The 143,253-nt window shown below is 43.8% G+C and overlaps 5 protein-coding genes across 14 annotated transcripts; 2 read left to right on the forward strand and 3 right to left on the reverse strand.

Annotated features, from left to right (window-relative positions):
• Positions 1-9,253: 9,253 nt before the first annotated feature.
• LOC308645537 (tubulin alpha-3 chain-like) lies at positions 9,254-16,337 on the forward strand (the record flags this gene model as incomplete). The annotated part of the gene is made up of 4 exons (XM_081287742.1): positions 9,254-9,374; positions 10,392-10,540; positions 10,872-11,552; positions 15,886-16,337. The coding sequence occupies 4 exons, from the start codon at positions 9,254-9,256 to the stop codon at positions 16,180-16,182; spliced, it is 1,248 nt and encodes a 415-aa protein (XP_081143868.1). The 3' UTR covers positions 16,183-16,337.
• A 709-nt stretch (positions 16,338-17,046) lies between these two features.
• Positions 17,047-20,904, forward strand: LOC308644701 (THAP domain-containing protein 7-like). Of its 2 annotated transcripts, XM_081286259.1 has the most exons (4): positions 17,066-17,130; positions 17,261-17,341; positions 17,776-17,931; positions 19,832-20,904. In XM_081286259.1, exons 2-4 carry the CDS (start codon positions 17,262-17,264, stop codon positions 19,896-19,898), a joined length of 303 nt encoding a protein of 100 aa, XP_081142385.1. In that variant the 5' UTR covers positions 17,066-17,130; position 17,261; the 3' UTR covers positions 19,899-20,904. The 2 variants fall into 2 exon arrangements, with proteins under 2 accessions (XP_081142384.1, XP_081142385.1); XM_081286258.1 differs by having other exon boundaries at positions 17,047-17,341.
• A 1,688-nt stretch (positions 20,905-22,592) lies between these two features.
• LZTR1 (leucine zipper like post translational regulator 1) lies at positions 22,593-41,696 on the reverse strand. Of its 5 annotated transcripts, none has more exons than XM_081286249.1 (21): positions 40,535-41,696; positions 40,063-40,125; positions 36,096-36,152; positions 32,995-33,074; positions 32,471-32,579; positions 31,812-31,895; positions 30,989-31,046; positions 30,186-30,325; positions 29,003-29,204; positions 28,446-28,601; positions 27,915-28,025; positions 27,078-27,170; positions 26,830-26,925; positions 26,592-26,742; positions 26,153-26,322; positions 25,820-25,976; positions 24,888-25,014; positions 24,639-24,788; positions 23,880-23,985; positions 23,731-23,811; positions 22,593-23,497 (listed from the first exon to the last, which is right to left on the reverse strand). In XM_081286249.1, the coding sequence occupies exons 1-21, from the start codon at positions 40,732-40,734 to the stop codon at positions 23,381-23,383; spliced, it is 2,508 nt and encodes an 835-aa protein (XP_081142375.1). In that variant the 5' UTR covers positions 40,735-41,696; the 3' UTR covers positions 22,593-23,380. The 5 variants fall into 5 exon arrangements, with proteins under 5 accessions (XP_081142375.1, XP_081142376.1, XP_081142374.1 ...); XM_081286250.1 differs by having other exon boundaries at positions 25,820-25,931; positions 26,592-26,745; XM_081286248.1 differs by having other exon boundaries at positions 26,592-26,745; positions 40,535-41,694.
• Positions 41,697-41,906: 210 nt separating this feature from the next.
• On the reverse strand, positions 41,907-67,596 carry AIFM3 (AIF family member 3). 5 transcript variants are annotated; one of them, XM_081286255.1, is made up of 23 exons: positions 67,189-67,596; positions 62,622-63,362; positions 60,824-60,940; positions 60,233-60,407; positions 49,090-49,303; positions 48,746-48,855; positions 48,397-48,506; positions 48,255-48,299; positions 47,962-48,058; positions 47,766-47,878; positions 47,364-47,450; positions 46,858-46,949; positions 46,639-46,769; positions 46,409-46,524; positions 46,244-46,315; positions 46,086-46,149; positions 45,388-45,464; positions 45,170-45,287; positions 43,824-43,922; positions 43,514-43,589; positions 42,919-43,023; positions 42,320-42,340; positions 41,907-42,094 (listed from the first exon to the last, which is right to left on the reverse strand). In XM_081286255.1, exons 4-23 carry the CDS (start codon positions 60,261-60,263, stop codon positions 42,055-42,057), a joined length of 1,818 nt encoding a protein of 605 aa, XP_081142381.1. In that variant the 5' UTR covers positions 60,264-60,407; positions 60,824-60,940; positions 62,622-63,362; positions 67,189-67,596; the 3' UTR covers positions 41,907-42,054. The 5 variants fall into 5 exon arrangements, with proteins under 5 accessions (XP_081142381.1, XP_081142382.1, XP_081142383.1 ...); XM_081286256.1 differs by lacking the exon at positions 42,320-42,340; XM_081286253.1 differs by lacking the exon at positions 41,907-42,094 and having other exon boundaries at positions 42,103-42,340.
• Positions 67,597-74,213: 6,617 nt separating this feature from the next.
• Positions 74,214-113,825, reverse strand: CRKL (CRK like proto-oncogene, adaptor protein). Its single transcript, XM_081283673.1, has 3 exons — positions 112,987-113,825; positions 101,271-101,736; positions 74,214-77,832 (listed from the first exon to the last, which is right to left on the reverse strand). The coding sequence occupies exons 1-3, from the start codon at positions 113,295-113,297 to the stop codon at positions 77,698-77,700; spliced, it is 912 nt and encodes a 303-aa protein (XP_081139799.1). The 5' UTR covers positions 113,298-113,825; the 3' UTR covers positions 74,214-77,697.
• Between the last annotated feature and the right edge of the window lie 29,428 nt (positions 113,826-143,253).

Raw genomic sequence — 143,253 nt, forward strand, 5'->3', positions numbered from 1 at the left:
AATAATTCCTCTCTATGTATATACTTAAGAGAATGGGAAATATATCAATGGAAAAACTTTTTCAGGTATTGTTCATTGTAGCATTATTCATAATATCCAGAAAGTTGGAATGCTTATCCATGGGTACATACAATATGGCATATCCATACAATGGACTGTTATTCAGCAACAAGAAAGAATTATGCAGAGAACTGTGGTCTCACCTGCAATCCTAGCTACTTGGGAGGCTGAGACAGGAGGACTGCAATTTGGAGGCCAGCCTAGACAAGTTACAAAATCCTATCTCAAAATCATTTTTTTTTATTGTTGGTCGTTCAAAACATTACATAGTTCTTAATATATAATATTTCACAGTTTGATTCAAGTGGGTTATGAACTCCCATTTTTACCCTGTATACAGATTGCTGTATCACATCAGTTACACTTCCATTGATTTACATATTGCCATTCTAGTGTCTGATGTATTCTGCTGTCTATCCTATTCTCTACTATCCCCCCTCCCCTCCCCTCCCTCCCCTCCCCTACCCATTTCTCTCTCTACCCCCTCTACTGTAAATCATTTCTTCCACTTGTATTATTCTTCTCTTACACCTCATTTCCTCTTATATGTAATTTTGTAAAACCCTGAGGATCACCTTCCATTTCCATGCGATTTCCCTTCTCACTCCCTTTCCCTCCCACCTCTCATCCCTGTTTAATGTTAATCTTCTTCTCAAGGTCTTCGTCCCTACCCTGTCCTCGGTTACTCCCCTTATATCAAAGCAGTCATTTGGCATTTGTTTTTTAAGGATTGGCTAGCTTCACTTAGCATAATCTGCTCTAATGCCATCCATTTCCCTCCAAATTCTATGATTTTGTCATTTTTTAATGCAGAGTAATACTCCATCAAAATCATTTTGTAATATAAATTTTTTAGTTGTCGGTAGGCCTTTATTTTACTTATTTATTTATATGCAGTGCTGAGAATTGAACCCAGTGCCTCACACATTAGGCAAGCGCTCTACCACCAAGCTACAACCCCAGTCCTCAAAATAATTTATTTTAAAAGTTAGGGATGTAGCTTAGTGGCAGAGCACTTGCCTAGAATGTGTGAGGCTTTGGGTTCAATCCTCAGCACCGCACACATCCATACATAAAAAGTGCTGTGTATGTAGTTCAGTGGTAAAGTGCTTACATAGAATGTATGAGACTGTGTTCAATCCTTAGTGCTAAAAAAATAGAAAAATGAAATTTATATGACAAAATTTTCTTAAATTGATTTTGGTGATGAGTGTACAATTCTATGAATATACTAAAAGCAATTGAATTGTATACAGTACTTTGAAAGACAGAATTTTATGGTATGTGAATATTATCTCAACAAAGCTCCTTTCTAAAAAAGGAGAAATTTGATACATGCTACAGGGATGAAACTTGAAAACATGTTCAATGAAAAAAGTAAGACACATATATTGTCAAGAATATATATGTGATTTTGTTTATTTTTATATTGGGGATTGAATCAGAAGTGTTTTTCCACTGAGATATATCCCCAATCCTTGTATTTTTGATTTGGAGACAGAGTCTCCCTAAGTTATTGAGAGTCTCACTAAATTGCTGAGGTTGGCTTTGAACTTGTGATCCTCTTGCATCAGCCTCCTGGGTCACTGAGATTACCCGCATGCCCTAGTACCCTGGATTGTATAATTCTGTTTGTATAAAATGTCCAAAATAAGCAAATCTTTTTTTATATATTTATTTTTTAGTTCTCGGTGGACACAACACCTTTGTTGATATGTGGTGCTGAGGATCGAACCCGGGCCGCACGCATGCCAGGCGAGCGCGCTACCGCTTGAGCCACATCCCCAGCCCGATAAGCAAATCTTCAGAGAAACAGAGTATAGGTTGTTTAGGACTAGGGAATGGGGGAATTAGGGGTTGGAAGTTACTGGATTTGGGTTTCTTTTGAGGATGATAAAAACATTCTAAATCTGACTATGATAATGTTATGCAACTCAACGATGTTGTAGAATCAAGCCCAGTCCAGTGGTGGGTACTTGTAATTCTGGGAAGGCTGAAACAAGAGGATCACTTGAGCCCAGAAGTTTGAGACCAGTCTGGTCAACATAGTCAGACCTCATCTCAAAAACAAACAATAACGTGGACTGGGGTTGTGGTAGAGCTTAGTGGCAGAGCACTTGCCTAGCATGTGTGAGGCATTGGGCTCCATCCTTAGGACCACTAAATGAATAAATAATAAATAACAAACAAAATAAAGGCATTCTGTCCATCTACAACTACAAAAAAAATTTAAAAATAAATAAATAAAGGTATCATGTCTATCTACAACTAACAAATTTTTTTTTAAAAAAAGAACAAAACATAGAGCTGTACACTTCAAATGAGTGAATTGCACAATATATCAATTATATCTCAAGAAAACACTTAGAAAAATATTGTTTGATCCCAATTTTATTAAAAAATTTATGAATGTATATACTCAGGAAAAAAGACAAAACAAACACACAGAAATATTAATAATGTGTATTTCTAGATTGTGGGTTTATGGATTATTTTTATTTATAGTTTTTGGCCGTTTACACACTATGTACTCCGAATGTGTTAATTTTATAATAAAAAAATATTTAAAAACACAAAGTAATACAGACTATAATTAAGTTCTGTGCATGATATTGTTGGATCTCTGAGGAAAGTGGGTGCTGAAAAGTGGATTGAATGTGTCCCCCTAAAATTATATGAAGACCTATTCCCCTATGTGACTATATATAAAGACAGATATTTTTTTTAAAATATAGTTATTTTTTTTAGTTGTAGTTGGACACAATACCTTTATTTGTTTTTATGTGGTGCTGAGGATCAAACCCAAGGCCTCACATGGGTTAGGCGAGCGCTCAATTGCTGAGCCACAACCCCAGTCCCTGGAGACAGGTCTTATGAGGAAAGAATTATGGTTAAAAAAGGTTTCAAGGGTGGGCTGGGGATGTGGCTCAAGCGGTAGCGCGCTCGCCTGGCATGCGTGCGGCCCGGGTTGGATCCTCAGCACCACATACCAACAAAGATGTTGTGTCCGCGGAGAACTAAAAAATAAATATTAAAAATTCTCTCTCTCTCTCTCTCTCTCTCTCTCTCTCCTCTCTCAGTCTCTCTTTAAAAAAAAAAAAAGGTTTCAAGGGTGAGGACATGATATAATCAAGTTAGTGTCAAGAGACCATAGAGTTTGTATGCTTCTCTTGTAGATATAATGATAATGTGGCTGTTTGCCATAATATAAGGACATGATGAGAAGGTAGCTGTACAATACAATGTGAGGACATAGAGGGTGGCTGTCTGAAAGACAGGAAGAGAGACTCTGGACCTTCTAGTCTCTATAAATGTGAAAAAAAGAAATTTATTTTGTTCCAGTCACCTAGTCTATTATAGCTGAGATGACTAATACATAAATATGTGCTCTCCTGGGCAAAAGAGGCAAAGTGAGGGCAATGGTCTTCTGGTTTCCCTGACTCAGAAGACCTCACTCTGTGACCCTCTTTGTACCAAAATGATCTTTCTAAACACACAACTGATCCCACAGTTCAGAGGCTCCCCATGTACTCACAGAAGTCTGAACTCCTTAGTTTGGTGTGTCCCATTGCACAGGATGGTACCAGAATCTCCTCTAAAGAGGGAAAGTTAAAGTCTGGTTCCATTATTTTCTCAGGAGATGCCAGAGCAGTAGTTTCCATTCTGGTAATAAGCTGGAAGTACACCCGGATTCTTCATCCCATACTTTTATCCAAAGTTCACACATACTGGGTTCTAAAGGAAATTGAGATAATCTTTAAGGGGAGAATCTGATGATGGTTCCAAAGTTCTCCAAAACGAGGAATGGGTCCTAACCCAGCTCTTCCGGGTTCAGAAAGAAGTGTTCAGCTGGGGATGGTGGCTCAAACCTGTAATTCTACTCGCAGCTACTCCAGAGATAAGGCAAGAGAATCTCAAGGCCAGACTCATTTGTGTCAAATTTTTTTAAAATTGGAATAATAATAATAATAATAATAATAGTAATAATGATGGTTGCAGATATACCTCAGTGGTTAAAGGCTTACCTAGCATATACTAGATTCAATCCTCACCAATGCAATATTAAAAAAAAATGGATAAAATACATAAATGAGGGGGATGTCCAAATCCCGGCCCATTAGTTCACAGGCACTCATTGGGAATGGATTCTCTGCACCAAGAAGGAGCAGAAGAGGGTGGGAAGGGGGCATGGTGACTGTAGTAACTGCAGGGAGGCTTTGGCCTGTTTGCAAATCCTGAATAAAGAGCAGGGTGGCCAAAAGTCATAGAGCAACCAAGAAAGGGTCCAAGGCACTTGGTAATCCTCTTCTCGTTTAGGATTCACAAGCCGGGGGCTGGATATACAGCTCAGTTGTTCAATCCCCAGCACCAAACAAACAAAAAGATTCACAAGCGAGGGCCTTACTTGAACGATGATGTCCTGTACTCCAAAGTGGTTATGCCCAGGCTGCCCCAACCTCAGGGTCTGAGGATGATCCAGAACGCAGCATACCCACAGAAGTCATCGGTGATTCTGCGACATTCCCGCCAAAGCCCCATCCAATGAGAAAGCGCCATCACTTAGAATTGAGCAACAGCCAATCAGAAATGGGATCTGGGGTCCTGGCCCGCCCTAAGGAGCTCTGAACCAATGACTACGTGGGCAGCGGCGGTTTAATGATCACCACTCGCGCACTCCGCGGGTAGTTGGGCACGCTGCGACAGTTGAGGTCAGCCAGAGTACTTGGGCGGCATCTGCAGAACTCACCATGGTGAGGTCGGGGACCTGGGGGAGGTGATGAGACCAGGTGGGAGGGCATACAAAGCCCACGTGAGGTGGCCAGGGAGAGGGATCCTTCCAAACGCCCAGTGTTTGGGCCTGGGCAGGGACAGGAGTTGGAATCAGGAGATCTAGGGAGGAGGGCACATGAGCACATTGGCTAGCCTCTGTATTTTCATGCCGCGGGGGCAAGGATGGCCCTAATGGAGGCATATACAGAGTGTCCAGGGCATGGAGCCCATGCCGGTACTATCATCTTCTAAAGTTGCGTTGTAAAGAGGCAGGATGGCAGCCAGGTACTTTGAAGGGCTGTTTTTGTTTTAGAAAATGCCCATGGCTTAATTTTTCAGTCACTGCTAAAAATTATTGAGGACTTTAGAGAGCGTCTATGTGATTAATAGGTACAGATGCTTATTATGTTAGAAATTTAAAAAGAGAAGCTTTTAAAATATATGTTTGCTTAAAAGGAATGCATGTTAAAATAAGTAACAAAGTCTGACTAGCGAACGTTTGTCAGTTATTATTTTATTTTAAATTAGTGTCCTAGATGGCTGTCCATACTCCAGTCTACTACAGAGGCTGAGGCAGGAGAATCACTTGAGTCTGGGAGTTTGAGCAACATAGCCAGCCCCCTCCTCAAATTTAACACACACACACACACACACACACACACACACACTGCTATCCCATAAAAAACTGGCAACTTCATCTTGCAGCTCAACTGTCTTTTCATAAGGCAACTGGATTTAGTATGAGTACTTGGGCTTTTTGTGACACTACTTAAGAATAGAAATGTAGGGCCGGGGATGTGGCTCAAGCGGTAGTGCGCTCGCCTGGCATGCGTGCGGCCCGGGTTCGATCCTCAGCACCACATACCAACAAAGATGTTGTGTCCGCCGCCGATAACTCAAAAATAAATATATATATAAAAAAAATAGAAATGTAATCACTTCTTCAAGGACATTCTTCAATGAAACCGATTTTTGTTTGTTTGTTTTACTTTAAGTATATAGGGATGGTGCCTTGTTTTGATCACTGCTAAGGTGATAGTACTTTTACCCATCACTGTGCCCCACTAAGAACTGGGGAGTTCCATTGAGGAATGCTTTGGGAAAAGAGATCAGCAGAAACAAAGAAGTATTGATTGGAGGAGGCACAGCTTTATTATAAAGCAAAGAAAGGAGGACAGAAGGAAGGGCAGTTTGCAGATTTGGTGGCAGGAAGTGATGTACCTGCATAAGTATAAAACAAGGTCAGCTGTCAAGAATATAGCCATATGATTGGCCTGGGGTTTGAAAAGCTTGGATGAAGTTTCAAATATTTTTTTCTGCAATGCCTGGGATTGAACCCAGGACTTCATACATCTTAGGCAAGCACTCTACCACTGATCTACATCCCCAGCATACAAGTAATTTATTTTCAGAGGAGACCAAAGAAATAAGATCAGTGTGAGTTTGGCAATGCTGGATTTACATGGGATTTCTCTTGAAAGCAAGGGTGAATTTTCCTGGCTGCTTGGATTTGTTTCATTGGTTCATGGAAGATATAAGTGGCCTCTCAGACCACTGGGTGGCTCTTTTTGTTTTGTAAATGAGGAAATTAAGAGGGCTGGGAATGTAGCTCATTGGTAGATGACATGCCTTGCTTGAGGGAAGCACTGGGGTTCATCCCAACACAACAACAACAAAAAGAAAAGAAAAGAAAAAGAAAGACAAGAAAAACAAAGTAACTGGCAGATTTGCCAAGTCAGATCTTACTGATTCAGGGTTAGCAGAATGCCAGTGAAGCCAACCTGTGAAATACAGAGTGTCTGGATTTCAGTAATGAAAAATCCTGTATTGTTGGATGGCTTCAAAAGTATTTTCCCAGAGTGCTGAGCAATTTCCTCAGAAGAGCAAGTTTCTTGCATTAAGAGGGAAATTTCTTGCTGTGGTTAAATTATGTAGAGTTTATTTGAGGTAAGGAAACATCACCTGTACATCTCCCAGAAGCAGAGCAGGTTCTGAGAACTCCATCTGATAACATGATCTGAGAGCATTCATTGAGAAACTGAAGTGAAACCTAGAGACCAACTTCACTGGCAATAGCCTAGTCAATCAAATAGTCAAATGGTTGCAGTTTAAATGCTCACTGTTTACAGGTGACTCAGTCAGCTGATTCCAGAGACTTCTGCAACCAGCTAAGGCTTATTTACTCTGATTGAACCCTGAATTGGGTCGGTCTTTTGAGCCCACTGCAGGTGCCCAGTTCAAATGCGTAGCCCCCTACAAAATATCCTTTAACATTTGGCATTAGAGAAGTTCCTTCTGGAACTGAATGCTCCATTAGGGATGATGGGGGTTTGTTGCATCATGTTAATTTTTTTTGAGGGGGGGTGGAGAGGGCACCAGGGATTGAACTCAGAAGAACTTGACCGTTAAGCCCTATTTTGTATTTTATTCAGAGACCAGGTCTCACTGAGTTACTTAGTGCCTTGCTTTTGCTGAGGCTGGCTTGGAACTCATGATCCTCCTGTTTCAGCCTCCTGAGCCACTCGGATTACAGGCATGCACCATTGTGTCCAGCCATGTGGATTTTTTGCTCCTATAAAAGGAAATAGTAGGGCTGGGATTGTGGTTCAGCAGTAGAGCACTCGCCTAGCATGGGTGGGACCCGGGTTCCATCCTCAGCACCAATTAAAAATAAAGGCATTGTGTTGTGTCCATCTACACCTAAAAAATAAATATTAAAAAAGGAAATAGTATATAGAATGGGGATAGTCCCTCAATTTTGTTTATTCTTCTCTAGGTATTTGCAAAGGCAATGTCTTTAGAGTTGAATAAGTAGCTAGTGAGTGTGCAATTACCTCCCCTCAAGGCAACTTCATTGAAGATTGGTATTTTTGTTTTTTGAGAAGACTCAAAAAGAGTACAATTGATAAAGTTATGGGTAGCTTTTTCATTTTTTTGAAGGTAAAGAAACCATCAAGAGGGCTGGGGAGGGCTGGGGATGTGGCTCAAGCGGTAGCGCGCTCGCCTCGCATGCGTGCGGCCCGGGTTCGATCCTCAGCACCACATACCAACAAAGATGTTGTGTCCGCTGAGAACTAAAAAAATAAATATTAAAAATTCTCTCTCTCTCTCTGTCTCTCTCCCCCCCTCCCTCCCTCCCTTCTCTCACTCTCTCTTAAAAAAAAAAAAAAAAAAAAAGGGCTGGGGATATAGCTCAGTTGGTAGAATGCTTGCCTTATTTGCAAAAGGCCCAGGGTTCTAATCCCCAGCATCACCACAACCACCACCACCAGAACAACAAAAAAGAAAGAAAGAAAGAAAACATCAAAAGACAGTTTACTTGGGAGCCTTAGATAGGAGGACCATGAGTTCAAAGCCAGCCTCAGCAAAAGCGAGGCACTAAGGAACTCAGAATTCTCTAAATAAAATATAAAATGGGGCTGGGGATGTGGCCCAGTGGTCGAGTGCCCCTGATTTCAACCCCCTCCCCTCCCCCACCAAAAAAAAAGATATTGAGGTATAAGAGCACTTGTGATATCTGGGAGTCATTATACTCTTAGACTTGAAGGAGGGGAGGGAATAATTACTAGAAGTTGAGAGGGTATCTTTTTGAAGAGTATTGACTATTGAAAGTAAGTTGTGGTCAGGATAAAGGGACTCAGGCAGTCCATTGTAGTCTGGCATGGAGGGAGCATCCTGACTACATTTGCTATAATCTCAAGTTCCTGCCACTGCTGGCTACTGGGAAAACCAACCAGAAGCCATAGGGCAAGAGTTAAGATGTCTCAGCAGTCAAGCACAGTGGCACATACCTATTATTCTGGTTACTGAGGAGGCTGAAGCAGGAGGATGGCAAGTTTGAGTCCAGTCAGGACAACTTATTTTTTTTTTTAAAGAGAGAGTGAGAGAGGAGAGAGAGAGAGAGAGAGAGAGAGAGAGAGAGAGAGAGAGAGAGAGAGAGAGAGAATTTTTAATATTTATTTTTTAGTTCTCGGCGGACACAACATCTTTGTTGGTATGTGGTGCTGAGGATCGAACCCGGGCCGCACGCATGCGAGGCCACAATGAAGAGTTCATTATTAATGATACGTGGCTCTCAGGCTTTAAAAAGAATCTTGGTTTTGCAAAGAGATTTTAAGTTCTGTGGCTGACTCTGCCACTTAACAGCTAGAGTGCCATAGAGCAATTCAGGTAGCATAGGGAAAAGAGGTTGAAAATGAAGTTTATGAAAGTGCCAGTCATTGACGCACTGTACAAATACTAAATTTTAATGCTTTGCATGCTATATGGTTTCATTTCCCTTGAAGAGGAGTGGGTTTCATGTTTATGTTCTGGTTCCCAGCGCGAGTGTATCTCTATCCACGTGGGGCAGGCTGGTGTCCAGATCGGCAATGCCTGCTGGGAACTGTACTGCCTTGAACATGGAATTCAGCCTGATGGTCAGATGCCAAGTGACAAAACCATTGGTGGCGGGGATGACTCGTTCAACACGTTCTTCAGCGAAACCGGGGCTGGCAAGCACGTGCCCAGAGCGGTGTTTGTGGACCTGGAGCCCACCGTGGTTGGTAGGTGCTCAGGTCCGCAGGGAGGCCTTCCTGGGAGGGTGGGAAAGCCTTGGTAAAGTCCCGTGTGGACTCCTTGAATCCCTGTGCAGAAAGGAGGGATGTTGAAGCCTATGCTCCCAACATTGCTGGGTGAGGAACTCACTGGTGTGGACTGAAGGATCTTGACTGTGGGATTCAGGAACCTACGTCGGGAAACCTGCCCTGCAGAGAAAAGCTTAGCCAGCAGTAAGCTGGGCTGCAGAGAGATTCCCTCCTGGCTGTCTCTGCTGGTCAGGTGGCTCCCGAGCACACCCAGTGCAGGGTGCGCAGCCTTGGTTCCCTCCTTCATGCCACCCACACTGATGTGCTGGCACACTATAGTCTTGAGTTGCCCGGAGACTGGAAACTTAATTGTAGAACATTCATTGGGTTCCTCTAGATTGGAAGTCCTAGGTAGTTTCCCATAAGAGGTGGAAAACAAAGCACCTTTCATTGGTTCCCCTGGGACATAACAGAATACCTGTGTGACCCAGGCCACATGCAATTCCCTGATGGCACCACCCCGCTGAAGTCATGCTGACCTGGAGACCGCGGGTTTATGAGTGAGTTTTTAATTGTTCCCTTTGATGTAGCTAGGGGTAGGAAAGAAAGATGTACCTGGAAAATCACCCATATGGGCATGTGAGCATTTTGCTCTCAGTGGCAACTGGTCCTGCTGGCATTCTTACGACTGTTGACTCTACCTTGCTAGAGCCGTAAGTGGCATTTGTGTATCACACAGAGAATTTTCTCTTTTTTTTAATATTTATTTTTTAGTTTTTGGCAGACAGAACATCTTTGTTTGTATGTGGTGCTGAGGATTGAACCCGGGCCGCACGCATGCCAGGAGAGCGCGCTACCGCTTGAGCCACATCCCCAGCTCCACACAGAGAATTTTCCAGCATGTGCTTTGTAGCAACTGTGTCCCTCCCACGGCTGTGTCCACCTTAGTGAGTACAGCAGGCCGGAGAGACTCCCAGATCATGGGTTTTTTTGTAGATGAAGTACGCACGGGGACCTACAGGCAGCTCTTCCACCCGGAACAGCTGATCACTGGGAAGGAAGATGCCGCCAATAATTATGCCAGAGGCCATTACACCATTGGCAAGGAGATCGTGGACCTGGTCCTGGACCGGATCCGCAAACTTGTAAGAAGAGCACCCAGGAGGCTTCTTGAAGAGGTTCCCGGGTGGGGGGGACGGTGGGCCTTGGATTGTGAAGGGGAGGTCGTCTGGGCAGGTCTTAGGTCAGGTTCTGGGATCTGACCAAGTCTGCAGAGACTTCTTCTATGGTGTCTGCTGAGGTGCATCGATAGCTGTCTCTTGTCTGCTTTGACTTCTGAGGGTAATGCCTGCTGGTTAGGCACATTTATTTGAGTCCATGTGAACTTGTGAGAGCACAGAGAAGTGAGCCTGGCCTGTTGGAGTTTGGTGGTGTGTCTTCCACAGCCTTTGGCTCACATTGTATGGTTTCTTGCAGGCGGATCTGTGCACAGGACTGCAGGGCTTCCTCATCTTCCACAGCTTCGGGGGTGGCACGGGCTCTGGGTTCGCTTCTCTGCTCATGGAGCGGCTGTCAGTGGACTATGGCAAGAAGTCCAAGCTGGAATTTGCCATCTACCCAGCTCCGCAGGTTTCCACAGCCGTGGTAGAGCCCTACAACTCCATCCTGACCACCCACACGACCCTCGAGCACTCCGACTGTGCCTTCATGGTGGACAACGAAGCCATCTATGACATCTGTCGGCGCAACCTGGACATCGAGCGGCCCACGTACACCAACCTCAATCGTCTCATTGGGCAGATCGTGTCCTCCATCACGGCCTCCCTGCGGTTCGATGGGGCCCTGAACGTGGATCTGACAGAATTCCAGACCAACCTGGTGCCATACCCCCGCATCCACTTCCCCCTGGCCACTTATGCCCCAGTCATCTCGGCGGAGAAAGCCTATCACGAGCAGCTCTCGGTGGCCGAGATCACCAATGCCTGCTTTGAGCCAGCCAACCAGATGGTGAAGTGTGACCCTCGCCATGGCAAGTACATGGCCTGCTGCATGTTGTACAGGGGAGACGTGGTCCCAAAAGATGTCAATGCGGCCATCGCCACCATCAAGACCAAGCGCACCATCCAGTTTGTGGATTGGTGCCCCACTGGGTTTAAGGTAGGACTGGGTACTTTTTAGTCACCTTGCTAGTCAGGGAGCAGCAGGTGCACACTGGTGCTGACCCTCAAGGCACACCTCCTTCAGAGAGGTTGCCTCTTTTGATGTTAATGAGACTGCAAGGAGAGTAGGTTTAGTAATTGATTAGCCAATAGCCTCATACTTCATCAAATACATTCATTCTATGCATTCCTTTCTTAAAACCATGCTTTAAAGTTGATGGTGAGGTTGGTGTTACCAGTTTCTTAATAGTTTAGAAGACTGAGGCTGAGACACCTTTAAGTGTCCAAAGCCTCAGGGGCCTGCAAGTGATAGGAAGGAGAATTTAGAAATGGTCTGACAGCAGAAACTGATCTGATTTCCCTCACCTCACTGCTGGCTTTAGACATTTGTCAGGGCCTATGATTCCATTTTGGTTGGTCCAAATGGTAGATTTTTACTTTACTTGATGTTGGTCACCTGTTGTCTCTGAATTTTAGGCATTACTTATGTTTTTGTGAATGGATTGTTAAACATGTATCTCAATGTTTTTTTATTTTAAAAATTTTAGTTGTAGATGGGCACAATTCCTAATTTATTTATTTAGTGGTGCTGAGGATCAACCCTAGTGCTCCATGCCTATGAGGCAAGCGCTCTACTACTGAGCCATATCCCCAGCCCTAAGCATTTAAGTATGGGAAAAAGGGTAGGTTGCTCTTATCTCCCCAAACCAGGCTGGGATCTCTGTCTCATACACAAAATCACAATGAAATTTTCAAGGTTCCGGGCTGGGGATGTGGCTCAGTGGTAGCGCGCTCGCCTGGCATGCGTGCGGCCCGGGTTCGATCCTCAGCACCACATACCAACAAAGATGTGTGTCCGCCTAGAACTAAAATAAATAAATAAATAAATTCTCTCTCTCTCTCTCTCTCTCTCTCCTTTAAAAAAAAAAAATTTTTTTCAAGGTTCCCTTAGCCATGTTTAATGACTACTATGGGGAAAGCACCATGTATGTGGAAGCCATCCTAGACTCTCACGCTGTAACACCTATTGGATTATCAGACTAAATGCTTCCCCATACCTGTGTTCCTCAACTCTTTACCCTCTGGTTTGTGGATATCAGTCCTTATTTACAATAGTTTTCCATTTAGACAAAGCTTTGTGCCCCAATTTTTTTTAGGAACCAGTGATTGAACACAGTGGCTCTTAACCACTGGGCCACATCCCCAGCACTTTTTGTATTTTATTTTGAGACAGAGTCTCCCTAAGTTGCTTATATACTCGTTGAACCTGTTAAGACTGACTTTGAACTCTGAATCCTGCTGCCTCAACCTCCCAAGTTGCTGGGATTACAGGTGTGCATCACCAAACCCAACTGGGCCCCACATTTGTAAGCCCTGATGAGTTCCTGAGGTGTTGGGGGAGGTAAAGTTCCAGGGTCATTCCAGACTGAAAACTGGGAATATATGTTAATCATCTTCTTCTGATGTGGAATGGCCATGGCTTGCCTATTACTATAGGAAGCGTTTTGAAACTTCTCAGCCCCAGTTCACAAAGACATCTGCACACAGATTATTGGTAAGAGGGTATTTTTAATTTGATGTGTTTAAAGTAACTCATAAAAGCAGGTAAAATTTACTACAGACTTTGTTGACCTTGAAGTAGTCATCAAATGTAATACAGGGGTTCGCAGACGCTAGTTACAGGTTACAGGTAGTTGTTGAAACTTTCCATTCTGTTTCTAATTTTTAAGCCTTTGGATTGAGCAGCAAGAATATTTTTCCAGTAAGTGTGACATTTGGGAGTTGAGGACATATAAAGCAGCCTCAGTTGGCAGGGCATGTACAGGATGCTTGCCTAGGTTTGCTGTCCTAGATGAGTTGTTCTAAGAGACAGCAAGGAGGCAAGTCTGTAGGAAAGTGTCACAGCCTCTGCTGTCCCCTTATAGAAGACCATCCAGCACCAGGTGGGCCTTGTTGAATTCTCCTTGCTCTAAGTTCTTTTTTGTCAGAGTATGACTTGGCACCCATTCTTTTGCAACCATTTGCTGAGGGATACACTATTTTCAAGGAGTCTCTTCCATGATTAAAACCATTTGGCTTTTTTTTTTAATACTCAACATCTTTTGTGTTTATTTATTTATTGTATGTGGTGCCAGGAATCAAACCCAGTGCCCCATGCATGCTAGGCAAATGCTCTACCACTGAGCCACAGCCCTGACCCATTTTATTTTATATATATATATATATATATATATATATATATAAATTTGTTTATTTTTACTATTTAGTTTTTTTTTTTAAAGAGGGGGGGGAGAGAGAGAATTTTTTTTTTTTTTTTTTTTTTTTTTTTTTTTTTTTTTTTTAGTTCTCGGCGGACACAACATCTTTGTTGGTATGTGGTGCTGAGGATCGAACCTGGGCCGCACGCATGCCAGGCGAGCGCGCTACCGCTTGAGCCACATCCCCAGCCCACTATTTAGTTTTTAGTTGCAGTTGGACACAGTACCTTTATTTTATTTATTTATTTTTATGTGGTGCTGAAGATCAAACCCTGGGCCTTGCACATGCTAGGCAAGTGCTCTACTGCTGAGCCACAACCCCAACCCCATCATTTGGCCTTTTTATACTACAAAATCAGTGGCAAAATATTAAAACAAGGTGGAAGGCTGAAAAGCTGAAATCCTCTTCCCCTTCTCCAGAGCTTTTTTGTCCTTTAAGAGATGTCTTTGCCTATTTCAGGTATGGTATGCCTCTTGTTATACAGATGATGCTGGCTGACAGAGAGGTCACAGACATGGGCAAAGGATGCATGTTCCTTTCCTGTAGGTGGCAGACCCAAATTCCTGCATACAAGTGGCCACACAGAACAGGAGTTTGGCAGCACTGCCACTTAGAAGGGCTAGTTGGCTGGGCTTTAAAGTTGTGGGAGGGCAACCCCTCCATCAGAGTTTGAGCTCCTGTGCCCTTCCCTCTACCCCCTTTAAAGCCTTTGGAGCCTAGCTTTGTATAGAGGTCCTGCTGACTACTTCTGTTCACAGGGTAGTGTAGGGTCACTGACTCAACATACTCCCAGGTATTCATGTGCTTCAGTTTCAGCGCATGTTCCAGTAGCCTCTGAGGCTGTACTCTGAGTTTAATGCTAACCACATAGGTTTGTTTCTTTCTCCCCCCCCACACTTAACTACATAGAATTCAACTGTTTTCTTTAGTGACTATACATCAAACCCTAGGCAATTGATATACCTGAACTGGGTTCTCAATTCATTTTTATTGCTTTCTTTTGTTTTTTAAAAAATATTTATTTTTTAGTTGTAGTTGGACACAATACCTTTATTTTATTGATATATATGTGGTGCTGAGGATCAAACCCAGGGCTCTGCACGTGGTAGGCTGAGCCATGACCCCAGCCTCGTAATATTGTGTTTTTTTAAATTATTTTTTAGTTGTAGTTAACACAATACCTTTATTTATTTTTACATGGTGCTGAGGATCGAACCTAGGGCCTTGCATGTGCTAGGTAAGTGCTCAATCCTGAGCCACGACCCCAGCCAGTAATATTGCATTTTTAATAAATGTTTTTTGTTGTTGGGAGATGGACAGAATGGCTTTTTTTTTTTAATGGGGTTCTAAGGATCAAACCCAGTGCTTCATACATGCTAGGCAAGTGCTCTACCATTGAGCTCTAACCTCAGCCCTCATTCTTTTTTGGTTTACTTTAGAGATGTAATACAGTTGAACTGGTTGCTTATAAATGGACGATCCTTTCTAGTTTTTCCATTAGAACAAAGATTCAGCTCTGTACTTAAAAACCTAAAACATAGGGCTGGTGTTTGGATTCAGCAGTAGAGCGCTTGCCTATCACACATTCAATCCTCAGCACCATATAAAAATAAATAAATAAAATACCTTCATTAAAAAATTTTTAAAAAATCCCTAAAACATCAGACTGGGATTGCAGCTCAGCAATTCAGTGCTTGCTTGGCACATGTTTGGCACTAGGTTCAATCCTCAGCACCACATTTAAAAAAAAAAAAAAAAGATTTAAAAAAAAAACTGAAACATCTTATTTTATGCTGTCCTGTGGGTGAATCTAAAAGCAGTACAGTTAAATGTTGACAGTTTATGCCAAAGCGCTAGTACCAGTTGCTACAGGGCATTGTTTTTAAGATTTAACCTTTATTGTATTTATTTGATTTTATGTGGTGCTGAGGCTAGAACCCAGGGCCACTGAGCTACATACAATCCCAGGCCAGGGCATTGTTTAAACTGGGACCAGTGCTCCAGTTTTCAATAAGCCATCATATATGAGACCTACTTCAGTTTCACTCTGTGTTGTTCCTCTTCCCTGGCAGGTGGGCATTAACTACCAGCCCCCCACAGTGGTGCCTGGAGGAGATCTGGCCAAGGTGCAGCGGGCTGTGTGCATGCTGAGCAACACCACTGCCATCGCAGAGGCCTGGGCCCGCCTGGACCATAAGTTCGACCTCATGTATGCCAAGCGGGCCTTTGTGCACTGGTATGTGGGCGAAGGCATGGAGGAAGGGGAATTCTCAGAAGCCCGAGAGGACCTGGCAGCGCTGGAGAAGGATTATGAAGAGGTGGGCGTGGATTCTGTGGAAGCAGAGGCTGAAGAAGGGGAAGAATACTGACTGGGAGGGTATGACTGGCAGCAACTCTCCCTTTCACTCTCTCTCCTGGGCGCGCACACTGTACATTTACAGGATATATTTACCTATTAAAATTTGTTTATTGAGGCATTATTTGTTCTGTGTGCTGTACTTTGATCAAACTGCCTGTCTAGAGGCCCGCCTTTGCCAGTGGATTCCTCAGGAGAAAATATATTCATTTCTTTCTTTTAAGAAATTGGTAGGCACGTTTGTATGCTTAAGTACTGCATTTCTCCCAGAAAGGTTCGGAAGGGCTTCCCAAGGGAATTATCAGTGTCTTCAATCTGAGCATTCTTTTTAGTCCTTCGTGGCATTCTTGGCTGGCAGACACACTGATGTCTGTTTCCTCCAACATCGTGAAGGGTTTCACCCAGTAATCATTCGGGGGTGCAGTGGACTCCGCCTAAAGCGTGTGTCCAAGGGCTGTGTCAACCCAGTTCCTACCTTCCTTTTCCACCTATGTCCTTAGGCTTCCTCCACTGCTCACATGCCGCTGTGGGGGACAACAGAACCTCCAGAATTACCCAAAGTGTACTCAAGAGCCATAGCCTGCAAGCACTCCCTCAAACCCTCGCTCCGGAAAGATCCCGGGGCATCGTGGACACGCTGCACGGACCAGCACCAGGAAGCCACTTCAAACGTGTGGGGCGTTTACGGAGAGCTGGCCTTCGGACAAAGGAAAGACTCAGGAGTGGGACGAGCATCCCAGGGTCCTAACCGGACGACGCAGGCGCGACACCAGACAAAGCCCGCTGCTTCCAGCGCCAGCCCGCTGGGAAACTCTTTCGGCACCGCCCCCCCCACCCCCGACCCCTGCTCGCTAGCGCCGTTCGCGCCCATTAAGCGCCACTACTCGCGAGAATTCCGCTACGCAGCAATAGCGGGACTGTGAGTGCCGAAGACAGAACTCAAGGAAAACGGGCTGGAACAGGTTTGGTCCGAGATCGGGCTACTGGGGTCCCTACGAGACACTTTTCCCTGGAGGGCGTGACAGCTGGGGTCGTGAAGCCACTGTGGGGGCCGTATGGCCGCCAGCGACCTAGCTCCCGCCTCTTCCCCGGATGCCGCGCCACTGCTCGGCCGCCGGCGGCCGCACACGGGTTACTCGCGAGACGCGCAACCGCGGCATCTCTTGCCACAGGTCGGCGCGCGTGCGTGTTAGTGCGCGACGTCTAGCTTGCGCATGCGTTTTGTTGTCCTCCGCTGGAATCGCGAACGTGCCTCCGTCCCTCCCCTTCCTCCAGGCCGTTTGAGGCCTGAACCTGTGGGTGGGCGGACGAAGGGGCGGACCTTTTGCTCCCGAGTCCTGTCCACGAAGAAAGACGCGACGCTTACTAGGCTTCGACTTGGTGCTTTCTCTTCCCAGCCAGCGGACTCTGAGCGCGCTGCCTGCTTTCGCCAGGGCTCAGTTTCCTGGTCTGTGCCAGAGGTAGCGGGGGTACTTCTTCGACAGGGTCACAGGGAGATCTCCTGGCGGCATGTGCATGTGCATGTACTCTTCCTCCCTGGGGAACTTGAACAGCATGAGCCCAGGGGCTCTGGCAGCCTGGTTCTCACGGGTTTGTGGTTCTGCAGACTTCCCAAGAAGGACAATCCGAGGCGTAGCCTGTGGCTGGCCAACTGTCAGCGGCTGGACCCCAGCGGCCAGGGCCTGTGGGACCCTGCCTCTGAGTACATCTACTTCTGCTCCAAACATTTCGAGGAGAACTGCTTTGAGCTGGTGGGAATCAGGTGGGCTTCCTTGCCAGCCAGCATTGGGCAGGGTGTGGGGTGTCAGCATAGTATACAGTGGGGCAGCTGTGTCTTGAAGAGGCAGTCCCTGAGCAGCTGCCGTGAGGTTAGCTTGCCAGGTGGACAGGCAGCCATGGTTCCAGACGTGCTGCTTTCCCTTCCCCTTTGTGTACAGTAAAGCGCACTCCCAGTTTCACTTTGCCAGGAACACCAGAGAAAAACAGCTGTTCCAGGGAGTGTTCCTCACCCAGGCCTCCCAGCAAGCCCACAAAAAGAATTCTTTTTGGCTGGTCTGTCCAGCCCTGTTGGTGGAGCTGCTTTGCCCATCTCAGCTTTAAGAGATTGGTGGGATTCTGCCTAACGTGGCATTTTCTCAAACTTGTTTATTATGTGCCTTCCAGCCTGCCACAACCCCAGTACTGGGGAAGCTGTGTTGGGTGCCAGGGGGAGATGGCCCAAGTGGCAGCACTTGTTCTTCAGCTCATTAGGGCTGCTTTTCCCCACAGTGGCTATCAGGCAGAAGGAAGGGGCAGTTCCCACCATATTTGAGTCTTTTTCCAAATTGCACTGGATAACCAAGACCAAGGGGCCCAGTTTTCTAAGCGGGCCCCCAGAGTTACCTGATTTGAGAATGGAAGAAGTGGTATGTGATGGGTGCAGTAGTTCCTGCGTATAATCACTGTAGTTCATTAGGCTAAGGCAGGAGGAGTCCAAGTTCAAAGCTATTCTCAGCAATTTAACAAGGCCCTATATTAAAAAATAAAAATGCATTCAGTGTAAAATAGAATATTCTTGAATTGTTGGTGAGAATAAAGTGAGCCCCAAGTATCTTAAGAGAATTAAAAAAAATTCCTGGGGATGTTGTTCAGTGGTTAAATGTGTATGTATATGTGTGTATGTGTGTATGTATATATGTATATATATATATATATATATATATATATATATCCGAAACAGTATATTCTGTGGGTCAGAGATTCCCTTCACTTTTCCCATCTCAATACAGAAAGAGGACCACCATTTGACCCTGCTATTGCTCTTCTCGGACTATTCCCTGAAGACCTTAAAAGAGCATGCTACAGGGATACTGCCACATCGATGTTCATAGCAGCACAATTCACAATAACTAGACTGTGGAACCAACCCAGATGCCCTTCAGTAGATGAATGGATAAAAAAAATGTGGCATCTATACACAATGGAGTACTATGCAGCAATAAAAAATGACAAAATCATAGAATTTGCAGGGAAATGGACGGCACTAGAGCAGATTATGCTTAGTGAAGCTAGCCAATCCCTAATAAACAAATACCAAATGTCTTCTTTGATATAATGAGAGCAACTATGAACAGAGTAGGGAGGAAGAGCAGGAAGAAAAGATTAACATTAAACAGAGACATGAGATGGGAGGGAAAGGGAGAGAAAAGGGAAATTGCATGGAAATGAAGGGAGACCCTCATTGCTATACAAAATTACATATAAGAGGTTGTGAGGGGAATGGGAAAATAAACAAGGAGAGAAATGAATTACAGTAGATGGGGTAGAGAGGGAAGAGGGGAGGGGAGGGGGGATAGTAGGGGATAGGAAAGGTAGCAGAATACAACAATTACTAATAGGGCATTATGTAAAATTGTGGATGTGTAACCGACGTGATTCTGCAATCTGCATTTTGGGGTAAAATTGGGGGTTCATAACCCACTTCAATCTAATGTATGAAATATGTCAAGAGCTTTGTAATGTTGTGAACAACCAATAAAAAAAATAAAATAAAAAGACAGACAGAGGGCTTTATGTTATCTACCCGGATGTGGTTTTTATTATACTAACTTTCTGATTGGGTTCATGTATTAGGTCAGTGCTGTGAAATGTGGTCTGTTGGTCTCTCTTTCTCTTCTCTCCAGCTGCTTTGAAGGGGTCCGCAGCTCCATTCTCTACCTCCTCCTGCTGATGTCACCTGCTTTCCTGTAAAAAAAAGCCTCAGAACCTGCCACTTTGCCTTTCACAGGATCTGAGAGCCTCTTCCCAGATTTTCCAGGCTCTCTAGATGCCCAGCCCTTACCAGAACAGTAGCATCCCTCTCTCAAGCCTTAGTCTATCTCCTCTTCAACTTTCTTGCCATACCTCCATCAGAGCCTATGTTCTAAATGACCAGTTGCCAGGTGGGCAATATTCTGTAGAAGGTCCAGTGCCAGCTCCAGGCTTGCAGGCAGAGAAGCAGCGCTGCAGCTGACAAACCTGCATCAGAAGCTGGCACAGGCAGATATCCGCCAGACTCTGAAGGAGCATGTGTAGAACTTTTCTGTGCAGATGAGTAGCAGCATGATCTGAAGGAGGATCCACCCATCAAGGCTGAAGTTTCTTCCATCCTTATTTATCTGTCTACCAAGCACAGGATCAGAATTGGACCTATGTGATCCACCAGATACCATATAAAAGTAGATTCTAGAAGGCTGTATTGCTATCTGGCTCACTTCAGGGTTCGAACCTTGTTCCCACCAGACAGTGTTGGCAGTCCCCAGAGAGACCCAAAATGATTGGCTGTGGGGAGCTGAGATCCTGGTTCCTAATTTTTAAGATTTTTTTTTAGTTGCAGATGGACACAATGCCTTTATTTTAATTTATTCATTGTTGCAAGCGAGCCATGAACTGTGTGAGCTATGAGCATTCGAGCAGATGGGAAGACTGGCCTGGTGTTATATGCTCTTTGGGCTGTGCAACACACATATGCACTTTCCTCTCTCCGTGCCTGTGACTAGCCAAGATGTCACTCTGCTGACCACAAGACATCAGGAAGCTAGACTCAATCCTCTGAAACCTGCCCCTTGCCCTATTTGGAAAGAACATTCCATGGAACTTCCTTCTGTGTGCCCCCCCCCCCCCCCGCCATTAAAATAAAGAATCTAGGTGCAAGTTCTCTCTTTCCAACAGACCCTTAAGGTCTAGAGCTGTCCCTGAGTCCTGCAGGCAAAATGTATTTCTGTGTGTTGAGTGCTTCTTTCACCATAAGTTGCTGGTGGCAGCCAGATCTTGTGAACCCAGCTCAGGTCGCCAGCCTCGCTAGCTGGTAATAATTTGTTTATGTGGTGCTCAGGATTGAACCCAGTTCTTATACATGCTAGGCAAGCACTCTGCCACAACTCTAGACCCTAACTACCCCTTTCAGTGTTTCAGAGGTGAACAGGTATTAGAGACTCCTGTTTATACAACTCATTGCCCCATAGGGTTCTCTGAAGGACAGAACAGTATCTGTATGGACCATTGCACAGTGCCAAGCAGTCTTTAACTTGGGTCTTGAAACAATCTTGATTGAAGCAAGCCAGCCCCTTTAAGAACATTCAAAATATACTAAGGCACAGTAAGCTTCTTTTCACCTGCCTGGCAGGTCAGAAGGCTATCCCCTGCACTGCTTACTATATGGTTGGTCTCCATCAGAAAAAAAAAGGGAATGATGATGACTATCACTGACTTGTGGCTGCTCTGCTTGGCTAGTAATGAGGCCTAGCAAGAAAAAAAATTAGATCCTGGAAGTTTGGGAAGAGGAGGTAGGTAGATCCTGGAGGTAGATATGCAGATCCTGGCCTCAGTGTCATTTTTCTTCAGCAAATGAGAACTTGCAAGTCTTCACTTTGTGAAGTGGCAAAGAGCAAAATGCATAGGCTGATTCTTAATACCAGCATGGTCTCTCCCTGTTAGTCCCCTTGGCCTTGTAGCACAAGGAGCACACCTGACTTTCTAGTCATAACAATGTTCTCATACTTGCTTTAATTTATTCATATCTCGCCTAGGAGTGATACTCAAGGGTCCAGTTACAAGGGTCTCCATAGAGCAGGGTTTACAGATTATTGTTCGTGAGGCTTCCAGGCCTGTCTCTCTAAGACAGGGTTGGCAAGGCTGCCCTGGGGGTATGATAAGACTATAACTGGTGGAAACTTGGCAGGTGACTCTGGCACACTGAGTCATTTATACCTGGCATGTCTTACTGCCCAACCCAGGCTGCCCCTTGTCTTTTCAATTCTAGCCTGCTGCTCCTTCATAGGGACTATCACTCAGCTAGCCACCTGCTTCAGCTTCTGTCCCACACCTCCTTCACTTCCCTGCTTATCTTGCAAGGATACCCTACCTCCACCTATTTGCAGCCACTTGGGGCCCATGGCAGGACCATGTCTGGGTGGAGCTCAACCAGAGGAGGGAAATGTGTCAGAAAGAGAACAGATGTTTCCCAAGGTACACTCTGGCTTCCTGATAGGACAATGCAGGTCCTGCATTCTGGTTCCTGGAAAAGCACAACTGAGCCTCCTCCATCAGAATGGATTGATATGGGTTCTATTTGGATAATAGGATGATTTTCTTATCTTTCCTCAGTTCCCTGCCCAGGCAAGAGGGTAGCCTTCTCTGGGACCCAACAGAGATGTGCAGGATTATAAAAACCCTACTACAGGGCTCTTGGGGAGGGGCCAGCCTGGACACCTCCTATACTTTTTCTCTCTCTTGACTGGGTGACACCAGGTGGTAGGAGGGCATATATAGATAGAAAGGCAAGGCTGGCTGAACCTGTGTCTGGGGGTCAACTAAACCATCAGGCTGCTGCACAGCCTGTGCTGCACTGTGGGAGGGCACAGAGTTTGAGAACCGCAGGTCAGTGATGGAGACAATAACAGTGTGTGTGGGTAGCACTGCTTTGACTTTAATGGAAGCATGTCCATGACAGATTAAATACTTGGGGGCATCTCTGCTAACTTCTGCTTTGCCCTTACACAGAGATGAGTTGGGAATCTGCAGCCCTTCTGGAAGCCATTCCTAGCCCAGCATGACTATGCTGCGCTGGGATCTGACCTCGGGTTCTTCACTCCAAAATTAGTCTCCAGAGTCAAGAGCAGACCTCCTGTCATTGGTCTGTATTCCCAAGTCCTGGTGGGCAGAGGTACTCTTTACATGGACTTCTCTTGAGAGTTGTGGGGCAGTGTGCAGGGGAACTCCCTTATGCCACAGTAATTCTGCCAAGCCCCCTTTACCATGTCAGAGGGGCCCTTACAACAGGAAACTACTCTTGAATCCATAAGACCACAGGGGCCAGGCTGAGTGTTCCAAAGCCCATGCCCAACTCTGAAGTTAACCTTCTAATCTCCCCATTACTGGTTGATGCCCAGGTCCCCTGTCTCCTGTAGTGTCCCAGTCACTTCAATCATGGCCTCCCACCCAGGAAAAGGTAACAGCTTAAAAGGGGATCTATTTCACTATTCCAACCCTGTGGGTCCTTTGTCCACATCAATGAAATGAGGTTTTTGGGGTCCCCTGCACCTGCTGAGCTCCATTTGGAGGCTCTGAGCACCCTGATCCTTGACTCCACAGGAACAGCTACACTGCAGACACAGGAATGGCCAGAGCAATCTTTGCAGTGGGCCAACCAATCTGGCATCATTTTCCATGCTGGTTTGATACCAATGGTGCTCTCAAATGTCAGCACCCAGCTCTGCACACTGCTTGTCAGAGATGTGTGAGGCCAGAGAGTCTATGATGTCCAGCAGCAACTGCTGGCTCAGTGACCGCAGTGTGGGTAACTTGGAGACCTGTACAGATGACCAAAATGCCAAAATGAGACAACCAGATTCCTAAAAGGGCCAAGGTGGGTGGCTGAGTTCTTTGGGGCCCAACCTTCTCTGGGCTTGGGCAGACTCTGAGGACCAGACAAGTGGCCAATGGGTATAGTTTGCTTGGCCCAGCCCAGATGCACCCCCCACCTCCATGAAGTACTGATGAGGAGGGCTGAATTCATGAGCTCTGGATCAAGACAGGCCCTGACCTTGGTGAACTGGTGCACAATGATATGGAGGCAGTGCCGCTTCATGTCCAGTGCCTGTGTCTTGTCAGCGGCCTCCAGGATCTGCAATGGCAATAACTCTGAGGCACTGTCCCACCTCCCCTACCCTCAGAGGGAGAGGTGGGCTATACCTGCAGCACATTCTGCACAGTCACATTCATCTCCAGGTTCTGCTTGCAGTATGCCTGCAGCCGATTGTTGTAGAAGCCATAGTAGTAGGGGGCAGCAAAAAGGTAGCTGGGAGCTGGTTAAGGAGCCACTGACCAAGGGAAGCCCATATGCCCACCCAGCTGCTCTCTCCTTTCTCCCCTAGGAATGTGCTTCAGGAGCCTCATACACCAGGGGCTAGAGCTTCATCCAGATGCAGATATTGGCTGATTCTCTAAACAGGTCTTATCCAAGATCCAAAGAAAACCACAAATCTTATTCTCTCATGCACATCTGCAGAACTTCTCCATAGCCTCACTAGCCAACAGGCATTCTAGTACCTCATGTTCAAACCCCACTGAAGAAGCTGGAATGTAGCTCAGTGGTCAAGCAGTTAGTTGCCTGGCATACATGAGGCCCTAGGTTAGACACCCAGCACTGGAAAGAATGGGGGAAAAGGTTTTGACACCACTGAAGTGAAGTAAGAGAAATCACTTCCTATCTGCCTGCTTGCCTGTTTCAGGGAACAATGGCCAACACCATTCTCCCAGGATACGAACCCTCCCTTCCAGCTGCCCACCTGCTCTAGACACCTTGCACCAGGCACTGAGATATCTTCTAGAATGCAGAGATGGTCCGCCCCCATCTGGCCAAGACAGGGCAATAGGACCCCAAAGTAGCCCAAGGGCAGGTACTGTGACCCCTCAGTGCTGACCAGAGAGTGTCTTGAGTTATGAGGATACAGGGAGTCCTCAGGCGGCATGTTGACTTCTCCATAGTAGATGTAGCGCAGCATGGACTCAAAGGCCTGCCTGCTGGGCACCATCTCCCCAATAGAGATGTTCACCTGCCCATCCTCAGGCATGAAGGACCGGAACATGGCCTCAAAGTAGCTGGGGGGGGGGGGGAGGGGATGCAAATGCCCATCTCTCAGAAGAAGGAAGCCAACACCTGGGCTCTCCCCTGCCCTCTTGTATAGGCCTCCGACCCACCTAGAGCGGGCTGCCAGGATGGCCTTGTGAGCTGGCCGTGGATGCCCATCTAGCAGTAGAGTGATGTCACAGAACTCTGCACCTGCCCCCTCCAGGTATGCTTTCATGTCCTGGATCAGAGATGTGCCTGGAAGGTAGGTGTGGAGGGACCCTGAGCAGGTGGCCCCTCCACACCCCAAGCAGACCCTGATCAAAGAGGCTATTTTATATTCTACTCTCAGGACCCCACAGGCACTGCCTCTCCGCATGTCAGCCCACATTGCTGCCCTGTACAAAGCTTCCCAAGGCCAGATGAGCCTCCAGTCTCTATTTTTTCCTCTCAGTTCCCCAGGCTAGCTGGACCTCTGCATTCCCAAAGATAGTTCCAAGGCCTGCCACTACCAACATCTGATTTTCCACAACTTGGCCCACTCTGTCCTCCTTTGGGCCTATCACTTGACCTCTGGTGTCTCCAGATATGACCAAGGGTCAGTGGCAAGGGTCAGCATGGGCTCCAAGGAACATTGGGAGAAAGAAGGAGCCTGTAACATCTCTTTCAGAGTGAGAGGAGACAAGAAAGCACTGGGAGTATATGAGGCTGTTCTCAACCATCACTGTGTCTAAAACAAATGTTCAGTGGCTGATCACTGACCCTGAACCATCAGACCTGATGGTCCAGGCAGAAAGAAGTACCCATGTTCAACCCAGAAATGGGCTTAGGGAATCCAGGCTCACTGCTGCATAGCCTGCTATGGAAAGCCCTGGGGGAACTGGGGAGATTCTATGAGGGAGCCTGCTTTCCCCTGTCCATCCCTGCCCCTGTGCCCAGCAGCACATGGCCACAGACCCACCCCGTGTCCCAAGAGCTTAGCAAGTGCCCTCCATGGCTCTTAAGTGTTCTACCCAACACTATCCATCACTCCCCACAGTGCAGGGTAATAAGGGTTCCCTACCAATGTCCATGGGCTGGTCTGAGGAGGTGCGAGGGGGTGGCTGTTGCTTCCGCCTTACAATCTCCACTATCAGTGGGGATGAGAGGCGCTCAAATTCCTTCATCATGATCACCTGGTTGAAGTGGGACTCCTTCACCACGAAGTTCAGGCAGTGTTCCTGGGACAGACAGGCCCGGGCAGGCAAGTGGGGTCAGCCCAAGGCCCCAAGCTGGGCAAGGGGCTTGCTGCAGGGAGCAGAGTTGGGACCCAGCCTGAGCATGCATGCCCCACCCCATCCAGCAGAGCCCCAGGCTGGCAGATGATCCCAGCAGTAGCACTAACCCCTGCCCGCACCTTGAGCTGTCCCAGCTGCAGTTTCGCAGCGCTCTCACACACAACCAGTACATTCTGCAGGTCCACAGAGGCCTCAATGTATTGCCGACACAACTGTTCCAGGCGGCACAACTGGAAGCTTAGCGCCAACTTGTACACATCCATGATGAGCAGCACATCCTCCACATGGCCTGCACCCAAAAGTCCTTGAGCCTCAGGGATCCCAGGAAGGGAAGCCTAGGGACACAGCCCAGGGCTCCCTCACAGATGAATTTGGGTCAGGACTGCTGAGTGTCAGCTGGGTTCCATGCTGGCTGCTGTGATCACACGTAATCAAGAGTGACCACAGCCTCTGAGCCTCAGAGGGTCTGTCTATAAGGCCCTCTGACTAGCATACCCACCGTCTAGCTCTGCTGTCACCCCCTGCCCTGTTACTGTACCACCCACACACCATGCAGACCTTTCCTTGGGTACTTGATCTTGTCGGTGTACAGAAACAGCATGAGCACCTCAAAGGGTCGGGCCTCAGCCTCTCGAATGGCCACACGCAGCAGGGGCAGCCGTGTTCCACTAGGAACCTCCCTGGGAGCAGGGGCTGCCTCCTCCTCCAGCTTCTGAGGGGAAAAGAAAGGAGCTCAAGGGAACCCCAGTGAACAATGGACACAGCTACCCAATTCAGCAGTAGAGGGAAATCTTACCTGAGCCAATCGCTCACGTGCCTGCATGATCTTCCTGCGGAGCCAGCGGCTCCTTGCCGTGACAATGGCCACGTGGCCTTGCACACACTCTTCCTTCTACATAAAGAATGACATATGAAGGGTATAGGAGCCTCATTCCAAGGGACAAGGGCCAGCTGGCTAGGGAAGTCACCACTATGTGGTCAGCTGGGCCTCAGAGAGAAGTTCCCACTCAGCAAATGGGGCTGGGCTTAAGAAAGGGCACCCACCTCACCCAGCACGAACTCCACATCACAGAACTGACGGCTCTCCCACAGCCGCCCATAGTCTTCATGCAGCGTGCACTTAGGATAACAGGAGAACTGCAGAAGAAGACCCCAGTGCTGCCATGCAGGCCAACCCTGAGGCACCTGTCCAGCCTATGCTATCCCACAGAGTGCAAAGGCAGATAGGCCTGGCTGAGGAAAGGGAGGAGTTATCTCTCTACCCACAGGCATGCCTTGCTCTGGGCCTTAGTGCCTGCAACTGCCCACTGGTTCCACACCAGCAGGGTACTCTCACTGCCACTCCTTGCCTTAAGCTAGTTCCCCAGACTTTGGCAGGGTTGTAGCATCTCCACTGCCTGGACCTAGGCACTCATGCTGGCTCCACCAGTATACCTCTGTCTTGCACTGTCCCATGGACTCCTGCTTGGACCACATGTTCTTCCAAGTGTGGGAAGAAGCTGCCATGGAAAGTAGTATCAATCCAGAGTCTACCCTCTTCTAAGCTATGGGTGTCCTGGAGGTCCCAGTGCTCAGTCTAGCCAGGCTGCGTCTACGAGGTCAGCTTATTCCCTCACATTTCCCTACCCTGCTCTGAAGCTGGGGGTCTGCCTGGTCCATTCTGCACTGAAGGTCAGTGACCTACTCCTAGTGTCACCTCAGCCTTCCTTCAACCTAGAGCCATCACCCCCCATCACTGGCCTTAAAGAGGCTTCCATCCCATCAGGCTCAGTAATCAACAGGCACCCTTGGACAAGCCCTGCCCCTACCTACTGGGCTTCAGTGTTCTATCACTGGGGCTTGTCCATCCCAGTAAGCCCTACAAGTTCATGAGCCACATACCTGGAACCTGTACATCTCCCCACTGCGGATGTTGTTGTCCACGGTGCCCCCAAAGATGTACATGGCATCAGAAATGACAGCAGCTGCATGGAAGAGCCTCCCGCTGGGCAGCTAAGGAGGGTGACAAGTGGGCAGAGGGGAAGGGATGGGGCATGGTTTCCAGCACTGGGGTTGGTGGTGGCTAAGCCATGGGCAAGGATATGACTGTGAAGGATAGGCCAAACAGCCCAGTCTCTGAGGTTACAAATTTCCTGAGTGCAATTGCAGACAACAGTGGAAGCCAGGGCCATGTGGATGAGTGGGGTAGAATGGGATATGAGACCCTCAGGATGAACAGACCCCAGAGGGCAAAGTCTGGAGCCCCCAGGGACATTGGTCCAGCCAACAGGGCATGGGCTCCTGGCCCTGTGCCTCCTTTGCTGAGTGACTCTGAACAGTTTTTAGAGCCTCCTTCTCCCTATCTGTGATAGGTTCATCATAGTATCTGCTTCAAGGAGTGATGGAGCCTTAACAAGTGTCTCTGCCCCTTACCTCTGAGGCTGGCTGGCTGGGCTGCTTAGGTAAGGTAGTACCAAAATCCAAGCCAAACACATCCCGGGACTTCTTGAAGCTACCCCGCTCCTCAGAGGTCAGGGTGGGTGCTTCCTCGGAAGTGGAAGCTCGCTCCGGCACCTCAGCCCCACCAACCTGGTGGGGAGAAACGTGGGCATGTGACCAGTCAGCAAGGGCTGGGTAGGCTGTCATCCCTGCCAGAGCATGCTGTGGGTTTAGAAGGAGGGAAAAAGAACAGGATGAGGGCTGTGAAGGTGAGCCCAGGCAGCAATCAAAGCAGGTTTCCCCATAATGTTTGTAGGACAGCAGCACAGTGCAGACAGGATGGAACATGGAATATTAAAAACCTGAAGACTGCAGAAGGAGCTAGAGCCAGAGGGGTAGGCATTCAGGGCTGAGGGCCCAGGGTGTCCTGGCCTTGCTCCTCTTGACTTTCTGGAACCCTGGGAGCCCCCTGAGGCTGTGAGAGCCATTGGCATCCAGCCAGTGGGTCAGGACCCCCTGGAACCCCTACTCCATAGCTTGGTAGTGCTCACCTCACTGTCAGAGCTGGGCTGGACAACCTCCCAGGTCTGGAAGTCCACATCGTAGCAATGCAGTTCGTTGGGAAGAGTGTTGTCAGCTGCACCCCCAAACACATACAGGTGGCGGTCAAAGGCCACCATGGTGTGTCCATAGCGCCGCTGTGGGGGCGGCGGGGAGCCCCGGAGCAGGTGTTCAGTGGGGATACGTGTCCACCTGGAGCACACAACAGTAAACTAGTGCTGGGGTAGGAATTGTGTTCCTTACCAAAGCTTCCCCACAACAAGTTCCCCTGTGAAGTCCCCCTGCAACTCCTGTGGTGACCATCTCAGGATCCCAAGGGAGAGCCTGGTTATGGGTCCCCAGAATTCCATGCCCTGTTTAGCTCTGGCACCACCAGCCTTGTCCAACTTCATGGGATCCTGCACAAGCCCCCCTTCCTCTGACATGAAGCAGGAAGCAGTGATGATATGGGAAACTGACCTCTGGGCAGTTTGCTCTCTGGGGAATGGAGTTGTGCCATTGTGGGTTGCTGAGCAGACTGCCAAGTCCCCACTCTGGATCCCACATGCTAATGCTGCTCCTACAGTATCTCCAGCAAATTGTCTCTTTTGCTAAGTAAGTTGAAGAACCAAAATAGATCCTGGCTAATAGATCCATGTGGCTGTATGCTGCCAACCCCTGCCCATCACCCAAAGAGGTTTCTCTCCACCAGGGATACCAGCCCTTCCTCCTACCTATCCCTAATCTAAAGGGCAATTCCTGAGTCACCTCCAAAGCCCATGTTCCCTCTTTTCCATTCACTCCCAGTGACAGAGGACACAGCCCCATCACAGGGGAAAAGTCAACTGGCAGCCAAGGACAGTGTAGGTCAGAAGTTCTCAGGGCCTGAGCTATCCTCCCATCTTCTGCCATCACAGGACAGCTGTACCAGTCCCATTTGTTATTGGTAGGACTGATCAAGTCACTCACAGGGCAGGAGTTGTCCTCCAGAGGGAGGCTCAGCCAGGGTTCCTGGTCCAGACCCTATTTTGCTGAGCTGCAGCCATACCTGAGGGGCCTGGTGGGTGTGCCACACATCCCTGCTCCAGACTATATATTCCTGCTATATGTGAGAGCTTGGAAAGATGGGCTACCATGGCTATCAGAAACAGGCTAGGACATTAACTATGCCTCCTCCCCAAGCAGAGTGCTTACGTCTTATCCTTGAATTCAAACTGGAAGAGGTTGTTGGTTATCTTGGCTCCACTCTGTCCTGAGAATACAAACATCTTGTCCCGGCACACAGCCACAGGGAAGTTGCAGCAAGATGGTGGGATCTCACCACTCTGGGCCACCTAGGATGGGGGTGCAACTCAGTCCAAGGCTCTCACAGGACCTCAGCTCACATATCTATGTACTTATAGGGTGGAACCTTCATTCTTGAAGCTTTGTGAATGAGGGTTCATAGACCAGTTTTTGCTGAACAGCTTATAACCCATCTCATCCACATACGTGAGTATGGTTTTGACCAGTGGGGGTTAAAACCATGAGGGTAAAATCATTAGAGGTTAAAAGTCATACATTTCTACAAGGAAAGGAACGTCCTAGGGGAAACTCCAGTAATTAGGACACCAGAGAGCAAGCTGTCCTCATTATGTTCAAATAAGTGTAGATTAGACCAGACTCATATATATCATCACAACACACAGTACTCTGCCCATCCATAACTCAGTGTCATACCCCCTGCCTTTTTCAGTGCTGGGGACTGTATCCAAGGCCTTGCACATGCTACACAAGCACTCTACCACTAAGCCACATCCTCAGCCGGAAGACTTAAGTCTTCAGTCACTGTGCAATTGGTGCTAGAATTGGTCCTGAGGTTCCTGCCAGGTCATGGAGGACAGTGAAGCTGGGCTTTGGCAAAGGCAAGAAAGCAGCCTCTGTTGCCACCCTACCTTGGCTTCTTGCACCCCCCAGCAGCCCTTGTCTTTATCCCAGCAGCTCTCTGGGCACCTCACCTCCTCCCAGCACGTGAGTTCCCGATCCTGGAGGCCAATCGTCCACATGTCATTCAACCTGCATTAGGACAGTGGGATCAGATTCCTTTGGATCTGGCTGTTAGGGTAGACCAGGCCCTGGCCAGGGCAAATGAATGCAGGGAAAAACAACCTGCCATGTAAGTAGGGGACTACCTGTGAAGCTTTGACATGGGAGCTGGGTGTGGGAGCAGGAACTGCACCAAATCCTTGCCATTCCAGGTCCCCTACCCAGATAGGAACAAGTAACCTCATATACAACATCTGGCACAGTGGAACAGGGCCACAGCTTCTTCAGCTATTTTCCCCCACAGCAAGGAGAAGACTGTAGATACCACAAAAATCACCACTACCACTGTATCACTAGGAATTTCTACAATGCTAAAGTTTGGAATGAGCACATACTACTTTTGTAATCAGAAAAATATAGCAAAACTAATTTACTAAATTTAGAAGGAAAATGTCTGTGATATAGGCAGGAACCTAAGGCTGGGTCTATGCCCTGACACTGCCCACCCACCCATGTACTGAGCCCCTCAGGGTCCCTCTTCCTGGTGGTACCCAAATAACCTCATCTGATTAATCAAGGGGCCACAGGATTAGCGGCAGGTCCCACTCAGCAGTCTCACCTCCATTTACCCAAATTCCTCTTCTCCATCCATGCCCCCTCCTGGGAATCCCCCAGAGTAGCACTCAAAATCCACCTGGCTGACCTTTCCTAGACTGAGCTCTCAAATTCCAGGAAAGCTCACTGTGTACCTACATACATTCAGAGATGGGGTACACAGGCCAGGCCACTGCCTACCTGGCATTGCCATCATAGCCAGCGAAGATCCACAGCTTGTCACTGTACACCGTGGCCCCATGAGCTGACCTGGCAACTGGCAACCTAAAGTGAAAAGGGAGTGAAGAAGGAAGCCATCCAATAAAGGACAGAGCTTACAGTCCCACATAGTGGGATACAAACCACAGCTGGACTGCTAAGGTCACATATTCCTGACAATGGGGCTCTGAGGGCCACTTCTGGGGCACTGGGAAGGAGCAACAGAACCAGAAGGTAGGTTTGTGAGGCCTGGATGATAGCTAGATACAAAAACAAGATATAAGGCTGGGGATATGGCTCAGTGATAGAGCACTTGTCTAGGATGCATGAAACTCTGGGTTTAATACTCAACACCTCAAAAACAAAAATGAAACTCAGATGTTCACAGAGGCAGAGTATTATCTTTCAGCTTCCACAAAATACCAAAGGGGGTACTCACAAAGCAACGCTTCAGGTTTCTTCCAAAAGAAGGGCATCCAGAACTGAATATGGATACCTGGGGTAAGTGACCACTCCTGACTATCTGACTACTTCATGCCCTCAGGCCTCTCCCGGCCTTGGGCTTCCTGTCTGAAACATAAGAGAAAGCCAAGTTCAGGCCTGCTGCCATCCAGGCTCCTCCTGGTCCCACAGTCTCTCACCGTCCTTCAATTTTCCACTCTGTCCACTGGCCAGTTGCAAACTTATATTCAAAGAGGTCATTTTTATTCTTCAAGTTAGAATTTGAATAAATGTCTCCAGTGTAGCCCCCTGGTAAAGAGAGAGCAAAAGTATCACACTCATGGCATATCTTCAAACTCCAGGAGCTGGGACAGAATCTGGCCCCACTTGAAGTGAACCAACTGGAAATCTACCTATAAATTACCGGGGCACCAACTATCTGCCTGCCTTGGTATTGGGCTCTAGGGATACAGAGATAAACAGGACACTGTTTCCTGCTCCAGCCCTCACAGAGGCAGATGACCCAACCCCATGGGCTCAGGACAGTTAGGGAAAGGGGTCCCCTGCCCAGTACAGGAGTTCAAAGCAATTCAGTGGACAAAGCTGAGGAGTGAACAGAAAGTATCTGCTAGGATATCTAGGATATGAGAAGACCCATCTTAGGAGAAGGCTGGCAGGAGGACAGGGCAGCTGTAGGCCCAGCAGGGAGTAGAAGGCTACTTACCAAAAACAAACATGCTGCTCCCATAGACAACAGCTGAGTGGTGGTATCGAGGGGCTGGTGGGGTGCCAGTGGTAAAGGCCCTATAGTAGGTACAAGGGTGGTATCACCAAGATCAGCCAGATAGTCCGTGTCCGCACAGGGTGGCAACCCTCACACTTCAATTTTTTAAATGTCTCTTTACTGCCTAGGCTGGCCTTGAGCTTGTGAGCTCAAGAGATCTTCCTGCCTCAGACTTCTGAGTGCTAGGACTACAGGGTAGGCCATGGCACCTAGTTTCCTTTTAATTTTGCATTTCAAAGGTGATTACTTGCTGAGTGTGGGGATATAAGCCTGTAATTCCAGAGGAACACAAGTTCATGGCCAGCCTGGGCAATTTAGCAAAACCCTATCTCAAAATTTCAAAAAAGAATTAAGAGTGTAGATTAGGAATAAAGTGCCTCTGGCTTCTATCCCCAACCCCCAATACTGTTAAAAAAAAAAAAATAGTGGCACATCTGATAGAAACTTTATTTTTTATTATTTATTTACTTAGTACCAGGGAATAAACCCTGGTACTAAGTAAATAGTACCACATCCCCAGCCACTTTTATTTTTTATTTTGAGATAGGGTCTTACTAAGTTGCTTAGGGCCTTGCTAAATTGCTGGCTTTGAACTTGCAATCCTCCTGCCTCAGGCTCCCAAGCCACTAGGATTAGCCATCCCACCTGGCTCATAGAAATTAAAAAAAAAAAAAAAAAAAAAGCAATGGGCACCAAATCTCTTGCATAATTCCACTGTCAGAAAATCACTGTCAATAGCTAGGAGTCCTCCCTCCATAACTCTGAACCATGTCTGTGAAGAATTTTTTTTTTTTTAAGTTATACATGGACACAATTTATTTATTTACTTATTTACTTATTTATTTATTCATTTTTATGTGGTGCTGAGGATCAAACCCAGTGTTTCGTATGTGTGAGGCAGGTGCTCTACCACTGAGCTACAGCTCCAGCCCCAAAGAATTTTTAAAAAATATTTTAATTAGTTATAGATGGACACAATGCCCTTATTTTATTTATTTTTTATGTGGTGCTGAGAATCAAACTTAGTGCCTCACATATGCTAGGCAAGTGCTCTAACACTGAGCCACAACTCCAGCCCCCCAAAGAATTTTTTAATAAAATCAATGAGATGGATATTTTGTAACTTGCATTTTCAACTAGACAGTAGAACATCACTAGTGACCCCATGCTACACTAGGACTGACTAGGGCCATTCTCAGCAGCACTAAGTATCTGCAGCATGGGGTCACTAAATTTTATTTACTGAACTAAAAACCCATTTGCACTGATTATTTGGTGCTGCTCATTTTCTGGGAAAAGTTTGACAAAGAATTATAAAATCTTCAGAGTGATTTCCCTCCCAGTAGTGGGGTATTAATGCCAGGGCCTTGCACATGCTAACCAAACACTTTACCATTCAGTTACATGCCCAGCCTTTTTTAAATTTTATTTTAAGATACGGTCTCAGTAAGTTATACAGGCTGTCCTTGAACTTGGAATCATGTGTCTTGGCTTTCTGGGTAGCTAGGATTACAGATGTATGCCACTACAGCTAGCCTTAAGAGTGATTTTTCCTTTTCTTTTTTTTTTTTTTTTTTTTTTTGGTGCTCTACCTATGAGCTACATCCCCAGTCATTTCTATTTTATTATTATTATTATTATTATTATTATTATTATTATTATTATTATTATTATTTACCAGGGGCTCTTAACCACTAAGCCACACCCCAGCCTCTTTTTTATATTTCATTTAGAGACAAGGACTCACCAAGTTGCTTAGGTTCTCTCTAAATTGCGGGGGCTGGCTTTGAACTCATGATTCTCCTGCTTCAGCCTACTGAGTCACTGGGATTACAGGCATATACCATGGCACCTGGCTTTATTTTTGAAACATGGTCTCAATAAGTTGCTGAGGTTGGTCTCCTGCCTGAGTTTCACAAGTTGTTGGGATGGATTACAGCAGTGTAGCACCACACCTGGCTCCTTAATGACTTTAAAAATTAAAATCAATCAGTTAACAGCTGTATCATAAAGAGGAAAAAACATATCTACTTCTACAGTTATTCCAAGTGCTATCAAAGCTCCTGGGGATATGGTAGGTGATGCCAAGTGGTGCAGCCCTGTGTGGCTAAGGGTTCTGGCATCTTTTGAGCACTGACATCCTCCTCTGGCAAAAAGGACAATAAGACCCCACCCCAAAGGGCTGCTTGGGACCAAGGGAATGGCCCACAGAATAGAGTGTGGTGCCACAATGGGCTCCATGGGTTTATGTTTCTGTTGAGAAAATGGTAGAGCTCAGAAAGCCCAGTATCTCCTGATTCTAGGAGATACTTCATATTTCCCCCTCAGCTGTGAGCTGCTCCCAGGCAGGGGCTGGACTACTGCGGATGGGCACAAATATGCAGTGTTCAGAAAGGGCATGTGTCTCTCACTGGAGGCCACACAGCTGAGACAGATGTCTGTGTGGAAGGGGTTGGTAAGGGTGTACATGCTGAGATAGGGTCTCAATAAGTTATACAGGCTGTCCTTGAACTTGGAATCATATGTCTTGGCTTTCTGGGTAGCTAGACCCTAACCCTACTGCCAGTGTGGGGTCTCCTGGCAGAAGATGGGCCCCATGGAGCAGGGAAGGGAGAAAAGACGTTGCTGCTAGCCGTTGGGTGGCTTCCTGCACCAACACAGAGTCAATCCTGAGAGGACTCATTAACTGATACCCTCCCCTGCCTCAAGTCAGATCTCACAGGAATCCCTGGCCCAGGAGAAGTTCTGGTAACTGAGGGGCTCTCCTGCAGCAGAATTTGGGGACTCACAGACAGATCAAATAGACCCCTTAGTTTCAATCACAGAATAATCAATCACTGTGGTAGTTAGAACAGAAACCTAGGAAATGCAGGAAAATACTCAGAGATTCTGGTTGTGGCATCCCAAAGGCCCAGGGGCTCTGGTTCTTTCCTCCTTGATCCTTCTCTCTGATTCTCCAGGATCAGCTGATTCTGCCAGCAACCAGTCCCAGCACAGCACAGAAGGAAAGACAGAGTCTTAGAGCATGGAAGGCTGCCCACCTGCACCAGGAGCAGTCCTTCACATCGAAACGCAGGAGGTCATTGAGCATCGTCTTCCTAAAAGGCAGCCAGAGAGAGGGTGGCATTAGCCAGGTGTGCTTTGTGGAGCATTGCCCTACCAGGACTCTACAGATGGGTATTGCATGCAGACCTTGCAAGGGATAACAGAAAGGGCCATTTTTGGGTGGCTCACTTACCTCTGGACCTGGCCAGGGTAAGACAACCAACTGATGCCTGAGGGACAAGAGTGATGACTACCAAGAAGGCTTCCCAGTTGATATGGGAACCAGGGCTGCCACACAGGCAAGGTTAACCCACATGGAGTCAGAACCAAAGCATGATCCCAGCCACTAGGAGCCTACTCAGGGGCTGCCATGAGGATGTGAAATAGTCCAAAGGCCAGACTCATCATTCACCCCAGCTTCAAGAATCCCCACTTGGCTGGGGATGTGGCTCAAGCGGTAGCGCGCTCGCCTCGCATGCGTGCGGCCCGGGTTCGATCCTCAGCACCACATACCAACAAAGATGTTGTGTCCGCCGAGAACTAAAAAATAAATATTAAAAATTCTCTCTCTCTCTCTCTCTCCTCTCTCACTCTTTAAAAAAAAAAAAAAAAAAAAGAATCCCCACTCACTTGCCTTAACCCCCTTCCCTCAGATGCTGCACTACCACAATGAGATGCTTCTCTGCCTCTCTCTGATCTTTCTAACATCTCTTTATTAATTGCAAAACCAATATAACAATTACATTACATATACAATAAAATGGGAAACAAATTCACTGGTCATTGCACCATCTTACAGGGCTGCAAAGCAACAGGAGCCCAGCACCAGCTTTAGGTGGGGCTTATGCCAGGTGCCCCCTGAGGTCTCATTCCATCTATACTAGGTGGGTGCCCTCCAAACTCCATTTTAAAGAAGAACAAACAGCCTGGGAGATAAAAGGTTGTGCTGGGGGCTGGGGTTATGGCTCAGTGGTAAAGTGCTGGGTTCGATCCTCAGCACTTCATAAAAATAAATAAAATAAAGGCATTGTGCCAACTACAACTAAAAAAAATTAAAAAAAAAAAAGGTTGTAGCTGAGGCCATACAGCCAGGAATTCAGGAGCTGACAAGTTAATGTTATGGCTAATTCCTCCCCATCCTCCTTTTTTCCCCACCCCATCCCCAATCCTGCCCCAGGAGGAGGCCATCTTTCTTTGATCTCGTTGATCTGACAGTCTACTGACAGGCTACAAAGTTGCAACCTAAGGAAGATAAATTTCCTGTTTCCTTCTCTTTTTTTTTTAATTTTTATTTTATTTTGAAACAACATTTTGTTAAATTGCTGAGGCTGGCCTCAAACTTTCAATCCTCTCATTTCAGCTTCCAGAGTCATCACTGGGATTATAGGCATGCACCATCATGCTTTGTATATCACAACACCTTGTAACCTGTTTCTTAGTGTCTCCTTTGTTGAACAAAAATATGGGAGAAAAGAAAAAAAGAATAAACTGGGCTGGGGATATAGTTAAGTTGGTAGAGTGCTTGCCTTGCATGCACAAGGCCCTGGGTTCAACCCCCAGCACCACAAAAAAAAAAAAAAAAAAAAAAAAAAAAAAAAAAAAAAAAAATTATGGGAAGCTAGAAATCAAACCAAAATAGAAGGTATTCATGCCAAATGCTTCATAAACTGGAACTTTAAAGAAGCAGAGAAATCCCAATACAGATCAGTTTTTCCTAAAAACAATCAATTCCAGTCTACCTCCTTTAGTGTAATAAGGAAATCCCCTCTGCTTTAACCCTTATAAAAAAAGGTAACCTGAAGTAACCTAATGTTAACCAATCAGCTTTTTGTTCGGTTTCCTTGTTCCCACCTTAAAAGACCCATTGGGTTGCTCTTATCTAGTGAGAACTCTCATTCTAATCTGTAGAATGGAGGCTGCTTCAATTCATGAATCAAAAATAAAAGCCAAAGAGCTCTATAATTAATTAGTTGTAATTTTATATTATTTAAATTTTTTTTTTTAGTTGTTGATGAACCATTACTTATATATATGAGGTGCTGAGAATTGAACCCAGTGCCTCATACATGTTAGGCAAGAACTCTACCGCTGAGCCACAATCCCAGCCCTGTGGTGATTTTATCTTTTGACACATCATAGCAAAGACTATTCTACTTATTGCTCCATAGTTATTACACAACTACCCGCTACAGAATACTCCTGAGGACAGAGGTTCCCCATTTCCCACCTACTACCCTGTGCCTGACATCAAGGCCTTTTTTGGTTTGGAAGATTCTTGTTAAGGCTCCAATAACTATCTCTGAGTAGATGCCACTTTCTTATTTCATCCCACTTTTTGACATTTATTGAATTATCTAGGTGCTAGGATACTGGGATGAAAGGAGTACAGGCCTTGACATAGCAGAGGACACAGATTATATCCAACATCTGTGTGCTTCGGGGACAAATGGAGGTGGCAAAAGGTAAAGGAAGTGAAGAAAGGCCTTACTCAAAGGGAGGATCAGAAGAGAGGCAGGAAGTGTGAAAAGGAGAGAATGGCCAATGTAAAGAGCTATTGTAGGAGCATACTGGGAACAATCTAAAGGTAGCAAGACAGCCAGCATGGCCCTGTGCAGCAAAGGAATAGGCAGAGGAACAGTGGGAGGCACAAGTGTATAGGTATCACAGACTGTCATGAGAACTTGGGCTTCTATTCAGAGAGGTAGAGAGATGTCACAAGGTTATGAGTTGAGGAGGAATATACTTTGACTTGTATTTGTAAATAGATCTCCCTGACTGCCCTTGGGAAAAGAGACTAGCAGAAACAGGTTGGATACCAGGGGATCATGGCCAAGGAGGCCCTTCTGTCTAGTGTGCAGGTCGTGATATGATTGCAAATTACCCCTCCAACCTCAGGTCAGCGCCCCCAAGGAGTCCTACAGGACTAAGGCTGCAATGCCCTTTCTGGCTTTTTTTTTTTTTCTTTTTTCCAGGACTGAGGACCGAACCCAGGGCCTTGCACATGCTAGACAAGCACTCTGCCACTGAGCTAAATCCCCAACCCCAACAATGCCCTTTCTGGGCTTCAGGCCAGGTTCTGAGGCTGAAAGGCAGAACTAGGACTCATGAGCAGGATGGATAATGTATAGACACTCTACCCTCAGCACAGAGAAACTAACTACAATTTAACTGGTGGCAGTTCATGTGAATGGAGATGTGCCCACCAACTGAACATTAGATCATTATCAAGTTATTTGCTAGGAGTCTATGCAATACAGGAAAACATTCACAAAAAAGTGGAAGATGTACAAAATAAATAAAACTGCTCCATACTTTTTGGCTGCAGAGTAAGCATGTGGATAAAGCCCAGAGGGAAGTCTGGGGAAAGAAAAAAGTGACTGGCAAGGCTGGCAGCAAGGGTACATATGTGTTTTTCAAAGCAACATCTAGGGCTGGGGTTGTGACTCAGTGGTAGAGTGCTTGCCTAGCATGCTGAGAATCAACCTAGTGTGGGGAACTGGGTTTGATTCTCAGCACTGCATATAAATACATAAAATAAAGGTCCATCAACAACTAAAAAATACATATTTAAAAAAAAGCTACATCTGGGGCTGTGGTGTGGCTCCGCAGCTGAGTGCTCACCTCGCATGGGTGAAGCGCTGGGTTGATCCTCAGCACCACATAAAAATAAATAAATAAAATAAAAGTAGGAAGAAAAAAAAAAAAAAGCTACATCTACTCACTCAAAACAAGAGGGACTGAGCATGCGCTACCCACCAAATGCTGTGAGGAGGACTTGAGGGCAGGATCTCATTTAATTCTCACCACAATCTGCAACGTAAATGCAGGTAACCCCAAAGAGGGTAAACTAAAGCTTACAGTACTTAGCTAATGTCTGGAAAGATAGCAGTGGAGCTCCACAGGTCCAATCTGAGACCACACTCTTCTCCCTACCTGGTCCAAACACCTGATACTTAGACTCACCCGTTGTCCCCACCAAATACATAGATGGCATCTTTATAGGCCACCACTGTGTGCTTGCTGCGCCTAGAAAGAAAAAAGAGGTGGATGGTGGTAAAGCCAGGACACTAGTGGGTGGCACCCAAGGAATGGGACTACATGTGGTACTGCCACAGAAGTTAGAAAATATCTCTCAACTGCCAAGAACTACAGAGACCTACATTCCACCACAACCCCAAAGGACCCTGTACATGGGGATGCTCGACACCACCAGAGGATTTTCTAGACTTCCCACCCCACCACAAAGTTAGTGGGACCCCTACTACAGAGAAATAAGAGTCACCCAACTCTGGGTTTACCTAGAAAGACCTTTCTCTGCCCTGGACACCACCCGACCCACTACCAGATTCTACTCCAGGACTTGACGCCCGAGCCTCGCCCCAAGGCCCCATCCTGGGACCTCCTCACTCCCAGTGCTTTCAGAATCCCGCCGTACCGGGCACCCACGAACTCGTCGCAGGGCGGGAGGCGCCGCCACCGATGAACTGTTTCGAAGGGCCCGAAGTTGAGCGTCAGGTATTCGACACTGTCTGAGCAGCTGTGGTCAAAGTCGACACTCGGAGCTACCTTGGAGCGCGCCCCACCTGCCAGGGCCCCGGCCCCGATCGGGCCCCCGGAGCCACCCGGCCCAGACATCCCGGGTGCACGCGGGATTGGCCACCCTGTCTGCAAGTCTTGCGGCCACCGCCCCGGACCGCCAGAAGGGACCACATTTCCCAGCGAGCCCTGCGCCAACGGCGCCGCACTTCCGGCTAGCGTCACGATTAAGGCAACCCACACTTCCCGACGAGTCTAGCACTCCTCATGACAGCTGGGGTAAGTGTGGAATCTGGTGGCTGACCTTGCCGGGAACGTGTAACACTGCGGAAAGCACTTCTGGCGAAATACAGGGCCCAGGTTTCCCCTTCCGGTAAATGCGGTGGCCCCACCCCCAATCTGTCAGGACGGCACTTCCCGGCGCCTTCCAGGCCCACCCCGCCGGTTAATCTTAAGCGGCGGCGGACTCGAAGTTCCCGGCATGCCCTGCGCCTACGCGTGGCTCCTGCTTAGATCGTCTGCAGCTTCTGGGATCCTAGATGGAGGAGGGTTCCGGGTCGCTGGCGGCCGAGCTGTTTGTTCTCTTCCTGCTTGCTCTTCGAGACCAGCCTCCACCCGCCCCGCCTTCCTCCGCCTCCAGCCCCCGGCCGCCTTATCTCCCCTTTGGGAAGCAAGTCTAGCTCAGCGCCTCAGACTTCTTATTCCACTTAATAGCAGACCCTTTGCTTCTTCACCTGCTAAATGAGGATTCAGAAAGCTCCAAGTGCTATGAAAAGCATGGTATGTCTTAGGACCCAGATCCTAGAGCCCCCAAAGTTTTAGGCATGAGCTGCAGATGACCTCTGAAGAAACATGTATGTTCTATCCCAAGTCCTTTGCATATGCTGTCCCTTTTTACTTAAATGCTCTTCTTTTCAAATTAAGATCCAAAGGCACTTGTTGGAGATACTTTCCTTGACCTTGTGGAAAGAAGAGCATCAGTTGCTACCTCCTTAGGGTGCTCACAAGCTTAACTTCCTTGGTGAACCTGTTTATCATATGGTCTGCTTTTGTCCTTGTGTTGGCCCAATTACACTGGAATCACACAGATCTGCAAATGTGTGCATTTTAATTTTAAGATAATGTCTAACATGTTGCAGGGTCCTCCAGGGGACCACTCCCAACAGAGGGAAAAGAGACAGGGCCTGTCCCACCTCCAGTGCCAGATGTCAGTGGCAGCTGAGGCCCTGATGGGTGAGCATCTTCTGGAGGCAGCAGAGGCCGTCCTGGAAGGGATCCAGGCAGCCAAAGGCAAGCATTGGGAGGGCTCAAATTCTGCCCTGCGGGATGCTGGGAAACTGGAGATTGGCACCTGCCCCCAAGGCTTGGCCTTTGTTCCTTGTACCCCAGCATGCCTGCCCAAGTCCACTACACTCGAACTCAGGATCCTTTCCCTGTGAGCCAAGACATGTCGCCAGTCCTGCAGGAATGAGGAGAGAGAGGATAAGGGAAGAAGAAGGCAGTTTCCCTGCTCTGGGCACCCTTAGCAGCTGACTCTTGAGAATAGAGAGTGGTCTGCTCTGTCCTTGGTGCCCAGCAGGGAAATGTACTTGGGCAGAGAGGAGTAGATCATTGAGTAGAGGCTCTGGGGCTAAAGTGGGAAAGGTTCAGAATGGTTAATAATAAGGACAGAGGACACACATACTTGCTGTGCAGCATGAACAGCCTTTGTGAAGCCAAGAGGGAAAAACAGAGAAGACCAGAGAAAGAGTATGTCATTCGTCATGTCTGTTCTTGGTCCTCCATTATTTCCAGACTAAGGCCTAGCATGACCCATAACCTCCAGCCCCCTAGTGGCCTGCAGGCTTTCCCCAGTCCCTAGGAGCTCTCTGTACACAGAGGACTCTCACTGGAACCATATTGGAATGAGGTTAATGGCTGGCGTCCAGTGCCTCCCAGGCCCCACATAACCACCCCACATCTCTATGCAGGGTGTACCCAAGGGCATCAGTGAGGGATACCAGGGCTGGAGAGGTACTTGGATGCAAGCAGTGGACCTTGACTCTCCCTGCAGCAGTGGTGATGCCCTGGGACACACACCCCTTTCCCATCTCTCCCCTCTGAGTACACCAGCTTTCTCTCAAAGTATAATCTCTGCCCTCTTAGCCCTGGAAACCTCAGACAAATGGGGAGCAAGAGTGAGGGTCCTGGATAACTTAGGAGACATTGGCTGCCATGACAGCTTAAGCCAATCCTTCAGGGCTTTCCTTCCTTCACCCCAAGACCTCCCAAGCCCACACTCACTCCACCTCCCGCTTCCGGATGGCACGACCAGAGCCCAGCACCTCAGCCACCTTGGATACGATGGGATCATAGTTCATGCTGGCCACAGCGATCACCTCATCACCTCTGCAGAGAGAGGGTGGCTAAGCCTAAGTGCTGCTTGGCAAAAGCCTTCCTTCTTGAAGACACACTCCTCATCACTGGGACCCAGGGAGGGATCTTTCCTGGGGTCACAGGAATTTCCTGAGCACCTATCCCTCCCTATTTGTCCCAGCACAGGCATCAGATTTCCCTAGGGAAGCTCCAATCCTCAGCAGGGCTCAGGACTAGGGTCCTGTTCTGACACCACCATTCTTTGTGTAGCTTTTCTTGTTGTAAGTGGCTGTCAAAGAGCTGTTTTGAAGATAAATCATCTGGCCCAATGCACAACAAAGTCAGCTATTAGTGATCTCTTCCTCACCTTTCCTCTGCAGTGCCTCCTGTCCAGCTGTCTGCCTCCCTTTGCCACTTATTCCACCTTTTTAGCTAAGCCCCCTCCTCAGGAACACTTTTCTGGGATGACTCTCCATTCCCAAACGAGCAGCTCTGTACCCCCATTGCACCCAGTTGTTCTCACTTGGTATAAAAAGCCACAAACTTCAGCTCCTCTAGATCCCCTTGGATGATGACGTCGTCAAAGCCTTCTCCATAACCTGTAGGGCCGAACAGGTAGGTGATGCCACATAAGCCAGGGAATGAGATGGACTTCACAAATTCCCCACCCTGTGCCTTCTTAACTCCTCTCAGGACATCCTCCCCGATTGTTTACTTCTTTTAGGTAGTCCCTAGGCCTTCCCCCAGAGAGTTCCTAATTGCTTCTTCCCAGAGCCATCATGGTCCCACCCCTAAAACAGTTCAGCCCCCACCCCATCCGAGGATCTTGTTACCCGTATAACGCAGACTCTTGCCGAACATGGCAGTCCACAGGTAGGGCACCGTGCTGATCTCCGCCTCCTGAGCCAGCATGTTCTGGGCTGCCACCCGCCCTGCAGAACCCATGGCCATGTGAACCCTGACCCTTGCCCTCACCATCCTGACATCGCCTGCCCCAGCACTCTAGGGACCCCTATCAGGCATAGCTGCTGAGATCAAGAAGTACATTGTTACACAGGCGGTGGCCCTCCTGAGGTACCAAGGAGACACCTGGCTCCAAGCTAGTTACTAGGTTGCTTCTCTGGAAAACTTGAATGACTGACATGCCCTGCCTCTCTGGAAGGTCTGCTCATGGGGCTGTGGGCCGATTCACCATTTCACTTATGCACATAGACAACTTAATCAGACACATTAGGACCGAAGAGGGAGGAGAAGGGAGCACAAGAGCCAGAGAAGCAGAAATGATAGTCACATGCAGGACCCCAAGAGAATAGCAGGGGTGACTTCCCAGTTTCTATATGCCCCCATTGGACCCAAAGCTGGATATACATCAGAATACTCTGGACCCTCCCAATTAAATCCTGAATTCTAATTATATTTGGCTGTTTCCTTACAACATAGCAGCCACTTTAGACCTTGAAAACTTGAATAGAAATCAGTTCTAGGAGTGGGGTTTCAGATCTTCAGATAATGGCAAACGCAGAGAAAAGGGAAGTTGGGTGCAGGAGCTAGTACCCATCATAGGCTGGGAGTCTGGAGTTCCTCTCTGAGGCACTCAGTTGGTTAATTTACTGGCCCCTCTAGCTTTGGGGCCCAGACCAGGTGTGTGCAGTGGGTGAGGTTTGGGGAATTAATGGTTAGTGGTGTGAGGAAGGGAAAGCTATTCCACAGAAATGGTGTGCCCACTGAGCCTGGACTAGATGGGGCCTGCAGAAGACAACTGAGTTTATAGAGATAGTTGATTAGTCCAAGGGAGATAGAAGCACTGACTGGGAAGCTGGCCTACTAAATCCTTCTCTCCCTCAGAGGAGAGACATGACTGTACAGGTAAGTCAGAAATTCTGTGGGATGTATCTTTGAAGACAAAAGGAAAGGAGACTAGTGGAAGGAAAACTAGGATGGGAGGTTGACCCTGGCTAAATGGTACATCCAGATGGTTCTGAAAGAGAGTCTCTGGAGATGAGCCACAGAGCTTGCTGTGTAAACTGGTTTGATCACCTGGATGAGGCCAGCTGTGAGGCCACTAGAGAGCCTTGAATGCATAACATAGGATCCAGGAAAGGAAACGAACTGAGGCATGATCCTGGGGGAGGCTGAAACCCTAGGATAGCCCCCCAACTTGCCTCAGGGCTGGCCATACCCTGGGCATGAGCCATTTGCCAGTGTGGGATGTTCACTTTCCGATTGTTCCTCCAGGCAAGAGGAAAGGTGACAGCATCACCAGCTGCAAACACACCTGGGACATTGGTCTGCATCATCTGTGAGAAGAGAGCCAGAGCTTCATGGATAGGACAGGGGACTGACCTATACCTCTGGCCACCCCCAGCCCAACACCCTTCCCACCCCACCCAGCCCCACCTTGTTGACAGGGATGAAGCCTCGGGAATCCAGACCAATGCCACTTTGCCTCAGGAAACCCGTGGCAGGCACCGCACCTAGCAGGACAGAGGCTGCCATGTCCACACTCTGGTTCCACCTTTCTTTGGCCTCACTGCCCTCTGTGTTCTACACCCTTCACCTGCTGTATTTACCCCAGATATCACATCCAATTTACCCCAGATATCACATCCACAGGCTTCCCACCATGGGGCTTCATGCATACTGTCCCCTTTGCCTGCACTCCACAGACACCTGCGCCTCCCATCAGGCCTCAAGTATTGCCTCCTGCAAGAAGCACTCCTTGAAGCCCCCTGGAGGGGTCAGGAGGCCATGCTTCTCCAACCCCTGTGCTGCTACCTCCCAGCTTTGCACTTCTCCAAATTGCCACTTCTGGTGGAGTAGGAACAGTAAGAAGTTTGTGTTCTTCATCCAACACAGAGCAGGGTATGGAGTTGATTATTAGTCTGCAGCAGTCATTGAGCACATGCTCCATGCAGGGCCTGGGCTAAGCCAGGTATGTATGTTTTTCAATGGCCCTAGAAAGTGGGTACTGTTGGGGTCACCATTTTAAAGATGTGGAAACTAAGGCTCAGGGAGGAGAAGGGGCTAACTCAAGGTCATCTGTGAACTTGTGCAGGTGGCTTTGATTATTCATGCCCACCTGCCCATCCACTCACCAATGCCCACCACGCAGACATCAGCCCGAATGACCTTGCTGCTCTTCAGTACAACCTCCTTCAGCTGTAGGGAGTGGGTGGGTGGGTGAGCAGATAGGACCAGCTACTGGGCTCAGGGAGAGAAGACAGAAAGCAGCAAAGAGAGGAGAAAGGCCCACCTTTCCCTCCTGGGCCCGCAGCTCCAACACCTCTGTCTGCATATAGAACTTCACCCCATTGTTCTCAAACATCTGTCAGGGCAGGTGGGCAATGGATGAGAGCCTGGTCAGGGGCTAGACTAGACACTCAGGATATCAAGGGACAAGGGATTGGGGTAGGCTTACCTTCATGAGTGCACGGCCAACGCGCTCCCCCAGGAACCTCCTGAAGGGTGTTTCCTCAAGCTCCACCACAGATACAGAATGGGCCTTCTCAGTTAGATAGGCAGCCACCTCCATACCTGAGATGATGGGCAGGGGCTGGCAGATCTTGTACCCTGCACCTCCTAGATCCAGCATGCCCAGGGACTGGCTATGAAAGCCTGCCCACCACCCTGCCACCCCCAGATTCTCACCCAAAAAACCAGCTCCTACGACAATTGCATTGCGGCCCTGGGCCAGCCTCACCACACGATTGGCATCCTCAGGCGTCCGGATAGTGAACACGTTCTCTACCTCTTTGCCTTTGCAGCTCAGGGTCTTAGGGCTGAGATATGGAAGCCTCAGTGAGACCCTCCCATTGTGGCTGGTGCCCCACCCAGTGAAGAAGGAGGGCAATAAAGACACCCTCCCACCTGCTCCCTGGCGCCAACAACAGCTTGCTATACTCCAGCTTGAAGCCGTCCTTGAACACGACCTTCTTGTTTCTCACATCCACTGTGACCACCTGCAACCCCCGACAGGTAAAGTGCTGGCCTGGGTATGGACCTGTGTCTTGTCATCCACTTTTGGGTCCTGCAACATGCCCAGATCCCAGCCAGATCTGAGCATGTCCAGTGAGGTCTCTTCCCACACTGCCTAGGATTCAGTTTTCAAGCTTAAAACATCACCTTCTTCTCAAAGCCCTCTACATATTCCCAAGTCCTACCAGACTCTCCCATCCCTGATGGAATGAGATCTTCTCCCTCCCTAGGCCCTGTGTGTGCTCATAATCTTGCTAGTAAGACGGTCCGGTGCTGCTCCCCAGGCCTGGGCAGTGAAACTGGAAGGGTAGAACACTCCCAGGGGTCCATATGACCCATTGCTCTTCATGGTTCCCACTAATCCATTTTCTGGCAGTTTACCATCCTCAATCTCATACCTGAGCCTCAGTGAGCACCTCGATGCCATAGGCACGGAAGAACTCCTTGGGCCTCAGGGCCAGCTGCTCAGGTTGTACATCCAGGGACTGCAGGACACAGCCAATATGAGACAGTGTCAAGCTACCATTGTTCCATTTTATACCAAAGGACATGGACCCCAGGAAGGGTGAGGCCAGCCCTGAGTTACATGTGGGCTGTAGGATAAAACTCAACAAACTGAGATCTTTTGGGGGCACCACAGGTAAGCCAGATTTGCGTGTAGTTGGCAGCTGGCCAGACTCTGAAGAGGTGACAAGCAAGGCTCCAAGTGGGCTGGACAGGGGACCCAGAGGATTAAGGATTCAGGCCCTGCATTGTGCTGACTGTCCTGTGCCTGGTTACTGTTTACCCTAAAGCCACACCTTGCTGAGTTTTGGCCGGTCATAAGGGAGATGCCGGTCCAGCGTGCACAGGACGATCCGGTCCGAGAAGCCCTCCTGCCGCAGTGTCTCTGCACACACCAGGCCAGCAGCACCTGAAGGGAGGAGGCCATAGCCAACAGACAACTTACCTCCTACCATCCACCTCCACCCTCCTTATCATGACCTCAATACTAACCTGCACCCACAATGAGCACATTGGTGCTGCCACTGTGCCCAGCACTTGGAGAGATACACTTGGCCATCACCTTGGTCCTTCGCTGCAGCTGCAGGGCCTGGGGGTGGGGTGCATTTGGGGTTATCTCAGCAGATCAGGTTCTGCTACTCTAGCCCAGCCACTCCCCATCATGCAGCCCTTCACTCTGCTCATAGTCACACATGCCAGGCTTTCTCCCGCTGCAGGGCCTTTGAACAAGCTATTCTCTGAGTCAAGATGCCCTCCCCACCTCTGAGCCATGAGCCACTCCTCACCTGCTTGCTGGCCCGGACATACACCTTCTCCTTCTCAATCTTCACCTGCAAGGGCAGTACTGCTCAGGATCAGACTTTGGAGTGCTTCAAGCCCCCAACTCTGTGCTCCCAGGCTCCCACTATACCACACTCCCAGCCCCACCTGGAACTTGTGCAGACTATCCAGGCCTGGGAAGTCCTCTAGGTCCCCAGTACTGATGTTGAAGCAGGCACCATGCCAGGGGCAGCGCACCCGGCCACGGGATAACACTCCTGGAACAGTGTGGTACTAGGTTGGAGCTACTATCGGGGGCTCTTCTCCAAGGATCCTTGCACCTTCTGGTCCACTTCATAGCCCAGGAGACCTCACTAATAGATGAGGACCCAGGGCCTAGGGAAGAGTCAAATTGACCCCGGGGGCTGGTAGAGCAGGGGCATCGATAGTGCAGTAGCCAAGCCCCCTATAGGAAGGTCCTACCCCCGCCTCCCATATGCACCCCTGGACTTCTCACCTTTCACCAGGGGTGCGCCATAGTGTGGGCACTTGTGGCCCAAGGCATGGAATTCTCCGTTGTCTTTCACCAGCAACACCTTCCCCCAGCCCAGCTCCACTTCCCGCATCCTGGGAAAAGGCTGCACTCAGAGGTCAGGACAGACAACAGGCACCTCCTCCTGGGGGCACCTCTTCTTAGTGGGTAGCAGGCCCAGAACATCAGAAGCCCAAGGACCATGACTAGGGCAGAAGCAGGTCATAGGCCCTTCCAAATCCCCTCACCTTAGTTCTCCTCATCCATGGCCTCTCCCTTGCCCTCCCACCTTGGACCTTCTGATCCCTCCTCCCAGGCCCAGCACCCACTGGCCATTCTCCAGGTCCTTGACATGGCAGACGGCAGCCTCCACGCAGTCCTGAGGGCCAGGGTAGGGGTGGGGAGCTGGCAGGCGCTCCTCAGTGTGGAAGTGACGGGCTGTGCCATTGCCCTGGTAGGCCCGGGGGCTGCCCTTTCCGCTAGCCGACAGTTCTTCCTTGCTCCGCTCCTTCTCAGGCAGCACCACCTCAATCTTGAGTTCCACTGTGGGCAGGGCCATATCATGAGCCCCTCAGCCCACCCCATCTTCTTGCCCACCCCAAAAGCTGGGGGCAGAGGCCAGCCCCTCTGAGTTTCAGGAGGCTCAGCCCTTCCCCTCAATTTCTCCAGAAAGCCTTGTGTACCCCAGCAAAGAGACAGAGGAGGAAGGGCATAAGAAGGGGATTTCTTGGTCAGCTTGAATTCATTTCTGCATTTTTTCTTTTCTTTCTTTATTTTTTATTCTTTTTATCCAGTGCTGGTGATCAAACTCAGGAACTTGTGCATCTACGTAAATGCTGTATCACTGAGCAGTTCTGCACATTTTCTTTTTCGATGTCAAAATTAATGAGAGGGTCACAGAACAGAGTTTCTTCCAACCCTAAAACCTCCCCTCCAGGATCTCTGGAGGAAAGAATCTTGATGTCTTGTGTCATACGTGTTCTGATGGACAACAATGTCCCTAGCAGCTCAGGGACACATTTAGGGGATGATTCATGTACATACAAATATGAGGTCCCAAACTGGGTGCAGCTCAGTTCACAGTGAATCTGGATGATTAGAAATTAAGGATTCATTGTATTATTCTTGTAAATTTACCATAGATTTAAATGGTTTTTTCAAAATTAAAACAAATATGGACAGAGCTGGGGATTTAGCTCAGTGATAGAATGCTTGCTTAGAGTATGGAAAGCTCTAGGTTTAATTCCTAGTATCACCACCAACACACAAACACACACACACACACACACACACACAAATTCCAACATTTTTTTTTGTATTGGGGATTAAAGCAGGGCACTTTACCACTAAGCTATATCACTCAATCCTTTTTTAAATTTTTTAAAATTTTGAAACAGAATCTCATCAAGTTGCTTAGAGCCTCACTTAGTTGCTGAGGCTGGCCTTGAACTTGCAATCCTCCTGCCTCAGTCCCCCAAACTGTTGGGATTACAAGTGTGTGCCACTGTGCCTGGCTTCAACTTCTTAAAATAATTATTCTCACCAGTTTGAGATTCATTCATCATTTCCCAAGTCCTGGGTTTTGGTGTCTTTATGTACGGGTCTGGGGCCCTGGGAGTGAATGAATTCCATGAGGTAAAGGTACATGTAGACAGGTCTGAACAGCGCAGAAGGCACAGAGGGCCCCCTTCCATGGCCTCCACACAGAAGACATTTTCTCAGTATACCCACGTGGCCTACTTTAGGAGGTAGCCAAAGACTGTCACTTTCTTCTTTATACTTTCCCACATTTTCCAAATTCCCTATGACATGCCTGGGGTATTTTTCTAATTAGAAGGGAACAATAAACAGAATTTTTAGCAGTGATAATCCGGCCTCCTGGGCTGCTGCTGCAGGGAGGAAACTAAGCCTCTGGCACAGCATGAGCAGGAGGTGCCTCTCTCAAGGAACCAGAGCCTCCAGACCTCTGCTCCCTTCTACTTCAGACCTGACACTCCTAAAAACAAAAAAGACCCAAGAACCCCGGGTGGATGCTGAGTCACATACCCTGGCCTTTGCCTGCACCATTTGCTTGGCCTGGGCTGCCATTCTTCTAGGCCTTGGCTAACTCCTACCCCCATACCCAGACACAGCTCTGGTGCTGCCTCCCATGGCAGCCCAGCTCCTGCAAGGCCCTCCTTTCATTCTGAGCTAATTCCCCACTCTGTCTAGATCTCCTGCCCTTCATCTTCATGTCCCATCCCCCAACTCAGCCCAGGTGAGGCAGGGGATAGTGGCAAAGGTCAGTTCATGACTGGGACTGGTAGGAAGAGTGTATGAGCACATAGCCACACAAGGTCGTCCTGTCCAGTGGGGAGTTTCCTCCCATTTTCCACACTTTATGTAATGGTGTTAGAATGTTTTTGGAAGAATTAAAAAGAAAAATACTTCAGACTCAGCTGACATCAGCTATGACAGCTGTGGGAGTCCACAGGAACAGCCTGGCAGGAGTGCCAGATAACAGCCAAGCCAGTCAGTTTTCATCCTCCACCTCCTGCCAGAAGGCTCCAAGGCACACTCACTGATGCAAGTCTAACGGGAAGACATTAATCAGGAGCAGCAATAGAAGGGTAGGTGGGGGGATCTGCTCACGCACAGAACCAGGGTCTTTCTATTGTCCCTGCTCACCCCAGCTGAACTCTCATTCCTATACCCTGAAATTCCCTAGGCCTCACACCTGACCTGTCTAGCTTAAGCACCTGGGGACTGTGCCTCCACAGGGGAATCCTGGCAGCAGGAAATCCAGCTCAGAGAAAAAGGGCCAATACTATTTTAAAAGTGCTTCCTGAGTGCAAGGTCCTGTGCTAAGCACAACCTCACTTTACACATGAGAAAAAAGTAGATCAGAGAGGTATGATCACCTGCCCAAAGCCACACAGCCTGGAAGCCGTACGGCCAAATTGAGGCTCAAGAGCCCAAGTTCTTATGTCTAGACCCCATATTGGAAATACTAGGGTGAGGGGACCCAGGCAGGCCAGCCCTTTGGGGGTCCTTTGAAAGAACTTATAGGTGACATCTTTTGCCCAGGACCTCCTGCCAGCCCAGCAGTCCCACAGGTGCCCAGTTTGGGGCCAGCTAGCATCCTTCTGTCTGTTTCTATTGGGAGAAGGCTGAGGTAAAGACAGTGGACGTCATTTTCCTAAGCTATATTTCCAAACAAGAAGGTTGTGGGACCTGGCCCAGATCTGGCTGTTCACAGGACAGCAGCGCAAAGGGGGAGTGTGGTTTTTGGGATAGGTGCAGGTGGGTCCCCCTGCCTGGTAGGGCATAAACATCTCTCCTCCCCACCTCAACTTCTCCCTTGAACCCAGGAAAAGAAGAAAAGGCTCACAAGTTCCAAGGTAATGGAGCTGATGGGTATCAGGTAAAGGGAGCTGGGGTGAGCTGGCAGGTGCTAGGAGCCACAAGCATATATACGATGTATGGCACCTTTGGTTGTAAAGTGACGCCAGCTAGCCACTGAGATGATTATGTTAAAATTTACATTCATATGCAAACTGGACTCCCGCTGTTCACCTTGGCCTGCTACCGGACTCAAGTTACGGGACTTTACGGGACTGCTGGAGAGTTCCCATTGGTTGGGGAAGGATAGTAGGAGGGAATTCCGGAGGAGGTGGGAGGAGACGGGGGGGTTCCGGTCGGACACCCTCGTGGGAGGACCGGTTTTTGACTTGCTGGCGCTGAGAGTGTTAGCGGCTTTTTCAAAATAAAGTTTTGTTCCTGCTTGATTGGCTCGTGATTCTGTGCCCAGCCAAGACTGCGGCATTTGGCGGCCCGTGCGGGGAACGCCTGAAGCTTAGAGGTGAGTAAATTGCTCGCCCCTGAGGGAAGGCGACAGGATGGATGACCTTCTCAGAAAACAATGTGTTCTTGTTTTGATTTATTTTGTTTTCATTTCGAGCTCCCTAGCCCTAGAATTTTCTCAGGCGAACTGGAAAAAATGGTTGGCTCAAGGTTTGAAGTTATTCAGCCCTGAGAAAGAGAAAATTGATACAACCATTGTCTGCTCCGTCTTTGTTTCATTCTGCTTCGGCTTTGTTTTATCCTACCTTATTGGGTTAGGTTATAGTAGATTAGAATCCAATAAAAAACAAACCGAAAAACTGTTAAGTAAATTGTTAGAGGTCCAGACTATGGTAGAAAAAACGCTAGGTCAAGCAAAAGAGAAGGTCTCTCAAGCTAGTCAGACAGAGGAGAATTTAAAGAAAGCAAGCTTAGAGGACAAGCAGCCATCAGGTGGAGAATTACAACAGGAGGTTGCTACCAACTCCGTTCTATCACCAGAGGGCGTAACTCAGCCAACAGCTCCATCTACCGCTGAGCGGCCCTCAACTACCGTAGTTGATGGACGGAATTCTGAGGCAGGACCCCAAAGATTAGCATGCCCTGTACTTGAGCAGGCAGGAGGGCAACGAATTCACCGTGCTTTAGATTTCAAAACAATAAAGCAATTAAAGGAGGCTGTAACGACCTATGGGCCGCAAGCTCCCTTCACAATAAGCATGGTTGAATCTGTTACCAACTTGGACATGACACCAGCAGATTGGGCTAACATGTGTCGATCTGTGCTAAACGGAGGACAATATTTGTTATGGAAGGTTGCCAATGAGGAATTTTGCATGGAGACAGCTAGGCGAAATGCAGAAGCTGGGTACCCTCAAAGAAATATGGACATGCTTTTGGGGAAGGGACCTTATGAGGGTCAAAGACAACAAATTGAATATGACCCTGGTGTGTACGCACAAATTGCTGTAGATGCAGTTAGGGCATGGAAAACTTTACAGGGGCATGGAGACTTACAAGGTCAATTATCTAAGGTAATACAAGGAACTAATGAACCTTATGCTGAATTTGTAGATAGACTTATTCAGTCAGCCTCTAGGATATTTGGAAATACAGAACAGGTAATGCCATTTATAAAACAACTGGCTTATGACCAAGCAAATCGTTGCTGCAGAGAGGTCATTAGACCATGGAGACATGAGGATTTAAACACATATATTAAATTATGTAGAGACATTAATGAACAGGGGCAAGTCTTAGCAGCAGTACAACAGGCTTTAGATGCCAGGCCAAGAACATGCTATAATTGTAATCAAACAGGACATTTTAAAAGGAGTTGCCCCATAAGAGGAGGGTTTAACAAAGCTGGATATCAAAGGAATAGAATACCAGGTATTTGCCCACGATGCCGTAGAGGGAGACATTGGGCTAATGAATGCCGTTCTCAAACCACCATAGAGGGTATTCCGTTATCAAAAAACGGACAAGGACCAAGTGTTTACCCACGATATCGTGGAGAAAGGTATCAAGCTCCATTGCCAAAAAACGGACTAGAGGGCCCAATGCCCCGGGGCCCCAAACCACAAATATATGGGGCAATGGAGGAACCCAACAGCCCCATCAAGGTAGTGCCCAGGACGCATTATCCATTAAATCCCTCATCAGACAAACTAGAGGGAGCGCAGGGCTGGACATCTGCGCCTCTGCCAGAGCAGTACTAACCCCAGAGATGGGAATTCAAATCATTCCCACAGGAGTAAAAGGACCTCTTCCCCAGGGAACAGTAGGCTTATTATTGGGACGCAGTTCTTCTACACTAAAAGGACTTATGATAAGTCCTGGGGTAATTGATCCCGATTATGAAGGTGAAATAAAAATTATAGCTAGTTCTCCAAGAGGTATATCAGTAATTTCACCAGGAGATAGAATAGCACAGTTATTAATAATACCCAGCCTGCATGATAAATTTTCCAGTTGTAATGTAGAAAGAGGTTCCAAGGGATTAGGCTCCACAGGTGTAGATTGGGCTATGCTGTCTTTAAATTTAGATTCTCGCCCAATGCTAAAATTAAAAATTCAAGGACATGACTTTAATGGGCTGCTGGACACAGGAGCTGACCTCAGCATCATATCTCGTCAAGAATGGCCAAAACATTGGCCATTACAACAAGCCACTCAAACGCTTCGAGGCCTAGGAGTGGCAACAAATCCCCATAGAAGTGCTATGGTATTAGATTGGAGGGATCCTGAAGGATGTGAAGGAACTATACAGCCCTATGTATTGGATCATCTTCCTGTAAATTTATGGGGACGAGATGTCCTAGATCAATTAGGATTGACATTAACAAATAACATCAATCCTAACGCGCCCACTACTAGGGCTAAACAAGGCTTTAGGAAAGAAAAAAGATTAAGAGAACAAGAACAAGGTATGACAGCACCTATTCAAATAGATCAAGAAATAAATAGACATGAATTGGGTTTTCAGAAAGGGCCACTGAGACAATCAAAATTACTTGGAAATCAGAAAGACCAGTGTGGGTTCCTCAGTGGCCCTTGACTAAAGAAAAGATACAAGTAGCCCATGACTTGGTCAGACAACAGTTAGCGGAAGGACATATACAACCTTCCGTATCCCCCTATAATACTCCCATTTTTGTCATTAAAAAGAAATCTGGTAAATGGAGATTATTACAAGATTTAAGAGCCATTAATAATGAGATGGTTATTATGGGACCTGCTCAATCAGGGATTCCTCAATTGTCTGCTTTACCAAAAACCTGGCATGTTTTAGTTATAGATATTAAAGATTGTTTCTTTTCAATTCCAATTCATCCCGAGGATAGTCCACATTTTGCATTTACTATCCCTGCACTGAATCATGAAGGTCCTGATCAGAGATATGAATGGAAAGTACTCCCTCAAGGGATGGCTAACAGCCCAACTATGTGTCAAATTTATGTTAATAAAGCAATCCAGCCACTTAGAAACCAAAATCCTGAACTACAAATATTTCACTATATGGATGATGTGTTACTGGCACATAAAGATAAAAACACATTACTAGAATGTTATGCCACACTTACAAATTTATTGAAAAATTATAATCTAGAGATAGCAATAGATAAAGTACAATTAAATCTTCCAATTAATTATTTAGGAGTTCTATTATCCTCAACCATGGTCCGTCCACCAAAAATTCAAATACGAGTAGATCAACTCAAATCACTTAATGACTTTCAAAAGTTATTGGGAGACATAAATTGGATAAGGCCTTATCTAGGCATACCAACAGGAGAGTTAGGACCTTTATTTGATATTCTAAAAGGTCCATCAGATCCAAATTCACCCCGCATGTTAACGCCTGAAGCAAGAAAAGTATTAAAAATCATTGAAACATATATGGAAAATATGCATTTGGATAGAATTGATATAAGTTTGCCTTTATTATTTATTGTACTACCAACAAAAAATATTCCTACAGGAGTATTTTGGCAAGAAGGTCCATTATTGTGGATACATTTATCTTATTCCCCTAACACTATTCTTACTAGATATCCTGAGGCTGTAGGACAATTAATACTCAAAGGAATAAAAGCAGCTAAGGGAGTGTTTGGGATTTCTCCCAATAAAATTATTACTCCATATACTATGGATCAAATTGATGAGTTAGCTAATGAGTTAAATACTTGGGCAATAATCCTGTGTAAAACTAGTGTTTCATTTGATAATCACTTACCATCTAATCCTTTGTTGTCTTTTTGGTCTAAGCATCCTGTAGTTTTTCCAAAAATGACAAGAAAAACCCCTATCATAAATGCTCCAAATATATTCACTGATGGGTCAAACAATGGTACAGCAGCAGTAGTTACTCCTGATCAAACTTTTACATTTTTAGTACCCAAACAATCAGCTCAAAAGGTAGAGCTTAATGCAGTATTACAAGCTTTTATGATGTTTAAAGATTCTGTATTTAATTTATTTTCTGATAGTCAGTATGTAGTTAATGCTATTAATTCCCTTGAAGATGCTGGTAGGATTTCCCCTTCCTCTACTGTTTTCTCTTTGTTTTCCGCTATACAAAGTCTAATCTGGGATCGAAAAGATCCATTCTTCATAGGTCATATCAGGGCACATACAGGATTGCCTGGAGCCCTTAGTATGGGCAATGAACTAGCAGATAAATCTACACATGACATACATATTTTCTCCACAATAGAAGAAGCTATAAATTTTCATAAAAGGTTCCATGTCAATGCTAATACTTTACAAAAGCGTTTTAAAATAACTAAAGAACAGGCCAGACATATAATAAAACAATGTCAAAATTGTGTGACATTTTTACCACAAGTTAATCTTGGAGTCAATCCTAGAGGACTAATACCTAACCATATTTGGCAGATGGACGTCACACACTTGCCAGAATTTGGAAAATTAAAATATTTACATGTTACAGTTGATACCTCTTCCGGATTTTTGATGGGCTCCCTTCATGCCGGAGAAAAAACTAAAGATGTTATAGCTCATTGCTTACAAAATTTTGCCACTGTGGGCGTTCCAAAACAGTTAAAAACGGACAACGGTCCTGGTTATACTTCCTCCTCTTTTAAACAATTTTGCTCATCATTTGGTATTACTCACATAACAGGAATTCCATACAATCCACAAGGACAAGGCATAGTTGAAAGAGCTCATCAAACTATTAAAATGTACTTATTAAAACAAAAGGAGGGAATTGGAAAGGGGTATATATCCCCCAAAGATAAACTTAAAATAACCCTTTTTACTCTAAACTTTTTAAATTTAGATTCATCGGGACTTAGTGCTGCGGAAAGACATTTGTACCCCAAAAATGTACATAAGCCTAAGGTACTTTGGAAAGATATTCTAACAGGACAATGGAAAGGCCCGGATCCAGTGATAGTCTGGAATCGGGGCGCTGTCTGTGTTTTCCCACAGGATGAACAGCAACCGATTTGGATTCCAGAGAGATTAACTAAAACAATTTCTACAGAAAAAGAAGATGATTTGACTCAAATCCATAACAGCTGACATCCAGAGCTCCAGCTTGGCTATTCTTACATCTGCGACAGTGATTAACCAAGGTTTTTTTTTTTCAGTATCTATTTTATTATTGCATTTTTCCACATCATAAAGTTCTATTTTATTTTTGAGCTCATACAAACCTAGGTTAATGTTTTTCTGATCAGTTTTATTTTTTGACTGTGTTTTATTTTTTATTTATTTATTTATTTATTTATTTATTTTTTTTTTTTTTTGACTGTGGAGTTTTTAAACATTGCAATGGAGATTTCACCTAAGTATAGTTACAAGGCCTTTATTTACTATTGTCTTATGTGTTGTATGTTGTGTGCACACTTCTGTTTTGTGTTGTATGTCTGTATGTGTGTATGTCCATATTTCTTATATGAGGAGCGCTCATGAAAAAATGGATCCGAATTTTTTCTTTATTCACGTGATTTATATGGTTTAATTTAAATTAGGTGAACAGCTGTTTATGATTGTTGTTAAAGATGGTTAACAGATCTGTTTGTTTACTAATTTAAATTTGGTAAACGGCTGTTAAGGATTGTTTTTAAAGGAGTTTAACAGATCTGTTTGTTTACTTTCACCTTTTCTTTTTATTATATTTAATAATTCTGTTCAGGATAATGTCTCTTTACCATCATTGCCAGAATTTCCATCTCCATCCCAATTCCAGTGAAGACTGAGATAAAACCAAACTACAGCTTCTATGATAGCTATCACAGTAAACTGTATAAACTGATGCATCAATGAATATAACTCAACAAGTAATGCTATCAAGGACTTGATTTACTTTGGGAGGATATGGACATATTGATAGACTCCTCCAATTTGAACTGCTTGCAGAACTTGCCTGGACTATATATCAGTTGCATACATTGTGAAATATCATCTGGTGCACCGAATTGTGGTACTGCTGGCATATTTTTGCTGATGGTGTCACCAGTGATGCAATTTCCTTGCCAGCTCACCCCATGTTTATTGTGGTAATACTGGCATATCTTTGCTGATGGTGTCACCAGTGACGCAATTTTTCCAAAGGAGCCGTCAATTGGCTTGGTGTCGTGGCATTTCTGTATCCTCCTCCCTTCTACTAGTGATGGTCTAAATTTGGGGGCCAACAGAGGTGAGGCAAAGAACCTCACCCCCCCACTGGCACCAAGGCTAAATTTGGGGGCCAACAGAGGTGAGGCAAGAACCTCACCCCCCCACTGGTGCATAGGCCTATCCACAAGCATGGCTGAATGCTGGACCGGTAGTCAGCGACGGGTTGCTCCGATTACAGTGGATTCAACCTAAGACAGGAAGCTGACGCCTAAAGGTCAGTTCTCCCATGACGGGTAAGAACCATATGTTAAATTGGACAACCTACCAGGCACGGTCCCTAGCCACATTGCTTGTTGCTTAATTAAACAGAAGGGGGCAGATGCTAGGAGCCACAAGCATATATACGATGTATGGCACCTTTGGTTGTAAAGTGACGCCAGCTAGCCACTGAGATGATTATGTTAAAATTTACATTCATATGCAAACTGGACTCCCGCTGTTCACCTTGGCCTGCTACCGGACTCAAGTTACGGGACTTTACGGGACTGCTGGAGAGTTCCCATTGGTTGGGGAAGGATAGTAGGAGGGAATTCCGGAGGAGGTGGGAGGAGACGGGGGGGTTCCGGTCGGACACCCTCGTGGGAGGACCGGTTTTTGACTTGCTGGCGCTGAGAGTGTTAGCGGCTTTTTCAAAATAAAGTTTTGTTCCTGCTTGATTGGCTCGTGATTCTGTGCCCAGCCAAGACTGCGGCAGGCAGGGGCAAGTTGCCCAGGATAGGGTGGCTTGCATAAATGTGGGTGGAGCATTGTCTGAGTTCTAGAGGACTCTTGAGGCCTCAGTTTCTCTATTTGTGACATATCTGCATGCCCTACCTCCTGAGATGTTATGAGGAAGAAAGAGGAAATTGGGGGCCTGAAGGAGAGCCCCACAGACAGGGTCTCCAGTGGAAAGTAGATGTGGATTCCCCTAGCACCCTGGGTAGAGCCAGTTGATTTAGACATGGCAAAAATTTCTTGTATAAATGGGAAAGCATGTCCAGATGATAGCCTAAGTTTCAAAGGGGTTGAGAAGAGGTAGGGACATTCTTTGGTAGGAACCTGCCCACTGTACCGTCTCAGCAACTTCAAGAGGTCAGGGAGGGTAGAATCATTTTAAAGAGAGGGAAACTGAGGCTCAGAGAGGTCATACAGTAGCCAAAGGCATTCCTAGAGCCCCCCTTTCCTAACTCAGCAACGGGAGAAATCCTTTCCTCCCCTTCCAAAGATCCAGCTGCTATTCCACCACCAGCACTCAAAGCCCCCAAAGATCCAGCTGCTTTTCCCACCACCAGCACTCAAAGCCCCCCAAAAAGAGGGCCTATCACTGGAGGGAGCACCTGGAAAACCTCTCCAGATCCCCTACCCACCTCCTATCTCAGCACATTAACATTCTGGGGCTCCTGCCTAGCCTGACCTACTTTGGAGGCAGGCAGAGTGCAGAAGGGAGGGGGAGGAAGGTAATGGAGAGAGAGAGAGAGGCAGGAGGGAGGGAGGAGGCAGTAAGAGAGGAGGAGGTACCTGGCTTGGGCTTGGAGAAGCAACCACCCATGGTGAGTGACCTGAGGACCAGCAGGCAGGCAGGGCCACAGATGGTTGGTCTGTCGGAGGTCTAGGGCGACCCCCATGGGGCTGGGTCTCCTGCTGCTCTTAGAGATGCTAGAGTTGCCATGCCAGCTGGAACTGCCTCTAGGACCTGCAGGGGAGACTGGCCATATTAGGATGAAGCTTTCATGGGGAGGGAGGAGAGAGACAGAGAGACACAGACTGTGGGGGTTTCTGGGAGAGTCCTATATTTGAGCTAAGTCTTGCATGTAGGGGATCCTGAAGGGTTCCTCCCCTTTGAGGCCTGTTGAGGCTCAGTACCCCACATCCCCCATCTCAACTGTACATGGCTTATGCCCACTGTCAGGAGACCCCTTCTGTTCCAATGTTGGCCACCCTCTGTCCAGTCCCATGGCTACCTTGTCCAAAAATCATCCCCGGTTTCTGCTGACTCCTCAGGCCCCTAGCCCTCTACTTCCCTTTTCCAAATCCTACAGTCTTAGAGGAAGCTCTGAGACGATCTATTTTCCCAGGAGGCCACCATTCTTGGGTCAAACCTTGGGTTACCTTGAGCAATCAGAGCCTTCCTGGTCCTTGGATTTCTTCTTCCTCAAATGGGAGTGACACAGGGTTCCCTCTGGCCTCAGCCTCCACCCTGGCTGGCAGTCTCTGGACAGCTACCTCCTCCAAAAGCAAACACAATTCCTTCCTCTCAGCCCAGCAGTGGACGGAGGCTGCTAGGCCCTGAAAGGCAGGGCAGGGTCCAGGAGGTGGCTCAGTCTCTACCCCTCCTCCCAGTGTGAGCTGTGGCCAGGAGGGGCTGTGGCGGGAGTGTGGGGCTAGGCCAGTCCACTGGTCCCCAGGGAAACCCAGCTCTGTCGTGAACAAGAGCGGGCGGCCAGCCCGGGACTAATAGGGTTGGGGGAGAAAGAAGCCAGGCACACAGCCCTGCCACAGCCCGTGCCTAGCAGCCATAAAGGTTCCCCCACCCCCACCCCTGGCCCAGTGGCACTGAGGTCATGCCCAACAGAAGTCTGAGAAACTGAGGAGCCAAAGTCTCATCAAGGTCAAGCAGAAGGTAGGGGAATTTGTGTGTCCTCCCACCTCCTTCCCCGCCTTAGTTCTAAGAAGAGCATGGCCTCAGGAGAACCCCCATCACTCTAAGGTCCTGTAAGGCACTGGGCTGGGGGGATGGGGCACCTAGTCAATAGATCAGTACAGCCAAGGTGTCCTCAAGGCATAAGGTGGGTCTTCTGGAAGATGCAGCTCATGGATGGACTTTGGAGGGCCCAGGACAAAGTATAACTGTCTTATTTACAAATGACCTTTCCTCAGTCCACCCCACTGCCATTCCCCTCTGTTTCCTCCCTGGAAGTTCTTCCAGAAGTCTAATTTGAGGTGGGGCTAAGGTACCCTTGATCTAGTCCAGATTCCATGAAGGGCCTTGGGTGGGTGCCTGAGAGCAAGGAGAGCAGGAAGAAAGAAGGACAAAGTTGGGGAAGGCCCATCCACTGCCTGGCCCAATCTTACCTGCCCTTGAAACATCCATTTCAGGTGAGGAGGCACCCAAAGTCACTAGGTTACCTTTGCTCTTTCCCCCACTTGTCACCAAGGCATGTCCATAAAACTCAGCTGCCACCTGCCCCACCTGCCCCCTCCCTGGGCACCAGGGAACCCTTCCCCTGCTTCTGGGTTTACCTGTGCCTCAGCCCTGCCCACTCCTTCCTGCCTGGTCTCAGGACTCACTTGCTGGACCATAAATCCCAGAAATGGTCAGACCTGGTCTTGCTACTGTGGGCTTGGTCAGGCTGTTCCCCACCTTTCCAGGAGTTGAGGCTCTCAGGTAGGCTTTCCACCTACAGGGTGCTAGCCAGCTTGGATTGCAGTCACCCCCACTCAAAAGCAAAGGTCCTTGCTATGATCATGGCAGAAGGTGCCCCCCAAGTTTTGAAGACTGTTGTCTCTTGTCTACAAGTTGCCCACAGCTGTGAAGTTCCAAGAGTGCCCAAAGCTAACTACCCACCAGGACTTTGTGTCTTGTCTCAGGGACTCCCATTAACCCCTGAGGGAGGTACTGAATTATCCCTACCTCACAAAGGTGCTCCTATTTGCCCCCCAGGGCTCCTAGAGTCCCAGAGGGTGTAAGGCTGGGTAGGAGCCTCCTTGGACCTTTGGCAGAGTCAGTCCCCACTCCTCTGCTATCTCCCCTTCCTGGTCCCACTTTTCCCGGGTGTGGGCAGGCTGCCCAGCTTGGGCCTTCAGGGCTTTCAGGCACACTGGGGATGGCATCTGAGCTCTTCACCCCTACATTCAAGTTAAGGGGGACTCAGCTCTGGCCCCTTCCCCATGGAGCCCTGGCGCCAACCTGTCCACTCTCCCTGCTTTTGCACGTGCAGTTCTCCCGTTCTGGAAATGCGTTTCCATCAGCCTTGCCGGCTGTGTCCCTGTACCGGCACGAGACCCTGCAGCCCAGGAAGGGGGGTACTGGCACACTGCAAGATTCTGCTGGAAGCCGGGAGGGAGTACCAGCACAGGAGGGCATAAGGAAGAGGGGTGCTCCAGTCCACCACCTCTTTGGTCGAAGCTTCAGACACCCCGCCCCCAACGCAGGGGCCATAGGTCCGGGACCCACGAGCGCACGCGTGGGGATGGCGAGACCCGGACACTGGGTGGAGCCGTGGGGGTTCCGGGGTCTAGGGTCCCAGAGGTGGGCACTCACCTGGGCTCTGCGCTGGCCTGGGCTCTGGAACCGATGGGGCCGCGGCCGCCGGGCGGTGGGGGGGGGGAGGAGCGGGCGGGGGCGGGGCCGGCGCTGCGGCGGCACTGCGGCCGGGGAGCCCGCTGCGCCCAGCACCGCCCAAGCGGGCGGTGCAGGTGGGGAACCGCCAGGGGTCAAGGGTTAGGCTAGGGGCCTTGGAGTCGCGATGGAAGTCTCCGGGCATGGAGAAGCTCATGGGACTCAAAAGTCCTGCACGTGGACTATCCTGGCCGCGGCTGAATCCCGGGTGATCCTTGGGACCCCCGAGTGACGCCAAACTGGGCCGCGTGCTGGCACTGGGTCTCCGAACCATCCGTGGGCTCCCTAAGCTGATCCTCTAGGTGACACCTCCCCAAGAAAACCCAATTCATGCTTTCAGCCGCTCGCTCGGAGACCTTTACCTGCTTGAGGAGTTTAGTCTCAGTTGTCTTCACTCCCTCCAACCCTGTCACCACACATCACATACCAGGTCTTTTTTTTTTTTTTTAATATTTATGTTTTTTTTTAAGTTGTAGTTGGACACAATATCTTTATTTCACTTATTTATTTTTATGTGGGGCTGAGTGAGGATCGAACCCAGAGTCTCACACGTGTGAGGCGTGCGCTCTACCGCTGAGCCACAACCCCAACCTCGCAGTCTGTTTTAAATGCTATTTTATTACATTTTCTTTTTCCACCTGTTGTTGTTTCAGAACTTCCTGGTTCTTCATAAATCATGGTGCACCTTGTGTTCCCTCCTCCAGGAAGTGCTCCCTGACCAGCCTCTCTAGACCTGATCAGGCCACCTTGTTCTGGCTCCTAGCACCTGGATGTTTCATTGTTCTGATTATGCCCATCTCTTCTAATCCATCCCTGTAATGTGGTCAGGTAGAACTTGTCCCCTCAGCACACTGGAACCATAGCTACTGTTTTTTTTGTTTTTTTTTTTTTTTTTGTTTTTTGTTTTTTGTTTTTTTTTTTAAGTACTAGGGATTGAACTCAGGGACACTCAACCACTGAGCCACATCCCCAGCACTATTTTGTATGTCATTTAGAGACAGGGTCTCACTGAGTTGCTTAGTGCCTCCCCATTGCTGAGGCTGGCTTTGAACTCTCAGGAATCTTGTGACCACCCTGCTCAGCCATAGTTACCATTGGAATGCATTAATGTATAACTTACATTCCAAGGAAGTGAGGTCACATCCATCACTGAACACATCAGGATCCACCAATTCTGTTGTGAGGCAAGCATGGCCCTCCAGTTCCTCCCAACCCATTTTACAGATGGGAAGGTGGCTGCAGGGGAGGGTTGCTGAATCTTGCCTGGTGGCAGAACCAGGGCCTACATGGGTCACATTCAGGGCAGGTGATGTGGGGCCCATGTAACTAGGCTCAGGCCAATCTTTTGTGGCTGTGGGTTTTCCATGGTGTGATTTTCAGTGCCACAGGAGGGGTCCCATTACTGGGCTGCTCGGGCCTGGTGCCCTTGGCCTTCAACTAGCCAATCTTGTTGCCCTACTCCTATACCACCCTAACCCTAGCCAGAAAGACAGCGTACCACATAAATAACCATGGCTATGACTTCACATGCATTTATTCTTTTTTAAAAAAAAATATATATTTTTTAGAGAGAGAGAATTTTTTTAATATTTATTTTTTAGTTTTCGGTGGATACAACATCTTTATTTTATTTTTATGTGATGCTGAGGATCAAACCCAGCGCTCTGCGCATGCCAGGCGAGCACGCTACCACTTGAACTACATCCCCAGCCCCTTTGAATTTTTTTAAGATAGAATTTTTTTAATATTTTTACTTTTTTAGTTTTCGGTGGACACAACATCTTTATTTGTATGTGGTGCTGAGGCTCGAACCCAGCGCCCTGTGCATGCCAGGTGAGCGTGTTACCACTTGAGCCACATCCCCAGCCCCTTATTTTTTAGTTGTAGTTGGACACAATATATTTATTTTTATGTGGTGCTGAGTATCGAACCCAGGGTCTCGCATGTGCAAGGCAAAGCGCTCTACCTCTGAGCCACAGCCACAGCCCACACATGCATTTATTCTTTTAACCTTCACAATAACCCAAGAGGAAGGCTCTCTTTGTATCATCTCCATTTTATAGATGGGGAAACTAAGGTTCCTTTTTGTTATTGTTGTTTTGGCAATGCTGGGGATTGAACTTAGGTTCTTATACATGCTAAGCAAGTGCTCTACTACTGAGCCACATCCCAGCCCTAAAACTTGGGGACTCCCCAAGGCCACACAGCTGGAACATGGCAGAGCCAAGACTTGAACCCTGTCAGGCTTGTTCTGCTGTGCTGGACTAAAATGTGGAGGTGTGGGAGTAGTAGGGTAGAGGCCTGCCAAGGCTGCATGGTCTCCAGTGCAGAATTCAGGTTCCTCTCTGTGATACTGGCAGTCAGTGAACCCCTCTGCCCCAGCTTCCCTAGGACACACGGTATAATTGTAGTGTCCTCCCTCTGGGACTGCTGTCAGGACATCCTCACAGGTGCAGAGCCAGGCATGGAACATAGGGGGTACTCAGGAAGTGGGGTGCAGGCTGCTGAGTTTGGGGTGCCAGTGATTAAACTGTGGGGCCAAGAAGTGGGGGGCCTGAGGAGGCTGATAACCTCAAGAGACATTCTGACATGGTACAAGTACAGTCCCTGATATAGGGCAATTTTATCATGACACCCTTGGCCCTGGGGTCTGGGCTCAAGGTTCTTGCTGTCCCAAAGGTCAGAAGATGCAAGATCTTCATAGAAAAAAAACAGTTAGGAAAAGTGCCTCATAAAGGGTCCTCCAGTTTGGGGTTGGTGCATGTGGATTAGAGAGCCCAGGAGGACCCAGGAAGGCTCTTAGCCTTGGGCAGCCTGTTGTCCTGATCTTGCCCCAAGATTCATTTTAGAAAGGCAACAGCATTCTAGCAGCCTTTACAGTACCAAATGTGGTGAGGTGACCTGGGGTAGTTGAGAGCCTCCAGATCCAGCAGACACCCCCAAAATAGGGTGGGGGTTGAGATTGGAGAAGCAGTAACAGGAATCAGCATATAGTTTGGGAAAGATGAATCCCTAGGCACCTCCAGTCCTGGAGCACCCCACCATGCAGCAAGCTTGTCCTGGACTTCTTTACCTTTACTCCCTTCTGTCAGTTTCCCGTTCCCTACTTCTATCACCCTAGGGTTTCCAAGAAGAGGTATGCAGGTCTTTTTTTTATTTATTTCATTTTTGTGGTACTGAGGATCAAATTAATGGGAATTTATCCTTAGAACTTTTTTGAGACAGTGTCTTGCTAAGTTTTTTTGTTTGTTTCTTTTTTCTTTTTTTTATTGTTGGTTGTTCAAAACATTACATAGTTCTTGATATATCATATTTCACACTTTGATTCAAGTGGGTTATGAACTCCCATTTTTACCCCGTATACAGATTACAGAATCACATCGGTTACACTTCCATTGATTTACATATTGCCATACTAGTGTCTGTTGTATTCTGCTGCCTTTCCTATCCTCTACTATCACCCCTCCCCTCCCCTCCCCTACCCTCCCCTCTTCTCTCTCTACCCCCTCTACTGTAATTCATTTCTCTCCCTTGTTGTCAAAGTTTTGAGGGTCTCACTAAGCTGCTAAGGCTGGCCTTGAACTTGCCATCCTCCTGCCTCAGCCTCTACAGTTTCTGGGATTATAGGCATTCTCCATCCCATAGGGCTTTTGTGGCTGTGTGTTTTCCATGGTGTGATTTTCAGTGCTGGCTGAAGGTCCTTTTTTAGCTAAGAAAATAAGGAACTTCAATAGCTAATATTGGGGTTGACACTATTGCCCCCTGGAGGCCAGTCTGATGTCTACAAGGTCCCTCGCTGAACTTTGTTCTGGTGGGAAACAAGATTCTGGCCTTTCCTAAAGGCTGAGGTGGATTTCCTGTTGGGGAGACATCATTTTAACTAACTAATCCCAGTAAACATTGAGAGGCTGGTACATCATGACCATCATCTGATCTATGTTGAATGATGTCCCTAGCAGCATGGTTATTTTTTCATCGGAAGTGTAGATTGGAAGATTCCCTAGGTTGGGGAGACTGGACAAAGCCTCATCTCCCACCCCAATCCTTGACTCCTTGCCTCATCCTGGCAATTGCAGCCCAGCCTCTTCCCAGCCCAGGTCTACATAGATCTGACCACTGTATCCTTAGCACTCACCAGATTCTCTGGAGCTTTCCAACTAGGTGTTCCAGGCCAGTTTCAGTTCCGCCAGCCTCTTCAGGCCAGCTTTAACCCTCCTTGAGTTGCTGACTTTGTAGCCTATTTTGTTCTTTTTCCAAGCTCTGGGATAGTCAGTCCTACTTCCAATCCTCATGGAGGGAGGTGGCAGGAACTGAGGACAGACAGGCCTGTAGGAGTTCATCAGAGGAGAGGAGAAGGCAATTTTGGAGAGGGAACAGTGTGGGCAGTCAAGGAGGAAGGAAGGCAAATTCTGGGGAACTCAGAATGTGCCAGTCCAGTCCAGTTTGTGCTTTAGGTTCTGGGTAGGGGCCTGAGATGAAGGAGGATTGGGATGGAGGGGTCAAGGAGGAGCAATGTAGCAGGGTAAGGTATTTTGTTCTTGTTTTGTTTAACCATGCATCCGTTATTTGCTTATTAATTTTTTAATCTATTTATTATTTTTTGCAGTGTTAGGGATTAAAACCAGGGTCTTGCACATTCCAGGCAAGTGCTCTACTACCCAGCAGCAGCCTCAACCTTTTTTTTTTTTTAAATTTGAGATAGGATCTTGCTGAGTTGTTCAGGTTGGCCTTGAACCTGTTCTCTTCCTGCCTAAGTCTCCTGAGTAGCTGGGATTACAGGAGTGTGCCACCATGGCCAGCTACATGTCTTTTTATTTTATTTTATTTTATTTTTTTTAGTTTTCAGTGGAAACAACGTCTTTTTTTTTATGTGGTGCTGAGGATCGAACCCAGCGCCCCACGCATGCTAGGCGAGAGCATTACAGCTTGAGCCACATTCCCAGCCCCAGCTACATATCTTTAATTTCAAAAATTCTTTGTGTGTGTGTACGTGTGTGTGCGTGCACACACACATGCACACATGCATGCTGGGGATTGAATCCCAGGTCTTCTGCATGCTAAGCACACACTCTACCACTGAACTATACCCCAACCCCACATGTATGTATGTCTTTAGGAAAGAAACATTACCAACAACTATGGCTGCTGTTGGACTAGAATCAGTCAGGGCAAGGGCTGGGCCCATACTGCTGGAGTGTAGGCTCTGTCCCTCTGGCCTTTATTACATTTTCTGAGGATTATCCACATATAAAAGTTTGACATGTCTCTATATCCTCAGTGGCAGATGGGCTAGTATAAACTGCTTCTGCTGAATAGTAGAATATTGTTCAGCCATAAAAGAGGATTTGGAATAGCATATTTTCTTATATATTGCTGGTGAAAGTAGACACTGAGGTCATATCTATGGAGGGCAATTTGACCAAACAGCTCTCAAAATTGCAAATGTCCAGCACCTTTGACTCAGCACTTTCACTCAGGGAAACTCATTTTAATACACGTTATCACCTATGATTGGAAAGAACCTATCCATAGGAGATGATTAGATGAGTGACTGTACATCCATCTCATGAGATACTACACACCAATTTAAAGGAACAGATATTTAGTATGTTGATCCATAACAACCTGTAAAATAGATTGGGGGAGCTACTTAGGAGGCCGAGACAGGATTGCAAGTAAGTTTGAGGCCATCCGAGGCAACTTAGTGAGACCCTTTCTTTTTCTTTAATATTTTAGTTGTAGTTGGATACAATATCTTTTTTTAAAAAAGAGAGAGGGGAGGGGAGAGAGAGAATTTTTTAATGTTTATTTTTTAGTTTTTCGGCAGACACAACATCTTTGTATGTGGTGCTGAGGATCAAACCCGGGCCACACACATGCCAGGCGAGCACTCTACCGCTTGAGCCACATCCCCAGCCCCATGGATACAATATCTTTAATTAATTTTATTTATTTTTATGTGGTGCTGAGGATCAAATCCAGGTCCTCACTGTGCTAGGTGATACTCTACCGCTGAGCCACAACCCCAGCCCTAGTGAGCCCCTTTCTCAAAAACTAAATGGGCTAGGGATATAACTTAGTGGTAGAGAGCCCGTAGGTTCAGTTGCCAGTACTGAGGGTAGGGGTCAGAAAGATGGAGGGAGTGATAAAGGAAAGTGCAGAAGAGCAAGTAATCTTTGTTGTCTGTGTGAAAGAAAAAATTGGAGTTAGGCATGATGGCACATACCTGTAATCCCAGTCACTCGGGAAGGAGTCAACTGAGAAGGAGGATCATACATTTGAAGCCAGCCTCAGCAATTTAGTGAGAAATAAATAATAAAGATTGAAATGTAGCTCAGTGGTAAAGTGTGGCTGGGTTCAATCATGTGTGAGGCACCGAGTTTGATCCTCAGAACCACATAAAAATGAATGAATAAAAGTACTGTGTCCATCTACAACTAAAATTTTTTTAAAAAGAATATACAGATGTTATCTACTTATATATTACAGAATGACTCTTGAAAGATTAAGGGGAAACAGAGCAAGTCTGGGGCCAGTTATACATATTCATCTTTTGCATGCTGTTTTTCTTTCAGTCGTAATGCCTAAGAACTCAAATTCCTTCGAGCTATCCTTGAGCTCAGATGAGCTGAAACTCACCATTCCTAAAGGGCTCACAGGAACCTGGCTGGGTCCCACTGCTTGAAGCCCTGTCCCTTGCTCCTCTTGGTACCTGCCTTAGAGGCAGTTTCTGGGCAGAATATCCACTCTGTTTCCTGGACTTTGCAGCTACACAGCTTCCCCCTAGCTGACTGGGGACTGCCCTCTTTGGATCTCTGTCCTAGCCAAACCCACTTCCCAGCCCTCCGGTGCCTATGCCCATTTTAATGTCCATCCCCCTGCTTTTCTTTCTTTCTTTTTTTTTTTTTTGTACCAGGGATTAAACCCAAGGGTGATTAACCAGAGTCACATCCCCAGCTGTCACAAGCCACCCATAGGCTGTGTGTATGAAATATGCATATTGGAGCTATAAGGGAACAGGTCTGGCACTGCACGCTGATTGGTCTGTGTGATGTAAGTGTCTCTCCCCTCACTCTGTGATCCCACATAGTATCTGAAATGGGTGTGACCTGCCAAGATGTCAATCAATCTGCTGACATCAAGACATCACAAAGCAAGACTCCACCTTTGAAATCTTATCCCCTGCCTTATTTGGTGAAGAACATTCCATTGAATCTCTTTTGTGGGTGCCCCCACCCCGTAAAAATAAAGAGATTCCGAGTGCACTCTCTTTCCAATGCCTTTCAGCATGGAAGTTGACCCTTAAGGTTGCAGAGCCATCTTATCCTCAACATGAAAAATACTTCTGTATTGTGTGATTTCTCAACATTTTCTTAGCTTAATGTTGCAGCCAGCTCTTTTGAACCCAGCTCATCTTGTCAGTGCGGGCAGCTGGCGAGACCCAGTCCTTTTAATATTTTTGAGAAAGGGTGTCACCAGGTTGCTTACAGCCTTGCTGAATTCCTGAGGCTTTGAACCTGCGATCCTTCTGCCTCAGCCTCCAGAGATGCTGGTGTGCCACCATGCCCGTTTGTAGAGCCTGGCACTCCTATGCCTCTCTTTGGGTTACAAGGACACAGGTTACTTAGGGCTAAAAGTCTAAGACCTGAAATGGCAAATGCAATGGTCCCAGGAACTGCGTGGGAGAAGGGTAACTCTGTTGCTGGGCCTCACCTCAATCTCCATCACTTCCTACTTTCCACCCCACCCCCACCCACCCAGCAGCCACTACTGGGACCCTCAACCAGGAGATAGGCAGATGTGCCAGTTCTGCCGGGTTCCAGAGGCAGCCGAACCCTGAAAAACCCCATCTCCGAGGTCCTTCAGTTCTGTGGACGCCAGGAGTCAAGGGCATTGGAGTACACAAGACCAGTCAAATCCATTCTGGAGTCTGAGGCAGACCCAGAAAGAACTGGGCCTCCAGAGCTTGATTGCTCTCCATCCTACGCAGGGTTGCTCTTTCCCCACCCCAGTCCAGGCCAGGGTCCTTCTGTTTCACCCCATCCAAATGCAATGTCAGCCTTCTTGGTACCAAGTTCTTTAGGTCCCCACATCTTGACTACCACCAGTAGGGACAGACAGGTCAATCTGGGGCCAAGGGGCTGAGTTTAAGAGGTCTGGAGGACAAGGAGCCTGGCACAAGAACCAACCAGTGAGTTCGGGGGTCCAAGTCCAGGTGATGCAGCAGTGCCAGGATAGGTGTATCAGTGGAGGTACTGAGCACGCCTTCAAGGACCCTGCATGTGGCAGCCCACATTCAGCACAGTCCTCCTCATGCCATCCCAGTTTAGCTGGCACACTGCACTGCAGATGGATGGTGCTCAGGTCCATCCGGACCTTGGGGTCCTCTCCTCTCGCCCCCAATAAAGGCAAGTGGGAATAAGGAGAATTGCCTGGACAGGTACCTTGACCCCGCACAGAGCCAGGATCCAGCAACAGAGGCCGCATTCCCAGTTCTCTGATTGGGCTAGTTCAGAGACCTGCAGATCTCAGCCGTGCCCTAAAACATCATCTGGCAGAATATGAACTACAGCCCCTTGGAGATAGTTTCCAGGAGCCTAAAGCAGCATAGAATGAAGAGATTCATTGGCACAGTTGTTCTCAAACCTCACTGCCATTTTTAAAAACCTCCAGTGCCCAGATTCATGAAATCAACACAGTGCTTGCTGGAGGGCCAGTGGTGTTAAGGGCAGAGGGGTGAGGTCCTGACAATCTGGATCAAAAAAAGAGAAAGGCACATTAAGACAGCAAGGCAGTTCCTGGCCTGGATTCCCTGTACTTTCCCATTTATGTGCAAGCAAGAATTTTTCCGGAACTGGACTGGGCTCACTGCAAACAGTGTGCATGTGTGCAGGCACAATAGTAGGGATTGAGCCCAAAGGTGCTTCACCACTGAGCTACATCCCCAGCCCTTTTTCTTTTTGACAAGGTGCTGTTGGATCTCAAGAGCACAACAGAGCTTAGGGTAGTGCAGCTCTTGTGAACCTCCACTGATACACCTGCCCTCAAGGGAGAACCAGTTTGTATGGTTTTTGTGAGAAGCCTAGAGGTGTCAAGGTTTCTAACTCTGGTCACTGGCCTCTGAAGTTAATGCTACCTCGCAGCAGGGAGACAGGTGGAGGGAAAGCCATACATCAGATCCACTTCCAGGGATTGGCATACAGGAAACCCAACATTGTTGGCCAAGACATACCTCTCCAAACAAACTTCTTCATAGGTGTCTCTGGAGTATTGTTTCTTCCAGAATAACTTCACAGTTTTGATTTTAAGTCATGTTTTGCTGGTTGGAGTGGCACACACCTGTAAACCCAGCAACTGGGTAGGATGAGGCAGGAGGCTCACAAATTCCAGGTCAACCTCAGCAACTAAGCCAGACCCTGTTTCAAATTTTTAAAAAAGGCTGGGATAGCTCAATGGTAAAGTGCCCCTGAGTTCAATTCCCAGTACCAAACAAAACAAAACAAAAAAAACTGGTTCACAAGGCTAGGGTAAGAAGATTACCAGTTCAAACCCAGTCAGAGCAACTTAGCCAGGTGAGCAACTTAGCAAGACCCTATCTCAAAATTTAAATTCTTTTTTTTAAAAAGGGAGGTGGGGCTGGATTTGTGGCTCAATGGTTAAGCACCCCTGGTACTATTAAAAACAAAAACTGGGTGTGTAATTCAGTGGTTTCAATCCCTATATTTTAGCAGCATACAGACTGGCACCGAGATTTTACCATAAGAAAATTTGGATTTTTTTCAGCATGCACAATAGCACACACCTATAATCTCAGCAATTTGGGAGGCTGAGGTTAGAAGGATTGCTAATTTTGAGGCCTGCCATGGCACTTAAGGAGCCCCTGCCTCAAAGTAAAAAAGAAAAAGGGCTGGGGATGTGGCTCAGTGGTGGAACAATCCTGGACTTAATCCCTAGTATTGTGTGCATGCACACATACACACACATAAAATATGGACTTCTCAATACTAATAGTCACCAGAATAAAGGGAAGTCAAAGATAACAGGGATGTGGGGGACAGAGACCTGGCTGAAAGATATGTATGGGGGCTGGGGATGTGGCTCAAGCGGTAGCGCGCTCGCCTGGCATGCGTGGGACCCGGGTTCGATCCTCAGCACCACATACTAACAAAGATGTTGTGTCCGCCGAGAACTAAAAAATAAATATTAAAAAAAAAAAAAAGAAAGATATGTAAGTCTTTAAGGGAGGTCAGAGGGCTCACCAACACCTCAAGTGTCCCTTGAAGTTCCCCCAAAGTTCATCAGGAAGATCATATTTAACAGAAACAGAAAAGGATTTGGATTTAAGAAAGCCAGACAGGATAGGTCAGGTTGCACATGCCTGTAATCCCAGTGGCTTGGGAGGCTGAGGCAGGAGGATCATGAGTTGTAAGCCTGCCTTAGTATCTTAGCAAGACCCTAAGCAACTAAGCAAGACCCTCTAATTCTAAAAAAGGGCTGGGAGGGGCTGGGGTTGTGGCTCAGTGGGAGAGTACTTGCCTAATGTGGGAGAGTACTTGCCTAATGTGTGAGGCACAGGGTTCAATCCTTAACACAAAACATAAATAAATAAATAAAATAAAGGTATTGTGTCTATCTACAACTAGGGCTGGGAATGTGGCTTAGTGTTTTAAGCACCCCTGGGTTCAGTCCCCAGTACCCCCCCCCAAAAAAAAAAAAGCTGAACAAGTATCCTTCCCCGCCTAGGATAGGGCTACTTGCTTTCCAGGACTTCTGCTTGAAACCATTTAATTCTGGTTAGCTTATGCTCAACAAATACTTAACAGAAGCCTTCAGATATGGGTCCCCAGAAGGAAAAACACCCCAAAACACCCAATTTCCCCATGGTGGTACAACACACAGGAACCACTGCCTCAAGAATGAGCACCAGGCTCTCCTATAGCACCCACTATACCCATACAATGGGAGAAGATTCTTTTTCTCTTTTGGAGAGAGGACCCAAATATCAGAGTTTGGGAAAGGGGGTGCTTTTGTGTGGCAGTGGCAGCAGCACAGGGGAGGAGGGCTCTGAGGAACACAAGGGGTTTCACCATTGCTTAACAGCTGGGGAACTTGGTAGGAGCTGACTGAGTAGACACTGAAACACCAAAGCTGCTACCACCACCGGCTGATGCAAATTTTATTGAGACAATGTACAAACAGGCCATGGAAACAAGGGTTTTGATGCTGGGACCAGAAACGTAAAATGGAATACAAAAATAAAAAGGCACTAATCTGTTAAGAAAAGACACTCAATGTATTCTAAGAATATAAGTCATTTAATACTGTTAATTTTATAGCACAAAATAAAACAAGCTATGATCCCCAAAAATAATTTCAAAAGCTTACAGAGAAAATATTATTGCCTGAAGTTTATGATCTTTAAGTTACAGGTCAAAAGAGTTTTATGTTGTTGTTTTAAAACACACAGTGAAGACCGTCAGGAAGCAAGGCCACTGTTCCTCCTGCAGGGACAACGATCCTGTCTCAGAGAACTGTCCTTCTACTCCTTTAGAACATACAACCAGCTCAGTGTTCACACTGACAGCAGTTACCAGGGACATGGCTCTCCGGTCCCAATGGGTGGAGTTTGAGGCAGAGCTCAGTGATGTCCACAGAAAGCATTAGTCTTAGGTACTGTGTTAAAACAATCAAGAATTCACTCATTTTAAGAGGTTAATGAACATAATATTAAAGGATTAAATTATAAACACCTGGCACAAAAACACATCATCCCTTTTCTAAAAATAAAATGTTCATATTCCTCTGAGCAAATGTTACAAGAGCAGTGGCCGTCTTGTCTCAGGCCTGTCTTGTCTGTAAACAGCTGTAAAGGAAGGCCAGCACAGTGCCAGGGGTGCAAAGATCCAAGGAGGATGCAGCAGTCCTTTCCTCCTTTCCATGAGCATAGAAGGTGTTGAGTCTGGTCGGCCAAAGTCACCAACAGCAGCTGATCAATGCACCCTCTTTGTTAACCATGTTGTCAGGTGGTTACCAAACAGCGCACAAATAATAAGGATGACTCCTGTAGTGGAGGTCCTTTCCAGGACAAGTAAGTTTTTAATCAGACTGTCAATACCTTCTAGTACATAATTTGTTTCCTTCCCAGGTGAAAAATCATAGTGAGTTAATTTAAATTATTTTCCATTATCATCTTCTACAACACAGGAAAGCACAGCAGGTAACAATAATGAACAGTTAAAAAAGGAAGCCCACCCCTGCATCAAATTTGCAGTGCTCTATGAAGCATGAACATTTTTTCCTAGACTAGTGGGAACCAAAGCACTGAAGCCAAGGCAAAGGTGCTGCTTTCCACTATTTGGTGTGAAAAATAGAATTTCTCCACCTAATTAAAAAAACAAAACAAAACAAAACTGATAAGGTTCTCAAGTCAAAAAGTTACTACTTTTGGCACACATCTTGAGAGCTCAGAACTCAAGACTTATTCTGGATTGAGCTCTCAATCTCCTAGGTAACCCTGGAGACATTTATATTGGCTAAAGTAATTCTTTATGGAAACAAACTCCAGGTTTGTGGAGTGTTTTGATTCTGAAGCACATCCTAGAGGGTGGATCTTGCTATTGGTCAGTAGACCTGGCTGAAAGGAAACCCTACTTTCTAAAATGGCCATTTACTACTTGTACTCTGAGCCAACTGTTACAATCAAAAGGTGCCAAGCCCTTCAGCTATATCCATTTTTAAAAGGTCTTAGGGTTTGTGCCCTCTTTGATCAAGGCTAGACACTCCACTCAGATGCAGGAGCCAAGAAGGCAGGGTGGAACCAGGTCATGGGCTGAAAGGCAAGCAGTATTTCTAGGCAGTGTAGGGATTCTGTCATACTCCCACCACCTGTGGGTGTAAGGCTGGGCCTGAACTTAGAACAAGCCCACTAAACGGACTTGGCCAGAAAAGGCAACTGTAAGAGGTGGCCACATTTCTCACTGGGTAGGAAGCTGATCTCTTAAGCATTTTCTAGGAAAACCACAGACAGACAGCCACAGTGGTATTTTTTCCAACTGATTGTTATTTTATCACAGGAAGACTCTTAAGATTCTTTAATATGGCAGTTATCAGCCTGATTTAAAGACAAAGTAATAAAGAAATGGAAAACTGGTTGTTTTGCTGATTCTGTCACCAGAATACATTACTCTGAACCTCAAAACCTAAGCGCTTCGAGAGATAGGGCTATAGTTGCAGCAGATGCCCCATAAATGCTAGAATTACTCTTTAGGTTGCTGCTACATTTCTGCAGTATTCACTTTGAGCTGAGCTTGTCTTCATTAGGGTCCAGAGGGAAAGTAGAATGAACTACGTAAAGGTTCCAGAATTTTTATCTGTTATGCTCAGCAGACATCAGTCCTACACTTGTACCAGAGCTGGCTTGTATAAAAAACAGGTCTCTTTTAGCTAATAGGAAAATACTTTAAAACAATAAAGTAACAAATGGTTAATGGTAAACTGGTTAAGAGTTCTTCCTAGTCACTATAACACTAGACCTCAAGTGAATGAACCAATTTCCAGTTAGCATTTCCTTTATTTGGAAGCATCAGCACCATCTTTCTCCAGCAGCCCAGGAAGACTGAGCTGGGGCATCAAGAACTGGGTTGGCTTCAGTGAATGAAATTCAATGATTCTATTAACCTCACTTTTAAAAGAAATTTAAATCATATAACTTAAAGGGGTACATTTACAGAAAATTGGGACAGAAAATTAGCCAAATGTTCAACCCCACCCCCACCCATCACTGGCAAACAAGGTAAGCAAAGGCTTTCCCCCAAATTACCTCTGACTCTAATGTTTTTGGGGACAAACTAATCCAAGAGGCCTGTGTACATAGCTTGGCCCACCACTGACTGCTGATTTATTGTGTTATTTTCTACATGGTAAAACAAGGTACTACTGACAACCAAAACAATAAAGGCCTTTACACTTCAGAGCTGTTCTTTTCATATTCCTTTAGTTACAGCAGCTTCAATTTAGAAGCTCAGAGGCAGTGCCATTCCCTGGACTATCACAAAAACCCAACCTGCTACTTAAAAATCTGTTCAGAACACACAAGTCCAATTAGTCTTCCAAAACCAAACCAAACCAAAAGAAAATGAAAGAAAAGCCAGATTTGGGGGCCGAGGGGCAGGGTGCCTAGGACAGAATTCTCTCTTCCTTAATGTTCACTTCCTGTGTTGTTCAAGAAAAACAAGTTGGTGGTGGAGCCACCACTTTGTGGAACAGCGACATGCAGGATCTCTCACTACGGTCTCAAGCTTTCTCTGATGAACACGACAGAATCAGTCCCAAGTACAAACAGGGCAACGATGAGAAGGAAGACCCTTTTCTTGTCAGCTTCTCTCCACATGTGTGCTTCCATCAGCATTTCCAGTTTATGATCCAAAAAACTCTAAAATCGGCTACTCTGACAATACGACTATAATACAGATGCCAGGAGACAGCCGCTGTGTGCATTCCAAATGTGTATGAGAGATCGCCAGTCTGCAGAAAGCTGGACATTGGCAATGCAGTGTAACCTGCCTATGAGAGAGAATGCTTTCCCACTTCAAAGGAGACTATGACAGGCAGAACAACGAAGCAGCAGAAAACAGGGCAACAGCAATCACTCATTTTCATCTGGGTTTTGAGGGTCAATGATTTTGACGTGTGTAAAAGGAAAAAGCCCTTTGCGCCCATTCACCTCACCTTCCCACTGGCCATTTATATTCATTCTGGTGACTTTCACAATGTCACCAACCTACAGGGATGAAGAAAGAAGACAAAGTTAGTATTGCTCTGAAAATATGAAAAATCACAAGCATTATCCAAAGAAATTAATTTTTTCCCAACAAGAGTATGTCTGCTCTACTCAAATTCATATCAGATGGAACTGTTGTCACCAAGACTCTGAGCAGCAATGATGCCTCCCTGATCTGATTCTTACTCCCTTTATGGAGCAGTCACTGGGGGAAGCCCAGTTCTGAGCATCTTAAAATGCAGGGTGATGGGAATTTTATCTACTGCCAGAGGATAGGTACCAGATAAGGTCTGCTCATCAAGAGAAAGCAGGAATTTGATTTGGGAAGTGGTTTTCAAACTGTTCTGGAGATCCACAGACTTCTGGGAAGGTGCTTTAAGGGTCCAAGTCTATTTGGTACCTGGAATTCAGTGGCACTCTATCACGGAGATACATCCTTAGTCCTATATTGTATTTTATTTAGAGACAGGGTTTCACTGAGTTGCTTAGTGTCTTGCCATCACTAAGACTGGCTTTGAACTCACTATTCTCCTGTCTCAGCCTCCAGAGCCGCTGGGATTACAGGCGTGTACCACTGCACCTGGCTCTAATTTTTTTTTAATTTTTTTTTTTTTAAGAGAGAGTGAGAGAGGAGAGAGAGAGAGAATTTTTTTTTAATATTTATTTTTTAGTTCTCGGAGGACACAACATCTTTGTTGGTATGTGGTGCTGAGGATCGAACCCGGGCCGCACGCATGCCAGGCGAGCGCGCTACCGCTTGAGCCACATCCCCAGCCCTCTAATTTTTTTTAAAAGTACATTTTATATGGGCTGGGGATGTGGCTCAAGCGGTAGCGCGCTCGTCTGGCATGCGTGCGGCCCGGGTTCGATCCTCAGCACCACATACCAACAAAGATGTTGTGTCCGCCGAGAACTAAAAAATAAATATTAAAAAATTCTCTCTCTCTCACTCTCTCTCCTCTCTCACTCTCTCTTAAAAAAAAAAAGTACATTTTATAAAGTTATTATAAAAAGCACATTCAAATTTTCTATAGTCTTTTTGGCATACTGTCTTGGTAAGTTAATTTAATGTAGACCTTCCTTGGAAAAAAGCTTTTCTTGCAAAATAGCAAGGTCAAAGCTTAAAAACAAACAAAACTATCTTTGTGTTCTGTAAACAAAAACAAAAACCTACCACCACTTGCAACAAACAAAGTCATAAATAAACTGGATGCTGAGGGCAATAAGACCAAATCTACCATTCATAATGTTATTTCCAACTTTTCCTGCCCAATTCAAAACTAAATTACCACCCCCCTCTTTTTTTTTTTAGTGCTGAGGATCAAACTCAAGGCCTTAAGCATACTAGGCAAGTGCTCTACTACTGAGGTATATTCCCAGCTCCCTCTAATTCCTTTTTTTTTGAGAGAGAGAGAATTTTTTAATATTTAATTTTTAGTTTTTCCGTGGACACATCTTTATTTTTCATTTGTATGTGGTGCTGAGGATCGAACCCAGCGCCGTGCACGTGCCAGGCTAACACGCTACTGCTTGAGCCACATTCCCAGCCCCCTAATTCCTTTTTTTTTAAAGAGAATTTTTTTAAATATTTATTTTTCAGTTTTCAGTGGACACATCTTTATTTTATGTGGTGCTGAGGATCGAACCCAGTGCCCCGTGCATGCCAGGCGAGCGCGTTACCGCTTGAGCCACATCCCCAGCCCCCTAATTCCTTTTTAAAGCAATTCTTAGGTATGGGTAGTTCAGCAGCAGAATACATACTTAGCATTCCTGAGGCCCTGAATTTAATTCATTGAACCACTAAAAAAATTAACTTTTCATGTTGTAATTTGGGTTCCATGTAATATTTTATTTGAAAAGAGTCGTCTTCTGCTCCCAGTCTAACAAATCAATTGTGGAGGCAAATTTAGAAATCCACCTGCCACAGCTGGGGGCCATACAGCGTGAAGGCCAGTTCTCCAGGAGCCTGCCACTGCATTGGTTCTAACACAGGCCTTGGGAAGCATTACATCTGCCTTTCCTGGTTACTAGGTGGGTCACTACACTTGGAATGGTAGATTCCAGGTGCCCAAAGGACATATATGTTGCCTCAAGTTTGTTAATTTCAGTTGACCTAAGTTACATATATGGCAAATCTGAGAAAATAAAACTTGCCTACCTGAAAACCCCACCCCAAGCAGCCCTCTCCCACCTCTTCTCGGGTCAGTTTATCCCACCAGCCTAAGTGAATGTTCTCTCACCTCTTGATAATCATTCCCACCTTGCGTTCCCACAGCCTCTCACTACCTGGCTCTATCAACCCAGCCACCAAGCTCTGAGCCATCTGCCACCATCTGTTACATGAGCCCAATCATCCCAACTCCTAACCTCCTTTCCTCCAGCTAAACCCCATCCATCATACTCTAGATGTTGCTCTCATTCACCAAGACCCTCCTGATGGCCCAATTCTAGTGCTCTACCTTTCTGATGTTCTGTGACACTTGAAGGCAAAGATTTCACCCACGCTCTCCTTTCCCTCTGCTCCTCTTTTGTGTGGAATTCTGTAAAGTAATTCCACCAGTTGAGTTCCCACTGATACTTGTAGAAAGCAAGCTTCTGTGAGATCAGGACCTTGTCCTCCAAGATTCTGGCAGACATGCCCAATGAAGCTCCATTCTCTCTCGCTCTTCTACAGTCACCTCTTCACTCCTAATACATACCACTACCATATGGTCCACTGAAGGAGGGAAACTGCTGAATCATTCTGCACTCTGTGTATGTTATGAATCTCTTGCAAACTAGTTTCTGGGAAAGTATAAGAATTAGGGAAAAGATTAGAAACTAGTAGGCCCATATACCTGATGCTGGGTATAAACAGCCAAACAGTTAATAAAGGTTCTTAAGGGCACAAGTTGCTGGTTTAAGGGCCTTAGAACAGAAAGATTGATCTTTTAAAATATAAACAAAACTAAATCACTGCTTTGCTATTTAAACCCCCTCTAACTCCTTCTTTCTACACTCTGATCTTCATGGTTCTGCCTAATCTGGCTCTGCCACCTCATTCCATGCCACTCTGCCTTTCCCCTCCAATCACACTGGCTTCTTTTCTATTTCTCAAACTTGCCAAGCTCTTTCCCAGATATAGACTATATGACAGGTGCAAGGATATGCCATTATACTTTTAACATCTCAAGAAGTTAAAAATCACATTCCAGGACTGTGGATGTAGCTTAGCAGTCGAATTCTTGCCTAGCATGAATGATGTCCTGGACTCCATCCCCAGCACGACAATAAATAAATAAATAAATAAATAAATAAATAAATAAATAAATACCTCTCACATTCCTGGCTTTTGCCTGGAATCACCAAGCTAATACCAAGAAATACCAAGAAATCTCAGATCTGTTCTTTCACAGTTGAAGACAGAAACTAAGTGACTCTTAGCAAAATCAAACAAGTCCTAAAGACTACTCAAAGGTCCCCATGAAGCCTCTAATGCAAACAAAGAACACATGAAGGCCCTTCAGGCAGCTCCCAGTAGTCTTTGCAGATAAGATATTTACTCTGCTTAGAGCCCCTTAGAGCCCCGGGCCATGTTCTACATTGTGTACTGAGGATACATAAAGACACAACTTGAATGTAAGACATACCTAAATAAAAATAAGATCTAAGATCTACAAAAACTTTGGTCTCCTTAGAACAAATATAAAGTGGCAACAGTGAAGCAGTCCATCATGAGCTTTAAAGCATGACAGAACTGCCTGAAAGTCCTAGTTCTGCCATTTTTAGTGGCTCTGTGACTGTAGCACACTGCTTAAGTGACCCCAAGTCAGTTTCCTTCTGACTTTAGAAGGCTCTTACAATATTTAAATGAAATATGACATGGGAACTATTAACTAGAACACCCAAGAAAGTAGATGGTAATTATTATAAGAGTGGAGATTCCTGAATAGAGGTCCCTCTGCTGGCCATGCCCTTTGGAAGCACCAAGGGAAGAGTGGGAATCAGTCAAGAAAGGTTATCAACCTTATCAGTAACAAAGTAGCCTTCAGAAATGAGGAAGGGACAGGAAAAATAGCATTTGTGAATGAGAGATGAGGCAGAGGCCTGAAAACCCAAGTCTTTTTTTTTTTTAATTTATTTATTTTAAGAGAGAGAGAGAGAGAGAGAGGAGAGAGAGAGAGGGGTGAGAGAGAGGAGAGAGAGAGAGAATTTTTAATATTTATTTTTAGTTATCGGCAGACACAACATCTTTGTTTGTATGTGGTGCTGAGGATCGAACCCGGGCCGCACGCATGCCAGGCGAGCGCGCTACCGCTTGAGCCACATCCCCAGCCCTGAAAACCCAAGTCTTATAAATTGGTGACTTTGGCATTCTTTACAGGATATTCTCCACAAATCCTAACTAATCAATTTAATAAGAGTTACTAAATTTCTACTGCTTGTAAAATGAACAGGTCAGTTCCTATCCTCCAAAAAGTTTTGGGATGGACAATAAATAATCCACTGTAGAAATATGAATGGCAGATACTCAAAAAAGTTTTGGGATGGACAATAAATAATCCACTATAGAAATATGACATGGCAGATACTCATTGTTTGTTATGTAGCAACACAGTATAAAAACAGCAGTATTAATCGACACTACAGAGCTCAGGAGCAAGAAGCTATTGCTTCAACAGAGAGAACTTGGACCTGTAACAGAGGTCAAAGAGTAACCTAGGAAAAAAAGAATGGTTTTGAGTTTTCTAATGGCCATTCTGGCCTTGCAAGAGTTTCTTTCTTTCCTTTTGCTATGAATCCAGAGGAACGACATTGTCTTATACTAGAACAAGGAATAATGAATAGAGCAGAAAAATGGCTGTTGGAATCAGAGATTGAGTACTATTTGATAGAACAGTGGAAGAAGCTGATCTACAGTCAGGCCTGTACAGAACTGTGGGCAGCAGGCTATATAATACTCAGGACATCTTTTAAGTATCACACTCACTTTAGAGGGCAGATCAATCTTGAAGTGGTTGGGTATCAACCTGGTTCAAAGAGTAAACTTAAGTCTGGAAGATGTCACTGACCCTATCAATAGACCAAGAGGAGGCATATAACTGAAAAACCATCTTTATAAATTTTCACCATATAAAACAGGACAATCCAGGGCTGGGGCTGGGGCTAATTGGTAGAGTGCTTGCCTAGCATGAATGAGGCACTGGGTTCGAGCCTCAGCACCACATAAAAATAAATAAAATAGGGGCTGGGGATGTGGCTCAAGTGGTAGCGCGCTCGCCTGGCATGCGTGCGGCCCGGGTTCGATCCTCAGCACCACATACAAACAAAGATGTTGTGTCCGCCGAAAACTAAATAAATAAATATTAAAAATAAAAATAAAAAATAAAATAAAGGCATTCTGTCCATCTACAACTTCAAAACAACAATAAAAAAAAAAAAAAGGACAATTCAAATCATTATTAGAATTGTCCAAAGGGAAAGTAGCCCAGTGGTAGAGCACAAGTCTGGCATGCGTGAGGCCCTAGGTTCCATCCATAGCACTCGAAAGAAAGAACAGGACAGGACAGGACAGGACAGGAATGTCAAAATGGTTGTTTTTGTCTATCTACATTTGAAATTGGGAAATAAACATTTGAGCATATATTCTAGGATCTGTTCTTTGTCTAGTGAAGACCATGCAAAGAGAAGGCAAGAGGGCATGCACTTCCTGCTGTCAGCAGTAGTTTCCTTCATCCCTCTAGTCTAGAGTGTGTCCTAGGAATAACTACCATCTGACTTCTGGCACTTGATTCGTGGAGTAGTCAAGGCCCTGGAAGGCCAAAATACTGGTTGTCACAATGTTTGTATGCTTCCCTACCAGCGTTCACATCCCATACTGATATTCTCAGATTGCATTCTCTAAAATTACTGAGGCTGGCCTCAAATTTGCAATCCTCCTGCTTCAGTCTTCCCAATAGCTGGAATTATAGGCACACCAGCTCTAACAGGCATTTATTTATTCATTTTGTACTGAAGGGGCACTATACTCAGGGGCACTTTACCACTGAGATATATTCCCAGTCCTTTTTTACTTTTTATTTTGAATCAAGGTCTCACTAAGTTACTTAGTGCCTTGCTAAGTTGCTGAAGCCTGCCTTGAACTTGCAATCCTCCTGCTTCAGCCTCTCAAGTTGCTGGGATTATAAGTATATATCACCATGACCAGCTCTCTAACTTGTTTTTAATACTAAAAGCTGGGTCTCTTCCTCAAAATTTCTAATATCGGAGCTGAAATGGGTGGCTAAGTGGTAAAATGCTTGTCTAGCATGTACAAAGACTTGGTTTTGATTTCCAGAACCAACCAACCAACCAAATAAATAAATAATTTCTATTATCCTTCAAGGTTCAAAAGGGCTGCTTACTGGTTAACAGTTCTTGTAAAAACAAGAATTTTATTTTAGAATGAGGCAGAGGTCAAAGGAATCATAGGACATTATGCTGTGATGCAAGAGAATGTAAGTTTTAAGGAAGAAGTGAAATTAGGAGTGGTGGTGCATGCCTGTAATCCCAGCAGCTTTGGAGGTGGAAGAAAGAGGATTATAAATTTGAGGACAGTATTGGCAATTTAGCAAAATAAAAAGGGCTGGGATGTAGCTCAGTGATGCAGTGTTGGTGGGTTCAATTTCTAGTACTGCAATGAACAAATTAGTTATTTAATTAATTCTATTCACAGGGCATAATCCTATATACAGAAAATCCCTAAGATTCCACATGAAAAATATAAAAATAAATAAACTCAACAAAGTTGCAGGGTACAAGATCAACATACAGATATCAGGTATGATTCTATATATGTAATTAAGAAAACAATTGCATTTATAATACATCCAAAAGAATAAAAATACCTGCAACAAAGTGATCTATTCCTCAGAAGCAAACAACAACAAAGATGGAGGACTCAAAAATTTCAGATTTCAAAATTATTACATGAAATCACATTAACTGAAACAATATGGAATTATCATATGGAGACACAGAAACTCAAAGTTCATCACACACACACACACACACACACACACACACACACAAATACTGGAAACGGAACCCAGGGGCATTCCACCACAGAGGTACATTCCTAGCCTTTGCATTTTTTTTATTTTGAGACAGAGTCTTGTGAAATTGCCGGGGCTGGTATCAAAATTGCAAACCTCCTACCTCAGCCTTCCAAGTTGCTGGGATTATAGGAATGCACCATGGTGCTGTCCTTTGCCCATTTAAAAAAAAAAAAAATTATTAGTATAGATGGATACAATACCTTTATTTATTTTTTTATGTGCACTGAGAATCAAACCCAGTGCCACACACATGCTAGGCAAGCACTCTATACCACTGAGCCACAACCCCAGCCCTTTGTTTTAGGAGTTCTTTACATATTCTAAACATTGAATTTTTGTCAGATATGACTTCCAAATACCTTTTCTGTTTTGTAGGTTGCCTTCTCAGTCTTTTAATTCACATTTTAAATCATGCCAAATCTTGAATTGTTGTTTTAAATGGATGAACTATATGATGTGAATTACATCTGAAAATTGCAAAAAAAAAAAAAAAAAACAAAACAAAACAAAACAATTGAGGATCTGGGTGCCATGGTGCACACCTGTAATCCTACTTGGAAGGCTGAGGACTCAGTGGCAGAGCACTTGCCTAGCATGTGTAAGACTCAGGTTCAAACCCCAGCACTGCAAGAAGAGAAAGAAAACAAAACGAACAAAAAACTGGCTCAATCGGGGTTCTGCCACATACTACTTGGAAGACTGCCAGTAAATGATACAAATCTCAAGTTCTAAGTGTATTAAAAAAAAAAAAAAAAAAAAAGGAGGTTGGTGCCACCTGCCCCTGGAACTGGAATGAAAATAAACTGTGAGATCCCTTGCTGATAGTTCTTCTTACCCAACAGCTATTACCAGATACAGAAAACAGAGAAGGTCAGCATAAAGGACTAAACTGGCAAAGCATGGTGGTGCATATCTGTAATCACAGTTACTTGGGAGGCAGAGATAGGAGAATTGCAAGTTCAAGGCCCTCCTCAGCAACTTAATCAGGTCCTAAACAACTTAGTGAGACCCTATCTCAAAATATTAAAATAAAATAGGCCGGGTGATGTAGCTCAGTGGTAAAGCACTACTGGGTTAAATCCCCAGTACCAAAAAAGAAGGAAAGAATGAATGAATGGATGATCGGACTAGGCTGGAACAGGTCTTGCCCGAAACACAGTAGAGTCCCAACTTCATGGTATTTTCACCCAATTTACACATTAAGAGAAACAAAAATCTTTTAAAAATAATTCCCTCTCATCCTGGGGAAAATATCTCTGATCCTGAGGCTAGAGGTAGGAAGATTATAAGTTCAAAACCAGCCTCACCAACTTTTATTTTGTCTCAAAATAAAATAAATAAATAAATAAAAAGGGCTGAGAATGTAGCTCAATGATAAGACTGCCCCTGGATTAAAGCCCCAGTACCTACCACTATCTCTGATTCATAACCTACTGAGAATATGATATGCTAGAAGAAAAATGTATTATTAAAAACATGAAAAAAAAAATAACCCCCACCACCAAAAACAAAACCAAACCCACAAGAGCCAGGCAACAGTGTTGTACACCCAATAGCTCCAGCTAACTAGAAGGCTAAGGCAAGAGAATTTCCTGAGTTCAGGAGTTCAGGACCAGCCTAGCCAACACAGCAAGATTCTGTCTCTTTAAAAAACAAACAAGGAGGCTGGGGTTAGCTCAGCAGTAGAGTGCTCGCCTAACATGTGCGAGACCCTGGGTTCGATCCTCTGCACCACATAAAAACTAAATTGGTACTGTGTCCAACTACAACTAAAAAGTAAAATATTAAACAAACAAACAAAAACACCTAGAATCTTAAATTCTGAATGATTTTCTGAAGATTCTTAATTCTTTTATTTTGTTTAGGGGCGGAGGACACCAGGGATTGAATTCAGGGGCACTCAACAAACACATCCCCAGCCCTATTTTGTACTTTATTTAGAGGCAGGGTGATCATATATGGTCCTCTAGGGATGAGTAAGATGCTTCATAATGACCTTTTAGAGACAGGGTCTCTTGCTAAAGTGTTTTGAACTTGTGATCCTCCTGCCTCAGCCTCCTGACATGATAGGATTTACAGGCCTGGGCCACCATGCCTGACTCTCAGATTCTCACTTAAAAAGCTGTAATGTGTTGAGTGTGGTATCACACACCTGTGATCCCAACCCAAGGACAGGGGAGGCTAAGACAGGAGGAGCCCAAATTCAAGGCCAGCTTTGGGCAACACAAAAAATAAAAAGGGTTGGGAATGTAGCTCAGCAGCAATCTCTGATACCAAACCACACCAAACCAGACCAAAAAACTGTAAGAAGGCTATGATCATGAATGGGCCCCTAGGGATGCTTCATAATCATCTTGTAGAGATCTAAAATACTACAGGAAATAAGGTCACCCAGCTTAAGGAAATCACGTTGATCCCTGTGAGGAAAAACAAACAAACAAAAAACCCAGTATCACTGAAATCTAAATTTGCTTTGTAGGCTACTTCATCTCAGTAACTAGAAGCAGCAATGAAGGAACTGCTAATGTAATTTTTTTTTTTAAGAGAGAGAGAGAGAGAGAAAGAGAGAGAGAGAATGAGAATGAATGAGAATTTTTAAATATTCATCTTTTAGTTTTCGGCGGACACAACATCTTTGTTTTGTATGTGGTGCTGAGGATCGAACCCGGGCCGCACGCATCCCACATGTGCTTGAACCACATCCCCAGCCCCGCTAATGTAAATTTAATTCCAACAAATGAAACATTAATTGGTAAGTAGAAAACTAAGAATTCCAGGCCAGTAGTGAAGGAAATTATACTATAGGACTTTGGAAAGCCAAACTCAAAAGATTCAGACACCAGTTAGGTGGAGCACACCTGTAATCCCAGCAACTCAGGAAACTAAACCAGAAGGATCAAAATTTCAACGGCTAGGGCTGTGTAGCTCAGTGGCAGAGCACTTGCCTAGCACATGTGAGTCACTGGGTTCTATCCTTAGCACTGCATAAAAAATTAAACAAATAAGGCATGCTGTCCATCTACAACTATAAAAAAATTAAAAAAAAAAAATTCGAGGCCAGCTTCAGCAACTTTGCAAAAAATTCAAAAGGGCTAGGATGTAGACCTGTGGGAAATTGCCCTAAGTTCAATCCCCAGTACAAAAAAAAAAAAAAAAGACAAAGATTCACATGCAATACAATGGCTAAGGGTTTTTAAATTGGGCAAAGACAATCCAACAAGAGCAAGTATCTTAAGGACAATGGTAAGTTCATACAAAAAACCCTGAGAATCAATCAATCAATCAAAACCAGATGAAAGGATGCTCTTAGACTGATAAGGACAGATATATCTTTGAAGTGTTGGCCAAACACACCGGCAAGCATGAATAAAAGTCCAAGATTGGTCTCCTGCCACAGAGAAATTACATCATAGGATACTGGCAGAAGGGCTCTCTTTTGGCTCATGTCAAAACAGAGAATATAACAAATTCTATAAAACAAACTGGTGAGCCTAAAATAAAAAATGGACAAATTCTTTTTGTGATCATCAAACAGACGGTTTGTGAGGATTGAAGATGGAAAATGGAGTCTGGAAGTATAATAAGGAAGTATAGGCTAAAGCAGACCAACCTTACCTGTCTTTTCATACATATGTGACATAAGTCAGGCGAGGCTGCCTAAAAGGACATTAGTACCAAAATCTAAATGATTAATTTTACAAAACCTGCAGGGAACACAAAATCGGGGCGGGGGGTGTGTGTGTGATCAATATGCTACATGACATAATCAGGAGTACAAAAGATTCATAAATGGTGTACAGATAAACAAAACAACCCAAAAATTCAAGAGGGCCAACTTAAGATCATGGACTTAAGTCCAATCACTAAAGTTGGGTATATGCCCACTGAAGCAGGTGGATCACCTGAGCCTAGGAGTTCAGGGTTAAGTCAGGTATGGTGGTGACACCTGTAATCTCAGCAAACTCAGGAGGCTAAGGCAGGAGGAGACCCTGTCTCAAAATAAAAAATAAAAATGGCTAGGAATGTAGCTCAGTGGAAAAGCACATCTGGGTTAAATCCCCAGTACCAAAAAACAAACAAACAAAAAGAACACTGGGCTAAGAAAGGGAATGGTTTTGGATGGTAAGAACTTGTAGAATATAAGAACTTGTTAACTACTGGAGTCATACAATTCAGAACAAATTACCTTATGAGACTATAAATACAAGAAGTTCCACAGGACAGAAATCTGGTTTTGTTCACTACTGTATCCCAAGCTCCTAGCCTGCCTCAAAATCAGCACTTCATAAAGCTCTAACCAGTAAATGTTTTAGAAGGTGTCCAAGTTGAGACTGGAGTGCCAATGGATAAAATGCATTAGGAAAATGGCTAAATGACCTAAAGGATTTTTAAATTTGGTTAGCCAGGTAGGGTGGCATGTGCCTGTAAACTCAACAACCAGGGTGGCTCAGGCTGGAGAGTCCCAAGCTTCAGCAACTAAGCAAGATCTTGTCTCAGAATAATGATGTAGTCCAGGGTACAGCACCTCTGGGTTTGATCCCCAGTACAGGGGGTGGAAGATAAGGAATGGGATGACAAATTTGTTTTTCTTGTTATATCACTCTATCCTGAATTACTTTTAAAGTTTCACTTGCTGCCTAAGTAACTGTTATTCTCCCTCCACAGAATCTGTTTCACTGACTTTGATTCCTGCAAACCCCCAGCTCATATCATCAACTGTTCTCTTAACCCATAGCACCAACCCACTTTCAATTTAAATACTTAATACAAAAATTTCATACAATAAACACTCTTTGAGTGTGGGTACCCAAGACTAAGCACAATTTTAAAGATACTAAGAAATTTCTTCTTCAGTCAGAAAGCATATTGGAATACCAGTGAGAATATTATTACAGGGAAACCAAGGATCTGCTGTAAATCTAAAAATCAATCAATAAAAAAGGCAAACTGCCAGGGCTGGGGTTGTGGCTCAGTGGTAGAGCGCTTACCTAGCATGTACGAGGCCCTGGGTTCGATCCTCAGCACCACATGAAAATAAAGAAATAAAATAAAAGGTATTGTGTCCAACTACAACTAAAAAATAAATATATATATAAAAAAGGCAAACTGCCTACAAATTTCGGAATTTCCATCAGTTGTGGAAAACTGGTGGCTTTATCTCTCAAATGAAGGCATTACAAGAAAGTTGTTATCTCCTCAGCTCATGTGGTATGGCAAAAACCCACTTTTCCTTGCTTTGTCTTTTGCTACTTCTGGCCTTTGCCAGGCATGCCCAAATGTGCTGACCTACTTGCAGATACTCAGTGGTGTTAATCACTTTCATGCAAGCTCTTCCCTCCCACCAATGCCTTCCCCCACTTTACCCAGCTAGCCTCTATTCATCCTTCAAAACTCACTTCAAGCCAGGCACTGTGGAACATGCCTATAATCCCAGCAGCTCAGGAGGCAGGAGAATTAAGAGTTCAAAGCCGTCCTCAGAAATTTCATGAGACCCTAAGCAACTCAGCAAGACCCTGTCTCTAAATAAAATATAAAAAAGGGCTGGGGATGTGGCTCAGTGGTAAAGTGCCCCTGGGTTCAATCCCTGGTACCAACCAACAAATATGTTACGTTAGCCTTATACATAATTTGCTCAAGATTACACAAGTAAGAGCCAGGACTTGAACACAGTTCCACAATATCTCCCTAATCACCTTGTTTCTTCAGTGTCAGGGAACGCAACTTTGACTACAGTTTTGTTTTTTTATTGGGTTTGTTTTAAAAAACAACAACAGCATCCTTCCTCCAAGCATTTTCTGCTGGTCAATGATCCCCTTTTTATTTTTTTATTTTGAAGTAGGGTCTCACTAAGTTGCCTAAGGCCTAAGTTGTTGAGGTTGGCCTTAAATTTGCAATCCTACTGCCTCAGCCTTCTGAGTCGCTGGGATTAGTATGTGAGACGCCCACCTCAATTTACCTTACACAGGTCATCATGACTTCCCTTTCAAATAAATAAATAACTGGATCAACTCATTTCTTGAAAAGCAGCAAAAAAAAAAAAAAAAAAAAAAAAAAAAGAAGAAGAAGAAGAAGAAAGAAAATGGCTAAACACAGACCCGTTTTTAAATCACTCACTATTTGAAGGAAGATTCTTACAAGAGTCAAGTTTTATGGGGGAAAAAAAAAAGTTTGTGAAATAATTCAAGGAATACAGTTCACCTAAGCCATTGTTCTTTGTAAATACTATCAAGGGAATAAGGAAGCTTCAATTACTGGCACATTTTGTCCTACTTGTGTCACTGTTACTGATTTTCATTTTAATACTTTTCCTGGTAACCTAATTGCATCAGTTCCCAAGAAAGTTGTTTTAAACAGGATCTGAGAGACATCACTATCCTCATAGTTGTAGAAGATCACATAATTATAGAAACATTTGTTATAGCCAAATCTCATTTAAAGATACAGAAACATACCATTAAGTGGAGTGTGGCAAAAGACTACTTCTTGGATCCCATTTACACTCGGTGAAACACTGTGGCCCCTTATAAAACTTGCATGATTAGGTTAGTGTCATAAGGACACAGGTGTGGAGACCTCTCTCGGGTTTGAGAGACTAGAAGAGCTGTGTAATGGCCAAGTATGTGGGTTATCTTAAAATATACACTGTTAATCAGGCTCTCACTCTGGGCCTCTTAGATACCTACCTACCTACTCATCAAGGTTTAGATCTTGACAATATCTGGTTTTTATCCCTACAACACCCTTGTGCATAAAATTCTGACTGAGCACCTCAAACCTCAAGGTTCTCACCCTAGTATGCCAACAATCAGCAGTCTAACACACAAGTCACACCTACTATGAATCCCATGCTAAAATGAGAGATGTGAAAATGCCTCAAAAAGCTGAAACCACAAAGCAAACTGGAAGGTATTAAGTGTCAAGTGCATCCATATATTCAAAGGTTATGAAATATGGACCAGGCTAGAGGTATACATGTATATAAAGACAGGTCTATGTGGGGGTAAGAAAGCTGAAGAAGGCCCGCTCAGGACTATCTGTGTGGAAGCAGCTTGTTTTAGATTCTTTCCTGTTCTTCCCTTGGTCCTACCCAGTCTCTGATCCCTGTTGCTTATTCATTCCTTATAGCCAACGTGAGAGGGCTATAATCACTGAGCCTGAAACAAAGTTTCAGGTATAGTTCACTCAGACATTACTAATGCTCCACAGAAAATTGAGGACAACCAATGGAAAAATACACATAAAACAAATTATATCTAACTTTTTCTGTATGCAGGCTGAATTGTGGTTTAACTTTTGCTTTCTTGAAGTGACTGGCTCCATTATATTACCCTACTGTGTGGGGAGCCATTCTGACACGTGATTCGGTGACTCCCGTTAAGGGCCTGAGGCACTCTGGCTGTGTCGGAGTTAACCCGACCCTTTCCTGATGAGAGAGCCCATCCGTGTGGGGGTGTGCGTAACCACTGACCCTGGAGACCCAATCACTGACCCTGACCTTGGAGTGCAGCCCCCCCTCAACCTTCATTGGATGGAATTCTCCCCTGAATCTCTTGTCCCCCCAAATAAAAGGCTACTCCCCGGCGTGTTCGCTCTCTCTCTCTCCTGCTAGCCCAGAGTAATCCTCGCTGCCCTGCTGAGCGGCTGGAGGCAGGGAAACAGGGAGACCGAGCCGTCTCGGACCTAGCATTAAAATAAGGTACTGTCTGTGTGTTTTATTTTGATCTCTTCTAACTAACTGAATGCCAGAACCTCATTAATGAAACCACTGCGCAGGCCGCGTGGTAGAATTGGCGCCCAACGTGGGGCATTCTGAATTAGTTAGATTGAGTGGAAGCGCACGCTAAAAAGATTAAGGGAAAAAATAAAAAGGAAGATAAGGAAAAGAAATAAAGAGAAAATAAAGGAAAGTAAGGAATAAAGAATAAAGAAAAGAAAGAGGTGACATTTGGGTCACAAAAGTAATAAAGAGGATAAGGAAAATAAGAAATAAGATAAGAGAAAGGAAAAAGTGACATTTGAGTCACAAAAGTACCGGGAGATATTGAAGGAAAGAGACGTTAATTTACTTAAAATGGGAAATTCTACTTCTTCGGATAAGGAAATGTATCTAACTATTTTAGACAGTATAATTAATCAGAAAGGAAAACAAATAAAGAAAACTCAGTTATTGCAATTCTTAAAGATTGTAGGTGAATATTGTCCTTGGTTTTGTGACCAAGAGTCTCCAAATTTACTTACTTGGGAGAAATTAGGAAGAAAGTTACAGAGAGTTTATCTTTCTACTGAAATACCTGAAGACCTTATAAAAGCCATTCAAGGAGCTGTTAAGTCTATTCAAATGGAAAATCAGCCTGAGGCTAAGTTAATTACCTTTCCCTTGAGAACAAAAGCACTAGGGACCAAGGTTAGAAAAGTGAACTTAGACTCGCAGCCCCATGCGGAGGATTCAAACGGCGCGGATCAGCCCGCTTTCCCGCCGCCGCCGGCATTTCCTCCTGGCGGGAGCCCGGGAATTCCAGGGACGATCGCACAGTGTGACGTCACTAGCGGCGCCAACCAGGACAGTCCGCGATTTTTACCGGAACAGAGACATGGATCACAGACAGTTTTCTTAGAACCTTCAGAGACAGTTGAATTAGATCCTGAAACGGGACCGACACAAATCCCTACTGGGATTTTCGGGCCGCTTCCTGAAAATACTGTAGGTTTAATTTTGGGGCGTAATAATTTAAAGGGAGCTATTGAAGTAATACCTGGCGTGATAGATTCAGAATTTAAAGGGCAATTATATGTTACTGTAAGATCCAATTATGCCCTAAGACTCACCCCAAAGGATATTTTTGCTCAATTAATATTATTGCCTTGTGTCTCAGAAAGGCACCTGCCGGCAGATTCAGTTTCTAAACCGCCGGACAGAGTATATTGGTCCCAGTTAGTGCGACAAGAACGCCCTTTATTAAAACTTAGAATTAATAATAAAAATTTCCTAGGAATTATTGACACAGGCGCTGATAGCTCCGTGTTGTCCAGCCGGTTTTGGCCCAGGCAATGGCCTCTGCATACAGCCTCAGCTAATCTAGAAGGAATAAGACAGGTTTCACAGCCTGCTCAAAGTGCCAACTATCTCCGTTGGGAAGATTCTGATGGGAACAGTGAAATATTTAAGCCTTATGTGTTAGAGTCTTTACCAGCTAATCTATGGGGAAGAGATATCTTAGCCAAAATGGGACTACTACTAGTTACCCCAAATTCTATAAGGTCAGTTGAAGAAATTAATCAGAGGTATTTTCCTGGAGATGATAGGGAAACCTTTCAGGAAAAATATCTGTTTACAAGCCAGTCTCCACGGCAAGGATTAGTAAATACTTCAGGACAAAATTTTTATTAGGGGCACTAAGTACTTCCCCGATCCTTAAGACAGCTGAAAAAATTACGTGGCTCACAGAAGAGCCTATTTGGATTTCTCAGTGGCCCATCTCAGGGGAAAAACTTAAAATAATTCATAGATTAATTGAGGAACAACTTCAAGCTGGTCATATTGAACCAACACTTAGCCCTTGGAATACACCTATTTTTGTTATTAAGAAAAAGTCAGGAAATTGGAGATTACTGCAGGATTTAAGAGCAATAAACCAGACAATTCAGCCTATGGGATCATTACAGCCAGGACTTCCCTCCCCCACAGCCATTCCTTTAGATTATAGCTTGATGGTAATAGATTTAAAAGACTGTTTTTTCTCTATAAGGTTACATCCTGAAGATTGTGAAAAATTTGCTTTCACTGTCCCAGCAGTTAATTTTAAGGAACCTGTTAAAAGATACTGCTGGAAAGTCCTTCCTCAGGGAATGCGTAATAGCCCTACACTGTGTCAAAAATATGTTGATCAGGCAATAGATCCCATTAGAAATAGCTTCCCTGATGCATACATTATTCATTTTATGGATGATATATTATTGGCCCATGCTAATTCAGAAGTACTTTCAGAAATTTTTACTCAGTTAGAGACCTCACTTACAACTATGGGTTTAAGTATAGCTCCTCAAAAAATTCAAAAGGTATCTCCTTTTCAATATCTAGGTCAGATAATTCAAGGGAGTACAATCCGTCCTCAAAATCTTCAGATAAGAGTCAAGGAGTTACGTACCCTTAATGATTTTCAAAAACTATTAGGAGATATTAACTGGCTAAGACCATCCTTAAAGTTAACTACTTCTGAGTTAAGTCCTTTATTTCAGATATTACAAGGAAATCCTTCTCCAACCTCTCCACGTCAACTAACTTTGGAGGCCAAAGCAGCCTTAAGGAAAGTGGAAATTACAATTAAAAATGCACAGCTTACTAGAATAGATCCTAAAGAAATACTGTATTTATTAATATTTCCAACTGAGCATACCCCAACAGGAGCCATATGGCAAAGATTAAGAGTTATTGAATGGATCTACTTATCTCATTCCCCTCAAAGAACATTAATTCCTTTTCATGATTCTACAGCTCAATTAGTAATTAAAGGTAGAACTAGGATTTTGCAATTAATTGGATCTGAGCCTAATATCATAATTATTCCATTTTCTGTTCAACAGACTAATTGGCTTTTTCAAACTTCTAGTTCATGGCAGATAGCTTTTGCAGATTTCCCTGGGCAGATAGATAGCCATTATCCTCGTGATAAGATTGTACAATTTACATCATTAACATCACTTATTTTTCCAAAGATTGTACTTTCCCATCCAATAGAGGGAGCTTTATCGGTGTTCACAGATGGTTCCAGCTCTGGTAAGGCAGGTTTCTTCAGCCGTGTTCACACAGAGGTAATACAAACTTCTTATACTTCAGCTCAAAGGGCAGAACTTCAAGCCCTGATTTTGGCCTTAGATTATTTTTCAAATGAGCCTATTAATATCTATTCTGACAGCTTATATGCAGTCAGAGTTACCAAAAATATTGAAACCTCAGTTATTGGGTTTACTTCATCACAGGAGTTATTTGAATTATTTCATAATTTACAAAAGACAGTGCTAATGAGGAAGTACCCATGTTTTATTGGACATATCCGAGCACATGCTAACCTCCCTGGACCTTTGGTTACAGGTAATGATAATATTGATAAATTAGTAGCTTTTTGTCAACAGATGTCTTCATATGACTGTGCACTAGCTTCCCATTCCTTGCATCATCAAAATGCTTCTAGCTTACCTAAAAAATTTAGTATTACCAGAGAACAAGCTCGTCAGATTGTAAGCCAATGTCCTAAGTGTGTTATTTACACTCCATCTCTGCCATCAGGGGTAAATCCCCGTGGATTAAAACCAAATCAGATATGGCAAATGGATGTAACTCATATTCCTCAATTTGGTAAGCAATGTTATGTGCATGTCATAGTGGACACTTATTCTAGATTTATTTTTGCCACAGCACGTACTAAGGAAAATACTCAACATGTAATTTCTCATTGCTTAGCAGCTTTTTCCGTTTTAGGGTGTCCTATGCAGATTAAAACAGATAATGCTCCAGCTTATGTAAGCTCTGCTTTTCAACAATTTTGCCAAGAGTTTCAAATTAATCATAAAACAGGAATTCCTTATAACCCCCAAGGTCAAGCCATTGTAGAACGAGCTCATTTATCTATTAAACTTCAATTACAAAAATTAAAAAGGGGGAATAAGATAATGACTCCCCAAAATAGCCTTAATCATGCCTTGTTTGTTTTAAATTTTTTAAACTGTGACACAGAAGGTCACACTGCTGCTGAGAGGCAAATGTCTCCCTCGGTGACAGGCCCTTTAGGCAGAGTTCTATGGAAAGATTTACAGACTGGTCAGTGGAAGGGCCCAAATCCGGTAATATCATGGGGCCAAGGGCATGCTTGTATTTTTCCAGAAGGTGCTTTTCGTCCTATTTGGGTGCCTGAACGTGACATCAGACATGGAGGAGATAGAACCCAGAAGGAAGAGATATCGGAAAAAGATGAAGAAAGACCAGATTGAACCAGCCGAGAAGCTGATTTCATGGAAAGATGTAAAGAAACTGACAACCCAGGCCTCCCAAATACTTCGACGCCTAGGAAAGAACAGGACCCCGGTCTTGATGGTAGCGACAGTAATTACCCTACTGGGCTGTCAGGTAAAAGGGAATCAAGTAGACACTTATTGGACATATTTCCCAGATCCACCCCTGGTACACCCAGCTGTGTGGACTGGAAAATCTATTCCAGTATTTACTAATGACTCATTCATGATGGGAGGATTTACAGATACTCATATTACTCCCAATCATGTGACTAGATTTAATTATTCTGGCAACAGTGCCCAATTACCTTTATGTTGGTCACGTGATAAACATGCTGGCTGTCTGAAAGTATCATTTGAAGAAAAGACAGCGATTGGTAAACCTAGACTGACAAATAATTCTATTTATGGAGACTTAAAACCTAATACTAGATCAATAATTAAGATGGGACTTTCCCATAACAAGCCAGTCATTTCTGCAAAACCTCCACCGATACCCCACTGTCCAAATAGTTCTATAATTGAGATCGGCACCTTTCCTAAATGGATGGATTGTGTAAATACCTTTCCTGTACAACATAAGGTGTCTAAAGCTAGTGGGTATATTTTAGACTGGTCTCCAAAAATTGATAAGAGACAATTACGAAGAAATTCTGCTATGACACCTGCAGGATTTGTTAGTAATATTTTGACTTATAGTGAAGGAGGTATTCAAAAAGATATTTGGCGTTTAATTGCTGCCTCAGAATATTTACATTTTTCAGATAAACCTTTACCAAAATTTGTTGGCAAGAACTGTAAAGAGGGATCTTGCTATGGCCTAAGAGCCTGTGTCCAATCTCCTTATGTTTTAATTATTGGAAATGTAAAAGTTAAATGGATAGATGATAGATATTTTGTTACTTGTAATAAGTGCAACCTAACCAATTGTATTTCTAGGTATAATGGAGGAAAAGGAGTGCTGATACTTCATCAGCCCTCTTTTGTTTTATTACCTGCTAATATTTCAGAGCCATGGTATGCTGATGCTGGTTTACAAGTTTTGCAGCAAATTCATGCCCAGCTAACAAGACCTAAACGTGCTATTGGAGTCATAATTGTTGGTGTCTTAGCACTGGTCTCATTTATTGCCTCAACCGTCTCTGCATCTCTGACATTGTCTCAGAATATTCAGCATGCAAAATTTCTTAATAATTTAGCTCAAAATACTTCCAAGGCTCTGCGTAATCAAGTAAATATTGATGAAAGGATTGAGACTAAGTTAAACGCCTTAGAGGCGACTGTTATTAACATTGGTAATGAACTTTCAGCCTTAAAATTTAAGGAAAGGCTTAAATGCCATGCTAATTATAAGTATGTATGTGTTACAGCTGCCAAGTACAATGCTTCTCTCTGGGATTGGAAGAAGGTTAAAAACCATTTATTAGGCATTTGGCAAAATAGTAATAATAGCTTGGATATTCTGGAACTTCATCACCATATCCAAGACATTCAAAATAATAGAGCTGATTTTTCAGATCCTTCTTCTTTGGCTAACCAAATATTGAAGGAGTTAAATGGATTCAACCCTGGAAATATTCTTAAGCACTCCGCTTGGTACCTTATTGGATTATTCTCTTTGCTGTTAATTCTCTTTTGTATTGTAACTATAGGATGGCGAGTCTTCCAATCAAGAATCCGGGGACTCCAGAGAGTGAACCGCCGCCTCATTGTTAAGAATAAAAAGGGGGAATATGTGGGGAGCCATTCTGACACGTGATTGGGTGACTCCCGTTAAGGGCCTGAGGCACTCTGGCTGTGTCGGAGTTAACCCGACCCTTTCCTGATGAGAGAGCCCATCCGTGTGGGGGTGTGCGTAACCACTGACCCTGGAGACCCAATCACTGACCCTGACCTTGGAGTGCAGCCCCCCCTCAACCTTCATTGGATGGAATTCTCCCCTGAATCTCTTGTCCCCCAAATAAAAGGCTACTCCCCGGCGTGTTCGCTCTCTCTCTCTCCTGCTAGCCCAGAGTAATCCTCGCTGCCCTGCTGAGCGGCTGGAGGCAGGGAAACAGGGAGACCGAGCCGTCTCGGACCTAGCATTAAAATAAGGTACTGTCTGTGTGTTTTATTTTGATCTCTTCTAACTAACTGAATGCCAGAACCTCATTAATGAAACCACTGCGCAGGCCACGTGGTAGACTACTGTGATGCACCAGGACTCTCTGAACCCTTCCCTACTTTGACCTTCAAATGAATACACAGGGAATAGTTACTAACAATCTATTTCTCTAACACATATGTAATTTGATAATGCTAAAGAAGAGTACTCATTATAATCATACCATAATGATTTATGTGTATGTGTGTATGTTTGTGTATGTGTGTGTGTGTGTGTGTGTGTGTGTGTGTGTGTGTATACAGGAACATTTTGGTTTACACAACATTTTCACAAGCACCATTTTATGTGGTCTTTACAACAGCCTACTGAGGATAGCAATAATAGCAGTTTGCATACATTATTTTATAGTAATTTGCATTTTATAGGTAAAGGCAGAGAAGCTCAGGAGTGTAAAGATCTCCCTCAGGTAAACAATATATGAAAGACCTGGGAATTCTGACATCTAACCTCCCCTCACCCTTTTTGTTTTTTTGTGGTACTGAGCACTGAACCCAAAGGCGTTCTATCACTTATCTGTATCTATATCCCCAGTCCTTTTTTATTTTGAGACAGGGTTTTGCTAAGTTTACCAGGCTGGCCTCCAACTTGGAATCTTCCTGCTTTAGCCTCTAGAGTTGCTGGGATTACAGGCATGTGTCACTGCTGCAGAAGTCTCTTTTAATCTTTTTGATACTGGAGAGTGAACAGAGGGCACTTTACCACTGAACTATATCCCCACTCCTATTTATTTTGTATTCTGAAACAGGGCTTCACTAAGTTGCTGAGACTGGCCTCAACTTTTTGACTCTCCTATCTCAGCCTCCCAAATCACTGGGTTTATAGGCATGTGCCACCACGCCCAGCTAGAAGTCTTTTTGAAAAGGTAGTTAATGTGGGCTAGGAGTGTACTCAGTAGTGGACTACTTGTTGTGTGAGGCCCTGGACTCAGCCCCCAGCACCATAAATAAGCAAAATAAATAGCAGTTAATATTTACTTAGAAAATGACTCAGTAATTAAAATGTTCAAGTTCTATTTCCTGCTATAAATTATAAAATCTTTAACAAGCAATAAATATTTAGGTCTCACATATTTTGTTTGGTTTTTACAATGCTGGGGATTGAAGCCCCTAACACAGGCTAGGCAAGTACTCTTATCACTGAGCTACATCCCCAGCCTGAAGAATGATATATTTTCAAACCATTCCTCTGCCTAACTGAAGATAGAATCAAAGATATTTATTCATATTTCTCAGCTAATCACAATGTTAGAAAATCTTTTCTGTACTGGGGATTGAGCCAGGGGTGCTTTACCACTAAGCTAAGTTCCCAGCCCTTTTTATTTTTTTATTTTGCAAAAGGGTCTCACTAAGTTGCTTAGAGCCTTGCTAAATTGCTGAGGCTGGCCTTGAACTTCCAATCCTCCTGCTTCAGTATTCCAGATCACTGAGATTACAGGGGTACACCATGGCATCCAGTCAAATGTTAGAAACATTGATCCAACCAAGTGGCTATGTATCTGTATACTGATTTTGCTCTAGGTAATGGGGTTCTATCTAATTATCAAATTTCCTTAATGCAAAGAAAACCAACTACTGTGAGACTAAATCTATAAAGCTTGGGGAACAGAAAAAAAAGAGCAAGTAGGTTAAGAATCTGGGAGAAACAAGGAACAGGAAACAAGAATCTGGGAGAAACACTAACCATGCATCTTCCAGAATCACCCAGTTCTTTAATTCTCATGAATATAATCTTAATTGAGCAGAGGTGGCATATGCCTGTAATTCCAGGGGCTCAGGAGGCTGAGGCAGGAGGATCAGTGGGTTCAAAGCCAGCCTTCGCAAAAACCAGGCACTAAGCAACTCAGTGAACCCTGTCTCTAAATAAAATATAAAAAAAGGCTGGGGATATGGCTTAGTGGTTGAGTGTCCAGAAGTTCAATCCTGGATTCCAAAAAAAAAAGAATCTAAATTAAACCAGGGGCAGTGGCGCATGTCTATAATCCCAGTGACTCTCAGGAGGCTGAGGCAAGAGGATTGCAAATTCAAAGCCAGCAATTTAGCAAGACCCTGTCTCAAAATTAAAATAAAATGGGCTGGATATGGCTCAGTGGTTCAGCACCCATCTGGATTTTAATCCCTAGTACCAAAAACAAAACAAAACAAAAAAAAACCCAATGTCAAAGGACCCATAAGATCAAACTTAATATATTTTACCTCTAGTGCCAAAGCAGTCTTGTCATAAGCACAGGGTACTCTTTTCTGGATTGCTTTTGCAAAGACAGGTCCATTCTGTGTGGATGGCAAAGGGTTGATCACTGCCCCAGAAGTACTGGATACTGCAGGTAGAGGAGTTGTAGTCTGAGGTTGAGCATATGCATGAGCAGGTTCTGGGATGCCATAACTGTTGGAATTCCTATTTCCATGCTTTCCATGTGGTGAGGATCTCACGAGCTTTTCAACATAGGGGACAGGAATCATCCCAACCCGGCCATCCTTGTTCCGGGCACTCCACCACTGTTCTTCAGGCTTTTCTATTATCACCAGGATCTCACCCTTTTTAAAGGGCAGGTCTTCGGCATCATTCCCAGGAAAATCATACAGAGTTCGTACATATTCCAGATTTTCTTCTGCTGTAGGCAGGTTGGGTGCTGAGACAGATCCCATTGGCGGGCTTGGATACCTTGAGAGAGAGAGAGAGAGAGAGAGAGAGAGAGGGAGAGAATATCACTGTAGACAAAAATCTTACTCTATACTAGTGTCTGTCAAATTTAATAAGCCACTCTTCTCTGTAATGAGTAATTCCCTCTCTAAAGTCACAGTAGTTAAGAAGGTTCTGTTATATTGTACTTTCTATAGTCTTTATTATAATGAAATTTAATATTCTGAATATGGCTTTTCAAATTACATGTCATAAGCATACACATACAAACTCTATTTTATAAGAACCTTTTGTTCACATCATGTATAACCACAAGAATGGGATCCTAATTAGAATAAGTTATACTCCATGTATGTGTAATTATGTAAAAATATACTTCACTGTCACAACCATCACATACTCTTCCTCCCAGCCCTAATCTAATGGCTCACATCCTGCACACTTCCCTGGACACACAAAAAGATGATGACAAAGACCTCTGTCTCCAGAAAAGGGCTTATATGCTTTTCAAATTAAAAAAAAAAAAAAAAAAAAAAAGCTACATATCCCATCTTGTAGAAGAATTATCACCTAGCTGGGCATGGTAGCATATGCCTATAATTCCAGTGGCTCAGGAGGCTGAGGCAGGAGGACTGCGATTTCAAAACAAGCCTCAGCAAAAGCAAGGACCTAAGCAGCTCAGGGGCCGAGTGCCCGAGTTCAATCCCTGAAACAAAACAAAAAAGGAATTATCACCTAATCTTTATTTATTTTTAGAGAGAGAGAGAGAGAGAATTTTTTTAATATTTATTTTTTAGTTTTCGGCAGACACAACATCTTTGTTTGTATGTGGTGCTGAGGATCGAACCCAGGCCACATGCATGCCAGGCGAGCCCGCCACAGCTTGAGCCACATCCCCAGCCCCTAATCTTTATTTTTTAAAAATACTTTTTAGTTGTAGATGGACGCAATACTTTTATTTTGTTTATTTTTTTTTAAATGTGGTGCTGGGGATTGAACCCACTGCCTCAAACGCATGCTAGGCAAGTGCTCTATCACTGAGCTACAACCCCAGCCCATCATCTAATCTTTAAAACGAACACCTGTGCCAGGTGTGGTGGCACATGCCTGTAGTCCCAGCTACATGGGAGTCTGAGACAGGAGGACCACTTCAGCTCAGAAATTTGACCAGGCTGGTCAACATAGTGAAAACCTGACACAAACAACAAAACAAAACAAAATGAACACCTTTGAAAGTTTCACTGCAAAATTCACAAGCCAAGAACTCTTAGGTAAGCATTAGTCCACAAGCACCACCACCTTTACTTGGCTTACAGATTCAACATGTATATATTTGCTGAATGCCTTGTAGAAAGCACTCCCAGAGTCAGCTACAAAAGCAAAGTACCAGCTGGGGATGTAGTTCAGTGCCAAGAGTGCAACCACAGTTTGATCACCAGCACTGTCCATCCTTCCCCCCCAAAGAGAGGGTCATGGCAAGAGGCAAGAGAGAGAAACAAACCTGTAGTTTCTGCCCCAAGGAAACTTCAATTATCCTTCCCATCTTTTCTGTTCCCAAACTCCAACTGGCCCAGTTTATAGCTTTCTTAAAATAGAGTTCTGTATATACCTGTGGTTTATCTGCCTAATATCAAAGCACAGGTTATCTCCACACATTTCTGGTCTTCATCATGATCATATTCCATTCTGTGGGCCTACTCAATGAAGCATCCAAGAATATTTAGTTTTCCTAATTCTCCATATTTAACCATAAATGTTACAAACCCTTTTGTACATTATTTTATTCTTTCTTTCCTTTTATTTCTTTTTTTTACTATTTCTTTTTTTTTAGGTATAGATGGACACAACACAATGCCTTTATTTTTATGTGGTGCTGAGGATCGAACCGAGGTCCTACCCATGCTAGGCGAACGCTCTACCGCTGAGCCACAATCCTAGCCCCTTATTTCTCTTTTTTGGTACTGGGGATCAAACCAACACAGCCTCAGGCATGCTAACCAGGCAGTCTGCCACTGAACTATACCCCCAGTACTGGGCATTATTTTCCCTATACCTTTTGTAAATCCCAGATTCTGGAAACTCAAATTACCAGATTAAATAAGAACAGTTGTAGACAAGATGGAACATGCCTATAAGTCCCAGCAAATTGGGAGGCTGAGGCAGGAGAATCCCTTAGCAACTCAGTGAGATGCTGTCTCAAAATAAAAAATTAAAAAGACTGGGGGATGTGGCTCAAATTACACGTCCTGTAAAAATACACACTTGCTCTGTTATAACCTTTTATTCACATCATGTACAACCACCTTTGGGTTCAATCCCCAGTTTGGTACATAATGCCACACGCTTTCCAAAAAAGCAGCCTTCACAATGTGCAAAACTTACATATTTATTTATTTATTTCTTCCTTTCTTTTTGTAGATGTACAGAATGCCTTTATTTTATTTGTTTATTTTTACGTGGTGCTGAGGATTGAACCCAGTGCCTCACGCATGCCAGGCAAGCGCTCTGCCACTGAGCTACAACCTCAGCACCCAAAACTTACATCATTCTTTAATGCAAAAACTAGTTTTACAAGTACCTCAAAGGCCTTGTTTCTTATTAATCAAGGGTCCACTACTTAATATCAGTACATGCAAAAAATGGATAGCACAAGTAGTAGCAGTAGCAACAGTAAAAAGAGTTAATATTTATTATCTTTGCCAGGCACTATTTGCAGCCTTTGAAGACATTAAATTATTTGATCCTTGCAGCAATCCTGGGAGATAATTTTTTTTTTTGGGGGGGGGGGGGTACTGGGGATTGAACTCAGGGGAACGTGACCACTGAGCAACATCCCCAGCCCTATTTTGTATTTTATTTAGAGACAGGGTCTAATGAGTTGTCTAGTGCCTCACCATTACTGAACCTGGCTTTGAACCCATGATCCTCCTGCCTCAGTCTCCTGAGCCCCTGGAATTACAGGCATGCACCATCATGCCCGGCTCTGTTATCCCCATTTTACCCATAAGGAAGCCAAAGCAGAGGTTAGATTTGCACCCAGGCAGTCTGATTCCAGAGTCCTCATTCTTTTTTTTTTTAAATAATTATTTTTTTTAGTTATAGATGGACACAATACTTTTGTATTTTTATGTGGTGCTAAGGATAGGACCAAGTGCCTCACGTGTACAAGGCAAGCGCTCTACCATTACCATCAGTGGTAGTCCCTAGAGTCCTCACTCCTAACCTCTCAACTAACCAAACTACTACTACATCTTCTTCCTCCTCTTCTTTTTTTTTTAAATATTTTAGTTGTAGATGGACATAATACCTTTTTGTTTTAATGCGGTGGTGAGAGTTGAACCCAGTGCCTCACGTGTGCTAGGCAAGTGCTCTACCACTGAGCTACAATCCCAGCCTGACAAACTACTTCTTTCAGGTACATGAGAATTTATGCCATAATGTATGTGAAATATTCCCAACAATTCATAACTAGCACATATACAGGCACACCCAGAAAGCATATCCCTCTTCCTATTTCAAGAGCCACAAAGTCTGTGAAATTTGTTAAGTATCACAGATTTCAGACAATTTACTACAGGAACAATTAGCTCTATCTCAGAACTTACCAAGGGTATTTTATTATAATTAATTTGTACAGGTAGAAATAGTTCAGGCTGCAGATGTAGCTTAGAGGTAAAAGTGCTTGCCTAGCAAGCACGAGGTCTTAGGTTCAATCCCCAGCACTGTCAACAACAAAGCAAAAACCCCACAAAAACAGTACTATGAGCAGGGCACAGTGGTGCATGTGTATAATCCCAGGGACTCAGGAGGCTGAGGTAAAAATATAAGTTTGAGGCCAGCCTCAACAACAGTGAGGACCTAAGCAACTTGGTTATATCCTTTCTCAAAATAAAAAGTAAAAGGATAGAAGATGTAACTCAGTGGTAGAGTAACCCTGGGTTCAGACCCAGCCTCCCCAACCCCAAAAAAGAAGTTCTATAACATAGATCAATATTGCAGCTTCAGTGAGGACTAATCAACTAATAAAATCTATTTGTGTAGTTATTCACTGGTCCTACTATGTGCTGACTTGAAACCAAGTCTTGATCTCAAAAGACAATTTAGTGCTGTGCACAGTAGCACATGCCTATCATCAATCCCAGCAACTCCAAAGACTGAGGCAAGAGTATCACAAGTTCAAGGCCAGCCTCAGCAACTAAGTGAGCTCCTATCTCAAAATAAAAAGGGCTGAGGATGTAGCTCAGTGGTAAAGTTCCCCTGGGTTCAATCTTCAATACTAAAAAGAAGATAATTCAACAGAAGTAGGGCTGGAAGGAAAAGAAAAGCACCTAGGATACCATGATAGAAGTCAACAGAATCCAGGGGTACAAGTTTTTTGCTAAGGGCCAGGAGAACCAAGGAAGGAGGTGATGCACAAAAAAGACTAGCCCCACCCTAAAGTTGAAAGTCATTGAAGAGGGCATTATGTATTTAGTTCTGCATTAGAAATAAACCTGAGTCCCAAAGGTTCAAATGTTCTTTTCTCGGTCCCCCTACAGACCACAAAGCACACCACTGTTCCTCACAGGCACAGAGCAAGAGCTCTGCTGGCACAGGCTTTTTAAAGGTCGAAAAACTTCTGTGAAAGACCATATGGTAAATATTTTGGGCTTTGCAGACTATGTGTGTCCTTGCCACATATTCCTTTTTTTTAAAACAATCCTTTAAAAAAAATAGGGGCTGGAGTTGGGCTCAGTGGTGGAGCGCTTGCCTAGCATGTGAAAAGCACTGGGTTCGATTCTCAGCACCATATATAAATAAATAAAGGTCCATTGACAACTAAAAAGTATTAAAAATAATAATAATAACCACTGGGTGTGGTGGCACACGCTTATAATTCCAGTGCCCAGAAGGCTGAGGCAGGAGAATTGAAAGTTTGAGTTCAGCCTGAGCAATTTAGCAAGACCCTTTCTCAAAATAAGAAATAAATTGTCGGGGATGTTGCTCAGTGGTAGAGCACTTGTCCTGTGTGTACAAGCACTGGGTTTGATTCCAGCACTGCAAATAAATTTAAAAAGGGCTTGAGGACATAGTTCAGTGGTAAAGTTAGGATCCAATCCTCAGTATACCAAAAGGAATACACAGGCTGGGTGCGGTGATACGTGTCTGTAATCCCAGCAACTCTGGAGGCTGAGGAAGGAGGATCACAAGTTCAAAACTAGCCTCAGCAACTTAGTGAGGCCCTAAGCAACTTAGTGAGAAAGACTATCTCCAAAGAAAAAATAAAGAAAAGGGCTGAGGATGTTGCTCAGTGGTTAAGCACCCATGAGTTCAATCCCTGGTACCGAAAAAAAAAAAAAAAAAAGGGAATATATGGGTGATAAAAATATTTTATTACACACATACATTCTTTATAAATTTTTTTTTTTAAAAATTGTGATGGACCTTTATTTCATTCATTTAATTATATGTGGTGCTGAGAATGGAACCCAGTGCCCCACACATACGTTCTTCTATGTACAAAATATTTCACAGTAAAAAAAAAACCTCGACGGGGCTGGGGATGTGGCTCAAGCGGTGGCGCGCTCGCCTGGCATGCGTGCGGCCCGGGTTCGATCCTCAGCACCACATACCAACAAAGATGTTGTGTCCGCCGAGAACTAAGAAATAAATATTGAAAAATTCTCTCTCTCTCTCTCTCTCTCTCTCCCTCCTCTCTCTCTCTCTCTTTAAAAAAAAAAAAAAAAAAAAAACCTCGAGGGCTGGGGATGTAGCTCAGTTGCATGTAAAAGGCCCTAGGTTCAATCCCCAGCACCACCAAAAAAAAAAAAAAAAACCTTGAAAACACTTGGTAGAAGAATCAATTCCAAAAAGGCTAACCATTTCTTTAATTAATTGCTTTAGGTAACCATTGTTTACCATTCACTGGAATTTATCTTTAAAAAAAATTTTTTTTTGATGCTAGGAAATGAACGCAGGGTCTCTTACATGCTAGCTAAGTACATACTCCATCACTGAGCTATACCCCCAGCTACTTCAGTGGCATTTAATACCCTGCTCCCCTCCATTCCTTCCCAGAACATTCAAGGACACTACTAATAACTGTCCACCACCTTCCACAGTTCCTCCTCCTCAGCTCATTCCCAAATCCATCTATTCAGTCCCCATTGCTACATAACATCTTGCTCTGTATAGGCTCCTCAAGAAAAATCTTCCTACTGGAAACAATCAATCCCCTCACTCTAATCCTTTCTCTACTCTCAAAGGCACCACTACTCAATTCTCTCTGAAGTCATACTATTCTTCTCTTACCTTCTGTGTACACTATCCCAGAAAGGCTGTCGGTACCACTTTTACATTCCCAGGACAGTTGATCTCAGTTCAGCTTCTCATGGACCCTCTCTGATAACAGCCCTTAATTAGCCCCATCCACTAGACAGTCTCCTACCCAGCGCCAAACCACAGAAGTTTCTAAAAAGTAAAACTGATCCTCAGTGGGGGCACACATGCGCACACACATATATACACACACCAAAAAAAAAACAAAAACAGTAAAGCTGATCATGACAAATTATTTTTAGAAACTTAGATGGTTCTCACTGTTAAACTTATTTACAAGGCACAGGAGACCCTTTATGAGTTAATCTTTATCTTTCCTGCCTAGCGTCCATCACTCACATTAATTACAACTCTATGCCTTTCCCAGCAGGCACTGCTACGACTCTTCCACCTCATATACTTGTTCTCATTTTTAAGAATTAGTTGAAAGAGTACCTCCTCTTTCAAGTCTTTTCTGACCCCTTACGCAAAGCTGACCTCCCTCCTATGGCATTCTATTTCAATAGACATAGCTTCTCAAAGACAAAAACCATGGTTTACTCCCATATGCCTTGAGTGTAGTTTTGGGCTCTCTCTTTTCTTCTGAGATTACAAAAGCTCAGGCACTCCAAATACCTAACTTTAGTTTGTTAAATATAAAAGGAGAAACATTATGTGCCACATGGTACACTTTCCAAGCCTCTTCACCTCCCTATTCTTGCATGCTATTCCCACATGCTTAGCTATCATTCCAGGCAAGCTGACTAGACTGGTGGCCCTAACTTTACTTACCAGACAAACGAAAATACTTTAGTCTTAAGGATACTTGTAAATATTCTAGTCCAATAGTTCAGATCAAAGTTAATAATATAAATATATATATGGGCTGGAGTTGTGGCTCAGTGGTATGGCATTTGCCCTGCATGCCTGGGGCACTGGGTTCAATCCTCAGCACCACATAAATAAATAAAGGTACTGTGTCCATCTACAACTAAAAAATTTACATATATATGTGTATATGTTTGTGTGTATATATATACATAATATATATATATACACGTGTGTATATATATGTACACACATATATTTATATTTTTTTGGAGACTGGGTCTATGCCTAGGCTAGTCTCCAACTCCTATATTCAAAGTGATCCTCCTGCCTCAGCCTTCCACGTACTGAAACTACAGGTGTTAGCCATCAGGCCCTGCTTTAAAATTGAAAACCTTTACATAAAAATTCTCTGGATTTGAATCTTAAACAAGAGAAAGTCACAAACCAAATAGTTTCAGGTACTTTACACATGATGATCATAAGTTCAAAGCCAGCCTCAGCAACAGTAAGGAACTAAGCAATTCAATGAGACCCTGTCTCTAAATAATATACAAAATAGGACTGGTGATGTGGCTCAGTGGTTGAATCCCGAATTCAATCCCCAGTGACAAAAAACAAAACATGACTTTCATAAAGGATCAAATTCCCTCAGTTTTTTTTCTTAAATTGTAGATGGACACAATATCTTTATTTACAAATAATTTCTAAGTGGTGCTGAGGATTGAACCCAGTGCCTCAAAAGTGAGGCAGGCACTATACCACTGAGCTACAGCCCCAGCCCAAATTCCCTGTTTTTAATGGTAAATTTTTGTCAAGATTGTTTTTTTCCTAGCTTGCATTTATCTTCATTCTTTAGAACTGGAAAATTTTATAAGCAAAGTAAGCTATACAAAATACACTTTCAAAATTTTAAACCAGGGGAAATGTATTTCAAACCCAAGCAAACCTTTTGAAACATTGTTTGATTGGAAACAGACCATATTAAAAAAATCTAGGGGCTGGGGATGTGGCTCAAGCGGTAGCGCGCTCGCCTGGCATGCGTGCCGCCCAGGTTCGATCCTCAGCACCACATACAAACAATAAATATTAAATATTAAAAAAAAAAACTAGAGCTTAGGTGAATATCAACTACAACTTAAACATAACCCTTTTTATTGAGACAGGGTCTAGGTTACCTAAGCTGGCCTCCAACTCCTGGGCTCAAGTTATCCTCCTGCCTTAGCCTACCAAGCAAGAGGGACTACAGAGGTATGGCACCATGCCGGGCCCTAAACAAAATCTTAAAAATGTTGTGTGCCCAAAATGAAGGGAAAAAAAAAATCACCACAGGATTTCTGTTTATTAATTGATTAACCATATAAAAATCGCACTAATGTGCACAATGAGAATATTTTAGATTCATTCAAAAACAACAAAAGCTATCCAACATGACACTCTTCAGAGATTAATTTAAAATATACAATAATACAAAAATCAATTAAGTTGGGGTTAAATAATTTATTATTTTTTTTAAGAGAGAGGAGAGGGGGAGAGAGAGAGAGAGAGAGAAAGAAAGAGAGAATTTATTTATTTATTTTTTATTTTAGTTCTCGGCGGACACAACATCTTTGTTTGTATGTGGTGCTGAGGATCGAACCCGGGCCGCACGCATGCCAGGCAAGCGCGCTACCGCTTGAGCCACATCCCCAGCCCCAAATAATTTAAAATATACAATAAGAATACCATAGATAAATGTAAAAAACAATTAATAAGATGTACCTTGGGGCTGGGGTTCTAGCCCCAGTGGCAGAGCTCCTGGCTAGCATTCCTGAAACACCTCTGCTCTAGAACAATATAAACACGAGTCTTTAGCTTCTGACAAAGATACTATAGTTATGAACTTGAGCTAAACAAAATAAAATGGGTTGGTGATGTAGCTCAGTGGTACATCAACCCTGGGTTCCACCCCAAATACAAAAAAATAAATAAAAAATAAAAAAAATAATAAAAAGGGAGAGGGAGATAGGGCATCTTGCAAGGTTATGTTGCCCCAGCTAATCTCGAAACATCTGGGCTCAAGCTACCCTCCCACCTCAGCCATGAGTGTATACAACCTTGCCCAGCTTAACCACTAGCTTTATACTAAGGCTAGCTTTATATACTAACCACTAGCTTTATACTAAATGTTAAATCTATTCCCGAATTTCAGACATGGGAGTGGCATGTCAATAATTCAGTACGACAAAGTAAATTCAAATGGGGTCCAATTCAATCAGAATTGTGACCATCTTCAGCGTTATCAGTGAAAATGAAAAACAGCAATATGTCTGGGGCAGAAAGCACAGAATAGAGGAGAAACAAAGCTGAATTTGAAGAAGAGGATCAGGGAAAAACCCTATTATTTGTGAGGACACTAAAGTAAAGTGGAATGAGGCAATGAGGAGTATCCTAGCAAAGGTACAAAAAAGGTATAAGTAGATAAGGAAAACTAACAGGGAATGGGTAGGCAGCCTTGTAGAGCTTCACTGAAGAAGAAAAGAGACAAAGAAAATTATATCTAATATCTGAGAAGACATGTTTATGGATAATTTTGGATTTTGTGGGTAGTGGGATGCCACTACAGCATATTCCTTTTCCTCCTTCTATAAGAGGATCAAGCCATTACTTCAGTTTTTGAAACAGCAGTATTTAGGATCTGTCACCTCAATGTAAGCACATGCCTTGCACACAGCATGGCTTAATAAAGACTTGAAATTAATTACATAATTCACTTTAACAAATTAGAGGAAGTAACTTTCTTAAATATACTACCAATCTCATTACAGTGGGTCTAATCCCTCATACAGGAATTACACTGTGCTCAAAGTTGATAGCACCTACCAGCAGCTGTTAAAACCAAGTTTCACCAGTCAGATTCTTGGTGTCCTAGTCTTTGTTATACAGAATTTGACTTACAATCACTCCCCCCCCTTTTTTAAGTCTATTTAGATCAGTAGTTAATCTTGAAGTCTATAATACAGTCATGGCTTTCTTCTTTAGTTCTTTCCCAAAAAACAATAGGTGCTCTTAATTATAATAATTTTTAATGTTAAAGTTCAGAATAATACCTTGTTTGTGAATCTCACCCTAAAAAAATCTATATTGATCCTTTTTAATTAGAGGTTTTAAGAAAGACTTTCTTACTGAGCAGGAAAATACCTTTTATTTTAAAATTCTAGGATGGTGACATATCTCAGTGGTAGAACACTTTCTTAGCATGTGCCAGGCCATGAATTTGATCCCCAGCACCATAGAAATTAATTTTAAAAAATTTCTAGGTAATTTTTCAACTGACTTTTGGTATAAATAAAAGAATTCGTTGATAAGATACCCATTGAAGCAAATAATCAAATAAAATAACGTATTTCACTTGGAAAAAAGAAAGCCTGATGGTCAGTATCACTCTCAGTTCTTTCTTAGCTTTAAAATAGTTGTTAAACTGTTAGACTCAATACAGGAAGTATTTATGAAATTGAACTAGTAAAATAAGTGCCACTCCATCTTGGTAATTAACCAAAATGATATTTAGCCTAGTAATGGTTCACCTTTGGGAAGGAAATACAAATTTTCCTAAAAATGTCATTGCTGAAACCAATGCACGTTTTCGTTTCTAAGTGCATAGTAAAAGAGGTCGTCTGCCCTGCTTCAAACCTGGCATCAGAGAACATCAATAAATAGTTCTGATACTTCAGATAAAGATATTATTATTATTATTCTTGAACAATAAAGCAATTGTTTGAAAGGCTGTAGTCCATTTCTTAACCTTGTAGTTATGAGTTCTGTTGGGGGTTCAAGAATCCTGAATGGTGTGCAAAACGTGTGTATAAGAATTTTCGGGGAGATAGGGAGAAGGCTTGCAGCGGCAATCTTTTTAAAGAAGTCTACGAGCCAAAACAGGGTTATTTAAAAAAAAAAAAAAAAAAAAAAAAGGTATGCATGGGACTATGCAATCACTGTTAAATGTGTTTACAAAGCATCCGTTCATCCAGTGACCCAGACGCCTTCAGGTTCAGAATCGATTCACCCCCGCCCCTTATATACACACTCTTTTCAACAGAGGCAATTCTCGACCCTCCTCAGCAGTCGGGCCGGTTGCACGCCCCGGAACCCCAAGCGCTCGCGTACCTGGGCGCTGGCTCGATTAGGGTGGTGGTGTCCAGGTAGTGGATCTTGTAGAACTCCAGCAATGCCGGCAAATGGTCAAACTCCTGGTCCCCGATCTTAAAACGGCGATTAGGCAAAGAGTTGATGATGTAGTGGGAGACGCGCGAGTTCTCGGATACAGACAGCACATAGTCCCCGGGGCAGGTGGAGGAGTCGCGGACTAGGAACATGCCGTGGCGCTGGCCCTGGAGCCGGGTCTGCGCCTCCTGGCGAGACACCGGTCCCATGTACCAAGCAGAGCGATCTGAGGAGTCGAACCTGGCGGAGGACATGGTGCCCGGCCGGGGTTCTGTGGCGAGTCGGGGCGGCGGCTGCTCTCGCCTGTTCTGGAAGCCTTTGCCCGGCAGACGGCTTTGGGGCCGAGAAAGGGACCTCTCGGCACACCTCTAGGCAAGCTTAGAGGGCCGGGCCAGCACCTGCCTCTCGGCTCCGGGCTCGCAGCATCCTCTGCCGCCGCCCGCCTGCTCCGGGACCGCCTCACAGAAAGAGCCGGCCCAGGGAATGCAGGGCAGAGCCCCCGGTCGGGGTGGGCGAAGTCGAGCCGCAGCGGAGGCCGCCCTGGGGTTCTTGGGCTGTCTGACGTACCGGGGGTGGTTCCAGTGGATCGCGACCTGGAAAGCTCCGGCTCCGCAGCCCTACGGGTCTGCCCTGACACCCGCCGACCACGAAGCACCGGACTCCAGGGAGCGTGGCGCCTCCGGGACGGCTTTGCCCAGCCTGTTCCCAAGAGCCACAGCAACAAAATGGCGGACGCGGGAGAAGCAGCCGGCCACCTCCCCCTCGTCTCAGCGCACTCTGTCTGCGCATGCGCGGGACCCCGGCTCCCAGCGGCCGTCGGGGCCCTCCCCGTGACGTCGCTCGTCATAACCAATCAGCAACACGGTTGCGGTGGCCGGGGCGTGGGCTTCTAGCACCCGCTCCCGCGTTCCGGGAGGAGGCTTAAGGAGGCGTTGACCGCGGGCACTCCCTTCCTGGGCCTCGGTGCGCCGCCGGGGGCGCTGCCGCAGAGGAGTCTTCCAGCGTTGGCAGGAAAATAGTTGGAGCCGAGAGGGAGCGGCGTTCCGAAAACCTGCTTCTGGGAACAAAGCGTAACGTGCTCGCTGAATCGCGGGCCAGGGAGGCGTGGCACTGAGGTGACCTGGCCGACCGAGTGGCCAAAGGGACATTCAAGGGCGGACAGGCCCTAAAGGGCCGAGATTGCTCACGGAGGAGATGACCCCGGGAGCGAGCTGACCCCTAGATTACTGAATGGAACGTGCTCTAGGTGGTTTAATAGTCTAAGGGACCCTGGGTGGTTAGGTGACCCAGCTGGCACAAATGGGGGATGGGGAAAGCGAAGATTGCATTCACGAGTCTACAGCCTGGTATAACTTGTCCATTATAGGCTCTGAATCGCTGCAAGTAAAATACAAACGCCTCTGGGGAGTGGCCTGAAGGCTTCGCCTGCTCCGGATTCTGCCTGCTTCCCTCACTTAATTTCCTCCCATTCACCCTTGCTTACGCACCTTCAGCTATGCCCTCTTGTCTCCTCCATCAACCCCCACTGGAACTTAAATTTTAAGAAACCAGGTTTCTTATCTGTTTTGCACAATGCCTGGCCCTAAGTGGATGCTCAAATATTTGTTGAATGACTGAGTTGTGAAAATCATCAGGTCATTGGTGCCCGATTATTGGTAATAAACATCCCTGAATTGGACAGACAAGAAAGCATGCCCAGAAAGGGGAAGAGGCCAGAGAACCAAATCATAACTTATATCCCGCTGCCAATGAAACTTCTTTGGCCACTGGCATCCTTCGAGGTTCAACACATTTTAGACTGTAGGAAGATAGGTGATGTCCATTATAGGGTAAATTAAAGGGAAATGTCAGGGTATAGTGCCTTTTTGTGAATCCACAAAGATGCTTTCATATTGTATTAATCTCAGGTGCAATTTAAATACCAATAACATTGATGCTGACTACTGAGTTCAAGTCCTGGTTTAGTCAGTTGACTAGCTGGATGACTTGGACTAGTAACTTAAATCATTCTTTGCTTCATCTTGGCCATAATAATAGCACTCACTTCCTAGGTAGAAGTAAATGTATTAAACAAGCTAATACATGAAAAGTGCTTGGAATAATGCCTGGCACATATTAAGCATCACGTAAGAGTTTTCCACTATTATTCACTCTGTCCCTGGGCCTCTACCTCCATAGTCTTAAGGTGTGAGCAGATCTTTCCGTGGATGGGGAGAAAATTTTCCACTTGATTTTCTAGCTCCTTTTCACAGCTAGATTTACCATTTCCTCATCACCTACTTTTTGCCCACCTTCTTGATCTGGCTTCTATCCTTGCTTTAAGTAAAACTAGGCTTTTGAAGGTTGTCAGTAATCTCCATAAAAATTATCATTCTCTTTGACCTGGCCTTATGTGCTTAGAAAATCTCCTTTCTGGAAAGACTTTTTTTTTTTTTAAGTTCCTGTGACACTAACAAAACTTTTTTCTATCTTTCCAAATATACCTTCTCGGTGTGTTTTGTTTTGTTGTGCAGTGCTGGCAATCCAACCCAGGGCCTCCTGTATGCCGGGCAAACAATCTACCACTGAACTACATCCCCAGCCTCTGAGTATCTTTCCATAGCATTTTGGTCTCCAGTCACTTAAGTATAGATGCTCAGTCCTTCACTTCTCTATAGCTTCTCTGGCAGGTTCATAATCATCATGAATATTCTAGGGGTCACCTCTCTGGTGACTCCAAACACATGTATTCTAAAAATAGAACAAAAATCACACCTGTGATTACTGTGCCAACAACACTGTAGTCACAGCCTAAATTAATTCTTATCACTTTTTAAAAAATAATTTTTATATATTTATTTTTTAGTTGTAGTTGAACACAATACCTTTATTTTATTTATTTATATGTGGTGCTAAGGATCAAACCCAGGCCCTTGCACATGCTAGATGAGCACTTTACCACTGAGCCTCAACCCCAGCCCCACACCTTTTTTTTTTTCTTTTTTGTATTGAGGATTGAACCAAGGGGCACTTTACCAATGAGCTACAACCCTGAGCGTCTTGGGGGTAGACTATAATCTTTTGGATTCCCAGTGCCTAGCACAGTGCTAGCACATAATACATACTTAAATATTTTTTAATGTACCTGGATAAAGATAGGAAGAAGCCAGAGAAAAATGAAAATTTAGTTTAATTAAAGGTAAGGAGGTTATAATTGTTTTCAGGTATTAACATAATAAGTGTATTTTTAGTATATATGATAGATAGCCAGGAACAGTAGCTCATAATGGTAATTGCAGCAGTTTGGGAGGCTGAGGTAGGAGGATTGCAAATTCAAAGCCAGCCTCAGCAATTTAGCAAGGCCCTAGCAACTTAATGAGATCCTGTCTCTAAATAAAAATATCAAAAAGAGCTGGGATGTGGCTGGGTGTGGTAAAGTGCCCCCCCCATTCAATCCCCAGTACACACACAATTTATATATAAATGGAACTAAGTCTTATTAGTTTATTACTTTCCCCTTCTCTGTCAAAAGCATCACTGTTTTTCTAATTCACAGGCTCAAATTTTGAGTCATCTTTAACTTAACTAAAGAACTCAATACCTAATTTATGTGGTGCTTTTCAGTTCACAAAATTTCATAGAATCTTCTTTTATTTAATCTAACCAAAATCCCATGAAGTACCCCTTTTATAGTTAGTTCAGAGCTGGGCATGGTAGCACAAGCCTGTAATCCCAGTTACTACTAGTTACTTGGGTGGCAGAGGCTGGAGGATCACAAATTCAAGATTGGCCTGGGCAATTAAGCAAGACCCTGTTTCAAATAAAAAGTAAAAAAGGGGCTGGGGATGTAGAGTACCCCAGGGTTCACTCCCTGGTATCAAAAATAAATAATAATCCAAAGGCTCAGAGAGGCTAAGTGACTTAAAGTTATATAATTTGCAAGAGGCAGTTCTGGCAAATCTTGTACCTGGTCTTTTGATATCTGATCAAAATCCCATATATTTTTTTCCTGGTACTGGGAATTTAACCCAAGGATGCTCTATCATTCCTTTTTATTTTATTTTGAAGCCTTTTGTTGTTGTTGTTCATTTTTGTAATGCTAGATATTAAACCTAAAGCTTCACACTAAACGCACACTCTACCACCAAATTACAGCCCTAGCTCTTTGTTTTGAGACTGGGTTGCACTAAATTGATTTTGAATTTGTGATATTCCTACCTCAGTCCCTCCAGTTGCTGGGATTATAAGTGTATGCCACTGTGCTTAGCAAAATTCTATATTTTACTGTGACAAGATTGCCATGATTTAGTCTATTTTGTGTGGACTAGATCTGAGGCCCTTCAGAGTAATGTTTTGGGTTGCTGGGGATTAAACCAGGTTCTTGCATATGCTAAGCTCTACATCTAAGCTATGACTTCACACTTCCTTCAAAGTAAATTCTAGTGCCAGAAAGAATATCAGTCCTAGCCAGGTGCTATGGCACATGTCTGTAATCCCAGCGAATAGGAGAACTGAGGCAGGAAGATTGTAAATTTGAGGCCAGCTTCAGCAAGACCCTGTCTTTATTTTATTTATTTATTTATTTATTTATTTATTTATTTATTTATTTATTTATTTTTGGTATCGGGGTTTGAACTCACAGGGACTTGACTACTGACGAATCCCCAGCCCTATTTTGTATTTTATTTAGAGATGGAGTTTTACTGAGTTGCTTAGCACCTCGCTTTTGCTGAGTCTGGCTTTGAACTCTTTCGTTCCTCCTGCCTCAGCCTCCCAAGCCACTGGGATTACAAGTGTGCACCACTGCACCCGGCAAGACCCTGTCTTAAAACAAAAATAAAAGGGCTGGGGATATGGCTTAGTGGTTAAATACCCCTGAGTTTAATCCCTAATACCAAAAAAAAAAAAAAAAAAAAAAGGTCCTGAAATAGGATAAGATGACTGGATTGGATTTCTTTCTTCTTCTTTTTTTTCTTTTTTTTTTTTTTTTTTGGTATTGGGGATTAAACCCAGGAGTGTTTAATCATTAAGACACATCCCCAGTCCTTTTTATTTTTTATTTTGAGACAGGGTCTCACTGAGTTTCTTAGGGCCTAGCTAAATTGCTGAGGCTGGCCTCAAATTTGTGATCCTCCTTGCCTCAGCCTTCCTAGTTACTGCGATTGCAGGTGTGTACTACCGTGCCTGAATGGATTGAATTTCATATGATACTTACAAAGTGCTATGTTTCCCTGCTTACAAATGATTAAATATAGAGCTGGGGATGTGGCTCAAGTGTTAGCACACTCGCCTAGCATGCGTGAGGTACTGGGTTCGATTCTCAGCACTACATAAATGCAAAATAAAGATATTGTGTCCACCTAAAAAAAACTAAAAAATAAATATTAAAAAAAGAATGATTAAATATAGACCAAAATATCTTTCATTTGGTTTCAGAATAGTCCAAAATGGAATTGGATGCAGGTTAGATAAAGTTAAAACAAGAAGCTGGAGTTGAACATGGTGGTGTGTCCCAGCAACTTGGGAGGTTGAGGAAGGAAGACTGCAAGCTTGAGGCCAGCCTCAGCAATTTGGAAAGACCCTGTCTCAAAAAAAAAAAAAAAAAATGTAAAAAGGGCTGGAAATGTAGCTCAGTGACAAAGCACCCCTGGGTACCAAATTTTTTTTTAAGAGAGAGTGATAGAGGGAGAGAGAGCGAGAGAGAATTTTTTAATATTTATTTATTTTTTTTAGTTATTGGTGGACACAACATCGTTGTTTGTATGTGGTGCTGAGGATCGAACCCGGGCCGCACGCACGCCAGACAAGCGTGCTACTGCTTGAGCCACATCCCCAGCCCCTGGGTACCAAAATTATAATAATAATACCTAAATGCTAAGAGAGAACAAAATGGAAATGAGTGGAGATATACACAGAAGCATACAAAGAGGGGCTCTAATGGATAAATTTATAATGCTATCTTAACCTTGTTCATTCCCAGGTTTTTTTCAGATGGTATAATACTGAGATTTATGTCTTCTAAAGTAATTACAATCTAGACAAAGAACTGATAAGGCTTTTTGAGCAACTTGTCTGAATTCCTTACTTCCTAGCCCTGACACTGCCCTCTATAGAGGCCACAACTCTGGAACTCTTATTGATTTTCTATTCTTCCTTACCTGGGCAGACCCAATCTTTTGGGAAATGAATAAGGTCAGATAATCTTCATAGACTGCTGCCTTAAAGGCAGTAGAAGAGGCTAATATTCTTTTCTTTTGCCTTTGATTCCTTTCCAGCAATGATGCTAAGGATAGAAGAGGTATGACAATGTAGACATGAAATTACATAAGGTATTTACTTCCATGAGTTGATAAGATCAACAGTTCTCATGCTCTAAATAAGGATTTGGTTGACCTGTTTCATTTCTGTTGCATTTACTAACCTGATTTCTTTGCCTCCTGTGCAACACTTTGCTCCCTGTGCAACAAATTTTCCCTCTTCTCAATTCTTTTTTTTTTTAAGAGAGAGAGAAGAGAGAGAGAGAGAAAATTTTTAATATTTATTTTCAGTTTTTCGGTGGACACAACATCTTTATTTTATTTTAATTTTTTAATTTTTTTTAAAGAGAGAGTGAGAGAGGAGAGAGAGAATTTTTAATATTTATTTATTTTTTTAGTTCTCAGCGGACACAACATCTTTGTTGGTATGTGGTGCTGAGGATCGAACCCAGGCCGCACGCATGCCAGGCGAGCGCGCTACCGCTTGAGCCACATCCCCAGCCCTCTTCTCAATTCTTCTCGATCACTATTCCCATGTTTTTTGTTACTAGTATAGATGGATACAATAACTTTATTTTATTTATTTTTATGTGGTGCTGATTGAACCCAGTGCCTCACATGTGATATGCAAGCACTGTACCGCTGAGCTACAGCCCCAGCCCATTATTCCCCATGGTTTGCATATGTTTCCTATTTTTTTCCAGTGATGAAGGTTGAACCCAGGTCCTCACACATGTTAGATCTGTCACTAAGCTACACTCCCAGCACCTTACATATATTTCTAAGTTTATCTTCCTAAACTAAAAAAGAATCTCATTGATGACTTCTTTCTTCCCTCCTGTTATTTTGCCACTACAGTCAGATCCCAATTATAATTTTCTGTGACAAACTCCCAGATTAATAATAACTTATGAGCTGAGGATGTAGCACAGTGGTAGAGTATTTTCCAAGTGTATGCAAGACCCTGGGTTCACTATCCCTAGCACTGCCAAAAATTAAAATTCTGTTATGGAATGCTGTATCCAAACTAGACTTAGCTGTGTATCCAGAAGCTTTATTAGAAAGCACTAATACTTCTTGTACAGGTGTTTTGAAGAAATATGGTCATTCTTCAGCAATTAGGTATATACAGATCAAAACCATACTGAGATTTCATCTCATTATAGTTAGAATGGCAGCCATCAAGAATACAAATAATAACAAAGGTGCCAAAAATGCATGTTGGAGAAAATATAGCCTTTTAAACAAATGGTGCTAGGAAAACTGGATATTCATACGTAGAAGAATGAAACTAGATTTCTATCTCTTGCCCTGCACAAACGTCAAATCAAAGTGGATCAAAGACTTATGAATTAGACCAAAAGTGTTGCAACTGCTAGAAGAAAACATAGAGTGAACACTCCAACCTACTGGTGCAGTCTCCACCTTCCTTAACAAGACCCTGAAAGCTCAAGAAATAAAATCAAGAATCAATGAGTGGGATGACATCAAGTTAAAAAGCTTCTGCATAGCAAATGAAACAATAAGGATATGAAGAGAAAGCTTACAGAATGGGAGAAAAATCTACTCCTCTGATAAGGGATTAATATCTGCAATATAAAAAGAACTCAAAAAACTTAACACCAAGAAAACAGTACAATCAGGAAATGGGCAAAGGAACTAAAAGACATTCCTCAAAAGAAGAAACACACTGGCCAACAAATATATGAAAAAATGTTCAACATACCTAGCAATCACGGAAATGCAAATCAAAATTATGCTGAGATTTTATCCTACTCCAGTCAGAATGGCAGTTATCAAAAATACAAATAGTGGCCTGGGATTGTGGCTCAGCGGTAGAGCACTCGCCTAGCACAGGTGGGACCCGGGTTCGATTCTCAGCACCACATAAAAATAAAGGCATTGTGTTGTGTCCATCTACTAAAAGATTCTCTCTCTCTCTCTCTCTCTCTCTCTCTCTCTCTCTCTCTCTCCCCTTTCAAAAAAATACAGATAGTAATAAATGCTGACAAGGATGTGAGAAAAAAGATACACATATATTGGGACTGTACATTAGTTCAACCATTTTGGCGATTTCTCAAAAAACTAGGAATGAAACCACCAAATGACCTGGCTTTTCCACTCTTTAGTATTTATCCAAAAGACTAAAATTAGCATACTATAGTGATACAGCCACATCAATGTTTACCGCAGTACAACTAACTATAGCCAAGGTATGGAACCAGTTAAGATGCCCATCAATAGATGAATGGATTAAGAAAATGTGTATATATACACAATGGAGTTCTACTCAGTCATTAAGATTGAAATTATGGCATTTGTTGGTAAATGAGTGAAGCTTCATCATGGTAAGTGAAATAAGCAAGACTCAAAAAACCTAGGGTCAAATGTTTCATAAGCAGAAGCTAGAACAAAATAAAGGAAAAGGGGGAGCCAATAAAAAGATATGGAAGATGGGACTGGGGATGTGGCTCAAGTGGTAGGGCGCTCGCCTAGCATGCGTGAGGCACTGGGTTCGATTCTCAGCACTACATAAAAATAAAATAAAGATATTGTGTCCAGGGGCTGGAGATGTGGTTCAAACGCTAGCATGCTCACCTGGCACGAGTGTGGCCCGGGTTCGATACTCAGCACCACATACAAACAAAGATGTTGTGTCTGCCGAAAACTAAAAAAATTTTCTTTTTTTTTTTTTTTTAAAGATATTGTGTCCACCTAAAACTAAAAAATATTTTTAAAAAAAGATATGGAAGATGAGTGGAAAAGAAGAAATAGTTAGAGGAGGGACAGGAAAAGGGAGGTCATGTGGAATGAATTTGACAAAATTATATGCATTTATAAATAGACCACAGTGAATTCGACCCTATGTGTATCTATAGCGTACCAATTAAATATAAATAAATAATCCAGATACAGTGGTGCACACCTGTAATCCCAGCAGCTCGCAAGGCTGAGACAGGAGGATTGCCAAGTTCAAGGCCAGCCACAGCAAGTTATCTTTAAGCAACTTAATGAGACCCTGTCCCCCAAAATAAAATGGACTAAGGATGCAACTCAGTGGTAAAGCACTCCTGTGCTCAATCTCTAGTACCAAATAAATAAGTAAAAGGAAGATCAATAGAGTAGAGGAAAAGGAATAGGAGGAGAGAAAAGGGGAAGGAAAGAAGGGGGGGACATTGGAGATTGAAATTAACTAAATTATACTCTGTGCATACATGTATGATTATGTCAAAATGACCCCAACTGTATGTATAACTAATGCACCGATAAAAACAAAACAAAACAAAAAAACACCACCCACACACAAGCCAGGCATGATACTGCACACCTGTAACCCCAGTGACTCAGGAGACTGAGGCAGTAAGATCACAAGTTTGAAGCCAGCTTAATGAGGCTCTAACCAACCTTATCTCAAAAAAAAAAAGGACTGGGGATGTAGCTCAGAGGTAAAGCACCCCTGGGTTTAATCCCCAGTTCCAGTAAATAAATGAAAGATTACAATAATAAATGCTGAAGAAGATGTGGAGAAAGAAGAACACTTTTATGCTATTGGTGGGTCTGTAAAGTAGTATAACCATTGTAGAAATCAGTATGGAGATTCTTCAAAAAGATTAGAAATGGAACCATCTTATGACCCTGCCAAAGAATTAAAATTAGCATATTATATTGATACATGCATACCCATGTTTATAGCAGCACAATTCACAATAACTAAATTATGGAAGCAGCCTAGTGTCTGTCAATGGATGAATGGATAAAGAAAATATGGTTTATATACACAATGGAATCTTATTCAACCATAAAGAAGGATAAATTCATTATTTACAGGAAAATGGATAGAATTCAAAAAAATTATTGTAAGCAAAATAAGGCAAACTCAAAATGTAGATTTTCTTTCATGTGGAAGCTCAAGAGAAAAAAGGAAAAGAAAGGGCATGGGAAATTTCATGAAAATTGAAGGGAAATCAGTGAAGTAGAGGAAAGGAAACAGGGAGAGGAAGAAGAGGAGGGAAAGGGGAAATTCTAGGTAATTATATTGGCCAAATTATGTTGTGTGCATTTATGAATATATAAGAATGAATTCCACTATGATGTACAATTATAATGCACCAATAAAAAATATGGAAAAACAGAAAAGTATGGCCATGATTCCCTTGCACTTTTATTTTTGTGTGTATTAATGGGGATTGAACTAAGGGGAACTCTACCAATCAACTACATCCCCAGCAATTTTTATTTTGAGACAAAGAGTCACTCACCAAGTTGTCCAGACTGGATTTGAACTTGGGATCCCCCTGCCTCAGCATTTGAGTTGCTTGGGATTACAGGTGTATACCACCATGCCTGGCTCCTTGTAACATTTTCTTTATTTCTTTTTTTTCTTTTTCTTTTTTCTTTTTTTTTTTTTTTTGTGTGTGTGTGTGTGGAGATTAAATCCAGGGCCTCCTGCATGCCAAACACTACTCAGCTACACCCTTACCTCCCTTTTTAACCATTTTCTTTTCCTTTTTTTTTTAAGACACCACCTCAAGAGGCTGGGGTGTGGCTTAGCGGTAGAGTGCTTGCCTCCCACGTGTGAGGCACTGGGTTGGGTTCCATCCTCAGCACCACATAAAAGTAAATAAAATAAAGATACTGCGTCCGTGTATAACTAAAAAATGTTTAAAAAAACCAAAATACCATCTCTTGGGCTCATATGTTTCTCCTGCCTTATCCTTCTGAGTGACTGGAACTACAGACATGCAACAAAGAGACTGGCTTTGCAATTTTCTATTTTTTCCTCCCAGAACTGGGGATTGATCCCAGGGATACTTTACCATTGAGCTACATTCCCAGACCTTTTAATTTTTTATTTTGAGACTGGATCTCACTAAGTTGTTGAGGCTAGTCTGGAACTTTGCAGTCCTCCTGCCTCAGCTTTCCATCACAGGTATGCATCACCACACCCAGCCTCTAATGTAGTTTGTGTATGTGATACCAGGATTGAACCTAGGGGTGCTCTACTACTGAACTACTACACAGAAGTGTTATTGGTGAAGTTCTGAGTAGGATGATCTTTCCACTAGAGGACACTGATTCCTCTCACACTTAAACAATCTAGTTCTGTACATCTCTTTAGAACAAGCTTTTATTGTGAAGGGCCAGTTAATATCATGTTAGGCTTTATGGCCAAGGCCCACAAAGAATATTATGTAGGTACTTCTACAAATTTTATATTGATTAAGATAATTTAATTATTAATTAAATAAAAACAATTGTGTACAACTGGGTTTGTGTGTGTGTGTGTGTGTGTGTGTGGTTCTGGAGATCTAACAGCCTTGTGTATGCTAAGCTTATCACTGAGTTGAACCCCCAACCAGGTATAATCTGTTTTGTAATCCAGGTACACTAATGAGACAAATGGAATTTTTTTGTTTGGCATCACATTCTGTTTTATTAGTGTTCAAAGATAGTGTTCCCTACCACTTGCTGAAGTGTATCAATGCTGATCTATAATGTGTTTTCATCTTTTAAAAAAATTTTTTTTAGTTGTAGATGGACACAATACCTTTATCTTACTTATTTATTTTTATGTGGTGCTGAGAATCGAACACAGTGCCTTATATGTGCTAGGCGAGTCACTGAAGTACAGCCCCAGCCCTACATGTTTCATCTTTGAAAATGTTTTTCACCTAAATGGTAGTGCCAATACCCATATCAGTCTGTAAACATATGATTTTAATTAAGCATAATCTTCATTGTTGGAAGGTATTTATAGAATTCTGTTAGACTTTCTCTTGATATTTGCCTTTTAACATATTGCAGATTAATCACCTTCAAGTGGAGGTTAGGTGGATGCATAATTAAGTGGATTTTGAAATATGGGAATTTCCAATGCTCTTGGCATCAAGTTCTATACAATGTCTTTACAACTGTAATTTGAGAAAAATGTATCTGCTGCAAAACTGCATGGGAATGGAGATCTTGCTTCTTAGTTTAACTTTGGATAATACAGAAATGTTTAAAGCAATTTAACATTGCTTGTGTTTCAAAACAATGTTAGTTATCATTGAAATGGCTTTTCTGCAGTATAAATTTTGCATATAAACACTGTTTTGCACCATAATTTTAGTTTGAATTCCTTAAGAAACATCAAACTTGTATCAAAAGCTAATTTTCAAAGTACTCAGTAATAATGGTTTAGAAAGATGCTTTCCTGTTCTGAAGTCAATTTTGGTTCTGAACTCAAAAAACAAAGAAAAGATGCAGGCTAAAGGTGTAGCTCTGTGATAAGAGCTCCTGTTTGGTGAGCCAAATGTCCTAGGTTCAAATCCCTGTCCCACAAAAAACAAAAGCTGAAATGCTGTGTGTGATAGGAATGTTAAGCTTCTATTTCTTACAAAAATTCACAGATCTGAGGATGGTTAAATATATTAGCAAATGAGATTCACTATTGATGCTTATTATTGAATTACATGATTGAAATATTTTCTGCAGATTAGTTCCAGATGAATAATATAACAAAAAACAATATAGGCTACTAGAGGTATTTTGGACTAGACAGAGGGGGAATGAAGGGGGAGGGGAGGGGATGTGGGATAGGAATGGTAGTAGAATGAATCAGACATTATTACCCTATGTGCATATATGATTTCATGACCTGTATAACTCTGTATCATGTACAACCAGATGAATGAGAAGTTATGTATGATGTGTCAAAATGCATTCTACTGTTATGTGTAACTAATTAGAACAAATAAACACACACACACTATATGGGCTAAACACCTTACATTTTCTAGAGCCTTACAAATTTATTCAACTTTCTTTTCTGCTCACAAATTTTTACCACCATCAGTTGTAGCATCTTAACAGATTCCAATTCAGATTCCAATCGATGTATTGAATTAGTATTTTCTCAATTTCTTTGGATATAGTATCACCTCTATAGTTGTTCCAAAGCCTGAAGATGTAGCTCAGTGATAGAGTGCTTGCCTAGCATGCTCAAGACCCTGTATCCCATCCCCAGTACCATAAAAAGACATTAAAAAAGTGTATCATAATGGTGTACACCTGGAATCCTAGTTGGACATTTTAGCAAGACCCTGTCTTAAATAAAAAGGCCAGCATGGTAGGGAAAGCCTGTAATTCCAGCAGCTCAGGAGGCTGAGGCAGGAGGATTGCATAGTCAAAGCCTGGCTCAGCAACTTAGTGAGGCCCTAAGCAACTTAGCAAGAACCTGTCTCAAAAAATTAAAAAGTAAAATAAATTTAAAAATAGGCTGGGGCGGGGCTGGGGATGTGGCTCAAGCACTAACTCGCTCACCTGGCATGGGTGCGGCCTGGGTTCGATCCTCAGCACCACATACAAACAAAGATGTTGTGTCTGCCGAAAACTAAATTGTAAATAAAATATTAAAAATAAATAAATTAAAAATAAAAATAAAAATAGGCTGGGAGGGGCTGGGGTTGTGGCTCAGTGGTAGAGCACTCACCTAACGTGTGAGGCACTGGGTTTGATCCTCAGCACTGCATAATAATAAATAAGTAAAGTCATTGTGTTCATCTATAACTATTTATATTTATAAAAATATAATTTTTTAAATGGGTTGTGGTGGTGGCTCAGAGGCTGAAAGCCCCTGGCATTCCTTACTATAAATAAATAAATAAGGCTGAGGGTGTAGCCCAGTGGGAACGCTTGGCTTGTCTACTACGCACAAGGTCCTGTGTTTAATCCCAGTTTAACCACACAAAAAAGAAAAAGGTGTGTCACTATTGTTCCATATAGACTATTCGGAGGGACTTTTTTCTTTTTTTGGTGCTGGAGATTGAACCTAGCGCCTTGTACATGTGAGGCTATATCCCCAGTCCAAGAGGCTTATTTCTTGGTGACTTCAAATTTACATTGACACCTCAAATAATCACCAACTAAGCCAGGTGTGGTGGTGAATGCTTGTCATCCCAGTAACTTGGGAGGTGGAGGCGGGAAGATTACAAGTTTGAGGACAGCCTTAAAATAAAAATAAAAAGGGCTGGGAGACCCTATGGGCATATATGAAGCTCAGCAGTAAGAAGGCTCCTGTGTGGTTAAATCCCTAGTACTACAAAAAGAAAAAGGAAACTAAGTGGTATTGATAACATCTGTGAACTCATTGATAATCTAGGAAAATCACTTTTCTTATTTTTTCAATTGTCTATTGATAGTCCTTCCAGTGTCCTCAGGTTTTTGAGAATTGTTCTCACTGAAAGTCTAATTAATCTAAAACAAGTTTATTTTCTCTGGACACATTACATCAATAACTACAATCAAACACAATTTAATGAACTCACCACCAGTAAGTAAGCAACTTTCTTTATTTGACTTACAAATGGACCATTGGAAACTTACTTTGCAGTTTCATTTTGATTTTTATTGTTGTGTTGATGAGTTATTTCATTTGAAATTTTCTGATTTTTCTGAATTGTTTTCCTCTAATATTAGGAATATTTTCAGGACTGCTTAGTTTAGGTTGACATATATCATATTATTTTAGCATAGATATAGTGTCATTGCATGATAAAAATAATGCTTTGCCATCTTATTTAATATCACAATAATCTATATTCCATTTTGCCTTAAAAATGTGACATTTGACCCATATGGTGACACGTATTTATAGTCTCAGGTCTTTGGGAAGCTTGAGCCTAGGATTTTTTTTTAAATAAATTACTTTAAAAAATATTTTTAGATGTTTATATACATTTATTTATTTATTTAAACATTTATTTTTTAGGTGTAGATGGACACAACACAATGTCTTTATTTTTATGTGGTGCTGAGGATTGAATCTGGGTCCTGCCCGTGCTAGGGGAGCGCTCTACCACTGAGCCACAATCCCAGCGCTCTACCACTGAGCCACAATCCCAGCCCTACATTTATTTTTTATTTATTTATATGTGGTGCTGAGGATCGAACCCAGTGCCTCACACATGCTAGGCAAGTGCTCTGCTACTGAGCCATAATCCCAGCCCCTAATAAATAACTTTTTTTTTAAAGAATTCTTTTATTGCAATCTAATTTCTTTTTTTTAAGAGAGAGTGAGAGAGGAGAGAGAGAGAGAGAGAGAGAGAGAGAGAGAGAATTTTTAATATTTATTTTTTAGTTATCGGCAGACACAACATCTTTGTTTGTATGTGGTGCTGAGGATCGAACCCGGGCCGCCCGCATGCCAGGCGAGCGCGCTACCGCTTGAGCCACATCCCCAGCCCCAATAAATAACTTTTAAAAAAATGTTTTTTAGTTGTACATGGACACAATACCTTTATTTATTTATTTTTATATGGTGCTGAGTATCCAAACCAGTGTCTTAAACATGCTAGGCAAGTTCTCTACTACTGAGCTACAACTGAAGCCCTGAACCTAGGGGTTTGAGACCAGCCTGGACAATATAGCAATACCCAGCTAAAAAAAATAAATAAAAATTAAAATGGGCTTGGTGCTTTTCTATAGTGCCAGCTACTTGGGAGACTGAGGCAGGAAGATCCCTTAAACCCAGGAGTTAAAGGATAGCCTGAGCAATACAGCTAGTCCTATCTCTAAATATATAAATAAATTTTTTAAAAAGTGTGACATTCAAAGTTCACTTTCCTCCTCCTCCCTTCTCTCCTCCACCACCTTCTTCTGTTTTTGGTACTGAGGATTTAACCCAGAGGCACTTTACCACGGAATCACATCCCCAGCCCTTTTTTGCAGACAGGATCTCACTAACTTGCTTAGGGCCTTGCTAAATTACTGAGGCTGGTCTTGAACGTGAGATCTTCCTGTCTTAGCCTCCTGAACAGCTGGAATCACAAGCGTGTGCCACCTCTCCTGACTACTTTTCTTTTGATGTAATGGAAGTACACTGGCATTTGAATAAATAAAATGTTGTCATACAGCGACAACATGTGGCTTTTATTTTTCTTTTCTTTTGGTGCTGGGGCTTGAACTCAGGGCCTTGAGCATGCTAGGCATATGCTTTACCACTAAGCTCCGCCCCCAGCCACATCAAGCATTTGAAACACTGTTGACTTGTAGTGGACCAAGTGGCAGCACAAAGGGATGAGAGTACCCCATATGGTCTCTGCCACAGCTACTCTTTATAATGGCAAAGCAGCCATCAGCAACATGAGTTTATCCCAGTGGGTGAAGAAGTAACCTTATTGCAATAAAATTTTATTTATGGACCCTGAAATTTAAATTTCACAGAATCTTCACATGTCACAAAATAGTCTTTTGACTCCCCCCACCAATGGTTTAAAATGTAAAAATCTACGCTGCCCACAAGCCATATAGAAAGAGCCACCCTGGACATTGTTGGCCAACTTAGACCAAAAATGTTCCATATTAAATGTGTGCCTTTTGTGCTGCTCTCAGTGTGACTAACACAAATTGTTTTCTTTTTTTAAGAGAGAGAGAGAGAGAGAGAGAATTTTTAAATATTTATTTTTTAGTTTTCGGCGGACACAACATCTTTCTTTGTGCATGGTGCTAAGGATTGAACCTGGGCCGCACGCATGCCAGGCGAGCGCGCTACTGCTTGAGCCACATCCCCAGCCCCCTTTTTTTGTTTTTGTTTTTGTAGTAGGGATTGAACCCTAGGGTGCTTAACCACTGAGTCATATCCCCAGCCCTTTTTATTTTTTCTTTTGAGGTAGGGTCTTATAAGTTGCTTAGGACCTTGCTAATTCACAGATGTGAGCCACTTTGAACTTGTGATCCTTCTGCCTCAGTCTTTGTGATTACAGGTGTGTACCACCATGCCTGGAGAAAATTACTTCTAATAGAAATATCTCTTTCCTGAAGAAGGTGCCCAATTATAATCACTCACCCCTGATAAATAAATTCAATACTGGTTTGAAGTTTACTTCATCTTTGTGTCTGACCAAATTCTATTTCATGGTATTCAATCCCAGAAAAACTGGTATCTGATCCATGGTGACATCCTATCGCACTGTCAACATCTAACCCAGATGGAGTTCTCTTATCTAGTTATAGCACTTCATCCATGAGAGGTGACTTGAGTCATCAGGGTTAGGTTCTAGAACACAGAGCCGAATGCTAAATACCACCTATACCTACAATACAAACACTGCCTCTAGCTGGCCATGTGATGGTAGTGCATGCTTGTAATCCCAGCAACTCAGGAGCCTGAAGCAAAAGGATCCATCACAAGTTCAAGGCCAGCCTGGGCAATTTAGCAAGACCCTGTCTCAAAAAATAAAAATGGCTGGGGATAGAGCTCAGTGATTGAGTGCCCCTGAGTTCAATCTCCAGAACCAGAAAGAAACAAAACAAAACAAACAAACAAAAAAACCCATCTCGCTGATCCTTTGTTTCATTGGAGAGTGAGGCATAAAGCAGTGATTCTCCATGCTGACTGAGCGTCTCTCTAATTCCAGAAAGCTAGTTTATTTGGCTTGGATAAACCTGAGTAATTGTGTGTGTGTGTGTGTGTGTGTGTGTGTGTGTGTGTGTATTTTTGTGGTTACTAGGGATTGACACTGAGCTATTGCCCAAGCCCTTAAAAACAAACAAACAAACAAACAACAACAACAAAAACCTATTTATTTTAGCATGGAATGGAGGCCCAGGCCTGTGATTCCAGCAATTTGGGAGGCTGAGGCAGGAGGATCCAAATTCAAGGCCAGCCTCAACAATTTAGTGAGGTCTTAAGCAACTTAGTGAGATTCTGCCTCAAAATAAAAAATAAGCTTGGTATGGTGTCGCGACCCCCTTGCCCGCAAGGAAGACGCAACACCGGGAATCTTCTTACAGCTGTTTATTCAGGCTCTGCAGAGTTCTTCCTCCCCCGGAAGCCCCTCCCAGCCTTAATAAAGTATCCGAACACCCAATGTGAAGCTGCCACGTGGAGCTTTCTCATAGGGTGTCAAAGAACCAAGTGCCAACTCTCCCAAAGAAGGAGTTGTTTGTCACAGACCACAACGAGGCCGGCGCCATCTTGTAATGGTGACCGGTCTGAAGAAACGGCTCACCACAGTATGGTGGCTCACATCTGTAATCCCAGTGGCTCAGGAGACTGAGGCAGGAGGATCACAAGTTCAAAGCCAGCCTCAGCAACAGCAAAGCGCTAAGCAACTCAGTGAGACTCTGTCTCTAAATAAAATACAAAATAGGGTTGGGGATGTGGCTCACTGGTTGAGTGCCCCTGAGTTCAATCCCCAGTACCAAATAAATAAATAAATAAATAAAAATGGGCTGGGGATGTGGCTCAGTGGTTAAGTGCCCCTCTGGGTTCAATCCCAAGTACCAGAAAAAGGGTAGGGGGTGGGCACTGGGCTGACACAGCAATGGCTTAACAAAATACAATTTCTGACATAGGCAGGGCAACTTTTCTCCATGCAGTGACTAAGTGATCCATGCTTGTGGAAGCTCCACCCTTATGAGGCTATACCAAATGATTATTTTCTGTGTATGTGATGCTGGGGATCAAACCCAGGGCCTTGTACATGCAAGGCAAGCACTATATCAACTGAGACACATCCCCCAGCCCTCCTCAGTCCTTTTTTATTTTTTATTTTGAGACAGGTTCTTCCTACATTGCTTAAGTCCTCATTTAGTTGGTAAGGCTGTCTTCAAATTTGGGATCCTCCTGTATCAGCCTCCAAAGTTACTGAAATTACAGGCATGTGCCACTGTGCCTTGCTACATCAAATGTCAACATGTAACTTTATCTCTCTGCAGTTGGATTAGGGAGAGAACTGGAGAGTCCCTATAATTTACTTGCACCAGCTATTAAATCCTTTAGCCCAGAAGAAACATGTTAACTCTGCTTACATTTCAAGGACCAGAATGAGTCACATGCCAAGCACAAATTCAGGAGGAGCAAGAAATTGTTTTCTCCATATTCTCAGAAGTAGAGAAGAGCTGAATATTTGATAAAAATTTTATGTTCAACTTTTAGATTATTGTCAATCTGATAGGTGAAAAAATGTTCAGGGTGTAAGGTCAGGCACTGGTGACCAAAAGGAGGTGGATTAAAAGCAGCTGAACAAGGCTTTATTCAGATTTACTCCCAGGTGAGACCCTCCAGTCCAACATAGCAGGCCGGGAGAATCGTGCCCAGGCTCAGTCAGTTTGGAATTTTATTGGGCTTAGGGCACGAAGGGAGGGCTTGGGACGGGAAAGGGAGGTTTTTAGAGTCCCTTGTCCTCTAAAGGGCTGGGGCTGGTCGTGGGATCTTGCTGAGATCCATGTCCTTCCAGGATTGGTCAGGAGACCCTGCTGATTGACAGGTGGTTATGAGGCACCATCACTGCTTTTCTGTCGGTTCCTGATTGGTTGTTCTTTCCCACGCCAGGGTTGCCTGGTGCTTTGTTCCCTTAGCCACCTCAAACTGACCTAACACAGAGCGTTTTTATTTTTTATTTCTCTTATTGTAAGTATGATGGCATGTTTTCATGTGTTTCGGGCTATTTTCAGTAATTTTTAAAGCTTGCACCTCCTTGGGATTTTCTACTCAGTCTAGATTTTCTTTTTCTTTCTTTCTTTCTTTTTTAAAAATATTTTTTTAGTGTTGATGGACCTCTATTTTATTCATTTATTTATATATGGTGCTGAGAATTGAGCCCAGTGCCTCACACATATGAGGCAAGCACTCTACCACTGAGCCACTCAGTCTAGGTTTCCCATTTGAGAGAAACATCTCTTTCCCTTTGTGGTTAGTAGAACAAATGTGGCCAACCCAGTGAGAACTTCTATTACAGCTGACACCCTGCCTTTTATGTAATAGCAATGATTTGAGTCTTATAGTTAAATATCTTTCAATCAGTAACCATAGCATTCAGACTCTATAACTTTGTACCACAATGGGTGACTGGATGATCATTCTATAATAGAGCCAGAACCAGAAATCTTTTCCTAAAACCAAGCAAGATTCAATGTTTATTTACTAAGAGTCTTGCATTGATGTCTGTAATCACCATCTCTATTTGAAGGGCACAACAGCTTGAAATTGTCTTCCAAAGGTCCATGTATTAAAACTTGGTCCTAAACTTGGCACTACTGGGAGGTAGTGGAACCTCTAAGAGGTGGGGTCTATGGGAACTTTTAGGTCACTGGGGATAGTGGGATCCCACCCCTTTGTTTTTCTCTTTCTTTGATCTTCACAAAGCAAAGGGCCTTCGGCCTTCCTCTGCTACATGCTCCCTTCTATGATGGACAGCCTTGCCACAGGCCTAAAAGCAAGGGGGCCAACAAACCGTGGACTACAACCTCCAAAACTGAACCAAAATAAACCTTCTACTTTTCGAGTTTATTATCTCAGATTTTTTTTTTTGGGGGGAAGGGTATTACCAAGGATTGAATTCAGGGGCACTTGACCACTAAGCCATATTCCCAGACCTATTTTGGATTTTATTCAGAGACAAAGTCATATTGAGTTGCTTAGCACCTCGTTTTTGCTGAGGCTGGCTTTGAACTCATCCTCCTACCTCAGCCTCCCGAGCTGATGGGATTATAGGCATGTACCACCATACCCAGCTCAGATATTTTGTTACAGCAACAGAAAGTATTTTATAACTCACCTTCACTTTACTCATCTCTTAATAGGGTAAAATATTTTCATAATTTAGAAAGCAGAATGCTTCAATTCAATCAACCTTTCCTAACACAAGACTAAGACCCCAAAAGTATAAAATCATGAATATATTTTTTCCCACTCAGTTCTCTGTTTACACATTTTTATTTTCTACCCATCATAAAGCTGTCCCTCTGGACATCTTTCCTTCTAAAACCAAAGATTTTGTTCTTGTTTAAACTCTCAGATTACCTAGGGTCCTCCTAGTCAATTCCTAGTGTCAAGCCTATTCAAAAAGTAGTCATGTGTACAACCATATATATGAAAAATTGTGCTCTATATGTCTAATATGAATTGTAATGCATTCTGCTTTCATATATAACAAATTAAAATTTAAAAAATAAAAAAAGTAGTCATGCTGGTGCAGTGGTGCACAACTGTATACCAGTGGTTTGGGAGGCCGAGACAGGAGAATTACGAATTCAAAGCCAGCCTCAGCAATTTATCAAGGCACTAAGCAACTCAATGAGACCCTGTCTCTAAATAAAATACAAAACAGAGCTGGGGACGGGGCTCAGTAGTTGAGTACCCCTGAGTTCAATCCCTAGTATCAAAAAAAGAAAAGTAGCTATGCCATGTATGGTGGTCCACTCTTATAATCCCGGTGATTTAGGAGACTGAGGCAGGAAGATCACAAATTTTGAGACCAGTCTCAACAATTTTAGCAAAGCCCTAATACCCCTCTAGAGGGAGGCTGCATTTCTTGTTGCTCCATGACCTGGGATTCAAGCCTTGGGAATACTATTTCTCTGCAAGTTATTAGAGGACCCCTGACAGCTGCTCCCATGCAGGAATCCTGCACTGGTCTCCCAGCCTCAGCATCTATGCAAGACCCCCCAGCCACCCACTCACACAGGACCCCCTGGCTGCTGTTTCCATGTGGTCCCCCATCTATCAGCATGGGGTTCCCTTAGCCACCTCCTTCTTGGGGCACTGCAACCACTGCTATAGTCGCCTGCACCTGGGGACATTGAACAGGGTCTGGAGACAGCCACCAGCCACAACACTGCACACCACAAAGCTGCATCTATGATGAAGATGCCCAATGCCACCACCTGGCCCAACATGACACCCAATATCTGAAAGCAGCCGCCTCCATCTTGGGACACTTCTGTCACCAACTTGGGTTATCCTTGCTACCACCACTGGGGGCAACTCCCAGCTTGGGACACTGGCTGGGGTCTAGAAGCAATATCAAGGTACCTATAGTTCCCCAACTCCCCTCTCTCTCCTGCAACCACTAACCTGACATAGCCCTTGCAGCTATGTGGCCAGTCCATAGCTCACAAAGACTGGCCCTGACCTGCCCAATATGAAACAGCTCTCTGTGACAGGTGCACAGGCCCCAGAGTGCAGTCTACAAGACCTCCATAGAGAGGTTCCTGATTGGGAAGTAGAAAGGGAGGAGGTGAGTGAGATATAGTTAAGAGACTAAATTAAAGAGCAGGAATTGTGAGGTCTACAGGCCATATAAGGAGATAAGACCAGGTGCCCACCTCATGTGAGCAGGCCCAAAGGAGTGCAGTCTTCCAATTGGGACAGCAAGTGCTATACCCCATATCCAGGAGTTCCACCTCTAAGACCAACCCTCCCACCCTAATAACCTTCCCCATCTTGAGGGTAGAGATACCAGCAAACAACAGACAACCCCATCTATTGGATGAGAAGGGAAGCAGGAAAGATAATGAAGTCCAACAGAAACAATCCTTTAATTTTCCTTCAAGATTTCTTTCTTCTCCTCTCTTCTCTTCTCTTCTCTTCTCTTCTCTTCTCTTCTCTTCTCCTGCCCTAACATCCCCAACTTTTGTGAAAGAAGTATTTTTCATGGATTAAACTACTGAGGACTGGGATGTCTGAATAGTATATTACAGTTGTGTTGTATGTTCTTTTATTTCCTATTTTTACATTTTGTATTTTTCTTAATTTTTATGTTTGCTTGCTTGTTTTTTGTACTCTCTCTGTTGTCTTCCCACTTACTTGTCTTCCCAAAATCACTTCCTCTCTTTTCTCCTGCTACTAGCCAACTTCTCTTGATTCCTCTTTCACACTTCCTAAGATCTAATAATTCTATATCCTCACCTCCTACTTCCTTATTATCTCATCCTACACCCTACCCCCAGTTCTTGCTTTGTCCACCATCAGAATTCATAGACCCTTTTGCAAACCTACTATATATAGTAGATAATAAGTGAACTCACCAATTTTCCATATATTGTGACAAAATTGTAAATATCTTAATAGGAGCTATTTGGTTTAAGGCTATAAATTGTTTGTATAGGGATCTGTTAATATTGATATCCCCCTAAAAGGAGAGGTGTTGGAACCCTGCAGGGACACTATAAACCTATAGGGAAAAAACTGTAACACCGCAGAGCCTCAGTGTTAGAAGGCAAGACATACAAACAACATGAAAAAACAAGGGAAGAAAGTGTCCAAACAAAGATACTCCATTATTAGAATCCATGGCCAGCATAACAGAAGAAATGTCAGAGAACGAATTCAGGATATACATAATTAAAATGTTCTGTGAATTAAAGGATGATATAAGAGAGCAAATACGGGCAGCAAAAAAATCATTTCTATAAAGAGCTATATAATCAAATACAGGAAGCAAAAGATTACTTCAATAAGGAGATAGAGACTCTGAAAAAAACAAAACTGAAATCCTTGAAATAAAAGAAATAATAAACCAAATTAAAAACTCAATAGAAAGCATCACCAACAGATTAGAACACTTGGAAGACAGAACGTCTGACAATAAAGACAAAATATACAATCTTTAAAATAAAGTTGACCACACAGTGAAGATGGTAAGAAGCCATGAACAGAACTTTCATGAATTATGGGATAACATTAAAAGACCAAATTTTAAGAATTATTGGGAGAGAGGAAGGCATAGAGTTACAAACCAAAGGAATGAACAATCTATTCAATGAAATAATATCAGAAAAATTTTCAAACATGAAGAATGAATTGGAAAACCAAATACAAGAGGCTTTCAGAACACCAAATTTGCAAAATCACAACAGACTTACACCAAGGCACACTGTAATGAAAATGTCTAGCATACAGAATAAGGAGAGAATTTTAAAAGCCACAAGAGAAAGGAATCATATTATATATAGGAGGAAACCAATTAGGATCTCTGCAGATTTCTCAGGCCAGACCTTGAAAGCTAGAAGAGCCTGGAATAATATATATCAAATTCTGGAAGAAAATGGCTGCCAACTATTTTCTTATATCCAGCAAAATTAAGCACTAGATTTGATGATGAAATAAAAATCTTCCATGATAGGGCTGGGGTTGTGGCTCAGTGACAGAGCACTTGCCTTGCATATGTGAGGCACTGGGTTCAATCCTCAGCACCACATAAAAATAAATAAACAAAATAAAGATATTGTGCCCATGCATAACTAAAAATATTTATTTTTTAAAAAACCTTCCATGGGCTGGGGATGTGGCTCAAGTGGTAGCGTGCTCACCTGGCATGCGTGCAGCCCAGGTTCAATCCTCAGCACCACATAAAAAGATGTTGTGTCCGCCGGAAACTAAAAAAAAAAATAAAAAAAAAAATTAAAAAATTCTCTCTCTCTCTCTCTCTTTAAAAAAAAAAAACTTCCATGATAAACAAAAGTTAAAAGAATTTACAACTAGAAAGCCTTTACTACAGAACATCCTCAGCAAAATAAAAACCAATCAAAGGAGAAACCAGGTCAAGTTAAAAACAAAAAATAAACAAAAATGATCAGGAATACAAATCATGTCTCGGGCTGGGGATGTGGCTCAAGTGGTAGCGTGCTCGCCTGGCATGCGTGCGGCCCGGGTTCGATCCTCAGCACCACATACAAACAAAGATGTTGTGTTCGCCAAAAACTAAAAAATAAATATTAAAAATTCTCTCTCTCTCTCTTAAAAAAAACAAAAAAACAAATCATGTCTCAATAATAATCCTGAATGTTGATGGCCTAAACTCATCACCCAAAAGACATAGACTGGCAGATTGGGTTAAAAAAATACCCAACAATATGGTGACTTTAAGAGACTCACCTTATATGAAAAACGTGAACTTTGGGAAAAAACATACTACTTACATGGACTGCATAAGCAAGCAGGGGTTTCCATCCTCTTACCAAATAAAGTAGACTTCAAGCCAAAGTTAATCAAAAGGGATAAAGAAGGATACTTCATATTGTTTAAGGGAAACATACATCAACAAGACATAACAGTTATAGATATATATGCCCCAAACAATGGAGCTTCTACTTCATCAAACTCTTTTTTTTTTTTTCCAAACAAACTCTTTTTGAGTTCAAGACTCAAATAGACCACAACACAATAATACTGGGTGATCTTAACACACCTCTTTTACCACTGGATAAATCTTCTAAACAAAAGCTACACAAAGAAACTATAGAACTCAATAGTATAATCATAACTTAGATTTAACAAACATATATAGAATATTTCATCCATCACCGAGTGAATATACTTTCTTCTCAGCAGCATATGGATCCTTCTCTAAAATAGACCACAAAGCAACTCTTAGCAAATATGAAAAGTAGAGATACTACTCTGCATTCTATCAGATCATAATGGAATGAAATTAGAAATCAATGATAAAATAAAAAATAGAAGCTACTCCAACACCTGGAGACTAAATAATATGCTACTGAATGAACAATTGATTGCAGAAGACATCAAAGATTAAAAAATTCTTAGAAGTAAAAGGAAATATCACAACAGACACTACAGAAATACATAAGATAATTAGAAATTATTTTGAAAACTTGTATTCCAATAAAATAGAAAATATCGAAGGCATTGACAAATTTCTAGAGTCATGTAATTTGCCCAAATTGAATCAGGATGATATACACAACTTAAACAGATCAACTTCAAAAGACCAAATAGAAGATGCCATCAAAAGTCTACCAACCAAGAAAAGCCCAGGACTAGAAAGATACACAGCCAAGTTCTACAAGACCTTTAAAGAAGAACTAATACCAATACTCTCCAATTTATTTCAGGAAATAGAAAAAGAGGCAGCACTTCCAAACTCATTCTATGAGGCCAATATCACCCTGATTCCCAAACCAGGCAAAGACACATCAAAGAAAGAAAACTTCATGGTGGTATCACAATTCCAGATTTTAAACTATACTATAGAGCAATAGTAACAAAAACAGCAGGGTACTGGCACCCAAAACAGGCTGGTAGACCATGGTACAAAATAGAGGACACAGAGACAAATCCACAAAATTACAACTACCTTATATTAGACAAAGGTGCTAAAACCATGCAATGGAGAAAGGATAGCATCTTCAACAAATCGTGCTGGGAGAACTGGAAATCCATATGCAACAAAATGAAATTGAATCCCTTTCTCGCACCATGCACAAAAGTGAACTCAAAATGGATCAAGGAGTTAGGAATCAGACCAGACACTCTGCGTCTAATAGAAGATAAAGTTGGTCCTAATCTTCATCACATGGGGGCAGGCCCCAAATTTCTTAATAAGACACCTATAGCACAAGAGTTAAAACCAAGAATCAACAAATGGGACGAATTCAAACTAAAAAGTTTTTTCTCAGCAAGAGAAATAATATGCGAGGTGAATAGGGAGCCTACATCCTGGGAACAAATTTTTACCCCTCAAACATCAGATAGAGCTCTAATCTCTAGAGTATACAAAGAACTCAAAAAGTTAAACAACAAAAAAGCAAATAACCCAATCATCAAATGGGCCAAGGACTTGAACAGAAACTTCTCAGAAGAGGATATACAATCAATCAACAAATACATGAAAAAATGTTCACCATCTCTAGCAATCAGAGAAATGCAAATTAAAACTACTCTAAGATACCATCTCACTCCAATAAGAATGGCAACCATTATGAAGTCAAACAACAATAAGTGCTGGTGAGGATGGGGGAGGGGGGGAGGTACACTCATACATTGCTGGTGGGACTGCAAATTGGTGCAGCCAATTTGGAAAGCAGTATGGAGATTCCTTGGAAAGCTGGGAATGGAACCACCATTTGACCCAGCTATTCCCCTTCTCGGACTATACCCAAAAGACCTAAGAAGAGCATACTACAGGGACACAGCCACATCAATGTTTATAGCAGCACAATTCACAATAGCTAGAATGTGGAACCAACCTAGATGTCCTTCAATAGATGAATGGATTAAAAATGTGGCATTTATACACAATGGAATATTACTCAGCACTAAAAGATAATAAAATCATGGCATTTGTAGGCAAATGGATGGCAGTAGAGCAGATTATGCTAAGTGAAGCTAGCCAATCCCTAAAAAACAAATGCCAAATGTCTTCTCTGATATAAGGGGGGTGACTCAAAATGGGATAGGAAGGAAGAGCATGAGAAGACTACCATTAAATAGGGAAGAGAGGTGGGAGGGAAAAAGAGGGAGAAGGGGAGTTGCACGGAAGATGGAAGGAGAATCTCATTGTTATACAGAATACATATATGATGTTGTAATGAGAAAAAGAAAAAAAAGTGTGTCACATTAGATTGGATAGAGAGAAAGGATGGGAGAGGAGGGGAGGAGTAGGGAGGATAGGAAGGGCAGCAGAATAGAATAGACAATATGATTGATGTATGTACATTCCATGTATGTATTATATGTCAAATTACATTCTACTGTCATGTATGACTAAAAAAATAAATAAATAAAAATTTTAAAAAAAAGAAAGAAAACTTCAGACCAATATCTCTAATGAACATTGATGTAAAAATTCTCAATGAAATTCTGGCAAATCGAATACAAAACATATCAAAAAAATTGTGCACCATGATCAAATGGGATTCATCCCCAGGATGCAAGGTTGGTTCAACATATGGAAATCAATAAACGTAATTCATCACATCAACAAACTTTAAAGATAAGAATCATATGATCATCCCAATAGATGCAGAAAAAGCATTTGACAAAATACAGCACCCCTTTATTTCAAAACACTAGAAAAACTTGGAATAACAGGAACATATCTCAACATCATAAAAGCTATCTATGCTAACCCCCAGGCCAACATCATTCTAAATGAAGAAAAATTGAAGGCATTCCCTCTAAAAACTGGAACAAGACAAAGATGCCCTCTTTCACCACCTCTATTTAACATAGGTCTTGAAACTTTGGCCAGAGCAATTAAACAGACAAAAGAAATAAAAGGGAAACACATAGGAAAAGAAGAACTCAAATCAGCACTGTTTGCTGATGATATGATTCTATATCTAGAAGACCATAAAAGTTCCACCAGAAAACTTCTAGAACTAGTAAATAAATTCATTAAAGTAGCAGGATATAAAAATCAGTACCCATAAATCAAAGGCATTTTTGCATATCAGTGACAAATCCTCAGAAAGGGATATGAAGAAAGTTACCCATTTACAATAGTCCAAAAAAAAAAAAAAACTTGGGAATCAACTTAACAAAAGAGGTAAAGATCTATATAATGAAAATTACAGAACCCTAAAGAAAGAAGTCAAAGAAGACCTTAGAAGATGGAAAGATCCCACCTTGCTCTTGGATAGGCAGAATATTGTCAAAATGACCATACTACCAAAAGCACTATACAGATTTAATGCAATTCCAGTCAAAATCCCAATGACATTCTTCATAGAAATAGAAAAAGCAATCATGAAATTCATCTGGAAAAATAAGAGACACAGAATAGCTAAAGCAATCCTTGGCAGGAAAAGTAAAGCAGGTGGCATCACTATCCCAAACCTTAAACTATAGTACAGAGCAATAGTAACAAATACAGCATGGTATTGGCACCAAAACAGACTGGTAGACCAATGGTACAGAATAGAGGACACAGAGACTAACCCACAAAATTACAATTATCTTATATTAGACAAAGGTGCCAAAAACATGCACTGGAGAAAAGATAGCCTCTTCAACAAATGGTACAGCGCTTGCCTAGCATGTGCGGGGCCCTGTGTTTGATCCCCAGCACCACATATAAATCAATAAAATAAAGGTATTGTGTCCAACTACAACTAAAAAAAATGGATCAAGGACTTAGGCATAAAACCAGAGACCCTGGATCTAATAGAAGAAAAAGTAGGCCCTCATCTCCATCATGTGGGATTAGGCCCCAACTTCCTTAATAAGACTCCTGTGGCACAAGAATTAAAATCAAGAATCAATAAATGGGATGGACTCAAACAAAAAAGTTTCAGCAAAAGAAATAATCTGTGAGGTGAATAGAGAGCCTACATCTTGGGAGCAAATCTTTACCCCTCACACATCAGATAGAGCGCTAATCTCTAGGGTATATAAAGAACTAAAAAAGCTAAACACCAAAACAACAAATAAACCAATTAATAAATGGACCAAAGATCTGAACAGACACTTCTCAGAAGATGATATACAATCAATCAACAAATACATGAAAAAATGTTCTTCATCACTAGCAATTAGAGAAATGCAAACCAAAACCATTCTAAGATTTCATCTCACTCCAGTCAGAACAGCAGATATTATGCATACAAAAACAATAAGTGTTGGCGAGGATGTAAGGAAAAAGGTACACTCATACACTGCTGGTGGGACTGCAAATTGGTGCAGCCAATATGAAAAGTAGTATGGAGATTTCTTGGAAAATTGGGAGTGGAACCACCATTTGACCCAGCTATCCCTCTCCTTGGTCTATAACCAAAGACTTAAAAACAGCATACTACAGGGACACAGCCACATCAATGTTATAGCAGCACAATTCACATAGACTGTGGAGCCAACATAGACGCCCTTCAATAAATGAATGAATAGGGCTGGGGATGTGGCTCAAGTGGTGGCGCGCTTGCCTGGCATGCGTGCGGCCCAGGTTCGAGCCTCAGCACCACATACAAACGGAGATGTTGTGTCCGCCAATAACTAAAAAATAAATCTTAAGATTCTCTCTCTCTCTCTCTCTCTAAAAAAAAATAGATGAATGAATAAAAAAATGTAGCATATATACACAATGGAATATTACTCAGCAATAAAAGAGAATAAAATCATGGCATTTGCATGTAAGTGGATAGAGTTAGAAAAGATAATGCTAAGTGAAGTTAGCCAATCCCAAAAAACCAAATGCTGAATGTTTTCTTTGATATAAGGAGGCTGATTCATAGTGGGATAAGGAGAGGAAGCATGGGAGGAATAGATGAACTCTAAATAGGGCAGAGGGTTGGAGGGGAAGGGAGAGGGCATGGGGTTATAAATGATGGTGGAATGTGATGATCATTATTATCCAAAGTACATGTATAAAGACACAAATTGGTGTGAATATACTTTGTATACAACCAGAGATATGAAAAATTGTGTTCTATATGTGTAATAAGAATTTTAATGCATTCTGCTGTCATA

This window comes from Spermophilus citellus, assembly GCF_964194105.1.
Source record: "Spermophilus citellus genome assembly, chromosome: 3".
Taxonomy (NCBI): Eukaryota; Metazoa; Chordata; class Mammalia; order Rodentia; family Sciuridae; genus Spermophilus; species Spermophilus citellus.

Coding starts and splice junctions, on each gene's coding strand:
- LOC308644701 (XM_081286258.1), top strand. CDS start 17,262: ATGCCGCGCCACTGCTCGGCCGCCGGCGGCCGCACACGGGTTACTCGC. Junction 17,342..17,775: donor CGCGGCATCTCTTGCCACAG/GTCGGCGCGCGT, acceptor GTGGTTCTGCAG/ACTTCCCAAGAAGGACAATC. Junction 17,932..19,831: donor TTTGAGCTGGTGGGAATCAG/GTGGGCTTCCTT, acceptor TCTTCTCTCCAG/CTGCTTTGAAGGGGTCCGCA.
- LZTR1 (XM_081286248.1), bottom strand. CDS start 40,734: ATGTCTGGGCCGGGTGGCTCCGGGGGCCCGATCGGGGCCGGGGCCCTG. Junction 29,205..30,185: donor TTTGAATTCAAGGATAAGAC/GTAAGCACTCTG, acceptor TGTGTGCTCCAG/GTGGACACGTATCCCCACTG. Junction 27,171..27,914: donor GGGAGATGTACAGGTTCCAG/GTATGTGGCTCA, acceptor CTTCTTCTGCAG/TTCTCCTGTTATCCTAAGTG.
- AIFM3 (XM_081286253.1), bottom strand. CDS start 60,263: ATGGGTGGTTGCTTCTCCAAGCCCAAGCCAG. Junction 48,507..48,745: donor TGGCGCACCCCTGGTGAAAG/GTGAGAAGTCCA, acceptor ACACTGTTCCAG/GAGTGTTATCCCGTGGCCGG. Junction 43,024..43,513: donor TTTGTGGCTTTTTATACCAA/GTGAGAACAACT, acceptor CTCTCTCTGCAG/AGGTGATGAGGTGATCGCTG.
- CRKL (XM_081283673.1), bottom strand. CDS start 113,297: ATGTCCTCCGCCAGGTTCGACTCCTCAGATCGCTCTGCTTGGTACATG. Junction 101,737..112,986: donor CTAATCGAGCCAGCGCCCAG/GTACGCGAGCGC, acceptor CTCTCTCTCAAG/GTATCCAAGCCCGCCAATGG. Junction 77,833..101,270: donor AGACTGCTTTGGCACTAGAG/GTAAAATATATT, acceptor TCATCCCTGTAG/GTTGGTGACATTGTGAAAGT.